Genomic DNA, 144,179 nt, shown 5'->3' with positions numbered 1-144,179 from the left:
TATTCTAAAAATACAATAGTAAGTCTTTTGTTGTCAGTATTCAAAACAGATCTTTTCCAATCACATATAGGTTGTATGGCATGATGCAGTTCGGTGCTGATCAGTGATATAGGTTATTCATTGTTGTTGGAGGACCGCATTTGATAAAATGTCATCAGTAAATCCATAAGTGGATAGGCATGTTTTCAAAAAGTTGATAGTTCACTGAAAAAAAAATTCCGTTAGCTATATGGTAAAATACCGGCAGCTGTGATTGCCAGAAATTCCCCTTAAAAAATACGATGACTATGTTTCAGGCTTTATGGGATATCATTTTGTGGCCTGTACATTTACAGTTCACTACCGTTTATGTTATTATAATAATGTAATAAACAACATCAACTAAACTACATCAAATATCACAGAACACCCCAATATACTTAACATATATTAAAGATAGAAGAAACATAACTTTTCCCATAAAATAAAATGAAGTGTGATGGGTCATGCAGGTACTTCTCAATGTCTGATTATTGTTTTTCACCATAATTTTAACAATATTTTACAGTTAAAAAGTACAAGTGTTCTGTTGTTAATCATAGTATACATTTTTACCATTAATTATGCAGTAAAGTTACATGTATTTTCTTGTTAAAGAAATTCTTTTTTTTTTTTTTACCACATATGTAACCCGTTAACCAAATAAAGTTTTTTTTTTTTTATTTTTTTTTTTACTGTAGCATTTTTACAGTTAAATGCTACAGTAAAAGGGGATGTGCAATACTACATTTAAAAATTATTTAGCCGGTATGTTGTCAACAACTAGTAGACTAGTTGGTCTTAAAGAAGCCCTGTATAATTAGGCATTGATGTTGATCGACAAACAGATAGACTAAACCAGTCTCATAACAAGTCATAATTATAGTACAAGATGGCGAAATCGTATGAGTTGGCTCGTACAAAAACGTACAATTTTACTCCAATAGAGAAAAATAAAGGAAACACGTTTGACATGAAAAATTGTATTGCTTTAAGTTTAACCCCAAACCTAAACCTAACCATGATTCTAATAAGAAAAACAGTGTTGTGTACCATGGAAGAAAGAAAACATTAGCTCGAGGGAAGTGTATTACAGGTTTTTTTTAAAAAATATTTTATTTATTTGTTTATTTTTTTGGATTTTTCCCATTTTCTCCCTAATTTGGAATGCCCAATTCCCAATGTGCTTTTAAGTCCTTGTGGTCGCGTAGTGATTTGCCTCAGTCTGGGTGGCAGAGGATGAATCCCAGTTGCCTCCGTGTCTGAGACCGCCAACCCGTGCATCTTATCACTTGGCTTGTTGAGCGCGTTGCCATGGAGACATAGCGCGTGTGGAGGCATCACACTGTTCTCCACGGCATCCACGCACAACTCGCCACGCGCCCCACCAAGAATGAGAACAACACATAGCGACCACGAGGAGGTTAACCCAACATGACTCTATCCACCCTACAACCGGGCCAGTTGGTTGCTTAAGAAGCCTGCTGGAGTCACTCAGCACACCCTGGATTTGAACTTGTGACTCCAGGTGTGGTAGTCCGCATCTTTACTTGCTGAGCTACCCAGGCCCCCCTGTTTCACTTTTACTTGACTATATCACAATTCCAGTTGGTCAGAAGTTTACATACACTAAGTTACCTGTGCCTTTAAGCAGCTTGGAATATTCCAGAAAATGATGTCAAGCCTTTAGGCAATTAGCTCCTGATAGACCTATAGGAGTCAGTTGGAGGTGTACCTGTGGATGTATTTTAAGGCCTACATTCAAACTCAGTGCATCTTTGCTTGACATCATGGGAAAATCAAAAGAAATCAGCCAAGAAAAAAAATAATTGTGGACTTCCACATGTCTGGTTCATCCTTGGGAGCAATTTCCAAACACCTGAAGGTACCATGTTCATTTGTACAAGCAATAGTATGCAAGTTTAAACACCATGGGACCATGCAGTCATCATACCGCTCAGGAAGGAGACGCATTATGTCTACTAGAGATGAATGTAGTTTGGTGTGAAAAGTGCAAATCAATCCCAGAACAACAGCAAAGGACATTGTGAAGATGCTGGAGGAAACAGGTAGACAAGTATCAATATCCACAGTAAAACGAGTCCTATATCGACATAACCTGAAAGACTGTTCAGCAAGGAAGAAGCCAATGCTCCAAAACCGCCATAAAAAAGCGACTATAGTTTGCAAGTGCACATGGGGACAGATCTGATGAAATAAAAATTGAACTGTTTGGCCATAATGACCATTGTTATGTTTGGAGGAAAATGGGTGAGGCTTGCAAGCTGAAGAACACCATCCCAACCATGAAGCATGGGGGTGGCAGCATCATGTTGTGGGGGTGCTTTGCTGCAGGAGGGACTGGTGCACTTCACAAAATAGATGGCATCATGAGGAAGGAAAATTATGTGGCTATATTGAAGCTTCCAGGAAGTTAAAGTTTGGTCACAAATGGGTCTTCCAAATGGACAATGACCCCAAGCATACCTTCAGAGTTGTGGCAAAATGGCTTAAGAACATCAAAGCCAAGGTATTGGAGTGGCTATCACAAATCCCTGACCTCAATCCGATAGAACATTTATGGGCAGAACTGAAAAAGCATGTGCGAGCAAGGAGGCCTACAAACCTGACTCAGTTACAACAGATCTGTCTGGAGGAATGGGTCAAAATTCCAGCAACTTATTGTGAGAAGCTTGTGGAAGTTTGACCCAAGTTAAACAATTTAAAGGCAATGCTACCAAATACTAACAAAGTGTATGTAAACTTCTGACCCACTGGGAATGTGATGAAAGAAATAAAAGCTGAAATATGTAATTCTCTATATTATTATTCTGACATTTCACATTATTAAAATAAAGTAGTGATCCTAACTGACATAAGACAGGGAATGTTTTCTACAATTAAATATCAGGAATTGTGAAAAACTGAGTTTAAATGTATTTGGCTAATGTGTATGTAAAATTCTGACTTCAACTGTATGTACCTGCCTACCTACATTACCAGTCAATAGTTGGGAGACACTTGACTGAATTTGTTTTTTTTTATAATGATGTAAAGGACATTTTGATCTTAAGGCTTATGCTTAAATGCTTGAAATTTTGTTTTGTAGACATATTGCATACATTTCTCTTAAAAAAAAAAAAACAACCTATGAAGTAAAAAAAACTACCAACAAATCTCCAGCATCCCAGGAAGCTGGTTGAGAGAATGAACAGTGTGCAGAGCTGTAATCTTGACAAAGGGTGGCAACTTTGATAAAGCTAGAACATATGATTTAAAAGTGTTTGAATATGGATGAATGAATAGCCAAAATGTTAAAGATTAAGATACAGTTCTGCCTTGTAACATTTGCTTATTTCTGTCATATCAGCCCACAGAAATCGACGTTCTAGTAGGAAAAGACAGAGAAAGTTTCTTCACCAACGGTCTGACCTTAGGTTCAAAGAAATGCTCAGTTATCCGAGACAGCCTCCAAATCGACAGTGATTGGACAATGGATATCAGGACGAAGAGTCAAGGAGGAGAGGCAACATACAATATTGCTGTCGGCAAAGCAGCCAAAGGTAGTAGTCCGTTTCCTGTATTATCATGCAGTTACTTTATTATTAATGGATATATTCAAGTAAAACTTGCATATAATGTTATTAAATTAGTGTATTAGATCAGTAATGTAGTAGCATGGAGGTAAAACTTTTCTCAATATATCTTGGTCCAAACATGTGATAGGTTTTTGAGTATGGAATTTATGCATCCAAACCTATCGATAAATTCCACATCCCTTATATATGGAATAGTTTAATAAGTTGAAATAAAGTTTTTGTTTATAGTTAGATAGTGACCTAATATGCGGAAAAATCGCAGCAAGTCCTTCCGTAATTAAATACCAGTGTAGTTTTTGTTAGTGGTCGACCGGTATATCGCCAATATTCTGACTTTATCGCATCGGCCGATAAATTTTCCCCATTGGCTGATTTGTTTCTTAAGGGTGCCGAGAATCAGTTGCTTGCACGTGAAGTGACTGAGATATGTAAATAAGCAGCCACAGTTCATTTTGTTACTATAATAATAGACCAGTGTGCAAATGGTCCCCATATCAGAGCCGCGGCAGACGCATTTGAGCTCAAAGTGCTCGCCTTTTTCATTTTCCCTCTCTCTCATCAGCAGTTCCATGTAATTTTTAACTGTCTTGTCTAATGATAAAAAGGCAAATATTAATCAAACTAATATCATATACCATCTGCAAATATGCACATCTCATTTAAACCGATGTAATAAACCAACCTCACACAACTTCAGCAGAACCAGCATCCTGTGGAGCGCTCATTTATCTTCCTCTAAAGCACGTATTCTAACAGTCTCTCCTCAACAATTCCCTGTAACTTTTCTAATGATAAAAGGCAAATATAAATAAAACTTCTATTATATACCGTCTGCAAATATTCAGATATCTCGTTTAAACAGATGTAATTCGCGAACATCATGAAAATCCACTGTTTTCTTCCCGTCGAGCGCTCTTCTAATATCTTCCTCTGAAGCGTGTATTCTATCAGCCAGAATCAAAAACTTCCTCTGATTCATAAATCATGACGACAATCCAGGCAGGTGATCCAGGCCGTTTGTCAGGAGATTGAGGCTCGCACTGAATACGCACGAGCAAGTGAGTGCAACCAGAGTCTTTCTAGTAAGTCAGTCCACTGTCGGCTATGTTTGGAACGCTCTCGGGAGACTATTTCCAGTCATGAAAGTGCAGCTTGACTCTACTTGAATGGAGAAAGACCAAAATCTCCAAAATGGTTGTTCAAGATTATGATCAAAGAACATATTTCAAATCAGCAGTAAAATCTGTCAACACAGGTATCATAAATGGTGGTGCTTTACCTCAGATAACGCAAAAAATAATAAAATACAGAGCTTTTATAGCTAATGCGCATGCACGTTCTCGAGTTGATTGATGGCCGTTGTCTGTATCTAAAAGGTGATTGGCTCTTTTACCTGTAAGGCGGGACTTCCTGTCTACATCCGTTTACCGTTGGCTGCAGTTGAGCGTTCTAATTTCTCCCATTCATTTTAATAGAAGTGGCCCGTCTGCTAAATAGTCGCTGGTGCAGCTTCAAGGTAAAAGCGCTTCACGTGTGCTGAGTAAATGTCTTATTCACTATGTACTGTATGTATGTGATTCAGTGTTTTTTGTGTAAATGCGATTGCTATTAAATTATGCGATTAAATTATGTAACGGCCCAACGGTCACCCTGCTCTCTGGATATTGGCATCGGGCATTAAAAAAAACATATCGGTCGACCACTAGTATTTGTATTAAATAGCTATTTGTTAAACGTTATATTCTTAATCATAAAACTTAAGTTTGGGTTCTACGGAAAGTTATATCTGGACGTACAAGACGCGGAGGCAACTGAGATTTGTCCTCCGCCACCCGGATTGACGTACTGATTTGCGTGCATGTTTCTGCTACTCTCACACAAATCTTGGGTCTGTCGCTCCTTAAAAGAGGATTAACTGTTTTCTCAAATGAAATAAAGAAAACAGTTTTTCTGAATAATCTTTCACATATCTCTGTTGCATGTATAGATTGTCCCGCTTGAATGTGGTTTCAGATTGCCTGATACATTCTAATCTAATTTTATCACACACTAAAAGCTGTTTCTGTACCAATACCTCAAGTTCTCTAGATATGGAACCCAAATTTAAATCTTAAAATTAATGAGTTAATGTTTGGTCACTGAAGTTGGAATATGTAATTAATAGATTGTACTAAATGGTAACACTATGATAACTTTCATTGTATCAGTGAATTTAAGAACCATTATACGATTTAGTCTCACACAGCCAGACTTTGACAGTTAAAATAAAGTCTAGTCCATATTGTATCTTATTCTGCTTACACTATCTTGAGTGACTTGTAAAACAACCAACCACAGGCCATTTTCTTTGTGTTAAGAGGCAGTTAAGTGTGAAATCCAATTTGCTCCTAATTTTCTGCTAAGTGCATCCAACATAGCTTTAAATAATTTTAATTTTTTAAGGCACTTTGCAAAAAAATTGCAAAAACATTTTTTTTTCCTTTTCTCACAATTTGGAATGCCCAATTCCCAATGTGCTTTTTAAGTCCTCGTGGTCACGTAGTGATTCGCCTCAGTCCGGGTGGCGGAGGACAAATCCCAGTTGCCTCCGTGTCTGAGACCATCAATCCTCGCATCTTATCACGTGGCTTGTTGAGCGGGTTGCTACGGAGACATAGCGAGTGTGGAGGCTTCACACCATCTACCGCAGCAACCATGCTCACCACGCGCCCCACCGAGAATGAACCACATTATAGCGACCACGAGGAGGTTACCCCATGTGACTCTACCCTCCCTTGCAACCGGGCCAATTTAGTTGCTTAGGAGACCTAGCTGGAGTCACTCAGAATGCCCTGGGATTCGAACTAGCGTCTTTTACCACTGAGCTACCCAGGACCCCTCCACTTTGCAAACATAGGCAAATCCAGTGATGACATCTTCCACGGAAGTACTCATAGTAGCAACTTGAGAACTTGTAAACGTGATTTTGTTTTCCAGAGGACTGATAATGACCTGTCCCAAAAATTGTCCCAAAAAGTTGAAACTATATAATGTATAATGTTAATGGAAGTTATTAAAGTGTTACCAGTCTAACTGATTAAGTAATATTTTAAGTGGCTCAATAGTAAATATTACAAATAATTTTAAAAGTAATTTTTTCAAGAAGCACAAAGGCTAGGGTATCCTTTGTTTTTCTGTGTACCATTACGTCTTACAGTTGGGCATTCTAGCCTTTCGAAGTATACTCTTTTGACTGTGAGCCCTTAAGAGGCTTCCACATAATTGCATAGACATGTCAGAGCTCTCCTCAGTGGAAGCGTCAATCGCCGCTTTGCGCTCCACATGACACGCTTTGCAGACAGCGTGACGGAGAGGCGATTTTACAAGTTTGCCAGGAAAGAAAGTGGGAAGTGTGCGCAGTAAACATTGAAAACGTATTTGGATATAAAAGAGAAAAAACTCCTGGCAATTGCTTTGATACATTAATTGCAGGAAGTAATTAGATGACTTGTTTATATTAAGATCTTGGGATGTTCTTGGTGAATTTAAATTAGTTCAGAAAGTGCAGTATCTGGATGCTCGGAAACAACAAGGTATTTCTGAATTAAAAAAACAAAATAGACATTCTATATCAGTTTTCAAATATTTCTTGTTGCTTTGTATTCTAAAAGACATCCTTAGTGAAGTAAAAATGTGTGAAAATCACTTTGGTTTAAAGATGGAAAGGCAAGGAAAGACTTTGCACATATGCAATATGTCTGGTTATCATTGGCTGATGCCTCGAGATCAGCAGCAAACGGGTCAAAGTTGAACTTGTTTGAACTTGAGTGCAGGCACGTACAGACAACGTGCAAAGATGCTCACAAGTATGCAAGAGTCCAAAACTGTGTTGCATGCGGATTGTGACAAAATGTATCCAACGCACTGTGAACAAGACGTAATGGTATGCGGAAAACCGAGCTATACTTTAGCCTTAAATCTGCAATCTTATCTTTCTGCTTGCATGTTATCTTGGCTGGGTTGAACTTTTTCTTCTTTTATTCTGCCCTCTCCTGCTTAGCTGATCTTAGTTTGGCTTTTTTCAAAAGCTGGGGTTTTCCTGTCCTCTTAACTTCCTTTTTTTCTATCTTTTTCTTTCAGTCTTGGTTCTTGTAATGGGCAAAGAAGGGGTCCATGGAGGCGGCTTGAATAAGAAGGCATATTCAATGGCAAAATACTTGCGAGATTCAGGGTTTTAGTTTTTTTTTTCTTGGCCAATTAGTGAAATTTAGGGAGAAAGGGGAAAAAAAAGGCACCCAAGTTTGTTGATTTTTGTTCTTGTTTTTTCCTTATGTACTTCAGCGTTGGTTATAGTCATGGGCAAGGAAGGTACTCATGGAGGGCTGCTCAACAAGAAAGCTTATCACATGGCTGAATACCTGCGGAAATCTGGATATTAAGACACCTCCCCACCTAGCAGCTGATTCTTACCACCGCTTACTGCTCTAGATGAGAGTTGCTTTGTCATCCATTTTTTTCTCTGCTATTTCTTGTTCTACCCCAACCCCTACTCCATTTCTTTTTTTTTTTTTAATTTTTTTTTTTACCCCAACCCCTACTCCATTTCTTGTTGTTCCACCCCAACCCCTACTGAATGTCCTGGTGTTTTTTTTTTTTTTTTTTTTTTATACCCTAAGCCATACTCCATTTTCTGTTCTACCCCAAATCAACCCTATTTCCTGTTGTTCTACCTTAACCCCTACTCCATTTCCTGTTGTCTACCCAACCCCTACTCCATTTTTTGTTCTTTTACCCTGACCCCATCCTTTTCCACTGTTTCTTTATAACATCATTCCTTTTTTTGCATTTGTTGAGTCCCATTTTGGTACTGCTATTACATTACTAAATATGATATATTCAACACTAAATCTTAGTGGAAGGACTTTCCCCATTGTCACATGTCTTACTTCTGCCCATTGTTGAAAAGGAAATAGAGATTTTCAGTTTAGTTTATTACCAAGGGCTTGAGCTAAAAACTCAAATTCCCCCATTCTAGATCAAGTCTGGGAAAGGTTGACTGTATGCATATCTTCGAGCCTACTTGGACCTTATTCCATGTAGACGCCATGTGATGCCAATGAAAATGGCTGTGAGGGATTAAGAGAGTTGATTCAATATGTCATACTTTTGTATACCTTGGTGCCGGTAGTTCAGGAAACGAAACATTGCAAATGCCTTTCCAAACAATTTCCGGTGGACATATGACCTATCAAATGGACTGTACATCCATCCCTTGCAGCCTCGTTTTCATTAGCATCAAATAGGCTATAGCATCTACCCTTACTAAGGTCCATTTCTTTACCTTTCCCCAACTTCAAACCAACGCCACACTTTATTTGTTATCAAAGACACTTAAACACTACTTGTGGATGTCTACACTTACGCCATTACTAATTAATGCATTTTAACAGTCTTTTATAATCTCTCTCATTGTTTCATGGACATACATGGAATGATCAGGTTGGGCAGCATTGGGAGGATGTACTCTTATGTAGTTTGGCTGTCCATTGAGTGCAATGATATTGGGAAGCAACTTAAAAGCAAGTAGTATTTCATTAGGAGCTCATTGGCACAGACATTCCATTAATTCAATTCCCATTGACATTACATCATTGCTGTAGCTCAGGCACGTAACTTTATTTTGCTAGCTTATGTAAAATATTTCTTTTTCAAGATGTCTGCCATTTCTGACAGTGGATATATCCCAACATAGCTTTTTGGAGAGTATACAGTGTGAATTCTATTCATTGGACCAGTTTTCGCCATTGCTTGGGTTATTTACATGATTGCTCTTCTGTCAGCTGTAAACTCTGACAAACAAAACACTATTGCCTGATCCAAAGCTCACAAAAAAGACGATCTCATTTTGTGGGGTCTTTCTTTTTAACACTTGAATTTGCATACCCATGCTGTCATGACTGTGGAATAAATTGCCTTGTTAAAGTCATCAATGCTACAACTGTCTGTCAAAACTTGATGCATAGTCAAGTCCAAATGTTAATGTAGGTGTGACACTAAAATAATAACAGAAAATGTATTTCCTGTGCCAAAATGTAGAGAGAACCTGTTGCTATTGTAAGGATTAGTTTAAACAGCTTTCCAGATTCTATCAGCACTTTGTTCAAGGTGTTTTAGTATTGATGCAAATGTTCTAGCCATGTGGGATATTTGTACAGATTCAAAACCTCTGACTTTAGTTTTTTCTTTCCCTGTACTTTTTCATACATCTTGGATACAGATCTGATATGTCTGATTTAATATGCGTAAAACAAGAAATGCCATCATTTAGTTTCACCACCTTGTTTACAGACAGATTAAATAAATTTATTTCAAACCAAATAACTTGTCCGTGTCGATTGTTTCATACTAAAGAAATAGTAAACAGCTTCTGAGTGCAATCTCTATGAAATGATTTAAAAAATCCTTATAGTTATTTTAACTGGAAATTAATTGTTCAATGTTGGAGATCCTGTAGATCTCCTAACTGCATAAATTAAATGATTTGCTACACTTTTTCCTTTTAATGTTTTCCACCTTGTGCGAGTTTAAAAATTGATGGATGAGATATTAATACAAAACCAGCAAAGGTGTAGTATTTTATTCATGAAGAGAAATGAATATAGACTACTACGAAAAAGGGTGAGCAGAACATTACAATAAAGCAACCAGACATCAGTAACAGTGCATGTTATCAAAAACCCTTCAACTTCTACTCACAAAAACATTTCCTACTTACAGTATTTTAAATGTGTTAATTGCATTTGTAAGATCACTTTTGAGTGACTCATATTTAGGTTCTGTTGTTATTGATCAAACTAAAATAGTGGTGTCAGTATTGGTACAACAAATATTATAGTCCTTGTCAACAAAGTCTTTGTCATATAAAATGTGCAGATTTTTTAGATTTGATACACATCCGAGATGAGTTTGGCATGTGACTGAAGCACAAATTACATTCTCGGGGGTGGAAGATGCTGCGCAGGATGCCAAAAATCATATTGCTAATTGAATGTAATAGCGTATATTCTCTTTGGGGGGAAATCACAGATTATAAAATATTGCTGCATGGTTCGAGCTGCGCAAAGCTCTCTATACAACATATTGTGTACATTTATCTAAGGTATAGTTCACCCAATAGTGAAAATTGTTAGCCTCAGTCACAGTTTCTTTTGTGTTTCACAAAAGAAAGTCAAAAAGTTTGGAATAACAAGAATTTTCATTTTTGGGTGAACCATCCATTAAATGGATTTCTAATGTTAAATAACAAGTGATCGCGAAATGCTGCTCCAAATACTTTGGAATCCCCTTCATGAGTCTATGTTGACCTTGGCCAACGTCTCAGGCATTCGCCTCCATGTTTTCAGGGCGTTCCTGTTGCAGCTGTACGACCACAGTTTCCACGGTGACCTCTTCCTCGCTGTCGGTGGTGTCACTGTGCTCGTCATAGTCCGATGACTCTGGTTCATGCTGGGGCAGCAAGCCAGACATGGTTCCGAATGAATGGGCGCTGGTAGAGGCCAGAGTTCGCAGCAGAGGCGTGTTTTCCGATACTTCGTTCTCCTCGCCGCCACTCTCACCAGAGTCGGACTCTGAGTCTGAGTCACCCTCAGATGACACAACCTTCTGCTTGCACACTGGACAGGTCTTCTTGGTTTTGGTCAGCCACGGGTCGACACACTTGCAGTGATAGGCTGAGGATTGGTACAAAGAGAATTAGCGCAAGAGTTCCTGACAAATGCAATCAATTCATTGAGAATCTAGTTTCAAATTTTAAAATGAAATCAAAACTGACAGTTTTTACTTTCTTAATACACATTCCTGGTCTTATTGTGCATGATTGGTTCATGCATGTTATTACAAATAAAAAACAATGTTTGTCTTTATAATCTTGTAAAAACTTGCTCTGCCTCTGAAACAACGTTACTTTTCCGCTGATGTCACGAATCCCTTTTTCAATGCCTCCCCTCCAACCCAACCATGTGACATATAGAACCCACTTTTCTTAATACAATCAATTCCTGATGATAAAATCAAGTCCTGTCCAACATTTCTTCTCACTGAACATCCTGTCTCACAGAAGTAGAGTGGATAGCGAACATTTTGTGTAGACTGTAAATAAATTTTTTTTTGTGACATATTAACCTTTTTATATATATATATATATATATATATATATATATATATATATATATATATATATATATATATATATAAAATTGTTATTTGGTGGGCTACCATTTGTCGCGAGTATAACAAATGACACAAATGTAAAGACAAAGACTCACCATGCGAGCAGGGCAAGACCCGAAGTTTGTCACCTTCTTCATACTCATCCAAACAAATAGCACACACGTCATAGGAGTCACCTAAGAGAAATTAAGAAATAGCAAACCACAATGCATTTCAGTCAAGTCACATTAAAAAAGCTGACATGTCATTGGATAAAATATAAAACCCCATTTAAAGATGGAAATCGTATTAGTTTTCTTTTATCGCAGTTAAGTGAATATAAGGGTGAATTTGAAATAATTTCACTACTTTGAGCGAATATTGACTTTTTTTCTCATGTCCTTGGGTCAAAGGTGAAGCGAATAACGTTGATCATGTCCTTACAAGGCCACATGTCAAGGTCTGGGTAGATTAGATGGTAAGCGAACAACCAGTTCTCATAGTCAATGTGTTGAATACAGGAGAAATGGATAGGAGTAAAGACCGGAGCGACTTTGACAAGGGACAAATTGTTATGGCCAGTCGACTGGGTCAGAGCATCAAACGACAAGGCTTGTGGGGTGCTCCCAGTCAGCAGTGGTTAGTACCTAATGATAGTGGTCCAGAGAGGGACAAACCGGCGAAAGGGTGTTGGATGCCCAAGGCTCATCGATGTGCGAGGGCAATGAAGGCTATCCCGTCTGGTCCGAACCGACAAAGTCACAGAAAATTTTAATGATTGTTACGGGAGGAATGTGTCACAACACACAGTACATCACACCCTGCTGCATATGGGGCTGCGTAGCCACAGACTGGTCAGAGTGCCCATGATGACCCCTGTCCACCATCGAAAGTGCCTACAATGGGCATGCAAGCATTGGAACTGGACTGTCGGAACTGAAGAGGGTTGCCTGGTCTGTTGAGTCCCGTTTTCTTTTACATCACATGGATGGCCGTGTACGTGTGCGGCATTTACCTGGCACCAAGGTAAAATGTGGGAAGACAACAAGCAGGTGGAGGGAGCATGATGCTTTGGGCAATATTCTGCTGGAAACCCTGGGTCCGGCCATTCATGTGGACGTCAATTTGACACATGCCACCTACCTAAACATCTTTGCAGACCAGGTATACTCCTTCATGGCAATGGTATTCCCTGATGGCAGTGGCTTCTTTCAGCAGGATAATGCGCCCTGCCACACTGCACACATTGTTTGGGAATGGTTTGAGGAACGTGATGAAGAGTTTTAGGTGTTGCCCTGGTCTCCAAATTCCCCAGATCTCAATCAGATTGAGCATCTGTCGGATGTGCTAGACCAGGAAGTCCGATTCATGGCGGATCCACCTCGCAGCTTACAGGACTTGAAAGATCTGCAGATAATGTCTTGGTGCCAGATACCACAGGACACTTTCGGGGGTCTTGTAGAGTCCATGCCTTGACAGGTCAGTGCCGTTTTGTTGCATGCGGAGGACCAACGGCATATTAGGCAGGTGGTCATAATGTTTCCACTCATCAGTGTATATTTCTTATAATTATAGCTGCCAGAATTAACGCGCTAACGCATGCGATAAACATTTTAAATTTAACGCGTTAATTTTTCTTAATCGCAATTAACGCATTTACCATCAATACAGCATAAACACTAGTTATAGGGGCGGAACCTTTGTAATGTGCACGCCTGGAGTCATTACACTGACGCAAACACTCAAAACAGTGATTCAGAGATCATGTGATGTGCAAAGGAGCTCTTGATGCTATTTGTTGTACAAAACAAGCCAAGATGGAACTTGTGACAGTAATCAAATATTTTTTCAGCTTACGTAAGGCGCATTTTAATTATCACAGAAGCATGTCAAGTCTTAACTATCACCAAAACGCAGAATGAGACGTTTCTCTGCAATCGCTTTTCATGTGGAGTTCAAAGCGAAGGTTGATGCTTGCCCTGACACGAATCATGAACACGGCTTAACGATTGCTGTACCAAAAAGGATAGCCACAGTCTTCCAGCTGATTAATATTGTGGAGGATGATAGTTTAAGAGATTTAATGCCCATGGCAATGAATATGCAACCTATGTAGGGACTAGTTCTTTCAATTAGTCAAACTCCCACTAAGACTTTGGGAAACGTTTAATGTTACTTGAATTGGTGCTATTTTAGTGCATTTCTATCTTTATACTGTGGAAGCCTTTGTTTGGAATATGTTAATAAAGCATTATATTGTTACATATTGTTTTCTTTCCTAAGAAGGAAATAAATGCATTTGGACAGGAAAAGAAGTATATATAGTGATATTTCAGCACTTTATAAATTTTCAATTAATTGCGATTAACTACAAAAATAATGTAATTAATCGCGATCAACATTTTTTATCAACTGACAGCACTAGTTATATTTGAGACTCTCATGTAAGCTAACTCTTAATCTCTCATTGAGCTATGGTAGATGTAGCTCTTCATTTCCATTTGTGTCTGGCATCCTATTGTATAAATGTATTAATATTTTAAGTATCGAAGCTTGACCAGAGCAGATTTATGAAGTCTTTAAATGAAATACTTAATGATATCAATTTCTTCTAGAATTTAAATGGTACTGCATAACAGGAATGAATGACCCATTTAAAGTATTATGTTTATCGTCCTGTTACAATACTCAATACGTAACTGTAGGTCTTCACAAATTGGTGTCTAATTTTTACATTCAATACATAATTTGATTTATAAGCATTAATAAAGAATAAGGATTCTGGGTGTCCTGGATCTAGAAAACCGTTCCAGTCTCAATATGTTCAGAAATTCATTCTGCTCTCCCTCTAAATTCCTCTGCCTTTTTTCCACATTTCTCTCCACCAATGAAGGAGCAGCTCTGTTGATGGTCAGTGTTTATATAAGCAGTAAAAGAACACATTTTCTTGCTGTCTCACAAACTACCATGGCTACATGTGACCGTATATGGATAAGTTATAACAGCAACTGCAGAGCGTCACCAACTATTTGTGCTCAACGTGAGCAAATGCCAATATTTGAGGGATGGTCGAGAGGGGTTTCTAAGCAGACCAGTCTGTGGGAATGGTTACAACTGACACAAACACTTTGTGAAGCGCATAACATTCTAGATTAACTTCTTCAACTGTTCAGAACTGACAATGTACAGTTGAGTTTGTGGCTTGAAAGAAAACCTAAAATGTTGTGGTACCCAGTACCATATTCTAAAGTCACTTCTTAAGAGTTGACCTGTAGTATGGGCTAGGGCTGGGCCATAGGTGTAGATTTAGGAAGGGATTTTAGGGGCATGTCTTGTGCGCTTTTTTTTTAAGTCCTCGTGGTCGTGTAGTGATTCGCCTCAATCCGGGTGATGGAGGACGAATCTCAGTTGCCTCTGCTTCTGAGACCATCAACCCACGCATCTTATCACGTGGCTTGTTGAGCGCATTGCCACGGAGACATAGCGTGTGTGGAGGCTTCACGCCATCCACCGCGGCATCCGCACTCAACTCATCACGCACCCCACTGAGAACTAACCACATTATAGCGACCACGAGGAGGTTACCCTATGTGACTCTACCCTCCCTAGCAACCGGGCCAATTTGGTTGCTTAGGAGACCTGGCTGGAGTCACTCAGCACGCCCTGGGATTCGAACTAGCGAACTCCAGGGGTGGTAGCCAGCGTATTTTACCACTGAGCCACCCAGGCCCCCTAGGGGCATGTCTTTGATAGTAATTTCCATTTTTTTTTTTCATCGTACAGCACCTTTTTACGGAGCACTTTAAGAGATTGTGGCAGCAAATATTTTTGCGTTTCCTTGCAATAATTTGTGTTTCCACACGATACGTTTTTTGTTCCCCCACAATAAGTTTTGCGTGCCCTCACAATAAATATACCATGGTTTTACTACAGTAACCATATTTTAACCTTGATATTCATTGTAAAACCATAGTAATAATACAGGAAAACAAAAACTATGGTCCTAAAAATCCTATTTAAAAAAGTTTTTTTTTTTGTGGTTATTATGGTTTAACTACAAATACCATGGTATTTGTAGTAAAACCATAGTAACCACAAGATTACCTTGGTTAATCGGCATTGTTACTATATGGATACAGGACACTGTATTAAAACCATGGTTTCCACCAAAAAACTCGGCAAAAAAAAAAAAAAAGGCTGGTTACTACAGCCTACAATATTACTCTAGTAAAACCATGTTTCCACGGAAAAAAAAAAGCAAAAAAACAAAATAAAACATGGAACTGTCATGGATACTACTATAGTAAACCCATGGTTTTATAAGGCAGAATAAATTAATAGGTACTTAAATAATCTAGTTATGTTTATATGCTTATAATATAGCGGCCTAATATCTATATCTTTGGTGCAGCTTTAAGTTTTCAGACGGTCCCTTACCACACCCTCCACAATTTTTGCATGTTTTAGCACAATGTGAGGACTATTCAGACAGTTCCTTACCCACCGTAAGCACAATTTTCAACAAATATCAAGGTCAAATTTATGATCTTGAATGATTTAGTGGTGACGCCATCGGGCCAGCTTAAATACAGGACAAATCGTGTCCCGTATTGATTCGATACAGGACACATCATTTTATCTTTAAATACGGGACCATCCCATCCTACTTGGGACTGCCGCTCTGACATGATGATCTCCAGAGACTGGATTGCATTCAGACTAGCATTGTAATGCATGGAGCTAGAGTATGCAATGCTACGTAAAGAGACCTTGCCCAAAAAGAAGAATTTGTTGCATTGATGGATTATTGTGATTGGACAGCTAATCATTTTGTCAGAGAAATGCAGCCTCTTACTTACGGTCGTTTACATAAACCTGGAGATATTAACACGATTCGACAAGAGGTCACTGTTGCCCCAAACATTGCAAATGTACAGTTCTATCCTTAATTGGTAATTTGTACTCATGACAGAAAAGATCTCATGACCCAGCAGACAATGATCCGCAACCCACATTTGAGTCGCGACCCAGTGGTTGAGAAAACCTGCTCTAAGGGACTCCGTACATTTTTGTTAATGTAACAGAGTATATTAAAAAAAAAAGACTGTTATGGTAATGAGAATTTTCACTGAAAACATTAGGGATAGTAAAATTTAAACATCTGGATGCGTTACAGTAATGAGAATTGGGGGGTAAAATATGCTTACGTGCCCTGAAAATGTCACAATGCAAAAAATGATAATGATTCTAAATGTAGGCTTCATTTTCTTTATGCAAAGTATAATTTCATTAGTTCGCAATACACTGAAATCTTTGCCCTCGATAACCACTTGGTTAGGAATCTGAAGTCGCAGCTACAGATAACAGCTTAAGCCTCAAAGTCTGAAATCTTTGGGACGCTAGGCTAACGATATCTGCATTTACTGCACCAGACTGCAGCGATGCATTAAGCAGGTGAGTATGACAGTTTTCCGGTGCCTGCATTAACACGGCCATGACAGCAGCTGCTTGTTTTGAGTGTGCTGCTCAGCTGCACTGTCATGTGACAGGAAAAACCCACCCAACCGTCCGCTCACCCGGTCAGTGAGACAGACTGCAGCACACAGCAGAATACATGAGTCAGCACAGAGCCATAGAACAAACCACATAAGTCAGCAGAGATGCCATGAACAGGAGGAGAACAGAGTGTTGTAGATCAAACACACCAACGTACTGATCAAATGTTTCACATTTGTTCAACTAACGGAGTCTGAGGCAACAAAGAGAGAATTCAACAGAAAACTACGAGGTGGCGAATTCGTACTGTTATACATCCACTAATGAGAGACGCTTCCCTCGTGTCCTTATAACTTTTGTGTAACTTGAAAGCAAAAAACATTGGTCTTTGGAACAAGACAAGAGGAGCATATAACAGGTTATTGAGATCCATCAGTCATTTGTATTGCATAAATATGTATACGAGTAACCAAATTGGTTCACAGACGTTTCCTTTCTTAAAATAAAATGTGGGATAGGAGGCAAGCTAAAATTTGATGCCTGTATTGTATCGATTTGAAATTCTGTTTTCTGATTGGTTGGTCTAAAGTAGTACCTTTTTGTACGAGCAAAGTTGCATGAAATCTAACGTTTCGCCATCTCAGACAAATTATTACTAGTTGTCTTAAGACTATGTATCTCGCACACATTTGATCTGTCGAGTATTTGAAAGAGGAGATGAACACAGGTGACTGTAACTTGAGCGCCAGCACTTTCCTTATAATTAACACCAAGTGAAAGTGATGATGGTGTACCTCTCCCTTCCTTCTTTAGGACGAATGCCCTTTAGTCTGTACTTTCATATGAGAACACATTCAAAATGCTCCTTACAAAGATACCAGCACTATGAACAAGCAGAACAGGAGATATAGACCACATTTACATGCATTTAGGAAAACTGTTTATTCCAGGGTTTTTTGCAGAAAGCAGCGTTCTGAAACGTCATGTAAACGAGAAAGTCGTTTTCCTTACGCCGCTTAAGGAATTAAGAGAAAGCGGTTTAACACACGTGGGTTTCTCCAGGAGAACGTCGCTTATGTGGTCATGTAAAAATATAAGCGGCGTTCTTACAGGTTTTTAAGGAGTGTGCATGTGCATGAACAGATCAGGATGACAAACATCATAGGATGGAGCCCAACAACAAGTCAACACAGTGGAAAGTATTCAACATTTCTGAGAGTACAGTAGGAAAAGCACATACACTTAAGCTCTACCCATTTATACACACCAGTGTAAAATATAGACTGTCCCTCACATCCACATATATTAGCTGAAGTACACTGGGGGAATCCCAGAGTTTTAAGTAAGAGGGAAACCCCACTATTGAAGCACAATTCTGCTGCAGGCCATGATGGAAAGTTAAGGAAAAAAACACAGCAACAACTCTGGAACATCTGGGAATAAATTGAAGCAACGGAGAATAAAACAGTGAAGTTTGACGCGGATGCCATGTTTGTTATTTACACAAGCGTCGCGGTGGAGAAAGCCTCTTATGGACCGATCCACATGTATATGGGAGTAAAGAGTACAAGCTTATACAGTGCATGTTAACAGGAATGCCACTTTCTCGCAATAAGGCGCTTTCATGTAAACGTAGTCATAGTTAATAGATGCTCTATTCATTCACACAGGCACACAGTGACTGATCAATGGACACTGTGTTTTGATTTGGTTGTAAAATGGCCTGATGATGCACTATGAGGAGATGGAAAATGCCGGGAGCTGCAGTGTGGGAGGGGAATTCCACATTTCACTCACATTCCTGATGTGTCCACAATGCCAGGCTGTTCGTCCGACACAGATAATGCAGAATGCTGATATCCTAACAACGTGACAGCTTTGCAACGTCAAAATAAAGGTGCCCAGATGTTTTAAAGATGCAAAGAAAGATTACAGATTTTGTATAGGGATGCACTGATGTATCGACAAACCAATATTTTTTGGCCAATTATTGGCCATATTAAAACCATCAGCATATCGGTCACAAGTATGAAAATGTAGATATCAAAATACAATGGTTTATTTATAATTACATACTGTATACTATCGTATTTGTTTCTTACCTTTCTTGTACTTGTGAATTGGAAGTTTCTTTAACTGGTCTTTCCGCAAGCGACTTCTTCTGGCTCTGTGTCTGTCCTGAACAAACTTTGTAATCTAAGATAATAAATAATAAATAAAAAAAGTAAATATCAGTCAGCACATTTACCTTATAAAAGGGTCATTATCTTTATTATAGACTATCATCATTACTCACCATGAAAACTACAATGAGAATGAGGCAGATTCCAACGATGATGAGGAATGGGATCAGGTAATATTCCAGAGGCAAACTGAAGTCTGGCATGAGAATTACATGACCACTACAGAAAGACAGAATGCACAAACATCATGTACTGCTCATGTCCACATGATACATATAAGAACAATAATAATTAATCTATCTTCTTGCAGTTCTTTAAAAGCCAATACATTCTCTAGATTTAGAATCATATCTTTGTCAATCACATATTCAAACACCATTTTTTTTTAGGCTATCTTGACTGCTCAGTTGTTAAATTTATGCCAAACACTTTAAGTATTGAAAGGTTTTGGTATGTGAATATGTATACTTTTGTGTTGGTTAGTTGCTTGGTGTGAATAGCACATTTTTATCCTATAACATATGACTGAAATACATGCCAGCACAGCTGAATTATTATTAGATTACTCAGTTCCATAAAGTATCCAGAAGTGAAATCCAAGCTCTCACCCTTTCTCATAGATGTAATCCTCTTTGAGAGAGTTGGCTGCTTCTTCACCAATGAAAACTGATGGAATGTCTATCTGCTTCAGAATGTCCACTGTAGCAAAATTAGACATATACTGTATATGTAAATGCAAGAGAGAGCCTAATTAAAATGCACATTACAGAACAACGATTACCTGATCAACAGGAATTATGGTATTAAGGGTGATGAGAAACATTTTAAAGTCTGTAAAGCCATCCAGAATTCCATACATGGCTGATAACAAACTGCTCTCAAAACTTGAGACTTGCATGATTTGAGAATGTTCCAAAGCATCTTGTGTGATTGGAAGCAAGGAAATCTGACCGTCTGTACAAAGGAGTTAACATGGATAAATGTTACAAATTTGCTTATGTGATTCGTGAACTAGTAATAGTTTATAAATGAAAAATAAATATTTAAAATTCAAGTCAAAAATTGTTTTTGAGTTATGAACTTGAAATAGAAATAGATTAGAATTTAAAACATTTTTTTTCCATTTTACTTCATATAGTTTCTTTGTTATGGATTTGTGAACTACAAATAGTGGAATTTTAATTTTTTTGATTTTATGTCATAGTATTTATTTATTTTACTAGAAAGTGCAGAATTTTTAAAATTTTAGATTTTAGATCAGTTTTTTTGTTTTGTTATTTAGAAATAATATAAAATGTAAAATATTTTTACATTTGTACATTTTCTTGTTTTTGTTTTCTGAACTAGAAATAGTGTCATTTATTTTTCATTTAACATCATTCTCTTTTGTTTTTGTTTTGTGATCTTAAAAAAAAAAAATTATTTTACATTTTACATCACAGTTCCATCAAATGTTTTTAATTTGTGAACTAGAAAGTGTAGAATTTAACAAATTATTTTACATCAGTTTCTTTGTTTTTGTTTTGTGAAATAGAAAGTGTAGAACTTTAAATATGATTTTTTTTTATTTTACGTCAGTTTTGTTTTGTGAAATAGAAATAGTGTAGAACTTTAAATATGATTTTTTTATTTTACGTCAGTTTTGTTTTTGTTTTGTGAAATAGAAATAGTGTAGAACTTTAAATATGATTTTTTAATTTTACGTCAGTTTTGTTTTGTGAAATAGAAATAGTGTAGAACTTTAAATATGATTTTTTTTATTTGACGTGTTTTGTTTTGTAAAATAGAAAGTGTAGAACTTTAAATATGATTTTTTACGTCAGTTTTTGTTTTGTAAAATAGAAATAGTGTAGAACTTTAAATATGATTTTTTTATTATATGTCAGTTTTGTTTTGTGAAATAGAAATAGTGTAGAACTTTAAATATGTTTTTTTTATGTCAGATATGTTTTTGTTTTGTAAAATAGAAATAGTGTAGAACTTTAAATATGATTTTTTTTATTTTACGTCAGTTTTGTTTTGTGAAATAGAAATAGTGTAGAACTTTATTATTTTTTATTTTACGTCAGTTTTGTTTTTGTTTTGTGAAATAGAAATAGTGTAGAACTTTATGATTTTTTTATTTGACGTCAGTTTTGTTTTGTTTTGTAAAATAGAAATAGTGTAGAACTTTAAATATGATTTTTTTTACGTCAGTTTTGTTTTTGTTTTGTGAAATAGAAATAGTGTAGAACTTTAAATATGATTTTTTTCGTCCGTTTTTTTTGTTTTGTGAAATAGAAATAATGTAGAACTTTAAATATTTTTTTTTACGTCAGTTTCTTTGTTTATGATCTGTGAACTAGAAATGGTGTAGAATTATAAAATATTTCATTTTATGCCATAGGATTTTATTTATTTATTTGTGAACTATAAAGTGGAATATTGTCGAATTATAAAATGTTTCATTTCATGTCCTAGTTTATTTTTTTATTTTGTGAACTAGAAAGTGTGGAATTTTAAATATTTATTTTTCATTTTACATCAGTTTTTGTTTTGTGATCTAGAAATAATGTCGAATTTCTTTTTCATTTTATGTCAAAGTTTCTTTGTTTTTGGTTTGTGAACTAGAGTTTTAAATATTATATATATATATATATAAAACCTGATCAATGGGAAACCTGATTCTGGTTTTAGGGTTTTAGGGTTCCATTGGAGTTTGGATCATTCATTATGTTTAAGAACACTTAAGGTTGGTTCCCCCAATTTAAGATCCAAACGTTGAATGACCAGCAATGTGTCCATCATGGTCCACTACATTCCAAGTCAAACGACATCATGACAGAATTCATAAATACAGCAGTGGTTATTACCAAACACTGGAGCTGAGGTTTGTGAACTGAAGTATTGTCTCACAGAAGAACACATGAACGGTTGTCTCCACTGCATGTTTTATGCATTCGTGTGCAGGAACTTACGATCATTGGATCCCATGCTGATTAAGTCATCAGAATCCACATTGTGGACAATTGCTGCCTTGTAGCCGGCCTTCTGCGCATGGAGGACCTGAGGAAAGACGAGAACAGAGACAATAACATTGTGTTCAGTGTTCAGACAGACACTGGCTTCATGCATGCACTCCTCCAATCCCACCCCCCAACACACACACACATTACTTGTATGACACATGTGTGGCTATTGTTTGGCTTAGGGTTTAAAGGATTTTATTTGCAACACCAAAACTGTAGTATCAGATTACTAAAGGCTTAAATTAACTAACATAATTAGTTGAACGTCCTCATTAAGTTCTTTTATTTTAATTTTAGGTTGCTTTTTTAAAAGCTGGCCAATGACAACAGATGAAAATTAGCCTATAAGGCTAACTCTGGCTCATTTACAGTAATTTTTCTGTTTATTAATGAGCGCTGTCCTTGTCAAATAAATAAAAAAATGAATACATTTTAGGTATGGTTATTTAACACCCAGCATTTCCATATTCAGGTCTAGATGGAGTAGCCCAGTTCACAGCTAAACAGCGGCCACTTATGGCAGAGTAGAGAATTACAGAGGCAAGATTCTCATATTTAAAATGCAACACAAACAAGATCCAATAACTGAGACTATTCAAATATATTTGTTTGTGCTGTATTATTGTATTTATCCTTTAGATACACAAGAAAGTGGGAAAATATACTCTTCATATTGTGGTCTAGAACAAGAGACAGATTCTTGCAGTGGCTGGATTAGTGAATGTTTGCACAGGCAGAGATAAGAACATTCAAGACATTCCATGGACAGAGAGGACACTAAATTGAGTTATTGAGCGAGGTACAGAAAGAGTGAATATGAAAGCAAGCAAAAGAGGCCGGATGTGAAGAAGAGTAAAGAAATGGGTGTTTGGGAGTAACCGACTAAATGTAAAGACAAAAGGTGACGTTTTTTAGTAATATAACAAAGGATCAAATAGTGTCCACAAGTCAAATTTTCATTCGTTTTCATCAAAGTATCAGGGTGAAAAAAATAGTATAGAAATTCTTGAAAAAATAAATACTTGGCATACGTAGTTTAGAATAATCTTTTATTATAATTTATTAAAAACTTAAGTCAAACAAGCTTGTTTTAAAATGTTTTAAAGATTTGTCAAAACTTTTTTCCACCAAATCAAAGTCAGGTGGTGTAACCAACATGCAGGTAGCCATTTTGTCATCATGTGTCAAGAAACATTTTTAAAATCGTAAATATTTCGACATTGCTATTAAAAGGCACATTTTGTTCAGGTCATGTGGAGTAACCCTAAGAAAACTTCAAGATGTTAGTGACTAGTGATGTCAAAATTATCATACCACAAATGGATTTAATGAAATAAATATAAAGGCTGCATGTGCTGTGCACTGCAAAGTGAATTTGTGAAGCCTCTCATACGCTGAAAACACCACATTTTATGAGCACCTGTGTTTATTGCACTAGATGACAGAGCACTCATTCAATGTGACACGCACAGTGCCTGAAGACTATTATATACTAATTATTTATATTATTAAATCGCAGCATTTTGCGCTTAAATAATCACACTGAACCATATAACCAATGTCTTATCCGGATGTGTGAAACTAATGAAATATAAGAAATTGCGACATAAATATATTACTAGTATTTACTAAAATGTATTTTATTATTATGTTGAACCTATATCTCACAAGCAAGAGTAGAGTTGTACTGAATAGAAGTTTTCATCAATGTTTTCATTTAAAAAGTGAAATGCAGCACTTTATTTGACAAAAATAAGACAGATGTTGTGTTTTAGATTAAGTTGTGAGAATCTTTACTAAAGCACTTTTTAATTAAAAAAAAACCGCTATGGTATGTTGAAAGTTACTGTACTATTTTAATTCGATAAAAGTTTGGATTTATTTGATTAGACACAATTTTGATGATGAAATTTATTTAAACTTTAAAACATGGAATTCAGAAAAAATAAACGAAGCAATGTTTACTTAATTGAGAAACACAAAGGAAACATGCAATTGGTTTAATGTATTATTTACATTGAAATTTTACATTTACAAAAAACAGAGAAAAAAATAGCATATTACCACAATTAATTGTTATCGAGAATTGTGAAAGTTTACTGGTATCTGTACCAACTACTGAAATTTTGGTATAGTGACAACAATATTAGTGACTTAAAAATTCATGATGTTTGTAAAAAATGTTTTACCAACACATTTTCTTTTTTTACTTTTTTGATTTTAACGATTAAGTTGTATACACTTATTTATTCAAAGTGCAAGGAAAGTATTGTATTGATGGTTAAACCACTTGACATTTTTAAAGCCATTAAATACATGCTATGAATGTTTTTCTCAAAATGTATTAAATCAACATATACATTTCTATGAACATGATACATGTATACAATACATGTGTTTTAAAACAGATTTTTAAAAGATTTCTAATTTTTATCAACTCGGACAACAACTCGGCCAGTGGCCCATCGATGAAAATAAGTGCTTATTCTTAAAAATAAATGTCTCAATACAGTTCAGAGCCCTGATTTGTTTGTTTTGTTATTTGTTTTAGCAATAAATATACACTGATGAGCCAAAACATTATGACTAATATTCTGTTGGTCCTCTGTGTGCCGTCAAAACAGCGCCGCCGTAGAGGCATTGACTCTACAAGACCCCTGAAGGTGTCCTGTGGAATCTGGCACCAAGACATTAGCAGAAGATCCTTCAAGACCTGTATGTTTCGAGGTGGAGGCACCGTGGATCGGACATGTTTGTCCAGCACATCCCACAGATGCTCAATCGGATTGAGATCTGGGGAATTCGTAGGCCAGGGCAACACCTTGAACTCTTCATCATGTTCCTCAAACCATTCCCAAACAATGTGTTTAGTGTAGCAGGGCACATTATTCTGCTGAAAGAGGCCACTAACATCAGGGAATACCATTGCCATGAAGGAGTGTACCTGGTCTGCAACAATGTTTAGGTAGGTAGCACATGTCAAATTGACGTGCACATGAAAAGCTGGACCCAGGATTTCCCAGCAGAACATTGCCCAGAGCATCACACAACCTCCACCGGCTTGTCGTCTTCCCACAGTGCATCCTGGTGCCATTAGCAGCAGGGTGCGATGCACTTTGTGTTTTAACACATTCTTCCCGTAACCATCATTATAATTTTCTACGACTTGTGCCACAGTAGACCTTCTGTCAATTTGGACTAGATGGGATACCCTTCATTGCCCTCGCGCATCGATGAGCCTTGGGCACCCAACACCCTGTCGTCGGTTTGTGGTTTGTCCCTCCTCGGACCACTGTCGGTAGGTACTCACCACTGCTGACTGGGAGCACCCCACAAGCCTTTTTGTTTTAGAGATGCTCTGACCCAGTCATCTGGCCAAAACAATCTGGCCCTTGTAAAAGTCGCTCAGGTCTTTACTCCTACCCATTTCTTCTACATTCAACATGTTGACTACGAGAACTGATTGTTCGCTTACCATCTAATCTACCCAGACCTTGACACTGTTAGGAGATGATCAACGTTATTCACTTCACCTGCAAGTTGTCATAATGTTTTGGCTTATCGGTGTATAAAAACAAGCCAAAAAAACACATTAATGTAATTAAGGTTTCTAAAAAAAATACCCCAGAATGGGTAACCGGTTGCAAGTAACAAGGTTGCAGATTTAATATAGTTTCACATATATAATATATATATATATGAAACGATTTTTTTTTTTTTTTTACATTTTCGTTACACTAACTTTGGTAAAAGTGTTAAATGGTTGAGCTTGATAGATGCAGTCAACTGTTTCAAAAGTAGCTTCCCTTACAATGAAAGAAACTGTCAATACAACAAATACTACCCTCTTCTGCTGCACAAACAAACCCAATCTCAAATCCAACAGGGACGGGAAGAATATTATGCATTGTAAATCTTTACAGCCACACAATGAAGCTTTACTACAAGCCTTCATACATCACAAGTACACAGCCATACTTTAGCCTGTAGATCCTCTATTGAGAGATCATTATCAAAACATTAATGATCAACTTTTTTATTGCCATGTAGGAAATATATGTCGAACAAAGTGCAACAGGCTTAGCTCTGCAATGCGTTTGGAAGTCATCCATAGTCCTGCAGGTGAATAGAAACTGTAGCCAGACCTCTCCACATCTTTGCATACTATTTGCCAAAAGCATGGAAAGCATAATGAAGCACATCTTGGAAAGTGGAGGCTGATTTTGCATTAGGAGCGCATTTGCATACTTTAACAGGCGATTCGTCTTTCAGGTTACACACATTTGTAGTGTAGGTATTCTGTCAGGCATGTGAACATAAATGTACATGCAAAAATGTGCTGCATGTGAATGAGATTTGAGCAACTGTGGAGGTGGCATGGTGGTGGTGTAGTTGGCTAAAACACAGAACTTGTAAGCAGAAGGTTGCCGGTTCAATCCCCACAGCCACCAACATTGTGCCCTTGAACAAATTACTTAACTCCAAGTTGTTCTGGGGGTATTGTCCATGTTATAACTGCACTGTAAGTCGCTTTGGAAAAAAGCGTCTGCCAAATGCATAAATGTAAAATGCATAAATGTGGAGGGATGATTTTCAGCAAATAACTATTTCATTTTGGTCACTACTCCCTAACTGCACTACTGCTCGCTGTCATGATGACAAGAGCCCTTCAGGACTGAGAAATCGTTCAGCTAACTGGATAGTAAACAGACACATTAACGACCAATTCAAAACACAAACTTATTATGCAAGAATCTGTTCCATTACAATATTGAATGATCTTATCATTTGGTAACAGGCTGCCGAGGAGGAACTGAAATCATTCAATCAATTCCTTACGATTCCCATCCCTATCTGTGATATGATATACTGTGTTCAGCAGCTGCCAGAATGAGGTGAACCCTACCTTGACATCAAAGTTACAGTCGAAGCGTTTGATTAACACAATGAAGGTGTTGGTTACATTGTCCCTCAGGGGTGGAGGAGCGATCGGCTCACAGGCATTCTCAGGACGAGCCCCAACCAGAAAGCCCTGAGGACAAATTCAACCAATGACTGTTAGAACAGGGAACAAACAATTAGCAAATAACCAGTTCAAAAACTCCAAATAGTTTCTGTTCAAATCTGTTGAGACTGTAAATCTGATGAGTAAAATCCAAAGGTTAATCCTCGAAAAGGGTAGATTTGGTCATTCCTTTGTAAAAGAGGGAAAATTTCAATCAAATCATGTTTAAAGGCCAGAAAGGACTGTTTTTAGTTTTAACTAATCTTGAATCACTAATACTTGTTTAAGAGAGCCAACTCTGACGAAGTGATGATGCGCTGTGATAATGTTTCCTTTATTATTACTATTAAAAATATACACATAAAATTCAGAAATGATCAGACTATCCAAGCATTGGTGCATGGTTTCTAAAACACCAACTGCACAAAAATTTTTATTACTTTTTGAAATGTTCTAAGAAGGAAAAGATAATTTTATAAATGTGCAAAAGACTCTAAAGCTATAGATATTTGATGTTGAAACTTGAAAGTTAGTGACCTTTCTTCCTCTGCACACTACTCAATATCCTTTCAATGCCCACTTACAACTTGAAAAAATAATCCCGACAGCTCCCTCTGCTGATAACTACACACAACTTTGGAAAATAATAGAAGTTTGGGGAAAAGTCCAAAGCAAAATGGAGAACTATTCATGACCAAAACTAAAATATCAGTTATGTGAATTAAAATCAACTCTTATCTTTGTCTCTAAACATAGTAAATTCAATATAATTAAGTCATTCAGTTCTTCAAAGGTTCTCATTATTCACAATTGTCAAGATGCAAATGTAATAGAAATGAGGAAATGCAATTAAATCAAGAGGGACACTTCCTGTTATTGAAGGGTAATTGGGTAATAAAACAGCAGGCATGAGGTCAGCACATGACTGAAGATGAGCCAAAGTAGGCCACAAAAACAATCCAAATGAGATGAAACCATAGAAGAGATCATCCAAGTGTGCAACTAATTCAAGATATGACAACCCTGCAGAATAATCAAACTATATAATACACAACTGAAAAATGTATTGTCTGTAAAATTGCAATGTTTGATTGGCTTTGAGAATTCCCACAAACCCTTTTCCACTGACAGGGTGCCAGAGCCCAATCTGAGAGCATTACGCACTAGCAACACGTTCAGTTGACGGACATCCTGTTCCAATGTATGTCGTATAGCACTTATTTTCCATTCAAAGGTTTTTTGCACTTGTACACAAGGTCAATGGTTATACTAATTACTAATACAATATTTAGTAAAAGTGGATTATGATAAGTATATAAAGTTGCGTCCAGCTGAACAGGACAAAGGTGAACGCTGTTGCTTGGATACAAATATGAAAATTTTGTGCCGGCTGAAGTAGAATTTGATGACCTTTTAAAATATCCATGTGTTTTGAGCTGATAAAGATCACTGTGAAATCACAAGAAAAGTTAACAGCAGTCTTATCAAAGAGAGAACTGACTCACACAGTTATGAAGTAAAATTATTTTGACATCACTATAACAGGAAAGTGATGTGTTTGGTGTGGTTTAAATGCCTTGTACATGTGAATCAGGAACAGAAAACCAGAGTATTTTAGCAGCTTTCATTCTGACATTGATCAATACTTTTTTTTTTTTTTTTTTAAATGATAAGGGATAGGTCATGATGGTCAACTAGTCATCAATCAGTTGCCTTGTCAGTTGAGTGAGTTTATAGTTTTTTTTTTTTTATAGTTTTCACAGTGATGATGCTTTAATGATAAATTTAGAGATGGAAGTTCTTGGAGAGGGGTTTAGTGTGCTGCCTTACACAAGAGTTAACACTGCGAATCCATTGATTTAAATAAGGATTTGCAAGGGCGAAGAGAAAAAACGGTCAGAAGCTCTTGAAGTCATGCGATCAAAAGTTGTGCATTTTTTTTTACTTTTGCTGCAACACTCTGACATCCATTGACCAATGAGAATTTCCAGTGGCGGGTCCAGTTGTGCTTTCAAAAATCCAATTTGCTGTACTTCCACTTGCTTTCAAACTGATCTGGCTCGATCCACACCCTAAAAATGGACCTTGCGCACCCCTAAGCCACATCCTACTAATACGCTTTCGAATGAAAACTCCAGTTTCAGTTTCCTAACGTCACCATAGGGCTGTACGTTTATGACAAAAAATCATAATTGTCGATTTTTTCCTTGATGTTGTAATTGCAATTATTAATGCAGATGAATAAAAGTTATATTAAATACTTATTTTGCGAATGCTCTCATTATAAACGAAGCTGTCTACACTGCAAAAATAATCAATTATTTTCACTGTGGCATGCTGTAATCGTCACTTTTCATGAACAGTTAATTAATCACGGTTACTTTTTCGATTAATTGTGCAGCTCTACATCATCGTTTTCCAAAGTATGCGTTACTGCAAATTTTGTTCGAAAGTCTCAGTTTTCAGTGGAGGAAAATGCCGTTGCGAAATTAACATGCTTTCAACTGAAGACTTATTAGTGTGGACGTGGCTTTAGACTAGCTAAAACTCTGTTCGAAATGTTTCATCTCAAAGCTGGTTGCTTTGGTTTAAGGCTTTGAACTCTTCATTGAAGATTTTTATTTAATCTCTATGGAGGAGATCAATGGGAAAAAAAAATTCAAAAGAAAGGCTGGTTAAAAAGAGTTCAGTCGTTGTTGTGCTCAACTGGAATCAACATGAGTTGCTCCCTTAAAAGGTAGATGCCAATCTGGTGCTTGGAATAAATCTACAGATACAGTGCATGACATTGACTCAATATCATATACTCACCTTTAGTCCTTCACTGGGCAGCCTGTAGCCAAATCGAGCTGGTAGGTCATCAAAGTTCTCCGTTTTATTGTCCAATGAATACTGAAAGACAAATGCAACCACAATTTAAATTGCATGTGTGTGAGAGTGTGCATATTAACTGCTGCAGTACCCTTGTCAAAACTTACTGCTGATATATCGGCCTCCACAGGCAGAAGATTTAGGAAGGCAAATATCTGAACAGTAAAGATGGTGTAAATCTGTGTGGCAGAGAGCATCAGCATCCCCAAAGAGAGCAGCATCTTAAGATCTGCTTCAACTTCACCTGCAAATGCAAAGAGAACTGATACATTACACATCTGCAGGAACACTCCCAAACTTCTCATTCAAAACCATGAGGGGCATATTCAACACTTTCCAAATTATTCTGGTATGATGAGGAAATGTGATATTTATAGGCTTGTAGTAAGGCTCAAAATCAGCTTTTAAGAGAACAGCCTTCTGCCTCTGTCATAAACAGATATATAATGCATGAATATCACTGCATTCATATACATTCAAAGCACTATTTTGGCATTTTCTGTCATATTTGGGTCAATGACGTGATGCAAATTTTTTGGTCCAGATCCATTATTCAAAAATACATTACAAAACAATTACTTATCTATGATGAACATGCTTTCAATTACTTCAAAGTCATTTTTATATTTTCTGAGGCTTCAAGTAAAAAAAAAAATGTGATGTGGTGAAACCGTCCAGAGACAGTATAAAAAAAATAAAATAAAAAAAAATTAATGTGCCATGAAAAGCTTAAATTCTTGAAACAAAAAAATAAAATAATATTTGGCACAAGTAGTGCATAAAATTTATATTATTATTTTTAAATAAACAGTGGAACAATTTAATTATTAAATATGATTAATATTTTAAAACCTTTTGTCCACCAAATCAAAAATCATGTGGTGTAACCAACATGTGGGTAGCCATTTTGTTGTCATGTAAAAAAAAAAAATAAAAATAAAAAAAAAAGAAGCATAAAAGACCCCTTTAGACCCTCAAGACTATAAAGTTATTATTTTGCTTTATCATTCATTATTAATATTTGACAATTTTATATATATATATATATATATATATATATATATATATATATATATATATATAATAAAAAAAATTCAGGTTGTGTGGTGTAACCCTGAGAACAATTCTTGATGTTCTTGAATCAGAAATGCATACCTTAAAAAATATGGAAAACTTTTTTGAAATTAATGAAGCTGTGTACATTCATGTAGTCAAGGTGCAGGGAAAGCATTTTAATAAATTTTACTTGATGGTTACAACACTTGCTATAATTGCTAGCTATAAAATGCTATAAATGTTTTTCAAAAATTTGTGAACGAAACATGGACACAAAGACAGCATTTCTATGAACTTGACGATGTGTTTTAAACAAGTTTTCTGAAAATATTTCACATTTTTATCACCTCTGACAACCATATTTGCCAATGACTCCGAAAATGCTGCGCCCATCCCATTTTACCTCAGTAAGACCGATTGAAACAGGATATTCAAGGGAAAAAATGTAGGGCTGGACTTTTTTTTTTAAACTGATATTTATTCATAGATAATTGATTAGATCATTAAAAGTGTTCTCTTTAATGACCGAGGGCTTGGTGACGTCAGCCAAAAAGGAAAGTCGTTTTAGAGGCGGAGCGAAGCCTGGTTTTGTTGCTACTCTGAATAATGTAGATTTTTAGTGTTTGCATATTTATAACACTAAACCGTGTGTTATATTACTTTGGAACCGAATCAGAGAGAGAACAAATGTACTTAATAAATACTTAACCCCTTTTATAATTATTTAAATGTGTCCCCCTTTTATGTTTCATAAGCGTGTATGTTTACTGATTTGAAGAAAGAAAGAAAAACCTCAAACTTCCTTTGTTTTTATATTTTACAGGTTTAAAATGAATTATCCACCACATTAAACACACATAATAATCTGCATGTCGTTTAAAGTCTGCATTGGTTTTTCTCTGTATTGATCAGATCACATTGGTTGGGATTGCATTAGCATCCTGGCTAACAGTGAACACACAGAAGATGAGCTTTAGTTTAACAGTCTGTTTCATTACAACTCAAGTCTACAAAACAAAAGTGACATTAAAATACCCGGCGACATTACATCTATCCATACTGCCACAAAATGGACCGAAAACGATGAAAGATCGAGGGTAAACTATCATCCAAACGACGAGGCTGTTCCTGCCAGAAAAACTACAGATATTAAAAATGTAGCGTCAAGGATAAATCAGCGCCTTACCGTTACATTAGATCGCTTTCTTTAGTCCGGGAATATAATAAAACCCCAATGACATCACATTCAAGTGAAAGTAACGGCTTAAAACAGCTCGCTTCGATCTCATATCGTTCGTAAGGCCAGGATGTCAACAGTGAGACACACAGACACAGCGCCCTCTAGCGCACAACTGCACAATGAACTCATCATGACTGACCAGCATTGGGCGGCAAAGTAACTAAAAACTGTTCATATAAGACACACAGAGTTCTTCCACAAGGGGGCGTTTGATGGCTCAGAAAATGTCCAAAAACCCGGAAGAGAATTCGCCATAGGTTCCCTCGGGATTTAATAAAGGGGTTTTTGAACTTATGTGTAAAATAAGGTCTGTGGTAAATAAACATTACTTGACAATACATGGACCTTTTGTTCTACAACATAAATTACACACTTTCATACCTCAGACGTTAATTTTGAAGCTGTATTAAATTACTTTAATAAAGTACACACAGCGGCTTCAAAATTTACATTTGAGGAATGACTGTGTAAGTTATGTTGTTGAACAAAACGTCTGCTTATCGTCAAGTAATGTTTACCACAGACTTTATTTTACACATAAGTTCAAAACCCCCATTTTTAAAAACCCATTGGAAAATCCCAAAGGGAACCCATGGTGAATTAGACTTAGGGGTTCGCCTACAAATTGACGTCACGGCTGAATAGCTCTATCAAATCGCAGTAGGTGTTTTGCCTTAAAGGAGACGTTTACACATTAAATCAAAGTCTGTTAAATCGAAGGATTAAATACAATTCTTAAGGGCAACAAACGTGTTTTTGAATGGCATGCTACCCATGCCCATATTGTTTATTAGACTATTTCCCCCATATCTTTAAATGGCAGTATTAGTAAGAGTAGTACGGTAGTATACCATTCCGAACTCAGCCTTTGTGTCCGTCTGAGCTATTTTTCAATTGTTTTTCTATGTAAACATGCACTAGACGGACATCTTTGACCATTGTGCCACGTTCAGCTGTTTTTTTTTTTTTTTTTCAGTGTCTTGTGCAGAAGCAGTACATTTTTTATTCACCGTGTCAGGTAAAAAGAACGTAAAATTTTAAAAGCATGTCTCAAAATCCTAGCTTTTTTTTTTTTAGCCCAAGAACATGTTCGGTCTAAACGGTCCCTTTTCCGTTATCCATCGTAAGCATTTGTGATTGGTCCATCTGAAACAGCGGCGAGAAAAGAAAGAGGTACAATGTGACAATGCCGTCTATTGGTGCGTTCACGTTATGTCGAAATTACCGTAATTACAAGATTCCAATTTATAAAAAGTGTTTACGTCTTCATAGAACTTGTAATTCGGTTTGTAAACTCTGAATTCTATGAAAGCTCCAACTTGAGAGTAGTGATGTCATGTATTCCACTACAGATTACAGAATACATGCTGTAAAATGTAATTTGTAACATATTCCGTTAGATTACTCAAGGTCAGTAACATATTCTAAATACTTTGGATTACTTCTTCAGCACTGGTAGATTTTTTAACTTGTTTTGACTATAAAAACTCTGCCAGTACAGTAAGACAAAATAAAAATACATTCTCTGAAAAACCTAAATATCTTATGCAGTGTTGTTTCTAAAACAAGATAAATCTAATTGTTGTTTTAAGGATTTTTAGATATTTTTACAGGAAAACAATACAAAAATTATTATCAAGAATATGATTTTTGCCCTAATATCAAAGGTCTTACTAGAAAAAAGAAATTATGATCCAATAAAAATATAAGATCGCGCCTGGTAACGTGCATGTAAAATGGCTAGAAATAGCATTTTAGCTTAGCGTAAAGCTGACAATTTACACAAGGTTTATTTCTATTTCTTCTGCTCCAAACTTACTTCAAACTTACTTCTCTGTCTGTTCGTATGAATGTAACACATCATAAGAAAGTGTTTCACCGCTGTTCAGATGCACTTTGAATCGCATCATTTATATGTATAAATGTTTTCCATCTGAAAGGACTAAATATTAAATGAAACAAATTACAATAAAATGCAAAGTAATCTCTTCAGTAATCAAAATACTTTTTGAATGTAACTGTATTCTAATTATCAATTATTTAAATTGTAACTGTAGTGGAATACAGTTACTTATATTTTGTATTTTAAATACGTAATCCCATTACATGTATTCCGTTACTCCCCAACCCTGTGTGTGTGTGTGAAGTGAAGATCAGAGCGGGGGAGGGGTGTGAAACTAGGCTTTTCAAACCTGCAGTAAAACACATTCAGTTCATTAGCCATTTGATGATTCTCTACAGAGCAAGGGGGAGGTGTCTTATACTTGGTAATGATTTTAAGGCCTTTACGTAATCCCGTTACATGTATTCCGTTACTCCCCAACCCTGCATATAACTAGATAGGTAAATAAAAAAAAAAAAAAAAAAAAAAAATGGGAAATTCAATGGGAATATAATTGTAATAACCTGAAATAAATAAATAAATAAATAAAAATTAAAAAAAAAAAAGGTAAAAAGTGGTTTATCTGTTGTCATGATGAAAGGTCAGTCAAAAAAACTTTATGGAAGGCAAGACACAAGTGTCCATTCTTCAACATTTTACTGCAACTGGATATTCAGTTTCTAATATTAATAATATACGCAGGCTGTTATTAAACAATTTTGTTTAAGTTTAAACTGCGAAAGAAAAAGAGGTTAAAACTCATCGATGATATCCCATCAGGCATCAAGCAATTTTTAAAAATAATTAATACCATTTATGATCGAAGTGCTTCGTTACTTTCACTATTCCTTACTTTCACTATTACTATTACTTTAAATGATTCATACTGTGCATTCATGAAATTATTCATGTTATTTTATTATAAAAGAAAGCCTGACACACAGTATTTCTTACATAACAAGTGTGAATTATTGGTTAAAAATAGTTTCATTTCATTTTTTGTAATGTCAACTACATTTTAATCAAATTAACAACAAGGCTTTCCTAGCATAAAATACAAATGCAAACAAACAAAAACTAAACTCTTGGTAAAATGGCACCATAGCATATAATTAACATTATGTACAAAGAACATAACCAACGAAGTGAACATTTCATTCAAAACTATGGTTACACTGAACTAAATTGGGGGGGGGGGGGGGCACTGACATATGTCTGTGCTTCATGGTAAAACTAATATATATACAGTCCACTGAATATCTCCAGGGTGCAGACACATTTTAATTCGCAGCCATATGAGCTACTTGCATATTGTAAAAAAAAATCTGATTATGAACAATAAGGCCCGTATATGGTACATTCAACACTTTCTTCTTGTGTTTACACAATTCCACACTATTACAGCTCTTAAAAATACTTTCAATTTAGACATACAAAGGTGAATCTCACCAAACCAGGTCACATACATACTTGACATTTTAAACAATACAGTACATCCTTATTTTTTCTTTTACCCCAATACGGTAATGAAAATTGGCACCCTGACTTGTCAAAAAATGTCTCAATTTCAAAATCTTAATGGTCCTTAAATGCGCTCAATTTTCTTTAAACAAAATATTTTTTCAAATTGTTTCAATTTCGGGTGAAATATGACCCAGATATGTTCTTGACAAGTTTTGTGAGATTCACCCGAGTAGAACATAAAAGTAAAAAAATAAAATAAAATAAAAAAAAGAAATTCTTACCCTGAATTTAAAATGTATTAATACTGAATAAAACAATAACATACTTTTGTTCTGGCTGCTTCATAAATCCCACACAATCTGATATCACAACTATGTTTTTTCTTTCTTCAAACCACTGAAATCAACAATATGTCAACCTCAGGTCCACAAACGAATAAAAAAACAGTATTCTTGACACTCTCAGTATCGCAGTGGTCCATTTAAATACATTTAACAGTATGAAAAAACAAGGCTTAATGGTCTATTTTGTCAAAAACTTGCTGTATGAATGTGGTATATGCCATTGAAGAATAGACCCGTGGACGCAAAGATCTCAACGAGTTCTCTTCATAGTTCTGTTGGTTTGTACCTCTGCACGAACATCTGTGAAGAAAAATCAAATCAAACATATATACAAGCAGACACTGGTGAAATGTACAGCCCTTCGGATGTCTCTTGAGAAATCCAAATTAAACATTTCTTTGAAAATCAAACACTAGTTTACATAATTACGGGTAAGGTGATAGAAATTTAAAAAATGACAAGACACTAACCGTTACAAAAATATGTGGGTGCGTGTTAAAGGTGTTGGCATTTACAGAAAAAATTAACTGTATTTGATTTATTTTTTAATATTTCGAGTTATATAAGAAGTAAAAATAACATGCAATTCTCAATCCATTCAGTACCAGATACAGATCATTTTTGTTAATATTTCAGTAAACTAAATATGACATGAAGAACCACAGAACATACCAGCTTGACTAAGAGCTAACTGAAAAATCAGCATCCACTTATTGACCAGTGACTGGATGATTCTCACGAAACTGTCAAGAAAATGTCCTGCTCAGATTTAACCCCAAATCAAAAGAAACAAATAAGAAATGATATTTTGCATAAAGCAAATGAAGTCTACATTTTGGACCATTGAGATATTTTGCATTGTGAAATTTGTTAGGACATTTAAGCACATTTAAGGCTTTCAGACGTTTTATTTTTACTATTCCCATTTTTTAAAATCATAACCTTAACACATAATTTTCTTTACTGTATTACAGTAAAAAAGTCCTGTTGTACAATGATTTTTAAAAAAGGCACTACCAAGAGATGATTAAATTATTTTAATAATACATAAATGTAAATTATTTATATATGATTAAATATATAAATAATACATAAATGTAAATTATTTATATACAGTATCTTTTTTTTTTTTTCAAAGTTGCGGTAATAAGAATATTATAACGACCACCTTTTCCGCACTGCAGTGCTGAGAAAATTATAATGACAATCTTTTTCACATTGCGGTAATGAGAATATTATATTGACCATCGTTTTCACATTGTGGTAATGAGAATATCATAATAACTGTCTTTTTCGCATTGCGGTAATGAGAATATCATAACTGTCATTTTCGCATTGCAGTAATGAGAATATTATAATGACCATCTTTTTTGCATTGTGGTAATGAGAATATCATAATGACCGACATTTTCACATTGCGGTAATGAGAATATTATAATGACCATCATTTTCGCATTGTGGTAATTCGATTTTTAAAACGACCATCTTTTTCACATTGCGGTAATGAGAATATTATAATGACAATCTTTTTCCATTCTGGTAATGAGAATATTATAATGACCATCTTTTTGCATTGTGGTAATGAGAATATCATAATTGTCTTTTTTTTCATTGGGGTAATGAGAATATTATAATGACCATTTTCGCATTGCGGTAATGAGAATATCATAATGACCATCTTTTTCGCATTGCGGTAATGAAAATATTACGATAATCATCTTTTTCGCATTGCGGTAATGAGAATATTATAATGACCATCTTTTTTGCATTGTGGTAATGAGAATATCATAATGACCGACATTTTCACATTGCGGTAATGAGAATATTATAATGACCGTCATTTTCGCATTGTGGTAATTCGAATTTTAAAACGACCATCTTTTTCACATTGCGGTAATGAGAATATTATAATGACAATCTTTTTGCATTCTGGTAATGATAATATTATAATGACCATCTTTTTTGCATTGTGGTAATGAGAATATCATAACTGTCTTTTTTTCATTGTGGTAATGATCTTTTTCACATTGAGGTTATAATAATATCATGTCTTTTTTGCATTGCATTATGATGCGGTAATGTAAAAATCATAACGACATTCTCATGAAGAGAATCGGAGGCAAAATGTAACTTCTTATTTGTTTCTTATGATTTTGGAGTAAAATAGGACCAGGACATTTTTTTTTACAGGTTTTGTGAGAATCACCTGATTGCGCAGTACCACATTTTTTACTTTAGGTACATTGTCATGCAGTGCAAATTCAAGTCAGTGTTTTTCTGTTACAGCATTGAGAAAGTGGCTAAAGCATGTGTTGTGTGATGTCTTTGAGCAGAAAAAGTACATTCAGTCTCACAATGAACATACAGTATAGTTTGGCACAGCATAGACATGGAATGACAAGTGGTCTTGTTTCAATAGTTTTACAATATGGAAGCCTTCTAAACCCAATCTGATTTAATTATAGCAGCACATGTAAATGACCTGATCATGTTTAGGTATAACAAATAATTGAGTAACAAAGACCATAAAGAAGGATGAGGGCAAAATCACTTCTTTTTTTAACCTTGAAAAGAAACACATACTATAGCGGTATTCAAACCATAGCCCCAAGTGAGTATTGATGGTAGTGCAAGAGGACATGGTGCTTATTTGCTATTTTAGAGTTTGACAGCCCCAGTCCTCGTTCATTTTCATTTTATATAAAAGAGCTATACAAGCATCCCCTTTTGTGTTCCAAAGATAGAAAGTAATTTGGTTTTCATACGAAAAGTCAACAAAATTAAATAATGACAGAATTTCCATTTTTAGGGAAACTATTCCTTTAAGTTACACTTAACTGCCACAAAAATGCAAAAGAGTCACAGCCAGCTAGCTTCAAAACACCAGTTCTTTAAAGAATCAAAATATTTGTATCTCAAAATTCACTGATCTTAAAAATAATCCCAAAATATGTGGAAGTGAAGATACAGTTCTTAAAAAAAAAATGATATCAAGGGTGTGGTAAACAGGTTTGAACACAAATTAATTTCAACTGAATTGAACAATCAAATACCCCTGTCCACCCTTTAATATGTGAGTCTTTGGGCAAAAGGTATAGTGCAGACCTCTCTATATCATCCTGAAATATAGATGCGTGTGTGTGTATACACATACAAAAATATGATCCATTATCACACTACACACCAAAACAAGTCCACAAGGAGACAATCATCTCTCACATGTCCCATCACACCTCTCATAATTGACGCATGGTATGGGTTAATGAAACAATGCAGCGAGAAGGCAGTAATAAATATAAAATGGCAGTTTGATTGCATGGCATGGGTGATCCCTGGAAAATCAGTGTGAGGGAAAGCTCACACTGGCCACATGTTTATGGGTCAGTCTCCTTTGGGATTGTCCAAATTAACCACTCGCAGCTCTGTGAGGGTAGCACCACTACTACCAGGAGGCTGCTGATTTATTAACATCTGAGAGGACAGAAACATAACTGTTAGATGAACTGGATTATGCACTCGTATCCATCTTGATAAGCATACATGCAAAGGAATGTGTTGAGGAGTCGGAAAGTATATAATTAGAATATTAAAAAAAATCAATCATACATTTAACTGCGTCCCCATAAAATAATCTGTTATTCCAAAGTGGCTTCTGTGTGTAATTTCTGCACCACCAGTGTCACCAAACAGAAATGCAAAAATTACATTTGGATCTTATGAAAATTATGTGACTGTGGTGACATATTTGCAAAATTATATTACATGGTTCATTGCACATATTGCGGCAGTTCTGAGGTGAAATATCCACTGTGTGATGCTAAAAAAAAAAAAAAAAATAAAAATAATAATTTTAAAGTTAAATGTTCTCCCAAACAGTAGAACCAGTTTTTTTTTTTGGAATGCCCAATTCCCAATGCACTCTAAGTCCTCGTGGTGGCATAGTGTCTCAATCCAGATGGCGGAGGACGAATCTCAGTTGCCTCCGCATCTGAGACATCAACCTGTGCATCTTATCACGTGGCTTGTTGAGCGTGTTACCACGGAGACATAGCACGTGTGGAGGCTCCACGCCATCCACGCAACACTAAATTCACCACGTGCCCCACCGAGAGCGAACCACATTATAGCGACCACGAGACCCCCAAACAGAAGAGGTTTTTAAGGTTAAAGCTCTATCGAGTTTTAAATCAAGAAACCCAGCCTCCCTACCCTAAACCTAACCGATAGTGTCATAACAGCAAATGTGAGATGAAAAGAGCACTCGCGTGCTCTTCAGGACTTGTTCAGCTGAGCTACTGTGTAATTTGATAGCACATGAACAACATTGTGAATGTAGCTGGTTACGTAATGCAAACTAGAAATGTGCATAAGTTATCAATTAATCAAGTACTCGTTCAGCTTTAAATATTCGATTAGTAAAAACACTTCTTGAATATTGCAATTTGATTTTTCTATGTGCCTTTGCCTTCTGTGGGCAGCAATGACACTGCTTCTCTCACCTAAATCTTGCCGTTACAATTCATTGCATTGTTTGGTGCTGTAGATGCATGGCATTGTTAAAGCAATAGTTCACCCAAAAAGAAAATCCTGCTATTATTTAAAGTAGTGATTCTCAACGGGAGCGGTACCACCCCCCAGGGGGCATTCAAAGGATGCCAAGGGGCGTTGAGAGCAGCAAATAAGTAGAGAGGGGGGGCGATAGGTTACAATTGGGGGGCGTTTATCACTTATAATAATCAAATCTATCGTCAAGCTCCTCTTTACATTAAAACGTTTATCTTGACTTGGAGTATATTAGCTGCCTCTCAATTATACGGGTTGGTTCGTATTTGTACCGCAGTTCATCTGATTTTGAAGTCTAGCGGCGCATCTGAAGTATCTGGTTTAGCAGCGTCAAATACACAGGCGGAGGCACAAACTCGGCTAATGCACCTGTATGGCTCTGTAGATGGATACACGCTCAATGGACAGAGCAGCGTGAGGCAAAGAAGGTGCGTTTTTACTCGCAGACCTGTCTCGAGCCCTTAAACGCATAGCTCTGCGAGAATCAGAGAGAAGCAAGGCGCGAGAAGCTGGAACCATTTAAATTCGGCACAGAATTCTACATGACCACCCTTGAATTCACTATAGTAACACTAACTGCCCTTTAGGGAGAAATAGACTGATAATAAACATTTTGGGCAAGCTGATAGTCCCACCCCAAAATGATGTCATTGGTTGAGACAATGTTGTTAAGTCCAGCCCAGCCCAGTCAGGCCACTCAAATAAACAGAAGGCAGTTTCATTTGGTGTCACTAGTGGCACAGGAATTACATACTTAACCTTTGACTTGTATTAAACCCTGAAGGTTCCTTTAAGCTGGCAAAAATCTTCAGCTGATTTCAACAACATGTCCAGTACATACAAGACCTCTACAGGGGAAAATGCTGTTATATTTACAGTAAAAAAGGCTTTATGAGTAGAAGTAAAAAGAGAAAATATTTCTACACAGAAAATGTTTCAGTTCTAGCTATATTACCGAATGTAGCGGAACAGCTGAGACTGGGATCTGTACAGTTCCAGGAGGTCCTGTGAGAAACATCTGAGGAACTGCACCTAGATGCAAATCAAAGAACACATTAAAACCAGAAACTTGTCATTTGTAAAAAGTGAAGCCATGGTGCTTTCACGTCAATGTCAGAATTACTATTATTAAGAGTTTACAAGTAGTAAAAACCATTCGCGTCTTTGTCAAACTCGTAACTACAAAATAATTTGTTGAAAACTCTGATTTTTATGAAAGCTCCAGCTTAAAAAAAAAAAAAAAAAAAAAAAAAAACAGCACCAGAAACCATATACCAAGAGTACAGTTTTGTGAGGGAGCTACTATTTGTCACTTTATTAAAGCCAATATTACCTGGTGCACTTTCTCTGTTCTTCAAACTCCAAAAAGACATGAACTCACCATTAAGACACAGAGACCCACTGAATCTATTTCTATGATTAAGCTTCAGTCGAACTTTAACATCAATATGTTATGCATGTTGTCCATTTCCACTATGCAATGGTGACCGGCTGACCTGAGTCTTGGCCTGGCGTGTGGGACACATGCATCGCAGTGGGTGCTTGTGGGAAGGTATTCAGCACAGTTAGACTCCCATCAGTGAGTCCAGGGGTGGATGCAGCATACATGACAGCTGCATGTGCTCCAGGGTACATCATGTGACCTGCCACTGAAGAAGGCACTGAGGAAGTGACTATAGTAGCGGTGTGACTTGCTGTGAGAAAAGAGAAATAAAAAAAGATCACTGTAACTTGAAAGTGAATTTGTCATTAGATGTTTGAGTGCATTTCATGTTATTAAATGGTCTGCGTTAAGAATTTAATTCAGGACAGTAAACTGATCAAATATTTACACATATTTACAGCCATCATGCAATAGAAGAATGTTGTTTTAAACTAGGGCTGTCACTAATATAAAATTTGGCTGACGATTAATTGTCAAACAAATAACTGTGATTACGATGATTAATTGTCCAGCAAATAATTGCGATTATGACGATTAATTGTCAAACAAACAACTGCGATTATGACGATGAATTGTCTGTTTTAAGGCTATCAAGATTGTCAATTAATTGTTCGTTTTAGGGCTTTCACAATTATGACAATTAAAAGTCAAACAAATCATTGCGATTATGACAATTAATTATTGCAATTATGGTGATTGTCAAACAAATAATTACAATTAGGACGATTAATTGTCTGTTTTAGGGCTCTCAAGAGTATTTACATTTACATTTATTCATTTGGCAGACGCTTTTATCCAAAGTGACTTACAAAAGAGTAATACATTATAAGCGAATCATCTTAAGGAGACAGTGGTACGAAAAATGCTGTATTACAAGTTTCACTAGCATCAGAGTAGTATTCAAGACAGATTAAAGTGCAACAAGAATTTTTAAATTTTTTTATTTATGATTATGATTAATTGTCCATTTTAGGGCTTTCACAATTATGATGATGAATCGTCAAACAAATAAATCCGATTATGACGATTGTCCATTTTAGGGCTTTCACAATTAGGATGATTAATTGTCAAACAAATAATTGCGATTATGACGATTGTCGGTTTTAGGGCTCTCAAGATTATGACGATTAATTGTCATACAAATTGTCATTCTTTTGTCATAGGTGTTTGTGTGCTTCATAAACCTTAAGAAGTCATTTATTCATATGATCTCCTTTTAAAAACTTATTAAAAATTATTTTAAATATCATCATTTTTTAAATGCTTTAAAGCGCTCTCTTTTTTTGGTCAACTTAAGTGCATTTACACTTGTTGTTGAAACCCAGCCAACCTGTATAGCTATTATATTATATTATATTATATTATATTATATTATATTATATTATATACTCTCTCCTCTCCACCAATAGCTGGTGTATAGAGAGCGTACTGATGCACTATGGCTGCCATCACATCATCCAAGTGGATGCTGCACACTGGTGGTGGTTGAGGAGAGTCCCATTCACTGTGTAAAGCACTTTGAATGTAGTGTCAGAAAAGCGCTATATAAATGTAATGTTCATTCATTCACAATATTATATTATATTAAAGTATGCAATAGTCAAATAATTATATCCAAAATTCTTCAAATTTTACACGTTACTTTAAGGCTCTCCGATTAAACCCACTAACCTTTTTTTTCACATGAAGAAAGACCTTTGAGATTCTGTATTTTTTCATTCCATCATCTTGGGCATGACACAGGGCACCTCTGTGTTACTGCCTGTCATTAACACTGCGTGTATGCAACCACGACGACAACTAACATTTGCCATTACACAATCGATAAGTGAAACCGGAGCGCTTTGCATTCACAAAAATCCTTGTTTAGATTTTCGTGGGAGTTTGGCGCAAACCTCCGCTGATGGCGCGTGCATCACAGCACTTTAGGTCTGGTTCAGAAGTGGTTCTTCACAAGCTCTTCTTGAGCTGCACTCACTCAGAGCGGTTCCTGGTGCAGATCAGTGAGACAGTCGGAGTTCAATTGAATGAGACACTCAAACATGCCGTTCATTCCCTTATTCGGACAGTAAAGTGTGATTGGAATTTAAAGTGCACTATAATCGTGATTATCTAAAATAAGACAAGACAATTATGTAATAATTGTGACAGGCCTATTTTAAACCAAACTTCTTGGGACACAAAGTGACCATGGTCTTTATATATTCTACAAAACAGGTCCAGTTTGGTCCTTGCTAATTTTTGTAAAGTTTTAGCATCTCAGATCAGCCCACTTAAAATGGTAGGTTTCCTTGTAGGTATGTGCCGATTTTTAAATTCTGGCCGATGGCAATTAGCTAATATTTATTAGCGCTATATTATGGACTTATATTAAGTAATAGTAACAGTGGAAATGAAAGTGACAATTAAATATTCAGCATTGGGCACACTAAATATCCAAAATTGGGCAAAATACTGATAAATAAAAACCACTTATGTTGACTGATAACCAATATGGTATTACGCATTCCTAATTTCTTGCACCAAAAAAAAAAATAATTTAGTTTTACATTTCCATTTCCATCCTCCCTATGACCCTTAGAAATAAACCACCTGTTTTTGCTATTGTACTTTTAAGGGGCCGTTCACATGAACATGTTTTTGCAATTGATTTTCTATGTAAACGCACTAGACAGACGACTTTGTTGCACCACATCTCGCTGTTTCTTCAAGTTAAAAAGAACTTCAACTGCTAAAAGCGTGTCTCGAGACAAGTGTTAGGAAAGCTACTCAAAAATAGCAATCCACTAAAAATTACTAATTACTTATCTAAAACTGTAATATGATTATTTAACTGATTACATCATGGGAAAAGTAATCACACTGCAAATTACTCTGCTTGTAAGTTACTTTATAAAACAATTTTCACAGAATAGTTTGTTTTTCCACTCAATGATTTCAAAATACACTGCCTGGCCAAAAAAAAGGTAGCATACCCTGATATTTCGTTGGACCGCCTTTAGCTTCGATTACGACATGCATTCGTCATGGCATAGTTTCAACAACCTTATGCAATGTCACAACATTTATTTCTGTCAAAAGTTGCATTAATTTTGGGCCGAGATCTTTTTTTGAAGACTGGAGAATCGAACCACTCCGTAAAGTCTTCTCCAGCACATCCCAAAGACATTCAATGGGGTTAAGGTCAGGACTCTGTGGTGGCCAGTTCATGTGTGAAAATGATTCCTCATGCTCTCTGAACCACTCTTTCACAATTTGAGCCCGATGAATCTTGGCATTGTCGACCTGGAATATGCCCGAGCCGTCAGGGAAGAAAAAAATCCATTGATGGGATTACCTGGTCTTTCAGTACATTCAGGTGCTCAGCTCACTTCATTGTACTGCCGCATAATGTTGCTGAGCCTAGACCTGACCAATTGAAGCAATCACAGATCATAAAACTGCCTCTAGAGGCTTGTACAGTGGGCACTATGCATGACAGGTGCATCACTTCATGCTCTTCCCTTCTTACCCTGATGCACCCATTGCTTTAGAATAGGGTCAATCTGGACTCATCAGCTCATACAAGACCTTTTTCCATTGCTCGACAGTCCAATCTTTATGCTCCCTAGCAAACTGAAGTAGTTTTTTCTGATCAGCCTCACTAACAAGTGGCTTTCTTGTGGCCACACAGCTGTTTAGTCCCAATCCTTCCGACATGGTTAAGAAATGAGAAGCTACACATTGCATCAGTTAGGGTTTAAAGAATTGTTGCCAACATATTAATCAATGCAATAATGATCCAATCATAGGCTCTTAAGTATCTGCTTATTTAAATCCAAATGGCGTCATTTGTTTTGGCCAGGCAGTGTAATGTCTATTTTTCCTTGTTTACTGTCATTGTCCCATCAGCTGTCACAGAAACAAAGAGGTAGGCCTACACATGAACGTTTTAAATGGTTTCTATGTAAATAATATTGTTTTAGAAATATGTGTTACCCAAGTGATGTACTTTAGTGCATTACACTACTTTTTTAACTACAATTAGATTACAGTAACCAATTACTTTTTAATCAGATTACACCCAACATTGCTAGTTTGTGGTCCATCGTATGTTAATAAGCTTGTGGTTGTGACATCTTAACTATGAAGATACTTAAATGAGCCATTTTGTTCTGGTTGGCCTGTTAGAACATCAAACTAATTTATTTGACAAGAGTGAAGAAAATCATGTTTTCTATGATAAGTCCTCTTATGGCTCCTATAAAGTCTTATGGGGCTTCTCCACCGCACTGTACGGCTCGACTCTGTTTGCGTTTTGGGGGTTTTCCACTGTGGATAGTACCTGGTACTTTTTTAGTACCACCTTGGTTGAGGTTCCAAGCGAGCCGAGCCGATACTAAATGTGACGTCAAAACCCTGCAGATCACTGACTGGTCAGAGATAATCGTCACTACCAGCGTCACTGGATTTGCGACATAGGACATCAACCCGCTAGTTTTAAAGTTACCAACAGCGATAGCAGTATCGTTTGTTCATGTTCACGTGACTTTTGAATTGTAAAAAGAAATGGCTGTGCGCAAAACCACACTGTGGTCAATAAACGAGGTGCAGACATTCCTCTCATTAGTAGCCGAGGAGAGGATCCAACGAGAGCTCGATGGGGTGACGCAAAACGAAAAAGTCTTTCAGGAAGTGTCTCAGCAGCTGTTGGCCGCACACGGCTATCACCGGACCTACCAACAGTGTAGGGAAAAGTTAAAAAAAGTGACTACAGAACCATCAAGGACCACAACAGCTGGAGTGGTTCAAACAGAAGAAAGTGGAAGTGGTTCGACCAAATGGACGCTATCAACGGCAATAGACTGGCGAGCAATGGGAGGGAGAGTGCCCTGGACTCGGCCACGGCATCCACGATGGAGGATGGTACGTTTTGTTACATTAACTCTACATTCTGCTTGAAAGCTTCACTTTATTTAGTTGACCAGCTACTGGAAAGCTTGCTTCTAAAACAACCAGGCCAATTTAACTGTTACACTTGTGTAAAATCACCATGCAACAACTGCTTTATGCTGCACAATGAGCTAGTAGCTAACAGCTAGCGATCGTGCTATTGTTTATGGTCAGTAATGTTCTTGAGTTGTTGTTGCTAGTTTGTTTTGTGTCGCAGTAATTCGTGCAATACAAGCAAATTGTACAAACTTTCTGTTTCAGTTTCAGATGTGTTTGTGTCGTGTTTAAGATGATGTCACGGCAGTAGAGGCAGCGCAACTATGATTATCAGCCTATAATCCCACTCATGTTGAGGCTGTACTAAACTGCAGTGGAAAAGCAAGCTCTGAAAAGTAAAGCGAGCAGAGTCGAGTCGAACCGTAACGTGCAGTGGAAAAGTGCCATTAATGAATCAATGATTGCAATGACTAATGGGAACAGAACAATATCTGTATTAAAGTGAAGAAGTTGTTGTTGTAAGTACCAGTGGATGTGGTCGAGGTCTGGCTGATCTCTGGGCTGCTGTCACCACTTTGAGGACTGGGATGAACATGGATGGCTTGTAACTGTTGAGGCATTGCACTACCTGGTGTACACGCACGACAGAAAACCCCTTTAGTGTGCTTGAAATTTATTTTGTAGACATATCAATTGTGTCTTTGAATACTAAAATTATAATTAAAGTTGTTGCAACGGATGTTTAAAAAGCAGTTGGTTGAGAGAATCTTTTTTAATTAGCTCCTTCTTGAGTTAACAACAAAGCAATTTCCATTGCGGCTGTACAAACATACTTATGAAAGTTGCAGCATGCAAATCTTTAGTGATCAACAAGTTTCCCTCTAGACAGCCAGAAATAAGACACCCACATGAACTGAAGCAAAAGACAGAGTATAAAACACACTGACCTGTAAGCAAGACAGCAGCCGGCAGGCGGAAGAGCGTGGTCTGTGTGGCAGGTTGCGTGTGAGTAGAGACAGCAACGGCGGCAGTGGTGCTAGCCATGGTGTAGGTGTTTTGCGTCTGTGGACACTGTATGGCCAGAGAGTGTGTCTGCAGCTGACTGAGAGGGAACGTGTGTGTGCCAGGCGGAAGCGAAGCGCCTGCGGGACACACAGCGACACCCTCAGCGAGTGGAGCAGAGCGGCATGTACATCCACCAAACACATATTTACATGGTCGAGGCCTAGTCACACTGAGTGTGAATTTTTAAGCGTGAAGTTAAGTCTGGTTAAAAACTTTTTTACACCCTCACTATTTTAAATGTGTATTATTAAAATTGTATGTACAACAACAGTGTATGTACATGCATCGCAGAAGATTTATTCCCACCACAGTGTCATTTCCAGCACATCTCAAATTCTGTATTGTTTAATAGAATTCTGTGCTGAAATGATGCTGATGGAAATGACATTTTTAACGTTTTTTTTTGTTTTTTAAATGGCCAACTCCTTTGTCTTGTTATTGTTATTCATGTGTTGCCGCCTATTGAGGAGGAAAAAAAAAATGAGAAAGAAATTTTTTTTTGAGAAAAAAAACTATTTCAGTGAGAAATTCTCCACAGTATGATTCAGGGTATCTGTACCCCACAACTGTGGGACAGTTGCAATTTTTTGTATAGATTATTTATTTCAACTCAATGAAAAATGCACATTTAAATTAGCCACTAATTTAGATCAAATGTATTTTATCTTTGTTAATATTTATTTCACTCTTTTATAAGAGATATAATGCAACACATGCATAGTAGATAACTTTTTTCATTAAAAAAATGAGTGGGTTTCATTTAGGTCTGCAAACTTCTCCCAGAAAGTGCTGAAAATTTGCGTTATACCCATGTGAATATTTTTGATACTAAAAATCCATTACGGATTTCTTCAGATATTCCATTCGTTTATTGCATAACTTATGGTGTGACTTATACGCCGTTATACAGACGAATCAGTCAGAAGCAGAATTCAGAGTATGCAGACATGCAATCAAGCAGATTAGTTATTGCGCATTATTAAAAACAAAGATGTCATGCAAGCTAATGCAACACGCCACTCTGGATAGACAAAAAGAGACAGTGTGGACTAAACAGGTAATGGGAAGACTACAAACATCATGCAACAAATGAATGAATGAACACAAGCCCTCACCAGGCATGAGCGTGAATCCAGGCAGCTGCATGACTCCAGCGGGTGAACTGGCCGTGGCTTTGAGCACTGTGCCGTTTGCACTGGAGAGGCTCTGAGCATTCATCCCTGCAGTCACCGGCCAGCAGGTGGCACTGTTCTGAGTCTGCATGGCAACTGTAGATGAGGAGGGAGAGGAAGAGGCCGATGACTGTGTGGTGGTGCTGCTGGTGCTGGTGGCTCCAGGTAAACTGGCAGGAGTATATGTAGGTTTCATCAATTCCTGTGACCACAAAAATGGAAATTAAAAGGTTTTTAGTGAGATAAAAATAAAATGATAGGTCAGTCGTTTTGAAGTAAGAGTTTATCATATGATTCTAATGTAGGGTCACTTCACTGGTAAGAAAGATGTTCAAAATCATCTATTCCAATAAAAGTTAAGACATAAAAGTAGTCACGTATTTTCCATGATACTGAATTACACTGGCATTTACTGCAAATGCAACTTGAAATGCATAATTTGTATGGATACATTTTTTCTACAGTTTTTATTTTATGTTTTTAAATATTTATTTTAAAGGCATAATTGACCCAAAAGTGAAAATCCTGTCATCATTTACTCAACCTCATGATGATTTTTTTCTTCTTCACAAAAAGAAAATGCAATTGGGGCCTGGGTAGCTCAATGGTAAAAGACGCTGGCTACCACCCCTGGAGTTCACTAGTTCGAATCCAGTGACTCCAGCCAGGTCTCCTAAGCAACCAAATTGGCCTGGTTGCTAGGGAGGGTAGAGTCACATGGGGTAACCTTGTTTTGTACATTAAATAGCATTAAGAATTCCATTCTCCATCATTTTATCACTGACACGGAAGCGTTGTTGTGTGCGTGGGTTGTGGTGTGTGTGTCAGTTAATAACTCCAGGTGGACACATAACAAAGGTTCCGCCCTCCCGACAAGTGTTTATTTTGGTTTATGCTGTATTAACAGTAAATGCATTAATTGCGCTTAACAAAAATGAATGCTTAAAATGTTTTAATCGCATGCGTTAACATGTTAATTCTGACAGCTCTAATTTTTACATATAACTGTTTTTAGTTTGTTATATATCATTGTGGCACTGATACGGAGTAGAACCAGTACTTTCGTGGACAATAAAGTTCTAACTAAATATTAAATAAACTAATTTATCTGCCATTCTTTTAAATAGGTAAATGAGAAAATTAAGACTATGTTTTTGAAGGCAGATCTTTTTGTTCATTAAAATAAGGTGCTCAAAATGTTGTGGTCATAACTGCAGTTTGTGCAAGTGTTTTGTACATTTTAAGATAAAAATTCCTACACAAAATCTTTCCATTTCCCTATTCATCATAACATTTATTAAAGTCACGAAGTTTTCACATTGCATGTAGGATTGATTGATCGAGGCAGAGACTGTCGCAACAACTGCGTGCGATGATAAAGGCAATTGTGTCATGTTGATCCCAAGAATGGCAGCTGCCTTCACAGGAAAACAGGTGTCCTCACAGCAAGCACAGCTATATCAGGCAGCTCTGAACGAAATCTACAAAACAGGGATGATAGACCAGGCAGTCTGTCCACTGACTTTTCTGTTCTCCTTCAGAAGAAAGGCAGAAATAGGGCAAAACTGCAATCTGTCAATATATAGCCACCAAGACCTTTGAGAGCTTGGTATGGAGATCGGACTGGATCTGATCTGATGTGGAGTTCAGAGTTACAGCATTTACATGAGCTGCCAAACAGCCACCACATCTAATATGAATTATAAAACTAAGATCAAAGGTCTGTGGCCTTTGACTTGGGCACTGAGACAAAAAGAGTGGGCATGCATTTTTCCTGGTCACATTTGAAGAGAGCATGTTTTAAACAGGTGCATTATACATGCTGGCATGCATGTGTCTGCATAGACTGATATATGAACCTCAGGGGTCATATTATATTTGTTTAGTGTGAGTGTACATGTTTGTGTTGGACTCAGAAAACTTATACACACCATAGCCTTGCTCTTGACTTATTAATAGGCTGTTTTGAAAAGACTTTATTGGATTTGGCTAAGCTGACACCAAAAAGTGTCAAAAATTCCAATTCTGCGGTAGCTTCACAGTATCCAGTAAGTAGCCCATTCCATATTAATAATACCATGGTATTCCTACAATGGCATCAGTACCCAAAAGCTTTTAATTACAATTTTTGCTTGTGATGTTGAATAAATGCCTTTAAGTTTCAGTATAAATTGCAAGACCAGTCATTTCGGCCAGTAAAATGGACAAAAAAACTGCAAAGTGCACATTTTATCCACATTTCCAAACAGATATTTCCATTAAAAACTTTAGTTGGACAAAGAGTAAACAATCTCTCTGGGGCCTCATGTCTAACTTCCAGCCAAAAGCTCCCAAGATGAACATATCTAAACTGACCCAGACCTTGGGGAAGTTGCTGCTCATCTTATCAACATGCCATTTACAAAAAGTAATAATAAACATCTAGGTCTGGGCAATACAGCAACAAATTTATCTCCACAATATATGACGTTATTACACATTTGTTTTGAAGAAAATAAATAAAAATGAAATGGGCAGTTAAAAAAAAAAAAAAAGATTTGTAGAAATGAATTGGACTTCCCAAATCTATTGCTATTTTTGTAAATGGGGCTTTTATCAAAGACCCAATTAAAATACAGAGACAAGGGGAGGGTTGAGTAAAGGCTAGGGCAGGGGTGTCCAAACTTAAGTTACTTAAAAAAAATAAAATAACCCACAACAAGTGACTAATTATTTCTCTAAAATTGTAATCATATCACTTTACTAATTACAATACTTTTAAGTTACTTCCTAAAACACTTGTCCTCTCAACAAATTTAAAATAATGTCTATATTTCTTTCGTTCATTGTTATAAATAATATATTAGAAATAAACATAACCCTATAATGTACTTAAAAGTAATTAAATTAAAAGTCAGTAACTGTAATCTGATTACAATCATTTAAAATGTAATTCATTACACTACTTAATGAACACAACTACTGTTGACTAAAAATTAATTAGTTTACTGTAACTAATTACTTTGTAATTGGATTACACCCAACACTGGAATGGTATCACAGCAAAGACACAGTTGAAGTCAGAAGTTTACATACACTTAGGTTGAAGTCATTAATACTAATTTTTTAACCACTCCACAGATTTAATATTAGCAAACTATAGTTTTGGCAAGTTGTTTAGGACATCTACTTTGTGCATGACACAAGTAATTTTTCCAACAATTGTTTACAGACAGATTGTTTTACTTTTAATTGACTATATCACAATTCCAGTGGGTCAGAAGTTTACATTCACTAAGTTAACTGTGCCTTTGAGCAGCTTGGAAAATTCCAGAAAATGATGTCAAGCCTTTAGACAATTAGCTTCTGATAGGAGGTGTACTGAATTGGAGGTGTACCTGTTGATGTATTTTAAGGCCTACCTTCAAACTCAGTGCCTCTTTGCTTGACATCATGGGAAAATCAAAAGAAATCCTCAGAAAAAAAATTGTGGACCTCCACAAGTCTGGTTCATCCTTGGGAGCAATTTCCACACACCTGAAGGTACCACGTTAATCTTTACAAACAACAGTATTTAAGTATAAACACCATGAGGCCACGCATTCATCATACCGCTCAGGAAGGAGACGCATTCGGTCTCCTAGAGATGAATGTAGTTTGGTGCGTAAAGTGCAAATCGATCCCAGAACAACAGCAAAGGACACTGTGAAGATGCTGGAGGAAACAGGTAGACAAGTATCTATATCCACAGTAAAACGAGTCCTATACTGACATAACCTGAAGGGCTGCTCAGCAAGGAAGACGACAATGCTCCAAAATCGGCATAAAAAAGCCAGACTACAGTTTGCAAGTTCACATGGGGACAAAGGTCTTACTTTCTGGAGAAATTTCCTCTGGTCTGGTCAAACAAAAATTGAACTTTTTGGCCATAATGACCACTGTTATGTTTGGAGGAAAAAGGGTGAGGCTTGCAAACCAAAGAACACCATCCCAACCGTGAAGCATGGGGGTGGCAGCATCATGTTGTGGGGGTGCTTTGCTGAAGGAGGAACTGGTGCACTTCACAAAATAGATGGCATCATGAGGAAGGAAAATTATGTGGATAAATTGAAGCAACATTTCAAGAAATCAGCCATGAAGTTAAAGCTCAGTCACAAATGGGTCTTCCAAATGGACAATGACCCCATGCATACCTCCAAAGTTGTGGCAAAATGGCTTAAGGACAACAAAGTCAAGGTATTGGAGTGGCCATCAAAAAGTTCTGTCCTAAGTCTGATAGAAAATGTGTGGACAGAACTGAAAAAGCGTGTGCGAGCAAGGAAGCCTACAAACCTGACTCGGTTACACCAGTTCTGTCTGGAGGAATGGGCCAAAATTCCAGCAACTTACTGTGAGAAGCTTGTGGAAGGCTACCCAAAATGTTTGACCCAAGTTAAACAATTTAAAGGCAATGCTACTAAATACTAACAAAGTGTATATAAACTTCTGACCCACTGGGAATGTGATGAAAGAAATAAAAGCTGAAATAAATCATTCTCTTTACTATTGTTCTGACATTTCACATTCTTAAAATGTGACAAGGAATGTTTTCTATGATCAAATGTTTGTGAAATTGTGAGTTTAAAAGGAATTGTGAAAAACTGAGTTTAAATGTATTTGGCTAAGGTGTATGCAAACTTCTGACTTCAACTGTACTTTGCAGGGCATGACATTAAGCATTGTCATGTGCTTGTCCTTCGGAAAAGTAAACTGGTCATTCGCTTGTCTGAGTAAAAAAAGTTACTTGTCCAAGAGATATAAAAAATAAATAAAAAAATAAAGGCAAAAGAAATTCCTCCATCGCCATCATTACAGCTAATTGGGATCACATTAAGAACACAGTGCAGAAAGACGGTTAAATTATTACTCATCCTCAAGCCTGTATGAATTTCTCTCTTCCAAGGAACACAAAATTGGATTTTTGGCAGAATGTTAGACACAGTCACTATTTACTAACACTGCATCTTTTTTCCATGCAATAAAAGTGAAACTTACATTTTGCCTAACATCTCCTTGTTAGTTCCACGGAAGATATAAAGTCAGACAGGTAGGAACAACATGAGGGCGAGTGATGATGACAGTATTTTCGGTAACACTTTACAATAATGTTCCATTCATTAACATTAGATAATGCATTAGCTATCATGAACTAACAATGAAAAATATATTTTTTCAGCGTTTATTAATCTTTGTCAATGTTAGTTACTAAAAAAATACAATTGTTAATTGTTAGTTCAAATGCATTAACTAAATGTTAACATATACAACTTTTTATTGCATTTTTTTTAATTTTTTTTATATGTTGGAATAAAAATGATCTTAGATTAATAAATGATGTAAAAGTATTGTTCATTGTTAGTTCATGTTAACTGATGTAGTTAACTAACATAAACAAATGAAACCTTATTGTAAAGGGTTACCAAATTTTTATTTTTGGGTAAATTTCTCATTAAGAAATGTATCTCAGTTCTCACCAGTTGCATTAAAAATGGCCGTTAATATTGACAAAATGCACTGAAAATGTTAACAGATAAAATCCTGAGAGAACCTTGCTGCTAAATACATTATGATGTATATTGAAAATAGGTATGCATATTAAAGATAGATAATATACCAGTATATTTTCAATTTATGTATTTTTTTAATGTTATAGTATTAATATGATTATATTATTAGACATGAACAGTGCATCCGGAAAGTATTCAAAGCGCTTCACTTTTTCCACATTTTGTTGTTACAGCCTTATTACAAAATGGATTACATTCATTATTTTCCTCAAACTTTATACCCCATAATGACAACATGAAAGAAGTTTGTTTGAAATCTTTGCAAATTTATAAAAAAAAATGAAAAAAATAAAAAAAATAAAATAAAATCACATGTACATAAGTATTCACAGCCTTTGCTCAATACTTTGTTGACGCACCTTTGGCACCAATTACAGCCTCAAGTCTTTTTGAGTATGATGCTATAAGCTTGGCACACCTATTTTGGGCAGTTTTTCCCATTCTTCTTTGCAGGACCTCTCAAGCTCCATCAGGTTGGATGGGGAGCGTCGGTGCACAGCCATTTTCAGATCTCTCCAGAGACGTTCAATCGGGTTCAAGTCTGGGCTCTGGCTGGGCCACTCAAGGACATTCACAGAGTTGTCCCGGAGCCACTCCTTTGTTATCTTGGCTGTGTGCTTAGGGTTGTTGTCCTGTTGGAAGATGAAACTTTGCCCCAGTCTGAGGTCCAGAGCGCTCTGGAGCAGGTTTTCATCAAGGATGTCTCTGTACATTGCTGCATTCATCTTTCCTGCCGCTGAAAAACATCCCCACAGCATGATGCTGCCACCACCATGCTTCACTGTAGGGATGGTATTGGCAAGGTGATGAGCGGTGCCTGGTTTCCTCCAGACATGACGCTTACCATTCAGGCCAAAGAGTTCAATCTTTGTTTCTCATGGTCTGAGAGTCCTTCAGGTGCCTTTTGGCAAACTCCAGGCAGGCTGTCATGTGCCTTTTACTGAGGAGTGGCTTCTGTCTGGCCACTCTACCATACAGGCCTGATTGGTGGAGTGCTGCAGAGATGGTTGTTCTTCTGGAAGGTTCTCCTCTCTCCACAGAGAAACACTGGAGCTCTCTCAGAGTGACCATCGGGTTCTTGGTCACCTCCCTGACTAAGGCCCTTCTCCCCCGATCGCTCAGTTTGGCCAGGCGGCCAGCTCTAGGAAGAGTCCTGGTGGTTCCAAACTTCTTCCATTTACGGATGATGGAGGCCACTGTGCTCAATGGGACCTTCAATGCTGCAGAAATTTTTCTGTACCCTTCCCCAGATCTGTGCCACGATACAATCCTGTCTCGGTGGTCTACAGACAATTCACTGGACTTCATGGCTTGGTTTGTGCTCTGTTAACTGTGGGACCTTATATAGACAGGTGTGTGCCTTTCCAAATCATGTCCAATCAACTGAATTTACCACAGGTGGACTCCAATCAAGTTGTAGAATCATCTCAAGGATGGTCAGTGGAAACAAGATGCACCTGAGCTCAATTTTGAGTGTCATGGCAAAGGCTGTGAATACTTATGTACATGTGATTTTTTTTTCTTTTTTTTCTTTTAATAAATTTGCAAAGATTTCAAAGAAACTTCTTTCACGTTGTCATTATGGGGTATTGTTTGTAGAATTTTGAGGAAAATAATGAATTTAATCCATTCTGGAATAAGGCTGTAACATAACAAAATGTGGAAAAAGTGAAGCGCTGTGAATACTTTCCGGATGCACTGTAAATTGGTATATAAATATGGAAACGGACTGATTCGCATGGCAGAGAAAATAGCTCAGATGCATACATCAGATGGAGCTTTAGAGGAATGAGAGGAGTAACAGGTCTTCAGGATGATGTATACGTCTGTGAGTCATGTGACGCCATGCGAGTATCGGATGTGTGAACGGCGAGCTCTGCGCACTTTGCTAGTTTTATTACTTTTATGACATAAACCGGACGATTCGATACGCTCTGTTCCATAACTGTTCTATGTCAGGAAAATATGTCAAAGAATTCAAAATCCTCAGGCTCTGGAGACATTAAAAGATACTTACATGCTCAAGCTGACACCCCCAAGCAGGACGCGAGCCTGGGAGTCCATTTAATCGGAGAGGTGCGGGGAATGCGACGAGAGATGCTGAAGATGTCGGCAATGCTGATGAAAGTCGTTGCTGACTTGGAGGATCTTGCTGTGATACGTCAATTGGCTATTTGTCAAAATTCTCTTTAACTTACCCCTTCAAAATTCCACTTGTCCCAGACAGGTGGACAAGCGTTAATGTCAAACCCTGCTGTGCACATGTACTTGTTCTCGTCAATATGTTCCGAAACCACGCATTATCTATCTATCTATCTATCTATCTATCATTGTGCAGCGTACATGTAGGGCCAACACAAGCATATCACAGAGCATAAAGTGTGATTAAAACTTGCATAACAAAGTATACAATATATAAATGATGCATAATGGCAATATAGAAGTATCAAGCCATTTTTATTATTATTACTATTACAGCAATGTGACCTGCAACACCTTTTATTTTATTTTTTCTACATTTGACCCCTAATAGAAAATGTTTGGACGACCCTGGGCTAGGTTATACTTTTTTTCCGTGTCCAGTTCCATCTCGTGCATGGTCGAGCGCTCAGCCTTTCAGAGCATCCTCTTTTGGACATATGCCCATATGGACGCAATCGACGCAGTTGCACTACGACTGCTTTGTGATACTCTTAGCAGTCAACAGTAGGTGCATGCACTGATGACACAAACTCTCTGCATGTCTAGAAATTATTGTCAATCAGTGGTGTGTGGCAATACTACCTGTTTTCCGGCCAATGGTAGATGGGGGTGGGGCAGAAGAGGCAGAATTGTTGGACAAAATAATTATTTTAGCCATTTCGTTTGGTCACTAGTGGTGCAGAAACTACACATTGCATCTTTAACTGGCCATATAAAAGAACTTTATAAAATAAAAGACATTCATAGCAACAGAGATATTCATGTTATTGCTTAATTTCAATTGATCAATCAACAAAATCATCAATTTATCATAAGTATATTCAACATATCACCCATTGCTATAAACATCATCATCCAAAGACCCCATTCGAACTGGGATAATATAGTGAATGACATTTTTCTAGGACAGGAGAGATTTGAAGAGCACCTAGATCTAATCTGACTGCATGTTCTTGAGTAAAAATTCATATAATATCTGGAATAAGCGTTGTCTGAGTTTTGATGTGGGAACAGGGATCCCATTCTCATGATTACTTTTAAACTAGGACTGCCAGCACAACTAGCTGAAGATCTGCTTCTCTTGAAACCATTTTCTACAACAGAGATTCTGGTTTCTAATTTTGCATGCTCACTACTCACCCTAAATCAGAAGGGAAAATGGGGGGATATGTAGTCCAAATCCGAAAACAGCTGCAGCTTATATGGAATGTCATCAGTCATGAGCCAAGAAAGTGTACTGGGAAAACCAGACTATATAAGGACATGCAGACTGCTAACAACTAATTTTTATTAATGAGAGCTGGACATAGTGAATAATTCATGCTGCCATGCAAAGACTTGCTCACGGTGATGTAAATGACCTCAACATTTGGCATTCTCAGTATGTGTGTTGATTGTCCAAGAGGGGTTTCATGCAAACGCTGTGTGCATCTCATTTCATTTTAAGATTCAAAATTAAAATGTAAAATAGCTTTCCATGTTATTACAACACACTATTGTAGTCTGGAAAACCAAGAACCAAAACAAAAGGTCAACAAAATCCTGGAATGAGTCGAATTTCCACTCAAATTAAAACTCAAACAATAGACTTCATAACTTATAAATGATAATAAATAAGGTCAGGTTGGCTACTCAACTAGTTTATCTAATCATTTTTCAAATGGGATAAATTTGGAGACACACCTTCTCTGAGAATGTTTTAGTGTGCTAACAATAACTCAGCAAGATAACATGCAAATTTTTATACTGATTATGCAAAATAAGTCGATAATTTTTGTGGTCATGTAAATGTATTAAATGGATTTATCGGGGGTAAGGTCATAAACGGTTTAAGTATAAACTGATTGGCACACATATATCTTTTTACCATTACCCTAAATTTCCAGCACTTTTACTAGCATTCTTACTGGCTTATCCAATGTGCTAGTATTGTGCGCATGCCCATGATTTCAAATCTCATGTAAACGCATTTTTTTGCGTTGTCGGATTTTTAATATAAGCTGATTTTTTGTAGTTATCAGCGTATTGGTGTGCATGTCAACGGTTGAATGGAGTTTTGATCATCCAAAAAAAAGTATCTGTTCTTACCTTTGGCTCTGGGAGACCATCCGTCTCTGACACCTGGTAGGTGAGGTCTGTCTCCTCAAATCCTGTGGCACTCATCCGCTGGTCTATTGATGGGTCAGTGCGGGGTGGTGAATCAGGAGAGTTTAGGCAGGTCTGGATGAGGGCCTTACCCGTCTCGCTGGTAATCATGGGCTGAAGCTTCCGTGTGGCAAACGTATAGACGTGGCCCGTCTCGCTGGCAACCAAGAGCAAAACTTGCGTTCCCGTTAAGGTGGACAGTTCATATGCCTGGAAACGATCAGAGAAAAGAGAAAGGACAATGAGACCTTCTGTACTGATATTTACTTAGCCAGCATTGAACAACGAGGAGATTACTGATTGATTACACACATAGTTGCATTCCGAAATGTGTCAGGCCGCAATTCAAAATTGAAGGGTCTTCTTCTACGGTCAGTTTTCTCTTTCAGGTCAACTACTGTCAGAGCAGAGCAATGGCAGCGCAACAGTTCAGTTAAGTCAACATGTTTATAGATAGCTAGCTTTCGGAATAATATTAACTATACTTGTGCAATGTATTAGCCAACCGTTTGCACACTTGTGCAGAGTATGTATCTGGCCTAACATTGATTCTGACAAGAAAACAATTAGGACAATCCTGTGTCTTGTCACAACTGATTTGAAGCACACACTCCAAGAGCATTCCACTGGGCTTGTGTAACACAACGCAGCAAGCATCTTTACATTTGTGATTCTTGGTTGTAAACCACATGTCATTAACATCATCCCTCAAAAGGTAATGAGGAAGAAAATGAAGGAAGAGGCACAAGAGAGGGAGATAAAAACAGAAGAGAAAGCTGATGGGAGAGCACATGAAATTGAGGCCAGGAACATACTCTATGCAAGATCGCAAACACAGAAATAAATGCTTGGCCAACACGCTAAAAGGGTGTGGTCACATTGTACATTCTTTATGCAATGGTAGCTAAATATAACAATGTAGATAGTTTAACTAACTTGGTCTGCAAAGTTCTCTTCAAACTGTTGCTCTGGTATGATAGTAGTTTACCTGAAAGAAAAAAAAAATATTGTAGAGTAAAGCCTAGTGCACACTACATGGCTCAAGCTCATCTCATTTGATGTTTTTTGAGACTAAAATTCTCAGAAAGCACGCCCAACGTTTAGCATGTCCACTCTTGTGACTTGCCCCGACAGGTCGCAGATGCTATGATGGATTTCAAACCTGCTTGAAGTCTGGCCGATGAGTCGGTAGGTATGTGCACTGTCCCGTCAAGCGAGAGAGCAACAGATCAACAATGAGCAACAGCCAATTCCATACAGAGAGAGCACAAGAGAAGAGCAAGGTCTTATGAAGCAGGAGACAAAAAAATAATAATTTGAAAATATAATAATCACCCAAATCTCCCTACCCACTGTCCCTTCATTTTTTGAGCATTTTTTTGACAAATTTGAGAATTTGTAATAATTGTAAGATGCTTTTTAGGAGATCCATTTGAAAAGGGGCGACGCTTAAAAAGAGAATGCATTTACATTAGGGCTGGGCGATTAGACAATGTAATCTGATATCAGTGATTTCTTACAAATATCCCGATGCCGACTGCGACACTCTTTGACAGACAATTATCAACAATATCGGGAAATGGCAAAACCATGGATCGGGGAAGTCGCCACATGTATTAATAAGTAGCCCAGGGTGTGAAAGTAGCACCCGCCAAGCACCAAATGTTACTAGACTGAATCAGGCTGGCAAGCTCCTCATTCAAATATGGGTATTTTATGCGGCTGTAATTTTGCTCATCTACTCACAACAGTGGTGGGTGATCTGTAAGACATCTCGGAGTGACACATGACAATAAATGCTGTTAGACACAAAGACACACGCTTAAAGAAACTCACTTTATTATATTATTAAGAACAGACAAAAGAAAAGCAGTTAATGCCCATGTCTGATTCGCTGTTTGTTTGGAGGCGTGCAGCTGGAGCATCTTGTGGAACACACGCATGTAAAGAGTAATCACTCTTTTTTCTCGGTTTCATTCGTCTGAAAACAGTTTGCAAGAACAGTGTCTATGAGAATGCTGTAAATCAACTCCGACCATCTCAGGAGGTGCTGTAAGTTTAGTTCGCTTTATTTCCACAGAGCAGTTCACGCTTACGCATTGTGAAGCAACTCTGCAAGTTCACTAATATATATCTTTATATTAAATAAAGATGAAAGAGATAAAATCATAAAATAATACAAAAATTGAGTACTTTTTTTTTTTTTTAGGCAGCATTAAATGTATTTAAATGCAATACAAAAACAAATAAGAACACACATTTGGCAGAATTATTTTGGGAACACAATGGAATTTATTAGGCTTACACCTAATATAAAAACTGTTGCTTTCTATTCATTTAAGCACAGACTAATTGAGGTAACAAACTGTTTTATCCATTTTATGAAAGTAGAAATGTGTGTTGTGATGAACCTTCTAGAGGTAATGGGTTATTTATATTTTAATTATTATTATTATTATCATTATCTTTACATTTATAGTTGTCTTAAGTTCTTAATTTCTATTAGTAATTTTCCAACTGTCGTTGTAGGCGGATAGCCTACTGGCAAATAGGGCCGTTGGAGATGGTAAATGTTTGGATTTTGGGAGGTGGTTATATAAGATTTTTTTTGCCCACTTTGTTATTTCAATAGCTTTTTTTGTTTCTTTTAAAGTGCAATTTGAATTTAGATTTTTATTTTTTTAAACATTTTTCGTTTCAATAAATGAAATTAAATTTTAAAGCAAAATCAGTAAAGCAAAAATATTTACCAACCCTCTGCAGTTGGGTTGACGACGTAAGTGTCAGGGTTTGTGTAGTGATGAGGAGAGAGAGGATCCAGATGCAGCTCTTTTAATGATAAATAAACAGATGATGATACAACTCAAAGAAGGTAAACATAAACTCCACAGCAGTTTGCTGGCTTACAAAGCTCTACATACAAACCAGAACCGACCAGGCACAAGAGAAACATGAAGGCTAAATATACACCAGGACTGATACGTTAAACAAGACACAGCTGAAAACAATGAGGAAGGGAACCAGGAAACCAGACATGAAGAAGGCAAAAACCACCGAAGTCCACTGAAAAAAACACAATAATAACGTGACATAAACCCCCCTCTAAAAGGGTGACTCCTGAAGCCCAAAAGGAATAAGAATAATAAGACCAAATGAAAAGAACAGGAACCACAGGGGATTATGGGAATCTGGGGGGCAGGTTATGGCTCAAGGATGATGAGGGAGATCCGGTCGTTTGGGTGGCGGCTTCAGGAAGGGAGCCGATGGACTGTCTGGAGGCCTAGGAGGAGGCCTCAGGAAAGAGACAGGGTCTGGCGGCCAGGGATGTGGATTCATGTAAGGGGCGGCCACTGGACAGGGGTCTGAATGGACATGGGCGTTCACTGAGCAGAGGACAGACTGGACTTGGGCAGCCGCTGGATAGGGGTCAGACTAGGCAACAGCCTCTGTGGTCAGGAGTGTTGGCAGCGACAGGGAATGGCCTCCGTGACCAGAAGCACTGGCAGCGACAGGGGAACAGCCTACATGGCCAGGAACGCTGGCCACAACTGGGGAATGGCCACCGTGGCTGCTAGCACTGGCAGAGGGTCTGGAGGCCATGGTGTCAAGGGTTCAAGGGGCAGAGCTGCAGGAGCAGGAGCCGCAGGATGCAGAGCCGCAGGAATTTCAGGAGGCAGAGTGGGTGGTGCAACTGAGAGCTCGGAGGGCAGAGTCACGGAGGGTGGAGCCGCTAGAGGAGTAGCAGGACGCAGAAGGGCCTCCGTCGAGGGAGTCTCAGAAACCACCTGAGCTAGGAGCAGAGGGGCCTCTGTCGAGGTTGTCTCCCGGACCACCGGAGCTAGAAGCAGAGGGGCCTCCATCGAGGGGGTCTACGGAACCACCAGAGCTAGGAGCAGAAGGGCCTCTGTTGAGAGGATCTCTGGGACCACCGAAGCTTGGAGCAGAAGTTCAGCCCTTATGATTTCAGAGATAATATCTTGAAGAGACAGACGATCACAATCCAAAGGGACCAGCTTCCTCACGTGGCCACTGAGTCCAAACCAGAACTTAGCTATGAGGGATATCTCATTCCAGTTCAATTGGGTGGCCAGATTCCAAAATTTGAGGTAGTACTCCACCGCAGTAGTGGACCCTTGGGAAAGTCTCTCAATTAGTTCTGCTGGATCCATTTTGTGTGGTCGGTTCTTCTGCCAGGGTTTGTGTAGTGATGAGGAGAGAGAGGATCCAGATGCAGCTATTTTAATGATAAATAAACAGAAGAAGGTACAACTCAACGAAGAAGGTAAACATGAACTCCACAACAGTTTTACAAAGCTCTACATACAAACAAGAACCGACCAGGCACAAGAGAAACATGAAGACAAAATATACACCAGGACTGATAGGCTAAAGAAGACACAGCTGAAAACAATGAGGAAGGGAACCAGGAAATCAAACATGAAGAAGGCAAAAATATATTTCACAATAAGAGTCCACTGAAAAAACGCAATGCTAACGTGACAGTAAGTGGATATCGCAATATTTTTCTATAAAATATAGTGAAAATTTGTTGCATATTGCCCAGCCCTAATGTACATGTACAAGAATATGAAATTCTTTAATGTTTCTGATATTAACATGCAGGGACACAAATATGAGAAGCATGCACATCAGAAGCTCAGTTACTCACTAAAACACTTTACTAAAATAACTCAGAATTAAAAGAGATGCTCAGGTGTAACGGTGATGTGTCTCGCTTGTACACGTGTGATTCGATCACTGAGCTGTACACAGGGCCTCAGTCAGGGACGAAGAGTAATGTAGTTAATGCACCCAGTCTGCGATCAGTCGTGCAGTGTGTGCACTACCACAAATGAAAACAGTCTGTGGCAGGGCAGAGGGCAGGGCCAGGTCGTGATTCCACACAGTCACAGGGCGCAGACTGCAAGTCATGTAGTGCTTGGCTTAAGACAGTTTATGTTAATGCCTGCTATGGGGCCCCTTGCACTAATGCAGTATGTCCTTCCGTTGCTTTCAAACTTGCATTTGGTGCGATTTGTAATGTAAAAACGTATGAAATCGTGACTCCGTAGCTAGAAGCGTTTGCACATACTTGCATAAAATATGTTTCAGGTCTAAGGCCAACGTCCACACAAATACATTCTTAATTTAAAATGCATTTATTACGCTATTTTTAGGCATTATATACACTAGAACAGCATTTTCCTTCACCAAAAAAGAAGCGCTTTGAAAACCCTACTCTATTACCGTCACATTTTTCTGAAGGTCAGCTGTGACCTACTGTATGTAGACTTTACACCATCTACAGCTGAAGTCAGAAGTTTACATACACTTACACTGGCAGCCAAAAGTTTGGAATAATGTACAGATTTTTCTGTTTCAGAAGGAAATTGTTACTTTAATTCACAAAGTGGCATTCAACTGATCACAAAATATAGTCAGGACATTACTGATGTAAAAAACAGCACCATCACTATTTGAAAATGTTTATTTTTGACCAAATCTAGAAAGGCCCCATTTCCAACAGCCATCACTCCAACATCTTATCCTTGAGTAATCATGCTAAATTGCTAATTTGGTACTAGAAAATCACTTGCCATTATATCAAACACAGCTGAAAGCTATTTGGTTTGATAAATGAAGCTTAACATTGTGTTTGTGTTTGTTTTTGAGTTGCCACAGTATACAATAGACTGGTATGTCTTAAGGTCAATATTAGGTCAAAAATGGCAAAAAAGAAACAGCTTTCTCTAGAAACTCATCAGTCAATCATTGTTTTGAGTAATGAATGCTACACAATGCTTGAAATTGCCAAAAAACTGAAGATTTCATACAAAGGTGTACACTACAGTCTTCAAAGACAAAGCACAACTGGCTCTAACAAGGACAGAAAGAGATGTGGAAGGCCAGATGTACAACTTAGGAAAGTGAGTATTCTGATCTTATCATTATTTCCATGCACATTTTCTAAATCCAAACCATATAAACTTGAATGCTTATTGGATTCAATAATTTTCAGGTGATATGTATTTGTGCAGTGAGGGAGGGTGTGGCGAAAGTGACTAACACCTTAATATCAAGGTGTGTATAATTATTAGGCAGCTTCATTACCTCAGGTAAAATGGGCCAAAAAAAGAGATTTAACTGACACTCAAAAGTCAAAAATTGTAAAATGCCTTTCAGACAGATGCAACACTCTTGAAATAGCTAAACTATTGAGGCACGACCACCGGACATTCAAACAATTTGTTGTGAATAGTCAACTGGGGTGCAAAAAAAGCATGGAGAAGAAAAGATGCAAATGAACTGCAAAAGACTTGAGAAGAATTAAACATGAAGCTACCAGAAACCCATTATCCTCCAGTGCCACCATATTCCAGAACTGCAACCTACCTAGAGTGTCCAGAATTACAAGGTGTCAAGTGATCAGAGACATGGCCATGGTCAAGAAGGCTGAAACACGACCACCACTGAATAAGATTCACAAGATGAAGCATCAAGATTGGGCAAAGAAATACCTGAAGACAGATTTTTCAAAGGTTTTATTGACAGATGAGTGACTCTTGATGGACCAGATGGATAGGCCCATGGCTGGATCACTAATGGACACAGGGCACCACTTCGAGTCAGGCGCCAGCAAGGTGGAGGAGGGGTACTGGTATGGGCTGCTATCGTTAAGGATGAGGTAGTTGGACCTTTTCGAGTTGAAGATGGACTGAAACTCAACTCTCAAACCAACTGCCAGTTTCTGGAAAGTACTTTCTTCAAGAAGTGGAACAGGAAGAAGTCCTCAGCATTCAAGAAGGCCAAGATCTTTATGCAGGACAATGCTCCATCACAATCATTCAAGTACTCAACTGCTTGGCAAGCCAGCAAGGGCCTCAAAGATGCCCAAATAATGACATGGCCCCCTTCCTCACCTGACTTAAATCCTACTGAGAACTTGTGGGCCCTTCTCAAATTTGAGATTTACAGTGAAGGAAGACAATACACCTCTTTGAACAGCATTTGGGAGGCTGTGGTTGCTGCTTCAGTGAAAGTGAATGTGAACAGATCAAGAAACTGACATGGATGGAAGGCTCATGGCAGTTATTGAAAAGAAGGGTGGCTATATTCGTCACTGAATATTTTTGAAAGGCCAGAAATTGTATTTGTCATTTTGTGTTACTTATTTGTGCACACTAATAGTTGCCTAGTAATTGTGCACACTGATATATTCCCCTGAGAAAGACAAAACACACTTTTCTTTTGTTAAACATTCAGGTTTGAGGTTCAATAACATTTTGGATTGACTGAGAGCATTGTGTTTGTTCAACAACAAAATTAATCCTGAGGAATACAATTTGCCTAATAATTGTGCACGCAGTGTAGTTTGAGAAATAGACGCCTCACATGTCCTCAGCTGACTTCACTGAATTCTACCCGCTCAACACCAGTTTCATTTACAACAGTAAAGAGAAGACTCAGGGGTGCAGGCCTTATTTGGAAGAATTGCAAAGAAAAAGCCACTTTTGAAACAGAAAAACAAAAAGAAAAGGTTAGAGTGGGCAAAGAAACGGAGACATTGGACAACAGATAATTGGAAAAGAGTGTTATGGATCTTAACCCCATTGAGCTTTTGTTGGATCAGCTAGACTGTAAGGTGCGTGAGAAGTGCCCGACAAGACAGACACATCTATGGCAAGTGCTACAGGAAGCGTGGGGTGAAATGTCACCTGAGTATCTGGACAAACTGACAGCTAGAATGCCAAGGATCTGCAAAGCTGTCATGGCTGCACGTGGAGGATTTTTTGATGAGAACTCCTTGAAGTAGTTTAAGAAGTTCTGAACATTCTTTTCAAATTGTAATAGTAATTTTTCACGTTATTAATGCTTCTGATAGGAGGTGCACTGAATTGGAGGTGTACCTGTGGATATATTTTAAGGCCTACCTTCAAACACAGTGCCTCTTTGCTTGACATCATGGGAAAATCAAAAGAAATCAGCCAAGACCTCAGAAACAAATAGTGGATCTCCACAAGTTTGGTTCATCCTTGGGAGCAATTTCCAAACACCTGAAGGTACCACATTCATTTGTACAAGCAATAGTATGCAAGTATAAACCCCATGAGGCCACGCATTCATCATAACGCTCAGGAAGGAGACGCATTCTGTCTCCTAGAGATGAACATAGTTTGGTACGAAAAGTGAAAATCAAACCCAGAACAACAGCAAAGACCTTGTGAAGATGCAGGAGGTAACAGGTAGACAAGTATCTATATCCACAGTAAAACGAGTCCTATACTGACATAACCTGAAAGGCTGCTCAGCAAGGAAGAAGTCACTGCTCCAAAACTGGCATAAAAAAGCCAGACTACAGTTTGCAAGTGCACATGGGGATAAAGATCTTACTTTTTGGAGAAATTTCCTCTGGTCTGATGAAACATTTTTTTTAACGGTTTGGCTATAATGACCATCATTATGTTTGGAGGAAAAAGAGTGAGGCTTGCAAGCCAAAGAACACCATCCTAACCATGAAGCATGGGGGTTGCAGCATCATGTTGTGGGGGTGATTTGCTGCAGGAGGGACTGGTGCACTTCACAAAATAGATGGCATAATGAGGAAGGACAATTATGTGGATATATTAAAACAACATCTCAAGACATCAGCCATGAAGAAAGTTTGGTCGCAAAAGGGTCTTCCAAATGGACAATGACCCCAAGCATACCTCCAAAGTTGTGGCAAAATGGCTTAAGGACAACAAAGTCAAGGTATTGGAGTGGCCATCTCAAAGCCCTGACCTCAATCCGATAGAAAATTGTGGGCAGAACTGAAAAAGCGTGTGCGAGCAAGGAGGCCTACAAACCTGACTCAATTACAACAGATCTGTCTGGAGGAATGGGCCAAAATTCCAGCAACTTATTGTGAGAAGCTTGTGGAAGGCTACCCAAAACGTTTGACCCAAGTTAAAAAATGTAAAGGCAATGCTACAAAATACTAACAAAGTGTATGTAAACTTCTGACCCACTGGGAATGCAATGAAAGGAATAAAAGCTGAAATAAATCATTCTCTCTACCATTATTCTGACATTTCACATTCTTAAAATAAAGTAGTGATCCTAAATGACAAGATATGGAATGTTTTCTACGAATAATGGCAGCAATTGTGAAAAACTGAGTTTAAATGTATTTGGCTAAGGTGTTTTTAAACTTCTGACTTCAACTGTACACCCAACCTTTTCAAACACATCAGTTTCAAGATATGAAAATGTATTAACAATAAGTCTAATACAGTGGTAACCTGATCAGGCATGATGGGCTATTTCTGCTGAGAGAGGAATGAATGACAACTGAGTGACCAATGACAGATGAGTCACAACAGATGTGGAAACCACCTTCAGTGGGCAGTTGAAACACTGATGGAAGAGTCAAACTTTTAACTTCAAGTAAATAATTCCAGACAGGGTTCTAATAGAGCAGATTGATGCTCAAAAGAAAGTAAGAGAGGTGTAAGGTTTCTGGTTAGTGTAAATTACAGTGTTACCTTTTCAATGCTCTACCCAGAGAAAATGATCAGTCTCTCTAATCTGGTGCAGGAGAAACCTACCCAAGTTCACTTTATTAAATAACCACCTAAACATCAGGGTTGGCAATTATGAAAATAAGAAAGTTCCTGGGATACATTACAAATAGTAAGAAAAAAGCAGTAAATTATTCTTAACTTTTTTTTCTTAAGTTAGAAAATAAGAAGACAATAGTAAAGAATTTTATTTTTCAAGAATCCAGCTCCAACACTAATATTGGTATAACGGTACAGCAATAGCATTTGTATTGCAATAAATTACCAGTATTGGTGTAGTTGGACAGTACTACAAACTGTATTGAATTATAGCACTATTATTAGTATAATGCCATAGCACTAGTATAAATGTGGTAATAGTAAAGTAGTAATATTTGGTGTTAGTAGTAGAAGAGGTATTGCACATATGTTAACTAGTGCCTGACCGATTTATCGGTCGGCTGATATTATGACAACGAGCTTATAGCTAACCACGTAGCTACTTTCATTGCTTGTCAGCTGAGTGGAAGCTAATGTGTAAACATGTATTCACCCAACTGTTTTGTTCAGGATTCACAGTTTGGTACTCCCTTCAACCAAACAATTTCAGTCGTTGCATTTATAAAATGTAATATTTAGAAGTCTGGTTTTCCACCGTTGAAAGTTTCCCCTTAACTTGTATAGCATAATACGGTTTAACACCGCTGCCGCTGTCTTGACTCAGCAGGTGTAAATACTTCTTGTTTTACAACCTGCCCCTAATTGACTGACAGTATTAAAATAGTCAGCATTTGACTGACACTAAACTGTACTACTGATGTTTATTTAGCTATTTCTTTTTTTTATTTATTCTTTATTTAAATGGTCAGCAATTGACTGATACTAAACATACAGTACTGATGTTTTTTAAGCTACTTATTGTATTTTTATTTATTCGTTATTTTCTCAGTGTTCATTTCTAGAATTTGTTGACAATGTAAAATAATAATGTCAAATATTCTTTGATAACAATATTTGTTTAAGAAAGCAGCCTTCTGAGTACCTCTGCATAGTCATATCGGTGCAAAATCGTTGCACAGTCCACATAGAAAAGGTCTGTTTTCATTCCAGCTCAAAAATTAACTATATCGGCTACCATATCGGTAATCGGCGACTTTTCCCCCTCTAAAATCGGTATCAGTCTCAAAAATCCCATATCGGCCGGGCTCTAATGTTAACACAATGGCATGGCAAAAGTATTATTATAGTATAATACTAGTCTCAGTGTAGTGGTATAGCACTAGTGTTTGTATAGTACTATTAGTAGAGTGGTACTAGTGTTGATGTAGTACATGTATCAGTATAGTGGTATTGCACTTGTATTTGTACAGTACTAATATCAATATAGATATAAATTAGAGGTTAAATAACCCTAGTTTAGGTGAAAAATTAGTATGAGTTTAGGGGTATAAACTGAGGTAGTATTAGTACAGCACTAGGATCAGTAAAGTGGTAAGCACTAGTAGTGATATAGTACTAATATTAGCATAGTAGTACAGCTCAAGTATTTGTACTTGTATCAGTACTGTGGTTTAGCACAGGTATTGTTGTGGTATTGTGTGGATTGTTATAAGCGTTGAGATAGCACTATCAGTAGAGCAGTACTAGTGTTGGTGTGATACTAGTATCAGTAAAGTGGTATAACACTATTAGTGATATAGTACACAGTGTTAGAGCACTATTGTTTTGGTACTAGTATCAGTACTGTGGTTCTAGACTAACATTAACAGGGTGAATGTACCTTCTTCATGATGCCAGTCTTCCTCTTGCTGAAGGTCGTGTATCTCCTCAGCTTGTTGTCAATAAACTCCATCTTAATTTTCACCCGTCCTCGCGTTTTCTTGCCTGGTTTTGCTCCAGCCGCCCCGCCGGACACTCCTTCATACCCAGCGGACAGATCTCCACCAGCAGACGATCCCCCGACCTCCATCTCACTCCTCTCCCGCTTCACTCCTCTCCTGTCCGCCACTGAGCTCTCTTCTTCATCCCCAGAGTCCGAGTCTCCGTCAGAGGCGCTCAGCAGCACAGCCTGATGATCGGACGGCCTGTCTTCATATCGGCCCCCGTCGGGCAGGTTTATGGCAGAGTTTACTGCCCCTAAAGCCCCAGATGTGCTGCTCACCTGTAGAGGAGTCAAGCGTCCAGCAGCCCTGGCAGCCCCGTTTCCCCCTAACATCCCTGACACACTGACCTGCTAACAGCACTACAACAGTGTGCAGCAGATGTGGATTAATTACAGCAGATCCCAGATCAGTTCGCGTCACCTTCGACTAAACTTACCATACATATACTAGGCTTAGAAACATTAGCGCAACTCAACTGACGACTCGGACTAAACCCGTGTCTTCCGCCTGGTAAATGGAGTTTATTTAAGGCCAGAATTTAGTTCGCTTGTAAACCGCAAAACTAAACCTCCAAAACTAGCCCTTTACGAGCAGCGTACAAAGTTTACACTATGTAGCTTCCGCCTACAGTCCATCAATCAAACCTCAAATGAAGTTGCGCTGCGCGTGACACATTTGGAAGCGACTAATCGCGACCGCACGTGCACATCCGACAAAAGAACTAGTTCCGTCAGTAACGTTAATATCTGACTATACAAGGCACTTTATAAAATAATTCAACGCTATTATGGTCGTTCATGACGTTCGTTTTTTTTACGATAATGTAATTACTGATAAAACCGTATTTAGGGAATTCACCTCAAGAGGACGTTTGTCTAAAGATCTACTTTCCTCCATATAAAGCGAGTCGATGTTGCCATATATGGCGATGGCTGTCCTTACATGGTGATTCGTGGTGCTGTGCTGCGATTGGTTACGCAAAACCCTGCGACTTTGCGATTGGTTAAACTCTCATTTCGCCGACAGAAAATGTCTTACGTCATGCGCAACACACTGACTGGACTTAAAGACACTAATAGGAGCATTAACAAATATACAATTTCTAGCGAAAAATCCGCCATCTCGTGAATCATATTAAATAAAAAAATAAAAAAATAAAAAAATTAAAATTAAAAGACCAACACTGTGATGTAAGACTGACTGCTGAGTTTAATCACGTTGTAAACAGGCATGAACATCAGCTGTGAACGGGTTGATACTCTATATAACCAGCAGATGTCGCTGTTGCACCTCATATAAGTTTCAATTTTGGTCTGTTGTGTGTCTCATCGATCTCATCTACTGAAAACAACTCAAGAAAAGAAACAGTTTGCCATGATCATCCTTATATAAACATCTCCTTTGCATTGATAATTACATCAGTGTTATTGCTTCTATGTTAGACTGAAGATCTTTATAGACCCGGCAGGTATATCTATCACAAATGGATCTCCAAAATGCCCAGAGAGTGTCAAATTCTCAAAACATTTTTCGAGACAATTAAAAAATAATAGAATAGAATATATTCTGATATATATTTGATGTTTTATTTTTCACATATCAAAGAGATGATGGAACAAATATAGAACAGGATTCATTACTTCCACACTGAAATGTTATGAGATGCAACTGGCTGTCAAACACATACCGAGCTACACATAACATATAAGCTACACATTAGCTACACATATGTATTTTTTCAGGCACTTTTAGAGCCTAAATAGATGCACAACTTACATAATTTCAGTAGAACACCCAAATGACCAGAGCCTAATCATACCGTTCATGTGTTAAACTTGCTATAGTTTACTTCCACGTTGCTTCTTCGTCAAATAGCAATCAGCGCAACCTTGAGAAAGAAATAGCATATAATATGAACATTACATGTACACGCATATGGAATACTGATAATTCAACATTGTCACAGAGAATATCTACGTGATATAGTAGTCATTTGTATGAATATAGTACTTGTAATAAACAAATAAATACATATCCTGTGATACTGTGAACTTATACAGTGGCAAGAAAAAGTATTTGAACCCTTTGGAATTAGCTGGTTTTATGCATTAATTGGTCATAAAATGTGATCTCATCTTCATTAAAGTCACAAGTATAGACATACAACAATATGCTTAAGCTAACAACACACAAACAATTATAATATTTCGTGTCTTTATTGAACACATCCCATTAAACATTCACAGTGCTGTGGAAAAAGTGAGTGAACTGTTGGATATAATAACCGGTCGATCCTCTTTTGGCAGAAATAACCTCAAAGAAGCATTTCCGGTAGCTGTGGATTAGACCTGCACAACATTCAGAAGGAATTTTAGACCATTCTTCCTTACAGAGTTGCTTCAGCTCAGCCATATTCTCAGGATGTCTGGTGTGAACGGCTCTCTTGAGGTCATTCCACAGCACCTCTATTGAGTTAAGGTCTGAGCTCTGACTGGGGCACTCCTAAAGGTGGAATTTCTTTTTTTGAAGCCATTTTATAGTGGATTTACTTTTATGTTTAGGGTCATTGTCCCTCTGCATCACCTAACTTCTACTGAGCTTCAGCTGATGCACAGCCACCCTGACATTATTCTGTAGGATATCTTGATAAACTTGGGAATTAACTTTTCCCTCGATGATCACAAGCAGTCCAGGCCCAGAAGCAGCAAAGCAGCCCCAAATCATGATGCTCCCTCCACAGTACTTCACTGTTGGGATGATGTATTCATGTTGGTATGCAGTGAACTTTTTATGCCATACATAGTGCTGCGTGTTCTTCCCAAACAATTCAACCTTAGTTACATCAGTCCACAAAACATTTTCGCAGTAGAGTTGTGGAGTGTCAAGGTGGTATTTGGAAAAATTCAGGCAAGCAGCAATGTTTTTGTTGGAAAGCAGCAGCTTCCTTCGTTGTGTCCTGCCATGGACACCATGCCTGTTTAATGTTTTCCATATAGTAGACTCATGAACAGAGATGCTAAACAGTTCCAATGATTCATTCAAGTCTTTAGCTGGCACTCTAGGGTTTTTTTTTTTTTTTACCTCATTGAGCATTCTGCTGTGTGCTCTTTGAGTCATTTTGGCTGGATGGGCACTTCTAGAGAGAGTAGCTACAGTACTAAATCATCTCCATTTATAGAAAATTTGTCTAACTGTGGACAGATGAATATTTAAGCTCTTCAGTAATACATTGTAACCCTTTCCAGCTTTATGCAAAGCAACAATTCTTGATCGTAGGTCTTATGAAATCATGGTCTACGTCAGCAGATGCTTCTTATGAATAGCAAACTCAAATTGTTTGAATGCTTTTTATAATTCAAAGTAGCTCTAACCCACATCTCCAAACTTGTTTCATTAATTGGATGCCAGGTGTGCCAACTCTTGACTCGAATTAGCTTTTGTTACCATAGGGGTTTACTGATGAAAAAGTAAGTAACAGCACTGTGAATGTTTACTGGGATGTGTTCAATTAAGACATGAACGATTATAATTGTTTGTGTGTTGTTAGCTTAAGCACATTTTGTTTGTCTATACTTGTGACTTTGATGAAGATGAGATCACATTTTATGACCAATTAATGCAGAAAACCAGCTAATTCTAAAGGGTTCACTTTTTCTTGATAATGTATATAATAATAAAATATTATTTATGGAAGCGCAAAAAAAACAAAAAAAAATTACATATCTCGGGTCTTTAATGACCCTATGCAATTTTGCATTTTTTTTTTTTTTTTTTTTTTAGAATATTCATGAGAAAGGTTGAGGAACACTAAAGTGGTATGGGCATAACTCCACAAAATCACTAAAGTCACTAAAGGCCCGAGGTATGCATTAAAGGGTTATTAAAAATCAACCCCATGGGACATGAAAGACCCATTGCAGAGTGGTCTTAGGTTTAAATGTTTGGAAAACACATGCAGATCATGTATGATTGTAACAGTATAACTCATATTACTGTAAATTACTTGGCTGTCAACATGTAAATAGTCTTGCAGGAACTGCTCAACTATTGACATCACAGTTGTGTATTCCCATCTGCAACCGTGGGAGGTAAAAACCGCAGATGAATCTTGGTGGTCCTCTAAAACCATTCCAGGAATATAGTACCAAACTGACCCATGCATGTTACACAATACTAGCGAAAGATGAGATGTTTCCTCTCTGGTGCTACAGTTCTGTTCCCCGCAAATAAAACCGTTTTCTTAATCAGTACTTCTACCTTGATTAACAGTAGAAGTATCTAAACATTCTTAAAACAGATAAATTGAGAAGCAACTTGTTTTCAGAAAATGTATCTTGCATTTTTTTTTTTTTGACCTTATTGGCAAATAGGTTATTTTTTTGTTTGTTTGTTTGTTTGTTTTATGTATAAACCTCAATAAAGTTTGTTTGATTTAAGAAAATGAAATCAAGACATATTCTCTGGAAACCAGCCAATATCTTTAATATCTTAATATCTAAAATGTATGTTGTTTTAAGAACGTTTAGGTATTTTGACTGGAAAACATGTCTGATTTAAAAGATAGAAATACACTGCAAAAAATGATTTTCAAGACAAGTATTTTTATCTTGTTTTCCTGTAAAATTATCGAAACATTCTTAAAATGTGATTTATGAACTTGACGAGAAAACTGGAATATGTTTTATGAGAAATCTGACAATTTAGTGGACTTTAGACTTAAAACAAGAAAATAAAAATAAACTTGTTTTCTTACCCCATTTTGTTAAGCATAAATCTCACTCAATTTGATTAGATTTGTCTCAATACAAGACAACATTTTATGCTAGTTTTCTTGTCGAGTAAATAAATCACGTTTTAAGAATGTTTTGAGAATTTTACAGGAAAACAAGACATAAATACTTGTCTTGAAAATCATTTTCTGCAGTGTATAATATATAAAGATATTTATTTTCATGACGTCCCTGAATGCACTGCAAAAAATCATTTTCTTACAGAGTATTTGTGTCTGGTTTTCCAGTAAAAAATATCTAAACATTCTTAAAACAAGACACATTTACTTGAGAAGTAAAATGACATAAGATATTTAGTCTTGTTTTAAGAGAAATCTAATGAAATTTTGTAACTTTTTTATGCTTATTTTAGGAAAATGGGGTAAGAAAGAATAAAAATTTGATTCAAAGAGAAAACAAGTAATATTTCTGACCTCACTGGCAAATGGTTTATACATTTTTATTTTTTTTTATTTATTTTTTTTTTACATAGAAAACTCAAAGTTTGTTTGATTTATGCTTAAAACAGTTAAAAAAAACAATGCTAATGGGGTAAGAAAATTGAATCAAGACATATACTCTGAAAACAAGTCTTAATATCTGAAGCAATTTTGCTTTTCAAATAAATGTATCCTGTTTTAAGAATGTTGAGATATTTTTACTGGAAATAATGTTTGATTTAAAAGGTAGAAATATAATGTAATATATAAAGACATTTATTAACATGACATCCTGCACTGCAAAAAATCATTTTCTTACTGAGTATTACTGTCTTGTTTTCTAGTAAAAATATCTAAACATTCTTAAAACAAGAAAAATGTACTTGAGAAGTAAAATGACAAAATATATTTTGTTTTGTTTTAAGATAAATCTAACAAAATGTAGTAACTATTTTATGCTTATTTTAGGAAATGGGGTAAGAAAGAATAAATACTTGATTCAAAGGGGAAACGAGTTATTTTTCTGACCTCATTGGCAAATGGTTTAACTTTTTTTCTTTTTTTTTTTTTTTACGTAGAAAACTCAAAGTTTGTTTGATTTATGCTTAAAACAGTAAAAAAAATAAATAAATAAAACAATGCTAATGGGGTAGGAAAATTAAATCAAGACATTCACTGCAAAAAATCATTTTCTTACTGAGTATTACTGTCTTGTTTTCCAGTAAAAAATATCTAAACATTCTTAAAACAAGAAAAATGTACTTGAGAAGTAAAATGACAAAATATATTTTGTTTTGTTTTAAGATAAATCTAACAACATGTAGTAACTTTTTTATGCTTATTTTAGGAAATGGAGTAAGAAAGATAAAAAACTTGATTCAAAGAGAAAAGTTATTTTTCTGACATCAATAGGAAATTTGTGTTTTTTTAAAGATAAATATAATTTTTTTTTTAGTATATTTAGTATTTTTATTTCATTGTATTTTTCATATGTCATTCTACTTCTCAAGTATTTTCTTTTTTTTTTTTTTTAAGGATGTTTAAATATTTTTGCCAGAAAATAAGACAAAAATACTCAAATTTTTGTGCAGTGTGTGTGTGTCACTGGGTTAAAAAACAAACAAATGAGCAATTTAAAAATGACACAACTGTTATTGAAATCCTTTTATTTCCAAATATTTTACAGCAGAATAAATGGCATGAGTGAAAAAAAAAAGTGCAACTTAAGAGCAGTCTGAAAATACAGAATATTTCTAATCGAAGGTAAAAATATGATCAACTGACATGTCTCATACATATCTTAACCTTGCTGAGCAGAAACAACCAGTATAAGCAAATATGATCTCAATAAGAGAAAAAAGATTGAGGATTCACCATGTGTGAATCAAATTCAGTGAATCAATCATAAGAAAATATAAAATGACAACATATATATATTTGTGTTGTAATCACCCATATGCATTGAAATACTTAAATCTTGATGCAGCCAACGTTAAGATCACTTGCCAAAATAATTTCATACAACGTGGTGGTGCTCAAACCATTTGGGCCCCTCCCAAGAGCATATCTCTTGGGGTACAGGGCATGACGCAATGGTTTAAGTAACAGTGTTTGTCACAGATCATTGGCGAGAAACACTGCACAAGATCAAACGGTGCTCTGGCAACCATACAGCCATGTTAGGCAACAGTTCCATTGCTTATGCGACACAAAACCCTTGCCAGCAATTTCCTGAAAACATCGCTTCTGTTTCCAAAACATTATTGCCTTATTCTCATAGGAAAGGAGGTCATTTCTGCAGTATTTGCGAGGCGGAGGACACATTCAGATATTTCCATTAGCTGAAGATGCCATTCGATTACGACACAAACTGTTCCACCTAAGACTCTGCAGAGCTCTGTTTGCTTTATCCACATGTTCTACCTATAAAACAATGTTCCCCCTGCTAAGAAGTAAAGGGAGTCCTAGTAATGAATCTATGAATACTTTTTTGATAGCTACATTCTGTTATTTACATGGTTCCATGAATGAGAAATGTTAAGCTTTGATGGATCAACAGATTTAAAGGGTTAGTTCAACAAATATCAACATTCCGTCATCATTGACTCACCTTCATGTTGTTCCAAGCCTGCATGACTTTCTTTCTTCGGTGGAAAACAAAAGGAGGAGCAGAATGTTGACACTGTACATTGAGAGTGAATGCGGCTTACAAGCTCAGAAAATGACAAAATAGCACCATAAAAGTGTCACAAATGTCTTCTGAAGCCTTCCAAAATAACATTTAAGGTGTTATTCACTGAAAATCTTACCCTCAACCGCAGCTCTCAAATCTCACTAGTCGTATGGAATACTTTTATTATACATTTATGGTTTTTTTTCTTATTTTTGGAACTGGACAGCACTAGAGCTGCACAAGTAATTGCAATCATTATGTTATTACAAAAATTACTATCATTATGTTTATTATAATTTTTACTCAGAATTCTGTAGTTTAATTCGCCATTCTGATTGCTGCACATCTGACGAGATCTCTCTTATCAGAGTGGAGTGCGCAAAAAAGGTACCGGTAAGAGAACAGCATAGAAATCGGGAAGGTGAATAAAGAATGAAGAAAAACAAAAAGGTATAAATAAATAACTGATGCTTATCACTACTGCAAGTGAAGAAAACATTAGCCGAAAATGTAATATCGTTCAAAAAAATTGCATTATGATTTTTTATTGCATAGCCCTAGATAGCTCCCGTCCTTTCACTTTAATTATATGAAAAGAGAAGCGTGAATATTCTGCTAAACTTCTTCTTTTGTGTTCTATGGAAGTAAGAAAGTCAAGTGGTTTCTAACAACATGAAGGTAAGTAAATAATGACAGAACTCATTTTCGGGTGAACTATCCCTTTAAAAAAAACTGACAAGTGTCCATGCAGCAGGATCTTGCAAACCTCTTACTACTAAGACAAAGAATCCTTGTCTTCCATTTTCAATAGTACAAATTATTGGAAAACTTCAGTGGATCAGACAACCCACTTTTTATGTTTGGTAAACCAAATCATTTTAGAAACGGAATGAATATGCAACTTTCTAGACTATCTAGACCAGTGGTTCTCAACCGGTTTTACTAAAGAACATCCAGTGGCAATCTAACACAGTCCCAAAGTTTTGTACAAAATTAACTGTACAAATTATTAGTACAAATAAGTTTATTATGAGGTTTCGAAATGTCCCTTGAATTTTGATGGTTTCATGCTCTCTGCAGCTGCACAAACATCACTGTGGTCGACACGGATCATGTTTAACCTATTTGCAACTTTCAAATGAACCCATTTTTAATGCAGACTGGGTTGTATCTTCTTTAATCTTGCCTAGTTTTGTTCATGGTTTTTGAGGATGAGGGCATATCACACAACCTATCCATGTTGTCATCTGCCTAATTTGGCTAGCTTCAATCAAGTCAGACATGCACGGACTTTAATCGTCAGCATCAAAGGATATGGGAAGCGTTTTATCCTCCAGAGACCTGCAATCAATTCTTGGGTTGCGACCCATCAGCTGAGAACCACTAATCTAGATCACAATCAGGTGACCATGCTGTGCTGAACACTTTAAATATAGTAAGCTGTAGTACAAAGATAAAACCAAGGAGCTGATTTAGCTAATCTAGATGGTTTAGAAAGGATATGGACCCACAATAATAGTGAGTCTCAGCAGTGAACTTGAACGGTAATTCAAACCATTGCTCTGCGTGACCATCTCCAAATCCACAATATGTTCTCTTGGTCCAGTCAAAGGTTTGGTCATTACCAGCATGGCACTTACATTACTGGAACGCTGAAAGAGACAGATAAAGCCAAAACTGGATATCTAGTCTTAATCACAATCAAATGGTAATTCTATTAGGGTCATTCTCAGAAAACAGTGCCATTTGTGTGCTTTGCACTTACTACTTGATATTTGCTAAGGCCATTATTAGACATTCAACATTGTAACATTCAACCCCAAATAAAAAAAAAAAAAATTGTAACAGGGTTGACACAAAACATATTTTGAAACATAAATGTTTATATTATAAACATATATTATGATTATATTATATATATATATATATATATATATATATATATATATATATATATATATATATATATATATTAGCTACAAGGTCAGTAGTTCAACTCTGATATGGGAAAAATAATAGTGATCCATTTTTTGCAGAAAGAAATTTAAGCACAATTAATTAATTTGGGGCAATGATATTTGCTAGTTAAGGCAGTTTGTGGAGGTAAGCACGTAGTCAAGCACCCCTCTGGGGAGAGAGAAAGAGGTAAGGATATCCACCTGAGATGAATTGTGACTAATTACCATTTCTATGTTCACAGTGAGAGTCGGGGGAGATAAAAGATGGCCCAGTCCACAGGAAGAGAGAGAGAGATACAGACCAGAGACTTTGTGTGTGTTCTAGAGACTGTTTTGTTTGTTGAAAAGCCAATACTGATGTGTGTGTGCTGAAAAGCCCCTCTGTTGTTGTAAAGCTGAAAAGCGATTGAACAAGTATTAATAGTTGACTCACGTAGCCTGTGAAACTGGCTTCCGCTTCCTCCTTAACCATCATACAACGAACTTTGTTACACTGGTGCCGAAACCCAGTAAGGAGGAAGGTACGCTGCTATGAAGTCATCTTTGCCCACTGTTCGAATTGAGGAGGGGGGGTTAGGGGGTCCTGGACCCCCCATAAGTGTTAAGGGACACCCTATAAAACCAAAATAATGTAACTTGGGGGGGTCCCCTGGAGTTTCATAAAAACTAAAATACTAGAAACTATTTTTTTTCCCCAAATGTTTGCAGTGTGACAGAACGCAGCATTCATTATCTGTCCCAGTTTTCATAAATAACCTAAACCAGATTTTTTACGTTGGAAAAGACGTCTAAAAACACCCGAATGCACTACGAGCTGTTTTCTGAAGGAACTTAAAGATGGTGACTGAGTGACACTGGCAGAGTGGATCCTCATTTTCACCTTACAATAATGGTAAAACATAATTATTCTGTGATATATGATTGTTGGTTCTCCTAATTTACTAACATCATCTTTTATCGTAAAACTAAACCATCACTAGAAGTTAATTATTATGCATGCAGTTAAGATGCACGTAGATTTCACGGTACTTATCTAACACTAAATGTTAGTTCACGATCAAACTGTTGTAAAGTTATTACATTGATGTTATGTCGAGAAATAACTTTGTGCATATATTATCCCTCAATATCTTTAAATACGCAAGCCATACTCATAAACAATAGCGACAACAGAGAAAACAATTTAAAATAGCATAACTAATGTTTGCTGCACAATATGCATCTCAGCCATGGTGATCACTATTTAAATTCAAAAAAAGTATAGTCTATTATCAAGCCTAACATCATACACTTGTCTTACAACACATTAAAATATAAAAATGATAAATAATGTCAATATATCGAATTATTCTGTGAATTTTTGGTTGGGATTTAAGTAGGTGTTCTTGGGGAGTCGTGCGTGTGTGTGACATACTGTAATTATTCACTTCAAACGCGGTAAACAGGGGTGGGGTGTTGGAGGAGTGGGTATAAGGGGACCCCCCAAGAGTTCTGACTCACTTCGCCACTAGAGGAAATCTTCCGGTCCCTCGCCAGCATCCACCAGGCTCAACACCAGGCCCTCATGGATCTGTAGGCAGAACAGCAACAACGATTCGAGATGCTCCTTCAAGGCCAAGAGGAGGACTGATGGGCGTTGCGGAGCTTGGTGCCTCAGGAGGGGGCGCACGCCGCGACCCCGGCAGCAGTGAACCGCCATGTGTTGCTTGCGAAGATGGGGGCGCAAGACAATCCGGAGGCCTTTCTGGAGCTCTTCGAGCACAAGGCCCAAGTTCTGGATTGGCTGCGGGCGCAATGGGCAGTCCACCTCTTACCGCTGCTGACAAGGGAGGCCCAACTTGCGGCCCAACAGTTCCCAGTCAACAACCTCCTGAGGTACCCTGAACTGAAGAAAGCCGCTCTGCAGCGGGTCGGCAGCAGTCCAGAGGAGCACCGCCAGCAGATCCGATCCCTGACATTGAGCGAAGTCACCTCCCATTTGCCTCAACAGCTTCGTGACGGATACTGGCAGTGGGTGCTGGCTGAGGAGCCCAGCAATGTCAGGCATGTCATTGATCTGGAGCAATCCATCTCCCAACTACCGAAAGGATTGGTGGAGTGGGTCAAGTGCCACTGCCCAGCGTCGCTGGATAAAGCAGTACAGTTGGTGGAGGACCATTTAGCGGCATACCTGATGGCCAGCGCACCCTGCTCTCTCTCTCTCTCTCGCTCTGTGATTCCTCCCCCGTCCCCTCCCCTCCTTCCTTCCAACGTATCACGTTCACCAGGAAACGGTGTATTAACCCTCCTGTTTTTCTCTCCCCCGGCTCTACCCATTCTTCCTCTCAGGTGGGGAAGCTGCTGCCACTAGTGTGGGTGTGAGGTTTGGGCCGGTCTGTTGGAGTTGCAGGGAGCCGGGTCACGTCCGCGAACAGTGCCCGGTGAAGGAGGTGGGGACGTTGATCTGGGTCCCTGACACTCCACAGGCTGCCCCCGATCGGGCTGGGATGTACCAAATACCCGTGAGTATTAGGGGGGTACATACCAAACCTTGGTGGATTCAGGTTGTAACCAAACCTCCATTCATCAATACTTGGTTCAAAATGGGGCATTGAATACAAATAATCGGGTGAAAATGAGGTGTGTGCATGGGGATATTTACGATTATCCTGCAGTGACCGTCACTATTCTATTTCGGGGTCAAAAGCATAACATTGAGGCTGTGGTTAGTTCCTGCCTCACCCATCCACTAATTTTGGGTACTAATTGGCTGGCTTTTCCTGTATTGTTAAAAGGGTTGTATGTGGATAGGTCCTTTAATACACTGGGATGGTGTGGGGTGTGCAATGCGCTGATGGGGGAGGCTAAGCCGGGGCCGTCTATGTCAGCTCCACGTCAGGATGACATAAGGGAGGGGGAAGCCTCGGCTTCCCCAGCCCTTAGGGGAATTCCCGATGGGGATTTTCCTCTGGAGCAGACGCGAGACGAGACTCTTAAGCACACGTTTGACCAAGTGAAAGTAATTGATGGTCAACGCCTTCAGCCGTGGATTGCATTCACATATCCATATTTCTCAATTATAAATGATTGGTTGTATCGAGTGATGCAGGATGCTCAGACAAAAGAAGATACAACCCAGTTGATAGTACCAAGGAGCCGTTGGGAAATGTTGTTCCTGGCGGCTCATCATAGTCCGATGGCGGGTCATTTGGGACAGGGGAAAACACTAAATCGTCTAATGGCCCATTTCTACTGGCTGGGCATTCACGGGGATGTTAGCTGGTGGTGTGTGACATGCCGCAAATGTCAGATGGTGAATTCGCCAGCCACACCAAAAGCACCACTGCACCCTCTTCCATTGATTGAGGTTCCTTTGACAGAGTTGGCATGGACCTCGTCGGGCCATTAGAACGGTCAGCATGCTGGCATCACTTTGTGTTGGTTCTGGTGGACTACGCAACATGATACCCGGAAGCAGTGCCTCTTCGCAACATCTCAGCCCGTAGTGTTGTGGAGGCACTCTTCAGAATAATCTCCCAAGTGGGGATTCTGAAAGAAAAAAAGCACTACTTTCATGTCACGTACACTACATGAGCTGTATGAATTATTAGGTATTAAATTGATTCGGACAAGCATGTACCATCCACAAACGGATGGCTTGGTTGAACGATTTAATAAGACCTTATAAAATATGATTCATAAGTTTGTGCACGAAGATGCTCAGAATTGGGATAAGTGGCTCAAACCCCTGTTATTTGCAGTGCGAGAGGTCCCGCAAGCCTCCACAGAGTTTTCCCCATTTTAATTATTATATGGGCGTAAGCTCCGTGGCGTGTTAGACGTCAGGAGGGACCTTCACAAAGCAAAAATGAAATTCAGTATGTTCTTGACCTGAGAGAAAAACTCCACACACTGTGACGTCTATCACAGGAGAATTTGCTACAGGCTCAAGAACATCAGTCCTGGCTGTATAACAGGGGAGCTCAGCTACGGGAGTTTGCACAGGGAGATAAAGTACTTGTATTACTACCCAAATTAAGCTCTAAATTACTCGCAAAGTGGCAAGGACCCTTTGAGGTCACATGGCGAGTTGGGGAAGTCGACTATGAGGTAGTGCGTACAGATAGGGGTGGGGCTCGTCAAATTTACCATCTCAACCTACTAAAACCATGGAGAGAGGTGGTCCCCATATCCTTGGCGATGGTAGTTCCGGAGAGGGAGGAGCTCGGTCCGGAGGTGAGTCTAAAAGCCAATCAGTTCACTCCGGTCCCTTGTGGAGACCACCTCTCGCCGTCACAATGTACGAAGGTTGCCAGATTGCAAAAAAGTTTCAATTTCAAAAGACATGTTCTCACCTCTCCCTGGTCACACTAATCTCATAGAACACCACATCGAGACAACCCCCAGGGTAGTGATACGTAGTGGCCCTACCACTTACCTGAACACAAGAAACAGGTAGTACGGGAAGAATTAAAGGCCATGCTCGATATGGGGGTAACAGAAGAATCCCACAGTGATTGGGCCAGCCCGGCGGTTCTGGTACCTAAGAGCGATGGCTGTGTCCGATTCTATGTGGATAATAGAAAAGGCAACGCGGTGTCAAAATTTTACACGTATCCAATGCCTCGTATTGACGAACTGCTCGATCGGTTGGGCATGGCTCCCTTTTACTTGACACTGGACTTAACAAAGGGTTATTGGTAGATCCCCTTAACGTTGATGTCCCGTGAGAAAATGGCCTTCTCCACACCATTTGGACTACATCAATTTGTGACCCTTCCGTTCAGTTTGTTTGGGGCCCTGACTATGTTTCAGCGTCTGATGGACAGAGTCCTCAGACCACACGCTGCATATGCTACTGCTTATTTGAATGATATCATTATTTACAGTAAAGACTGGTGGCGGCACATGCGGTATCTGGGGGCCGTTCTGAGGTCGCTGCAACGAGCAGGGCTCACAGCAAACCCAAAGTGACCAATTGGACAGGTGGAGGTATGGTATCTGGGGTTCCACTTGGGGCATGGCCAGGTTTGACCCCAAATTGATCGCAGCAATTGCGACCTGCCTGAGACCTAAGACCAAAAAGGAGGTGAGACAGTTTTTGGGGCTGGCTGGCTATTATCAAATGTTTGTGCCTAATTATTCGGACTAATCAACCCGCTGACTGATCTCACTAAAAAAGGGAACTCCAGACACGGTCCAGTGGATGGAACCGTGCCAACGGGCTTTCACACAGGTAAAAGCTGCACTTTGTGGCGGGCTGCTTCTGCATTCCCCTGATTTCTCTCTCCATTTTGTTTTGCAGATGGACGCATCTGACAGGGGGCTGGGTGCTGTTCTGTCCCAAGTGGTGGAGGGGGAGGAGCACCCGGTGCTGTACATTAGTCTAAAGCGCTCTATGAGAGAAACGAAGTATAGCACCATAGAGAAGGAGTGTTTGGCCATCAAGTGGGTGGTCCTCACACTCCGCTACTATTTGTTGGTACGATCATTCACCCTCTGTTTGGATCATGCCCCATTCCAGTGGCTCCACTGCATTAAGGATGCCAGCGCCCGGCTCACCCGTTGGTATCTGGCAATCCAGCCGTTTAAGTTCGAGGTGGTCCACAGACCGGGGGCACAGATGGCTGTCGCAGACTTCCTCTCCAGAAAAGGGGGGGGTTAGTGGGCAGTCCCTAGTCAGGCGGTGTGGGTATGTGGAGGTGAGGGCGTGGTCAAACGCCCATCTAGGGAGAGAGAAAGCGGTAAGGACATCCACCTGAGATGAATTGTGACTAATTACCATTTCTATGTACACAGTAAGAGTCGGGGGAGATAAAAGATGGCCAAGTCCACATGAAGAGAGATACAGGCCAGAGACTTGATGTGTGTGTTCTAAAGAGTGTTTTGTTTGTGGAAAAGCCAATACTGATTTGTGTGTGCTGAAAAGCCCCTCTGTTGTTGTAAAGCTGAAAAGTGATTGAACAAGTATTAAAAGTTGACTCACGTGGACTGTGAAACTGGCTTCTGCTTCCTCCTTAACCGTTATACAACGCACTTTATATAAAACTTTGTAATTTTTAAGCTCTCTTACAGTCTTTATCAGCAATTCATTATGTCTCATCAAGCTTAATAGTTTAACTCTGTTATAGGAAAAATCTAAGTAATAAATTTTTTCTAGAACAAAATGTGTTCTTGATTATAAATAATTATGGTGTGGTGAAATTATATTCGCTAGCTAAGGTCGTTATTGGTCATTTATGCACTGATCTTCAACCCTGTAATTATTAAGCCCTAAACATATTGAATGTAATTGGACTGACACACAACATAAAAGAGAAATGTAATCAGTTCAAACAGAGGTAAGTTATTCCAGTCTTTATCAGTATTTCATTATGTTTACAGCTGTATTGGCCTTGTCAAACTCAAGAGTTCAACTTTGTTATGGGAAAAATCATAGTGATCAAATTTCTTTACAGAAAAAATATATTTTTCTTGGCAAAAAGCACAAGAAAAATTACTAAATAATGTGGTGCAATGACTTTGCTTGCTAAGGCTGTTATTTCTGCATTAATCTTCAACTTTGAAGCATTTTGAATGTAACAGGGTTGACACAAAACATGTTTTGGCAAGAAAATGTCATGGGTTTAAACAGAGGTAAGTTTTCTAACAGGATTCATCAGTATTTCATTATGTTTACACTTGTATTGGCCTACTCAAGCTCAATAGTTCAACTATGTTATAGGAAAAAACATAGTGATCAAAATTGTTAACAGAAAAAAAATTCTTGGCAAAAAGCACATGAAAAATGACTCTAAATAATATGGTGCAATGATATTTGTTTGCTATGGCTGTTATTTTTGCATTGATCTACAAATCTGAATAATTTTGAATGTACAATAACAGGGTTGAAACAAAACATGTTTTAAAAGGAAAATGTCATGGGTTCAAATAGAGGTAAGTTCTGTTACAATCTTAATCAGTATTTCATAGATGGTAAAATCATAGTGATTTTTTGTTCTTGGATATAAATAATGTTGTGTGGTGCAATGATTTTACAAGCTAAGGTCCTTATTAGATATTTTTGCACTGATCTACAACCCAAAACATATTGTAATGTAACAGGGTTGACACAAAATATGTTTTGAAGGATGTTTAAACAAAGGTAAGTTCTCTTACTGTCTTTATGAGCATTTTATCATGCTTAATAGTTCAACTCTGTTATGGGAAAAATTAGTGATTTATTTGTTAAGAAAAAATATATTGTTCTTAATGATAAATAATGTGGTGTGATGCAATGATATTACAGGGTTGACACAAAACATGTTTTGAAAGAGATATGTCATGGGGTCAAACAGAGGTAGGTTTTTTACAGTCTTTATCAGCATTTCATTATATTGGCCTTGTCAAGTTCAGTGGCTCACTCTGTTATGGGAAAAAGCATAGCAATCAGTTTTTGTACAGAAAAAAATGTTGTTCTTAATAATATTTTTGATTTTGATTTTTAATGTGATTCAATTATATTTTCTAGCTAAGGTTGTTAATTAATTAATTTATTTTTTGGATTTTTCCAATTTGGAATGCCCAATTCCCAATGTGCTTTTAAGTCCTCATGGTCGCGTAGTGAATCGCCTCAGTCCGGGTGGCGGAGGACGAATCCCAGTTGCCTCCGCGTCTGAGACCGTCAACCCACGCATTTTATCACGTGGCTTGTTGAGCGCGTTGCCACGGAGACATAGCATGTGTGGAGGCTTCATGCCATCCACCGTGGCAACCATGCTCAACTCACCACACGCCCCACCGAGAACTAACCACATTATAGCGACCACGAGGAGGTTACCCCATGTGACTCTACCCTCCCTAGCAACCGGGCCAATTTGGTTGCATAGGAGACCTGGCTGGAGTCACTCAGCACGCCCTGATATTCGAACTAGCAAGCTAGCGAACTCCAGGGGTATTTTACCACTGAGCTACCCAGGCCCCCTAGCTAAGGTTGTTATTTGTGTATTAAACATTTCTGCACTGATCTTAAACCCTGTAATTTTCAAGCTCTAAACATTTTGAATGTAACAGGGTTGACACAAATCATGTTTTGAAAGGGAAATGTCATGGGTTTAAACAGAGGTAAGTTCTCTTACAGTCTTTATTGGAATTTCATTATATTTACACTTATATTTGCCTCGTCACCAATAGCTAGTGTGTGGTAAGCGTACTGGCGCACTATTGCTGCCATCGCATCATTCAGGTGGATGCTGCACAATTGTGGTGGTTGAGGAGAGTCCTCTGTTCTCTATGTAAAGTGCTTTGAGTGTTAGAAAAGTGCTATATAAGTGTAAAATTCATTCATTTAGCACAACTCTGTTATTAGAAAAATATAGAAATCATAAAAATATTGTTCTTGCTACAAAGCACAAAGATACTGACTGTAAATAATGTGGTGTAATGCCATGATATTTGCTAGCGAAGGCTGTTATTAGACATTTTTGTACTGATCTTCAACCCCATTTTTAAATGTAACAGGGTTGACACAAAACATGTTTTGATAGAGAAAGTCTGATAGATATAGTCATGGGCTATATTGATACATATTTTTTAATTATAATTTGTGATGCGGTTTAATTAATGCAGCGCTTTAGGGTTAGGCTTTGGACTAATAATGATAAAGGGTTGTGACCACATATTTAACATTGCTGGTAATAGTTTAAGAATATCTAATTGAAAAACCCATATTTGTTTTGTTTTTTTACCACTAATCTGAATATTGTGGGGGGGGTGGGGGGTTGGAGGGGATATAGAGGTCCCCCAATATTTTTGGCAGTTAATGGCTCTGGTACTTTGGGCCTGAGGTGGGTAAATATGATTTCTTAAAAGTTTAAATGAAATCATAAAACCACAAATGGCACAGTCTCCTGAGAATTACCCATTAAACAATATGAATTGCCCAGGATTTACTCAATCCATTGTCATGCCTTACCCTCAGGTAGAATTCTCCTCCCTCGTTGCCGGATTTGATCGTGAAAGTGTTTACCATGTTAGGGTAGACACTAGTAGCTTGAATCTGGAAGATATCCGCAGGCACTGAGCGATCAGAAAAGATGCTCATGTACTTGTAGACAATGACAGGTGGCAGTCCTCGGCAAACATTAGGCGACTGGCACCTACAGCGACTGCAGGTACAGAGAAGGTATATACACTAAGTTTCTTATTATTCAGGATTAAAAAGCTGAAAATGTAGGCCAACCACAGCAATTATTAGGAATTTTCCAAGTTGTTCAAATCAAAAAATCCAAAAATCAAGAGGACTTGAATAACTTAATGGTATTTAAATCAGAAAGCTTAGGTAAAATACTTTAAGACCCCATGAAATTGCTTGAAGAGCGCAGTTTTCTGCCCTGTGTTGACGTAGTTCCTATAGATTAAGTTAATTTTACAAACAAATGCTCCCCTCTGGCACTTCCGGGTTCTTTTGGGGGTGCAGAAAAGAGCTGCTGTCTAGGGCGCTTCATCTATGCCCAAAAAGTGTTGTTTGTGGGATTAAAACAGTGCATTTCCTACAGATTATTGGAGATTTGGGCTCCATCAGGATCAGTGGATCAGGATAGCTCAGGTTTGGACATAATTTATGATATTTTATGGATCACCGTCATCGTTATTACATATGCTCTATTAAGACCCATTTGCCCTGGAGCTGCTGTTGGTAGATTTTAACTTTTCACGAACGAATCCCACAAACTCCGATTGCAAACGGCTGTTTTTAATTTTCAAGTGCAATCACTGTGAAAGATATGAGGTCAAATATGATATAGCGATAATCTTATAAGACAATCATGTAAGATCTAATGGGATAAACAGGACCCCGTCTCCGCAGTGCATGGGGATACTGTGTGTGAAAGCATATGTGAATATGTAATACTTCTAAAATTATGTCTTTTCCTTTATTTTGATTGCAGTTAGTAACTTGTTAAATTGAAACCAGCTATTAAGTATTCAATATGACGATATTAAAGTAGACCAATAATTTAAGTAGTAAAGATGCATATTGCATGACTGATGGTAGTTTTCTTTTTTAAATGCCACATTTGTCATGCTTTAGAATTGTGCTAGATGTGTGAGAATGTGTATTCATCAACCTGTTACATGTCCGACATAATCATACAGGCATACTGAACCAAGTTAAAACTTGTTTTGCCGATAGTTCAGAAAGAACCAACACATATTTCTTAACTGTATACTATAGATATACCTTTATAATAACTTTTAATTAACATTAACAACCATTACAACATTAAATAATGCTTAAAAGATTAGTAAAACTTCAGCGATGCCCATATCCACCACTAAATTCATGCCCTTCCCTAGCTAACTTCACTCCATCTCATGGACTTGGATGTACGTCTTTGCCTATATTGCGCGAGTGCCCACTACTGGCAGTACTCATGCAATGGATTTAAATAGAATGGCCTAATCCCTTGATTACTTCACCCGCTACGGAGCCCACCGTCAATCGTGCAATTAGGCCATGAAGACAACATCTTCAGAGATTGATGCAATCCCAGACTACGTCCACATTAATCCAATTAAATTTGAAAATGCATTTTCGTTTCGAAGCACTCTCCATCCACATGGGCATTTTCAAAAGTTTTCCGAAATTTTCTCATCCAAACTGAAACGTCTAAAAAAGCTTAAATCCCCTTACTGCGCAGAAAAATGTAATAAGCATGGTCTGTTGTCCTTGTTTTCCGCCGCCGGAGAGCAATTCCGAGTAAACTTCCCATCGCCTTTGAAAGAATACAATGTGAAGGTTGTACAAAGTAACATTTATCTTTAACCATGCTATCAAAGTGGATAGCGGGCACAACAGTTGCGCTATAACATGGGCCGCTGTCTTGATTGTTTTGGGTTGAATGGATCACATGACAACAAATATGTCATCGTTTTAGAATATCTCAGTTTTCCAAGTCCACACTACAATGCAAATACGCCGTCTTCAAATTCATCCACTTTGGAGAGCATTTTCGCTGTCAAAAACCCAGTCTTACTGTGGATGGAATGCCAAAACATAAAGAAAAACACAAAATATTCACAATTTACACACATGAAAATGGTAACTACAATGGCTATGACTGTGTAACAAACAGTCATCTTCAGCTAGCTAAAAGTATTATGCGGTTAAATCTCAATATAACCCTTCAAAACTGCTTAATAGACTTAACTTCACTTACCGCTGTTAACAGATTTCCATTCCATTATACACTAGAGTTGTGTGGGATAGGGATAGGTTAAGTGTGATCTGCTGTGACGTCACAAACGAGTTGCATTTTGGGACATGGAGCTGCATGAAGTGTACTTATGTAAAGGTTCGCTCCCTCGGTCAAAATCAAGGGATTGAGGGTCTATCAGCAGAAATTTCTCTCGCCCACTTAACAAAGTGGAACAGGTCCATAATGTGTTGGGGATTCCCCTGAGGGGAAGTGCTAAAGGAAGTTAGCGTGGTATGTTTTATTTTATCTATTAAAACAGGATGTTTTGGCGGGACATGTTGAAAGGGCTGTCCCTTTTATTTTAAAATAGCCAATAAGCTTTAGTTACGTCACATGTGTGAACATGATGTGTTATTTGTTAGTCATTCGCAGATAGTAATAGGGGTGATTGGACAACAATCAAAATAAAGTGCAAAATAGATCATCACTATTATTGGTAAATTTGATCAGAAGAGAAATACTGTACATTTTAAATGCGTATATTTGCTTAAAGTGAACATTATATGCTAAAATAATTGTACACTAGCATATACGTAGATGGCCTCAGAGCTAATAAAAATAAACAGAAAAACTCTGATTTCGATTTCATGAGGTCTTTGAAGTTCGTAGAACAGATTTTGGAAAAGCACAAATAATTTCTATCCCAACACAAACATGATTTTATCAGGAAGATTATACTCACCCTTCGCCTGTTTTCACGTATGGCTCACGGCAGGGGTTTCTGGGATAGCAACGGAATCCTCCATAGTAATTCCAACACATTTCATCATCTCTGCAGTTGTGTGCCGTTTCACACTCATTAATATCTATGAGAGGCAGAACATTTCAATGAGAAAGTTCAGAAGGAAGGGGCCTTCAGAAGCCTTATGGAATGTGTCTGGAATGTACCTTGGCACATCCGCGTCCCTTGGAGCTGGTATCCCTCAGGGCACACACAGTGGTATCCGCCAGGCTGATTCACACATTGGAACTGGCACATGTAGTTAGAGAATTCACACTCGTCAATATCTGGAAAACACAATTAAGAATGAAACAGTGGAACTGCAGGGAAATGTTAAATGATATTCTTTGTTATTTTATGTCTGTGGACCACATCTGAACTGCTAAAAATATTTTCTTAATCATTATTTTTTTGTACTTTTGTTTCTAGTAAAAACTTCCAAAATACATTTACTTGAGAAGCAAAATTATTTCAGGGAATATTAGTTGAATTAGATTTATTTTTCTTGGTGCACACAGTGCTGTTTTCTTGTTTTAAGCATAAAGCTAACAAAATTTAGTGTAGTTTATTCCTAAAACAAGAACAAACAATTTGCTGATGGGGTAAGAAGAATTAACTTAATTCAAGATGAATTCTCTTAAAAAAAAAGTCTTAATATTTTGCACAGTTTTGCTTCTAATGTAAATTAATCTTGCTTTAAGCACATTATATTTTTACTGGAAAACAAGACATAAATAATAATTAAGTGGGCCTTAATGATTTTTTTGCAGAGTGTGGCATTGATTTCCACAGATACTTATTTATACTTTTTCTCTAGTGACTACGAATGGTAAATGCATTTAGAGTAATACACATTTAATAGAAGCCTAGCAAGTTTAAAAGTAAAAATTTGAAGTCTACAAATGTTAAAATGAAAAATATATCTTCAGTGTTTTCAGTTAAGGATAACAAGCTAACCAATAATCCTGCTAAGGAAGCATGACACTACACAAGGTAATACCCCATTTTCTAAAATTCTAAAAATAAATGTGTTATTTTTACTTCAAGCTACCCCTAGGACATCCAAGATGGGTAGGATTTGGTACAACAAAAAGTTTTGGCTACGTTTGGAATAGCATAAGACATACTATTCTACAGCATTTATACTGTGCACAGTACGTGAAGTGCACTAGGAAATTATATGAATGCACACATACATTTGAAAAATTCAGAGAGTATTGGTGCAATATCGTGAGAAAAAGAATCATGGTATATGCCATCGATAAATTATTGTATCAGTACACTACCCTTACAAAAAATCTAGAGTTCTGGCAAACTAGCTGCACACTTGCCACAAATTTGCCTCAAATATGCCATTTATTACTTTCACATGCAAATGAGCTGGTGATTTGCCGCAAATGTTTGCCAGAAGTTTGCAGCTCTTCACCGGTAGTGGTGAACCTCCAGCAAACCTTTGGCAACAATGGACAATTTGCCGCAAGTTTGCCACAAAGCACATTTGCATGTGAGAATGATAAGTGGCGAGTTTGCGGCAAATTTGCCATGAACTCTCGATTTTTGTATACAATGTATAACGCAGTAAGCAGTACACTTGAATTCCTTTACAAACATACTGTCTTGTCCCTTGGCCTGATATCCACTTAAGTAACCAGGTTTACTTTTTAGCAGGTCATGACTTTGGCTAAAATTTGCACACACTGTACAGGATTGATAAGCAATTTTATCACACCAGTGATAAAGTGCTAAGACATGTAACACTGAAGTGTTATGGTTATACTTTCAAAATAGTGTGATAGTTGCATATTTTAAATGTTCATAGAGCTGATCGCTTGCCTGCAAGGCTTTCATTATAAATGTATTAATTTAAACACATATTGCCTTATACAGATTGATGAACGAGTCAAACTTATTGTCTGTTGTAATCAACAGCATGCTACAGAAGCAATCAAAAGACATTAAGTATATTTACATTAAGAAAATATCCCAGAATTTTCCCTGTTGCAATTTTTCAAAGGTTGTACTTTAGGTGAGGTAAGATAGGTTAGAATGTGTCACAAATCATATATCTTATTGTTATTGCTTAAAGGGAACATTAACCTTGGCAGGAGACAGAATCTGAAGCCAATTCAAATCCAACTTCACACTGGCAGATGAAAGAGCCAATCAGATTGTAGCACTGATGCTGGCAGGGATTTGTGGTGGCGCATTCATTCACATCTGTGGAAAAAAATCGTTAAGATCCTTAGGAGGAACACAACTGAACATCAATTACAGTTAGCCAAAAGTTGCGCAATGTCCAAACTTAACAAAACTCGGTGTGCATAAACACTGGAACATTCTGAGGGCACATACCAAATTTTCTCAAAATCCTCCAATAGAGGGTGCTCTGTTTGTTTGACCATCCCAACCAGCCCAACACATGGCATTTGTGTGAGTTTGGGGGTGAGGCTAGCTGTTTGGACAACCAATGTTAGACATGGGGAGTGTTTGCCGTTATTTTAGCAACTCCATTTGGTGACACTAGAGTCATTGAAGTTACACACTTCAGCTATAATACAATTAATTTATCCATGCAATTCAGTAACTCAAACTCCAATAACACCACTTATTTAAACCAAGAGGTAGCATAATCCAAATTACACCAACATGATCAGACAGGAAGTCTGCATGTTGTTTCTGAGAGTTCCAGTACCATAGGATCGCCCACATTATGCCGACACAGTGACAAGCGCCATCTCCCATCAGGCATTTTTGCATCTCAAGCATGTTTATCTTCCCTTGTGGTGCAATCCCTTATGAGCAGCATAGGAAATCCGGGTTTGGATCCTACATTAAAACCAGGAAGAAACTGCGTTTGCATAATCAGTGTTGATCATGATTCAGAGGTTGCTTTTTCGGTAAGCACAGACCAATTTTAGCTAAAGAAAAGTAAATCTATTGTTTCTGATTTCACTGATAGGTCAGTCTGAATTCACATCCTTTATGGATTCCTAATCATTCTTTGGTGTGTCTGTCAAGATTTCCAGCATAGACTTGGAGCACAGAAAGAGTCCTTTTGCATTGTGGGGGCCGTTGTGGGTGGTCTGAGCTTATCTGCCAGGTTTGGTTAAGTTACTATATACAAAAGCCTAAGAATAGCCCACTTCTCTCTGATTCATATACAGACTATTGGATGTGCACATGTGAGAGCAAAACCTCCTCATCCAAATGAAAGGATATTCAGGCAGATTCTTCTGTGGCTCCTAAGTGACCTATTTGAAGCATTGATGTGAGAATAATGTCAAAGCAGAGATCCAAAGACCTCCAGAGGGCCTCTTGCCGAGAGTTTCCAAAGCTTTGCTGTCCAGTGTTTGGCTGGACAATGCTCACGTGGGCCTTTTGAGGGGGTTCAGCAATGTTGATAGCCAAACTGGCCGATGCACACTGGAAAAAATGAGGCAAGAGACTTTGCAGGCAAGAGTTCACACGAAAAAACTCAGCGCTTTCTCACCCACCTCTCTGAAATGAGAGAGACTGTTCTAAACACACCTGGAGTCTGTGATGATCGCCCACATGATGGTGATTTGATTCCAACAAGCTGGTGTCAGATTCCAAAAGAATCACTGCCAAGGAGCTTTTGAAAGAAACTAGCCTAAAGTATGTAAACATTGCAGGAGGACCGACCTCTCTTTGCGGGAAGAGGCCCGAGCTAATTGTTGACTCATTTTAATGGGTCTTGCATGTCCTGACTGATACTTCCTCAAACGCAACCACATTTCCCCTGTTAGCTGCTTGATCACAGAAGTCAGAGTTGCTAAAGGGCTGATGACCTGAGACCAATCAGCCTCAGTCAGCATCATACGGCATGCCCACATTCCGTTCAATGACCATCTGATGCAAAAATCGCCAGTTCCAATCTGATTGTCTGGTATCCAGTTGATACAATTAGTGCTTTTGAGGAAAAATAAATCACTGAATTTTCCCACTAATTTGCAAGGTTAGTGACATAAATATATATATTCAGAGACATAAAGATATTCAGAGGTTTGTTAGAGGTGCTTTAACTTGATATCATATGGGACGCTTGAGCATTTTGCTGTTCCAATACAGGACGCAATTCCTTCAATCAGAAATGTTTTGCCGTCCTAGGGTCACCCCCTTTAGCGCCTTGCTGCATAAACACAGGACATTAGTCCCGTACATGACATCTTCATTTCAGCCAAAATACAGGATGTCCCGTGACGTTGGAACAGTTGGTGATGGGATACGATACATATCATGATACATCACAATATCATAATAAAATCATGACTAAAACTGCTGCAAATGCATGAAAGAGATCCAGCGAAACATTGATATCCACAAGGGCTCAATATCGCCAACCATCTCACAATACAATAAGGCTTGCCAAATTTTTGACATGTTTTCCCAAATGCGGGGGATGGGGGAAACCACGGAAAACTTTTGAGAGAGATACAGCGAATACATATTCACTGGGAATGGGTATCGGCAACGTGTGAGAGAGAAGAGTGAATCATGCAGGTTCAGCCTCATTCTCTCTCATGCCTCATAGAAGCAGTTCAGTCCGCACTGACAAACGGTAGTCTCAGAGTTTGCGCTTATTTAGACAACCTACTTCTTTTATTCATTACCAGCTAAACTTTGCTGGTGAACAGTATGGCCATGCTGGTCCACCAGATAGACCAGAACTAAACCAGCTCTAATCAACATGGGCCAGCATTGAAATTCATCCTGGTGTGAAAAGCTGGGCATTTCAGGAGGGTTGGAATTGGTTATCAAGTAAAATAGCAAATGGAATCAGTCAGTACATTTACATGCACTTTTAAAGTTCAGATTCATGTGGACTAAACAAATTACACATTTTTTTTTTTTAAATGACTGAAATTGTCACATTTTTGAACAGTCGGACTAACAGGCCTATATAATGCGATTGTAGCTTGGCTTTGTCCAGCATGTATACCCATTAATCAGACCACAATTGTCCTCGTGCTCCAAAAGACAGAGGTGACACACAATGTGTATTACTGGCACTTAGCTGACGTCATTCCTCAAATATTCAATTATGCATTGTGTCATGCATACTTGGTAGCTTGACTATGCAAAAACCCGCTGTAGATAAATTATAATTGCACAAATGAACTGAGTATGTTATAATGACCACTACTAGAATGATTCTCATTAAGCACAATTTTGGGCGGTACTTAGCACATGATGGTTTGTAGTATCTAAAATGATTAAAGGATGGGGAAAATGTAATATTCTTGTTGGATGTGATGTTGGTTGGCATGTCTTTGCACTTCATGTCTTTCAAATGGTTTATGCAATCTAAATTGTTTGCTTCGACCAAAGGGATTCTGCATGCTGTAACACGACTGGAACCTCTATCTAGTTGTCAAAAGAACACTATTACCACACACATCAAATGTTTTATGCACCAGATAGAAAAAGAAAGACCCAGAGGAAATGGATCTCTGGCACCACATTCTCTTTACTGGCACAACAACACTGAATTAGTTTTGCAAAGAGCAAAAGAATATTTACTTAAGGTGAAGTGTGCAATTTTTTCAATGACAAAATACTTTCTTGTATCCCAGTTTAATGTGCGGATACACTATAATAAGTAAGCCATTGGTAGGTTGACTTCCTGAAGAGAGTAAATACTGTGGCCCTGCAACACTTTTAATATTGCTCTGTTGGATTGATCATGCCAAGTTCTGGTGTGTCATTTTGGGTGCCATGTTCAAAGTCACGCAGTGTCCATACACTGTATCTACTCTTTCAAAGTTGGCAATGGTGGTCATCTTCTCTACTTTTCCAATCTGCTTGGACCCTAGTAATTGTTGATCATGGCTAATTGATATTTGGTGCCACTAGTGATGCTGAAATTACACACTTCATCTTTAAATTCAATAAACCTAGCAACTTTAGTACACAATCACACACAATATCAAAGTGGAAGAATTCAGAGAGAATCAACCAGCTAGCGCTCACCTCTGCAGTAGTTCAGAGAGTCTGGCATAAAACCAACACCACACTGGATTGTATGTGATGCACTTTGATAAACTCTTGAGTAATCGCCTCTGGAGATGGCAGGTACAAGAGGAGGGCCCTCTCCAGCACCTCCTCCAGCGCCTGGTTCCACTGGTGGGGCAGTAGTGGGCTCATCCTCGCCATTACTGACGATTATCTTAGCATTGTGGGGTAGGCAGAGGTATCCACCAAAATGGTTAATGCATTTCATGCCCCCTTTGCAAGCTCCTTGAACTGTCTTGCACTCATCTATGTCTGTGTGAAGTATAGAGACACAGATTGATTAGACCAAGAAATTACAAAACCGTTTCGCCATTGTCATTAGTAGTCTTGCGATAACTAGTTTTCTATCATAACATCAAAGAGTTAACTTTCTTTAACTACATGAATATCCAGCATAATAATTTAAATAAATCCTAATTATGTAATATCATCATTAGTGACAAAATGGGTTATTCAGTTAGTCCATGTGTTCTGGGTGGTTGCTAGGGCTTTTCTGTGCAGTTGCTTAGGTGTTTGGAGTGTTTTTAGTGCTTTGTTTGGTGGTTGCTAGGGTGTTCTGGTTGGTTTCTAGGACATTTCTATGTGATTGCTAAGGTGTTCTGAGGGTTTTTAGTGCAGTGCTAGATTGTTGCTAGTGTGTTCAGAGTGGTTGTTTGTGTGTTCTGGGTGGTTGCTAGGGCATTTCCATGCTCTTGCTAAGGTGTTCTGAGTGTTTTTTAATGTGGTTGTAAAGGTGTTCTGTATAGTTGTTAGGGTGTTTCTATGTGGTTGCTAAGATGTTCTGAGAGTTTTTAATGCATTGTTAGGTGGTTGCTAGTGTGTTCAAGGTGTTTGATAGGATGTTCTGGTGGTTGCTAGGGTATTTCTATCCGGTTGCTAAGGTGTTCTGATTGTTTTTAGTGCCTTGTTAGGTGGTTGCTAGGGTGTTGTTTTTTAAGGGCATTTCTATGTGGTTGCTAAGGTATTCTAAGGGTTTTTAGTGCACTGATAGGTGAATGCTAGTGTGTTCAGGGTGGTTGTTAGGGTTCTGATTGGTTTTTAAGGTGTTTCTATGCTGTTTCTAAGGTGTTCTGAGGGTTTTTAGTGCATTGTTAGGTGGTTGTTGGTGTTCAAGGTGGTTGTCTGGTTGTTCTGGGTGGTTGCTAAGGCTTTTCTATGCTGTTGCTAAGGTGTTCTGAGTGTTTTTAGTGCTTTGGTGGTTTCTAGGGTGTTCTGGTAGGGTTTCTAGGATGTTTCTATACGGTTGCTAAGGTGTTCTGAAGGTTTTGAGTGTATTGTTAGGTGGTTGATATAGTGTTCAGGGTGGTTGCAAGGGCATTGCTATAGTGTTCCAAAGATTTTTAGTGCACTAGTAGGTGGATACTAGTGTGTTCAGCGCAGTTGTAAGGGACATCTGTGTGGTTGCTATTGCATTTTTATGTGGTTGTGAAGGTGTTCTGGATGTATTGTTAGGTGTTTACTAGGATGTTCTGGTGGTTGTTTGGGTGTTTTGGGTGGTTACTAGGGCATTTCTATGCTGTTGCTAAGGTGTTCTGAGTGTTTTTTAGTGCTTTGTTTGGTGGTTGCTAGGGTGTTCTGGTTGGTTTCTAGGATGGTTCTATGGGGTTGTTAAGGTGTTCTGAGGGTTTCTTGTGCATTTCTAGGTGGTTGCTAGTGTGTTCAGGGTGGTTGTTGGGGTGTTGTTGTGGTTACTAGGGCATTTCTATCAGGTTGCTAATGTGTTCTGGGTGTTTTGAGTGCCTTGTTAGGTGGTTGTAAGGGTGTTCTGTGTGGATGCTATAGGTGTTCTTAGGGTTTGAGTGCCTTGTTAGGTGGTTGCTAGGGTTTTCTGTTTTTTCTAGGACATTTGTATGTGGTTGCTAAGGTGTTCTAAGGGTTTCTAGTGCATAGCTAAGTGAATGCTAGTGTGTTCAGGTTGGTTGTAAAGTTGTTCTGTGTGGTAGCTAGGGCATTTCTATGCAGTTGCTAAGGTGTTCTGAGTGTTTGAGTGCCTTGTTAGGTGGTTGCTAGGGTTTTCTGTTTTTTTCTAGGGCATTTCTATGTGGTTGCTAAGGTGTTCTAAGGGTTTTAGTGCATTTCTAGGTGGTTGCTAATGTGTTCAGGGTGGTTGTAAAGGTTTTCTGTATGGTTGTTATGGTGTTTCTATGTGGTTGCTAAGGTGTTCTGAGTGTTTTAAGTGCCTTATTGGGTGTTTGTTTGGGGGCTCTGTGTGGTTGCTAAGGTGTTTCTATGCAGTTGCTAAGGTGTTTTAAAAGCTTTTAGTGCATTGTTAAGTGATTGCTAGTGTGTTCAGGGTGGTTGTTAAGGTGCTCTGTGTGGTTGCTAGGGCGTTTCTATGCAGTTGCTAAGGTGTTCTTAATGCTTATAGTGCATTGTTATGTGGGTACTAGGGTGATCGGGTGGTTGTTAGGATGTTCTGGTGGTTGATAGAGTATTTATATGTGGTTGCTAAGGTGTTCTGATTGTTTTTAGTGCCTTGTTAGGTGGTTGCTAGGGTGTTCTGTTTTTTTCTAGGGCATTTCTATGTGGTTGCTAAGGTGTTCTAAGTGTTTTAGTGCATTTCTAGGTGGTTGCTAATGTGTTCAGGGTGGTTGTAAAGGTTTTCTGTATGGTTGTTATGGTGTCTCTATGTGGTTGCTAAGGTGTTCTGAGTGTTTTAAGTGCCTTATTGGGGGTTTGTTTGGGGGTTCTATGTGGTTGCTAAGGTGTTTTAAAAGCTTTTAGTGCATTGTTATGTGATTGCTAGTGTGTTCATGGTGGATGTTAAGGTGCTCTGTGTGGTTGCTAGGGCGTTTCTATGCAGTTGCTAAGGTGTTCTTAATGCTAATAGTGCATTGTTATGTGGGTACTAGGGTGATCGGGTGGTTCTTAGGATGTTCTGGTGGTTGATAGAGTATTTATACGTGGTTGCTAAGATGATTATGATTGTTTTTAGTGCCTTGTTAGGTGGTTGCTAGGGTGTTCTGTTTTGTTTCTATGACATTTCTATAGGGTTACTAAGGTGTTCTGAGGGTTTTAGTGCATTTCTAAGTGGTTGCTAATGTGTTCTTGGTGGCTGTAAAGGGGTTGTGTGCGGTTTTTAGGGTGTTTCTATGCAGTTGCTAAGGTGTTCTGAGAGTTTTTAGTGCATTGTTATGTGGTTGCTAGGGTGTTCAGTGTCGTTGTTAGGGTGTTCCGAGTTGGTTTCTAGGACATTTCTATACAGTTACTATGGTGTTCTGAGTGTTTTAATGCATTTCTAAGTGGTTGCTAATGTGTTCAGGGTGATTGCAAAGGGGTTGTGTGTAGTTTTAGGGTGTTCCTATGCAGTTGTTAAGGTGTTATGAGTGTTTTGAGTGCCCTGTTAGGTGGTTGTTAGGGTTTTCTTTTTTGTTTCCACAGTGTATCTAAGTGGTTGCTAATGTGTTCAGGGTGATTGCAAAGGGGTTGTGTGTGGTTTTAGGGTGTTCCTATTCAGTTGCTAAGGTGTTCTGAGGGTTTTTAGTGCATTGTTAGGTGGTTGCTAGTGCGTTCAGGGTGGTTGTTAGGGTGTTGTTGTGGTTGCTAGGGCATTTATTTCTGGTTGTTAAGGTGTTCTGAGTGTTTGGGTGCCTTGTTAGGTGGTTGCTAAGGTGATCTGATTTTTTTCTAGGGCGTTTCTGTGTGGTTGATAGTGTGTTCTAAGGGTTTTAGTGCATTTCTATGTGGTTGCTAATGTGTTCAGGGTGGCTGTAAAGAGGTTGTGTGTGGTTTTTAGGGTGTTTCTATGCAGTTGCTAAGGTGTTCTGAGAGTTTTTAGTGCATTGTTATGTAGTTGCTAGGGTGTTCTGTTTTGTTTCTATGACATTTCTGTGTGGTTGCTAAGCTGTTCTTAATGTTTTTAGTGCATTGTTAGGTAGTTACTAGGGTGTTCGGGTGGCTGTTAGGGTTTTCTGGGTGGTTGATAGGGCATTTCTTTGCTGTTGCTAAGGTGTTCTAAATATTTTCAGTGCTTCCTTTGGTGGTTGTTATAGGATGTTCTGGTTGGTTTCTAGGACATTTTTCTGCATTTGCTAAGGTGTTTTGAGGATTTCTAGTGCCTTGTTAGGTGGTTGCTAGGGTGTTCTATTTTTTTTTCTAGGGTGTTTCTATGTGGTTGCTAAGGTGTTCTAAGGGTTTTTAGTACGTTGTTAGGTGAATGCAAGTGTGCTCATGGTGGTTGTAATGGTGTTCTGTGTGGTTACAAGGACATATCTATGTGGTTGCTAAGGTGTTCTGAATGTTTTTAGTGCATTGTTAGGTGGTTACTAGGGTATTCAGGTGGTTGTTAGGGTGCGCTGTGTTGCTAGGACGTTTCTACGTGGTTGCTAAGGTATTCTGAATGTTTTATGTGCATTGTTAGGTGATTTCTAGGGTGTTTTAGGTGGTTGCTAGGGCATTTCTTTGCTGTTGCTAAGGTGTCCTAAGTGTTTTTAGTGCTTCGTTTGGTGGTTGCTATAGGATGTTCTGGATGATTTCTAGGACGTTTTTATGCGGTATCTAAAATGTTCTGGGTGGTTGTTAGGGTGCTCTGTGTGGTTTCTAGGGCATTTTTATGCGGTTTCTAAGGTGTTCTAAATGTTTTCAATGCATTGTTAGGTGGTTGCTGGGGTGTTCGGAATGCTTGTTAGTGTGTTCTAGTGGATTGCAAACCTGTTTCTCTGTGTATGCTAAGGTGTTTTGAGAGGTTTTTAGATTCTTGTTATGTAGCCACTAGGGTGTCTAGGTGGTTGCTAAGGTGTTGTTTGGTGTGCCAGCGCATTGCTATTTAGTTGCTAAGATGTTCTGGTTTTTAGCATATTGCTGTGTGGTTTGATAGGGTGTTAGGGGTGGTTGCTAAAGTTTTTTGAGTGGTTGCTATTTGGCCCAGGTCACTATATTCTGATCCCTAGATATGGCTCGGGTCCATCCGTCAAAATGTGATTTTTTTTCTCTTGTTTTATTGTCTTACCAGGCAAAAATCATGTGAAGCCACATGATTTGAGGTATCATTCATGTCTGTTGCACAAACAGTGCACAATGAGCTTCACGGCAAAGTTTAATAGTTAGGGTTAGAGGTTTGCTCAAATAACTAACCCTAAGTCTAAGCAGTAGTAAAAGAAAAATGTGCCTTACCAAAGGCATATGAGTAGATTTTACACCTGACAAAAGAGTTAACTAATGCTTATGTAAATGGCAACAGTTATCAGCTGATGCCTTTCTGATATATTGTTTATTACTAATGTTTATGCAGTTAAGATAACTACAAGAGGTAATTAGAGTATGTTACCTTTGCAGCTTTGTTTCTCAATGTCAAATTCATAACCTTCAGTGCACTGTAAAATGTAAAAGAAGGAAACTGATCATTAATAAATAAATATTCAATATTGTAACACTAACAAATCTTATGCAAGGGCCCTAACTACAGTACCCTGATTACAGTCAGATTAGTGATGCACCTGTGACCATTCATTTACAGACTGATAACTGAATGCATGCCAGTTTTGCATTACTTACCGTGTATGTGATTGGCTCCTCTCCATCCTGAGACACTGCTAGGTGGACAACAACACTCAAACACAAGCAGATGCCGAGCATTGTAAACTACAACACAGAGAAAAAAGATGAGCACACTGAATCATTATTGAAACCCCTCAATGGTCCAATGTCATTTATAAAAGGCACAACAAAAACCATATGTTTAATCATTTTAAAACAATAAACAATGCTATTTATTTTAATAAAGTCACATGGGCTTTGTTTTATTCAGTCATAGTTTTTTTGTTACGTATTGTAACTGGTTACCAAGGCAAAAAACACAAGCAATGCTAGCTGTTGAAGCTCATTGTTGAAGGTCAATATGGTATGCATATTTGGAAGTATTTAAATACCAGAAGTTAATTCAGTTATTTAAAAAATTTTTTTTTTGTCTAAGATAAATAAAATGCATATAATGTATAATAATAGTGTATGTCACTTTGTACACCATTAATAAAGTTAATTATTCATATTGAAATTTTAGTAATAATATATTTTTAATATATTTTTGGGAGTTGATTAAAAAGTGTTCAAGCGATAGTTCACCCCAAAATAAAAAATGTCTCATTATTTACTCCCCCTCATGCCACCCCAGAAGTGTATGACTTTCTTTCTTCTGCTGAACACAAACAAAGAATATTTTTAGAAGAGTATTTCAGCTCTGTAGGTCCATACAATGCAAATGAAAGGGGACCAGATCTTTGAAGGTCCAAAAAGCATATAAAGGCAGCATAAAAGTAATCCAGTGGTTAAATCTATATCTTCAGAAGCGATATGATAGGTGTGGAATATCAATATTTAAGTCCTTTTTTACTCTCAGTTCTCCTCCCTGCACATTAGGTGGCGATATGCACAAAGAATGTGAATCGCCAAAAACAAAGAAGAAGAATGTGAAAGTGAAACCGGAGATTTATAGAAAAACTTAAATATTGATCTCTCCCACACATATCATATTTCTTCTGAAGACACGGATTTAACCACTGGAGACGTATGGATTACTTTAATGCTGCCTTTATATGCATTTTGGACCTTCAAAGTTTTGGTCACCATTCACTTGCATTGTATGAACCTACAGAGCTGAGATATTTTTCAAAAAATCTTTGGTTGTGTTCAGCAGAGAGTTGTAGTCATACACAACTATCCCTTTCAGCTGTCATTCAAAAATGTTCAAAAATGATTTGTAATTATTTATGAACTTTCTCATTGATAAACCTAATGAATGTATTAAGAAAATGTGATAGCCAATGAATAATAAACTGAAAATTAATATAATATGTACAATTAATTTCAAAGGTGTTTACAGTCCATTTTTTGAGACTTTTAAATTAACCATTTTTCATGAAATATGTAACATTTTATAGTCCAATGTCATACACAAATGACATTTTCCTAGGTCAAAGGTCAAACTTTACATAGATTTGGGAATGCATTTTAACTACAAACTCGCAATTTTCTCGCAATCTATTACATTATGTGATCCATAGAGGGTTAATCATTTCTCATTATAGTTTTTCTCCATCAGTCCTAAATGCATTTGCAATTCCTATCCATATTTCACTTGCTTGCATCGCTTGCTTGCAATGTTGCAAATATCACATTGTTTAGTTTAAATAAAACGGCTGTTGACCCTGGCTCAGTTCTGCAGCAAATTGGCAGAGTCCTCCACATTGCAGCACAAAACAACAGTGTCCAAACAGCGCCCGTCCACCCAGCTTATTTAGGTAATTATGCCACGGCACATTTTTAAGAGGATCACAATGTCCTTGTGCAAATTACCACATCCAGCACATCTGAGATCAATGGCGTACTGTGGATCTTATTTCAACAGTGGGAGACATTAATACTGTAATATTGAATTGAATGTTTTTCCAAAGATCCTCCGAGGATGTGCATCCCTATTCTAGAATTTCATTCTCAAAGTTCAGAGACTGTGAGAAGGCAACAGTTAAAATAAAACATGTGTAACAGTAAATCTACAGTACAAGCTCATTACAGCTATTTCAAAAGTAGTGGAACCAAAGGCATGTACCAACTAGTACACTTGTAATAGACACCATATTTATCTGACAAAGCCCTCTAGCAACTTCCAGTTGAAATTGTTGTTTTTGTTCAACAAAACCTTCTATTCATGTAATCATGCACGCTTCTGTGAAGACATCTTAAGTACAATGTCCATTCTTATTCAAAAGGGATTCATATTTGCATATAACATGACAAGATACTTCATTCTTTGAACATAACATTGTAAAGTTGCCTTAAAAGGGGATTAACTTTCAGTTAAATGTGGTTTTAGAATTATTCTGCATATATAGAAACTGTTAGTATAGGTATCAATCAAGATTATGTAAAGATCATTGACAGAGCACAGATTTATTATACTATAAGCAAACAATGTACATATATAAATAGAATTTTCCCCATTTTAAAACTCTTCCCAGCAGTTATACATGTGTATGCAGTGAGTGAAGATGCTTACCCTGTGTGACATATTCCACTGTAACTTTAGGAACACTGGAGTTTCTCACACATGCGGCCCCAGCGATCATGTTCTTATAGGAGGCAGATTTTTCTCACATGCCTTTTTTTAAATTATGTTTTTTTTTTTTCTTACTGCAACATTCTTGTTGGAATATAATTATAGTGAATGTGGCTCCATCTACTGATAAAGATTTACATCTACAATAATAGACAATGCCTGTCTAATAATGGAAATAGTGCATAATGTGAAAGTTTTTGAGAATAAGAAAAACGTTTAATTTATGAAATAATTGTTGATTACATTAATTTTATAAAATAATGCTTATCCTCATCACATTTTCCCCATTTGAAAGCTTTATTTTATTTATTTTTGGATACATTTTTAATTGATTTTATTTTTATTGCAACTTTTCAAACCCTTAAACAAACCGAAGAGACACTTGCTGTTACTTTGTTGCTATAATTTACACGGTTTTAAATATTATCTGTATCAGGTAAAGATGAGATTAAATCTATAAAATTGCATGTCTATAAAACAACAGGACATTTCATTCATTTCATTTCAAATGTTCCAGGCAGTGGCGGAATTAGGCATGGGCAACATGGGTAGTTGCTCAGGGCGGCATCTTGTGTCATTCCTGACTCAAGCAAAAATTGAGGTTTCAGTGAGGCACTTACAATGGAAGTGAATGGGATCAATTTTTGGAGGGTTTAAACAGAAATGTGAAGCTTATCATTTTATAAAAGCACTTACATTAATTCTTCTGCTAAAACTCATGTATGATTTGAGCTGTAAAGTTGTTTAAATCTTCATTTTTACAGTCATTTTAGGGTTTTAGGGTTTGTTGACATTACATTGTCATGGCAACAAAGTTGTAAAATTGGCTATAACTTTACACAGATAAAGTTAGTAAGCGATTTTATCACTGTAAAATCATGTTAACACTCATATTGTTTACATATTATTTTGAAACTGTGAGTATTTTAATGTAAAAAATTGGCCCCATTCACTTCCATTGTAAGTGCCTCGATGGAACCTCGATTTTTGCTTTTTTTTAATATAAGGAGGGACAAGTTGAAATACATTTTTGTGGTAATCAATATTATTCCACAAATGCTGTGGGTTGAGCTTAACTTGTATTGAAAAATAATTTGTTTTGGAAACCAAAAGGTTGCAATTTTAAACCCCTCAAAAAGCACTGTGAAAAATGGTGTGACCACTTCAACGGCTTCATATGCTGAGTTTTATTATTTAGATAAATTATCACTATTATTATATAAATATGATATACGATTATTATTTAATTAAAAAAATATTTATGAATATAATCTCACTTTATTTTGATCGGCGATCAAATGCGGAAGTGATGTGAATACATGGGCGGGGTTTCTGCCACACCGGAAGTTATTCGAAAGGATTCAGTCTGGTGTTTTTTTTGAGGAGTAATGGAACAAATCCAGTGATTCATTTACCTCGGTATGACAGTATTTTTGAATTTATTTATTTAAACCGATACAAACTGATTAAAAATCCTATATTCAATATTAAAATGAAACGTTAGAAGAGTTGTTATATATATATATATATATATATATATATATATATATATATATATATATATATATATATATTTTATGGAGCCATCAGATTAGCGTTGTTCAGCTTTCCCAACACATATAGAGTCTACATTAAATTATAATTTAATAATATTAATTTTGATCAAATCTGTGTCTGTTAATTCTACTATATGTCTAATACAGACTGAGCTGCCAAGTGTGCTCTTGAATGTCTGGGTACTGTAATATAGTTCTAGGAAGCTACAAGCTAAGCTAAGTTGTCAAAACATATGCATGAAAATGTAAACATGGGCTGCGTTTCCAAACCACTGGGGCTGGTTAACTAGTCATCATTTTGGGTTGCTAGCTAGGTGCCTATATAGACAGCATGTTTGAGCACCGTAGTCTCAAAACCAAGTGAGCTACCCTAAATTGCATTTTTATGCATCATAGTTTCAATACCAAGTGAGCTGCCTACCTAGATTGCATTTTTAAGCATCATAGTATCAAAACCTAGCGAGCTGCCTACCTAGATTGCATTTCTGAGCATCAAAACCTAGCGAGCTGCCTACCTAGATTGCATTTCTGAGCATCATAGTTTCAAAATCTAGTGAGCTGCCAACCTAGATTGCATTTTTATGTGTCATAGTTTCAAAACCAAGTGAACGGCCAACCTAGATTGCATTTTTGGGCATCATAGTATCAAAACCTAGTGAGCTGCCTATCTAGATTGCATTTTTAGGTGTCATAATTTCAAAACCAAGTGAGCTGCCTACCTAGATTGCATTTTTTTGCATCATAGTTTCAAAACCTAGTGAGCTGCCTACCTAGATTGCATTTTTAGGCGTCATAGTCTCAAAACCAAATGAGCTGCCTACCTAGATTGCATGTTTAGGTGTCATAGTTTCAAAACCAAGTGAGCTGCCTACCTAGATTGCATTTTTGGGCATCATAGTATCAAAACCTAGTGAGCTGCCTATCTAGATTGCATTTTTAGGTGTCATAGTTTCAAAATCTAGTGAGCTGCCTACCTAGATTGCCTTTTTGGGAAACAGATGTGAGAAAGAAACAATGAGGCAATTCTTGCTCAGTTGGGTGTGAGAGGGTATCTTTGCGAGATATTTTCTGTGCTGATTTTCTCAGAGATCATACATTTGCTCTTTGCCTCCCTGGGGAGTTCTGTCCTTTGAATGCAAAACATCTTACACCATTATAGTCTCAAAACCTCCCTTCCAAGACAGTATTTTTGTCTATTATAGTCAAAAAACCTGCATAGACAGCACGAAAACAGTTGTGTTGTCAAAATTTACACAATCATAATATACTGAAATGACATGTAGCTAGTTATGATATTTGTTAACGTTATTGTCATATTGATGTGTATGATTCTGGGTTTTTAGATGTGCTTTTGTAAGCCATGGCTCAGACTGAGAAGAAAGCAGGTCTGCTGAGGAGAACGTCCTCTAAGAAACCACTGAAGGAGAAGGTGGTGCTCATGTATGATGAGATATTTGCGGTAAGTCATGGATATGCCTAATATAGTGTTGTAACAAGGTTAAGATTGGGAAAGAAGAAGGCGGGAACTGGCTGAACTGTCAAAATAATGTTTAATGCAAACAAAAAGACACACAGATGGCAGCTGCATGTGGCTCTCTCTCTCCCGAACTGCCGCATTCGCTGCATATATCCCTCTCCTCGACTGATTAGCCTGATTGGGGGCCGGGCGTGCTTAGTCACAGCCCGGCCCCGCCCTCCTCCTAGTCACACTCCTCCCTCCTTCTGAATCCTTTTGGCCCCGCCTGCCAGCAGGCTTTTCCCCACCCCTCTAGGGCTGGGGAGGAGGATGAGGGGAGGAAAAAAAAAAGAGGAGAGGGAAAGGGCAAAGCGACAGGGAGAGAGAGAGAGAGGAATAACCTGGTTCGCCGGCACCCAGATACGCTGTCGTCCGGCCCTCAGCCACTCCCCAATCTCTGGCGGACGACAGCCGCTCCTCTCCATGCGGACCGGAACAAGTCCTCCGACCCCTGGCGGATGGAACGCCCCTCCACTTTTTGGCTGCCGGTAGGGATCTCCTCCGCCCCTGGCAGCGGCTCCACCGCTCCAGGGGGCTGGCAACGAGCCCCTCCTCCCCTCACAGGCGGCGGCCATTCCTCCGCGTCCAGGCGGTTGGCAGCAACTCCTCCATCCCCTGGTGGATGGCCGCGGCTGCTCCTTTGGGTTGGCTGGTAGTGGCGAGGACTCCACGACAGCGCATCCCTCCTCCTTACTGGGTTTCGGCATCAATGTAGCAAGGTTAAGGTTGGGAAAGGAGGAGGCGGGAACTGGCTGAACTGTCAAAATAATGTTTAATGCAAACAAAAAGACACAACACAAACACACACATGGCAGCTGCACGTAGCTCTCTCTGTCCCGAACTGCTGCATTCACTGCACTTATCCCTCTCCTCGGCTGATTAGCCCGATTGGGGGGCGTGTGTAGTCACAGCCCGGCTCCGCCCTCCTCCTCGTCTGGGGTCTGAAGCCTTTTAGATGCTAATCAATGAGCCTTATTTGTGTGATTTAGGATTAAATTGGATTATTTTGGTTAACGCTTCGCTTTCATTCTCTGTCCTCTCAGAAAGAAGACCCTACTAAGAATAATCCTCGCTTCTGGGATGAGCTCTTTTTGATGAAGGTCAGAGCATATACTGTATTACATCCTCAAATTACCACATCTGTAATAAGGTTATTTCCATGAAGTTAACTGTATCTCTCTCATAAGAAATAGGGGGCAAACACCTCCAGCAACCTGATGTAGTTTTTATGAATAAGTGGATTATTTTGCTGGTCTTTTTATGTGCTTTATTGACCAGGTGAATCTTGAGTATCTGGAAGGGAAATTGGAGTCTCTGGATGGAGATGAAGTGGTGAAAATCAAAGAAAATATCAACAGTTTGTTCCATCACTGTGTTCAAGCCCTGGGTGAAGAGCACCAGATCAAAGTAGTCAATGCACTTCAGGTAAAAGAATGTGCAAAGCTTATAACCTCCTACAGATAGCTTCTCCATTATTTCCATGATTTTAAGGATGTTAGCTCTGCATGTTTTTTCAGCCGTTGTGGTACCGGAACATTGATTTGAAGCAAAAAATAATTTGAAAATTGGACAAAAAGACAAAGGTACAAGACTGCGTACTTACCGTTTTTAATGAGGGAATGAACTACAATCCCATGAAGCACTGTGAAAAGGGATGTACCATAAACGATAATGATATCGAAATCAGGTCCAATACAGCGCTCATGTACTTGTGCTCATAAAAATGCTCCAATACCAAAAACCGATACCATCTGACGTACGAATGTCATTCCGTAATATAAGTCGACCGATATATCGGTTTTACCGATTCATCAGTGCCGATAGTTGCTTTTTTGGAACTATCGGCAAAATCAATGCTGATAGGTGGTGATAGTTTTTTTTTAAATTTGTATTTCTCCATATTCCTCTGGAGCTTATTGCACATTCAGTTTTTATAGCCTTCAGTGTTTACTTTATTGTGTTTCTTTTGTAATACGTTGTGTATGATTGTAAGAGTCCATGTTTTGTTTCCCTTATGTGTTTGTGTGAGCTGGATGCACAGACTTTTCAAAATAAGAGTCGCTGTGGTATTTCAGGCTTATTTATAGTTAAAAGTCCCACATTATGTACCAAATCCTTTTTGTTTTTTGTGGTTATTATTGGGATTTAGGTTGCACAATAAACTACATCTGGACTTTTTATACATTTTGGACTATTGTTGCCTCAATGCATGTTCCCATCACAGTAATGAAAGGCTAAGAATTTTAGTTTTTTTACACTCAATAAATAAATTTTTTAAACTATTGGCCGATTAATCCATGGTTCCCGCAGATCCTTAAAAAGTCTTAATATGTCTTTTATTCGTGTAGGGGGCCTGGGTAGCTCAGTGAGTATTGACATTGACTACCACCCCTGGAGTCGCGAGTTTGAATCCAGGGTGTGCTGAGTGACTCCAGCCAGCTCTCCTAAGCAACCAAATTGGTCCGGTTGCTAGGGAAGGTAGGGTCACAAGAGGTAACCTCCTCGTGGTTGCAATTAGTGGTTCTCGCTCTCAGTGGGGCGCGTGGTAAGTTGTGCGCGGATCGCGGAGTTTAGCTTGAGCCTCCACATGCGGAGTCTCCGTGGTGTCATGCACTTTGAGCCACGTGATAAAATGCGCGGATTGACGATCTCAGAAGTGGAGGCAACTGAGACTTGTCTTCCCCCACCCGGATTGAGGTGAGTAACCTCGCCACCACAAGGACCTACTAAAGTAGTGGGAATTGGGCATTTCAACATTGGGAAAAAAAGGGGAAAAAGTCTTAAATTCAGTTTTCTGAAATTTAAGGTCATAAAAAGTCTTAAATACATTAAATGATAAAACAAAAGTCTTAATTTTTATTTAAAGAGGTCTTAAATTTGGGAGCGGAAAGACAGGAATTGTGATATGACCTAAACTTCAAAATAATACAATTTTATTAAATAAATGTATGCGCTGCACTCTTGAAAGTGAAAACGTGGCACTGTTGTATTTTGTCCAAGCACGCTGGGGCTTTTCAGTGTTTCCAGCTGTTGCGAAGCAGTGCGCAATCATTAGGCCATATCAGAAATTTATGACAAGCGATCACTAATGATCAACAGTTGATGACGATGATGATGATTTAGTGTTGATGATATATGACAATGTTTACTCTTAATTGTTTATATTGTAATACATTGTAGATTATTGTAGGAGTGCACATTTTATTTCCCTTATCTGTTTGAACGAGCAATTGGAAGAAGTGAAGCGCAAACATTTCAAAATAAGAGTCCCCAGTGTATTTCATCCTTTAAAGTTAAAAGTTCCACACTGTGATTTATTTTTATTTTTTATTTTTTTGGTTAAAAGCTGCTCCTGGAATTTAATTCAATTTTGACTCTTGTAGCCTCTGTCTGGCCCTCCCCATCACAGGAAGACTAAGTACATTTAATATAGACTGCCAATTTTAAAAACTATTGGCAGATGAATTGCCTTTCTTTCAACACATTATTGTATCAGCAAAATACAATATTGGTCGACCTCTAATTTGTATTTATTATAGATTGGTACATAAACCAATGTTAATGTGATATATACACCGATTAGCCACAACATTAAAACCACCTGCCTAATATTGTGTAGGACCCCCTCGTGCCGCCAAAACAGCGCCAACCCACATCTCAGAATAGCATTCTGAGATGCTAATTCTAATAAATATATCAAATCAGCTAATCATGTGGCAGCAGTGCAGTGCATAAAATCAAGCAGAGACGGGTCAGGAGCTTCAGTTAATGTTCACATCAACCATCAGAATGGGGAAAAAATTTGATCTCAGTGATTTGGACCATGGCATGATTGTTGGTGCCAGACGGGCTGGTTTGAGTATTTCTGTAACTGCTGATCTCCTGGGATTTTCATACACAACAGTCTCTAGAATTTACTCTGAATGGTGCTAAAAACAAAAAACATCCAGTGAGCGGCAGTTCTGTGGACGGAAACGCCTTGTTGACGAGAGAGGTCAACCGAGAACGGCCAGACTGGTTCGAACTGACAAAGTCTACGGTAACTCAGATAACCGCTCTGTACAATTGTGGTGAGAAGAATAGCATCTCAGGCGCTGTTTTGGCGACACGAGGGGGACCTACACAGTATTTGGCAGGTGGTTTTAATGTTGTTTAACTGATAAGCAATGTTAAGGCCGTGTTGAATGTGTGCCCCTGCCTGTTTAAGTAAGAGTCTGTGATGGTATGGGGATACGGTATTCATTTTATTTGTTCAGGTCTTGAAAAAGGTCTTAAAAAGTCTTAAATTTGATTTGAAAAAATGTGCAGCAACCCTGTAATCGATTATCGGCCTTTTCCATCACCTTAGTTATTGACATCGGCAAAAGCCACTATTGGTTGACCTCTATTCTGTAACCATTCAGCTCACAAATTAAAATCACTTTATGTCCTAATGAGTTTATTAAACTGCAAAGGCTGTGATTTAATGTGATAAATATATTTTTGTTGGAAAGCAGCGGCTTCCTTCAGGGTGTCCTGCCATGGACACCATGCCTGTTTAATGTTTTCCGTACAGTAAACTCATGAACAGAGATGTTAACTAGTTCCAACGATTCCTTCAAGTCTTTAGCTGTCACTCAAGCGTTCTTTTTTACCTCATTGAGCATTCTGCTGTGTGCCCTTTGAGTCATCTTGGCTGGACGGCCTCTTCTAGGGAGAGTAGCCACAGTACTAAATCGTCTCCATTTATAGAAAATTTGTCTAACTTTGAACAGATGAATATCTAAGCTCTTCAAGATAACTTTGTAACCCTTTATGGCTTTATGCAAAGCAACAATTCTTGATCGTAGGACTTCTGAGATCTCTTTTTTGTGAGGCATGGTCCACGTCAGCAGATGCTTCTTGTGAATAGCAAACTCTACTGTTTACTGCAAAATCAACACACAGTAAAAAATCTAGACATAGTGACCTCCTACTGCTTTTTACTAAATGAACATAAAAGGAATATTTTTTTATATCATTTTTATTTAAATGTACCAACAAAAATAATGAAGAAAATGGTAAAAAAGTGCATTCTTCCTTTTTTTTTGTAAATAGCATTTCAAGTACTATATTTTACACTGACATAAAAGAACACAAGGAATAATATTCAGTCATGTTTAAATGTAACAATAGAACAATATGAAGAAAAAGGTACAAATCAGTCACAAAACAAAGTGCCGTCTGCCAGCTTCTTTAGAGCAAAGTACTTTAAATACCAGTACTACATTTTACACTGATGTAAATTAACACAAGGATTGATATTCAGTCATATTCAAATGAACCAAAATAACAATATGAAAAGTACAATTTATCAGTTTCTTTTAGTGCATAGTGCTTCAAGTACTAAGTTTTTAACGTTTCAAGTAAATGAGCACAAGGAATGATGTTCAATCATTTTTAAATGTAACAATATGAAGAAAGAGTGCAAATCGGGCACAAAAAATGCATTCTGTCAGATTCTTTAGAACAATGTAATTCACATACTACATTTAACACTGTGCAACTGAGGTAACTTAGGTTAAGCATTTTACAATTTTTGAGTTAAGAATACGAGTCTATCAGCTGTTTCTGGTTTAAGAGATACTCTGTGGCATGACACTATGTTTCCACTGGCACTAAAAAATCTCTCAGATCAGGAACTTAACACAAGCACTTCTTGGCAAGTTTAGCAAATTTTGGGAAATTTTCCTCATGGATTCTCCACCACTGAAGTAGATTTGTGTCACTGTCACCATTTGCAGATTGCAAGTAGCTTTCCAGTTCCTTCTCAATGGTCTCTTTCTGGGACATAGCCCTACAAGAAGATGACGATGCTGCCTCTTTAAAGAAGCTCCCCATTTAATTATTTTTATGGGCTGGTGGCTCAGGTGGAGCTTCTGCACTTGCTGTTGTAGTGGACACTACAGTGTCAGGCTCAAAATAAGTGTTAGCAAGTAGGGACTCTAACTCGTCAACAGCTTGGGATTTCACCTCCTTAATTTTGTGGTCCTCAATATAAGTGGTTTTAACCTTGGATCAGTGAGGGAGCAAAGGTTCAACAGCCTGTTGGTCTCAGGATCAGAGTATTTGTCATTGAGGTACTCCAAAATGGAGCTTTTGATTGATTTGGTGTGGTCAGTGCAAGGATGTTGGTATTGAACAGAGAAAGCACAGGTTTGACACAGGAAACTGTCACATAGTCCTCACCTGACAATGCATCGGTGAAATATAGAAGGGACCATAGAACTTTGTGAACTGACTCCAGCACCTCAAGCTCATACCAGGTAGGATCCAAATGTCTTGCCTTTTTATTAGAGGCAAGGACTTTGCTTATGGCTGGTTCTTGCTCCAGGACTTGAGCAATCATTTGTTCCCTGGACCCCCACCTGGTAGGTGACTCTGTAATAAGCTGCTGACTTAGTAGACTGAGGTCCTCCTGGACATTGGCAAGTTCTCTTCTCCTTTTCCAGCTGTGTGAGAAGCTGGCCACAAATTTCTTGCATACACCAATACTACGTTGTGCGGGAATCCCTCATGCTTTTTCTGTGAAAATATTTTGAAAAAAGAAGAAACAATTACACTCTATTTCCTTTAACCTAACTTTGTTAAGAGCCAAACTATTCCACAAATGAAGTGTGAAACCAAAGCCTACTCCATGCTCTCTCCATGACACACACACACACACACACACACACACACACACACACTTTGGAACACGTCCAGCCTTACCTCCAATCTTGTTTCATTAATTGGATGCCAGGTTTGCCAACTCCTGACTCTAATTTGCATTTGTTGACGTCATTAGCCAAGGGGTTCACTAACTTTTTCCACAGCACTGTAAATGTTTAATGGGATATGTTCGATAAAGACATAAAATATTATAACTGTTTGTGTTGTTAGTTTAAGCACATTGTGCTTTGTCTACAGTATACTTATGACTTTGATGAAGATCCATAAATTGGCTTTATAACTCTACTCTTTCCTCACCACCAATAGCTAGTGTTTAGTGAGCGTACTGGCACACTATGGCTGCCATCGCATCATCCAGCTGGATGCTGCACACTGGTAGAGGTTGACGAGAGTCCCCTGTTCACTGTGTAAAGCGCTTTGAGTGTAGTGTCAGAAAAATTGCTAGATAAATGCAACATTCATTCAAGATGTGATCATATTTTATGACCAATTAATGCAGAAAACCAGCTAATTCTAAAGGGTTCACATACTTTTTCTTGCACTGTATGTTGAAAATGTATTGTTCTATTTTCATTTGACTAAAGTTTTTATGAATTGATTTATTTTACATTTTGATGATAAAATCGATATAAACTGTTGATATGGAATTCCGAAAAAAATAAAACAACAAATCAGGTGTCGGCGACTACTGCAAAGTATTGGTACTTGTTCTCAAAAAATGGTATAGGGACATTCCTAACTGCGAATGACGCAATCAAATTCAAAACAACAGAAACATAAAAACTATTAATTTAAAGTTGATTAGAAGTATAGAAACTATATATTTTAAGTTTATTGCAAAATATGTAGGCATATACAAATATATACAGTTGTGCTCAAAATTTTGCATATCCTTGGAGAATTGGTAATATATGTACCATTTTTAAAGAAAACATGAGTGAGCAGGCAAAACACATTTATTTTATTTCTTTTGGGATTCATATTCAACTGTAAGTTATAACAGAATGGCACAATCATAAAACAAAACATGGCAACAATGAAAAAAATGAAATGACCCCTGTTCAAAAGTTCTTAATACTGTGTATTGCCTCCTTTAGCATCAGTGACAGCGTGCAGTCTTTTGTAATAGTTGTCTATGAGGCCCCAAATTCTTGCAGGTGGTATAGCTGCCCATTCGTCTTGGCAAAATGCCTCCAGGTCATGCATAGTCTTTGGTCGTCTTGCATGAACCTCCAGAACCTTCACCCTTTTCTGCTGTAACCACTGGAAGGTCAACTTGGCCTTGTGCTTAGGGTCATTGTCGTGCTGGAAAGTCCAAGAGTGTCCCATGCGCAGCTTTCAGAATCAGCTTTATTGCCAAGTATGCTTACACATACAAGGAATTTGTCTTTTCGTGCAGAAGAATGCAAATTGTCTGCCAATATTTTCTGATAACATGCTGCATTCAACTTGCCATCAATTTTCACAAGATTCCCCGTGCCTTTAGAGCTCACACACCCCCAAAACATCAGTGAGCCACCACCATGCTTCACAGTGGGGATGGTATTCTTTTCACTATAGGCCTTGTTGACCCCTCTCCAAACATAGCGCTTATGTTTGTGACCATAAAGCTCTATTTTGGTCTCGTCACTCCAAATTACAGTGTGCCAGAAGCTGTGAGGCGTGTCAAGGTGTTGTCGGGCATATTGTAACCGGGCTTTTTTGTGGCATTGGCACAGTAAAGGCTTCTTTCTGGCAACTCGACCATGCAGCTCATTTTTGTTCAAGTATCATCGTATTGTGCTCCTTGAAACAACCACACCATCTTTTTCCAGAGCAGCCTGTATTTCTCCTGAGGTTACCTGTGGGTTTTTCTTTGTATCCCAAACAATTCTTCTGGCAGTTGTGACTGAAATTGTTCTTGGTCTACCTGACCTTGGCTTGGTGTCAAGAGATCCCTGAATTTTCCACTTCTTAATAAGTGATTGAACAGTACTGACTGGCATTTTCAAGGCTTTGGAAATCTTTTTATATCCTTTTCCATCTTTATAAAGTTCCATTACCTTGTTATGCAGGTCTTTTGACAGTTCTTTTCTGCTCCCCATGGCTCAGTATCTAGCCTGCTCAGTGCATCCACGTGAGAGATAACAAACTCATTGACTATTTATACACAGACACTAATTGCAATTTAAAGAGCCACAGGTGTGGGAAATTAACCTTTAATTGCCATTTAAACCTGTGTGTCACCTTGTGTGTTTGTAACAAGGCCAAACATTCAAGGGTATGTAAACTTTTGATCAGGGCCATTTGGGTGATTTCTGTTATCATTATGATTTAAAAAGGAGCCAAACAACTATGTGATAATAAATGGCTTCATATGATCACTATCCTTAAATAAAAGACAGTTTTTTGCACGATCAGTCATATTTTCAAAATCAATGCCAAATTTCACAGTTTCTGCCAGGGTATGCAAACTTTTGAGCACAACTGTATAAGTAGTTTGAGCGTGTAGGGAGACTGACTTGATTGCATTTTTGGGCATCACAGTCTCAAAACAGAAATGAAAGTCTAATGTAAATCATCACTGAGAAGAACAATGAGAATTACATGCAAACTCAAAATTAAAACATTACAGTAATGAGATTTTTTGGGGAAAATGTGATTAATTGTCATGAAAATAATGTCACAATTCCCTCTCCTTGTCTATGGTCCCCTCATGCTTTAAAACGTCCACCATTGTGCCTGTACCAAAGCAATCCAAAATCACTTGCTTAAATGACTGGTGTCCTGTTGCTCTGACCCCCATCATCAGCAAATGCTTTGAGAGACTAATCAGAGATTATATCTGCTCTGTGCTGCCTCTATCACTGGACCCATTGCAGTTTGCTTACCGCAACAACGCTCCACTGATGATGCCATTGCATCTACAATACACACTGCTCTCTCCCACCTGGAAAAAAAACACTTATGTGAGAATGCTGTTTGTAGACTACAGCTCAGCATTCAACACCATAGTGCCCTCCAAGCTTGATGATAAACTCCGGGCTCTGGGCTTAAACTGCTCGCTGTGCAGCTGGATCCTGGACTTCCTGTCAAGCAGATGCCAGGTGGTTAGAATGGGCAGCAACATCTCCTCATCACCGACCCTCAACACTGAAGCCCTGCAGGGCTGTGTTCTCAGCCCACTCCTTTATTCCCTGTACACACATGACTGTGTGGCAACACATAGCTCCAATGCCATCATTAAGTTTGTTGATGATACGACGGTGGTAGGTCTGATCACTGACAATGATGAAACGGCCTACAGAGAGGAGGTGCTCACTCTGACACACTGGTGTCAGGAGCACAACCTCTCCCTCAACGTCAGCAAGACAAAGGAGCTTGTGGTGAACTTCAGGAGAAAAGACAGAGAACATTCCCATCACCATCAATGGATCACCGGTGGAGAGAGTCAGCAGCTTCAAGTTCCTCGGTGTCCACATGACTGAGGAACTCACATGTTCCGTCCACACTGAGACCGTTGTGAAGAAGGCTCATCAGCGCCTCTTCTTCCTGAGATGGCTGAGGAAGTTTGGAATGAACCGCCACATCCTCACACGATTCTACACCAGCACTGTAGAGAGCATCCTGACTGGCTGCATCACTGCCTGGTACGGCAATAGCACCGCCCACAACCGCAAAGGGTGGTGCGAACTGCCAGACACATCATCGGAGGTGAGCTTCCCTCCCTCCAGGACATATATACCAGGCGGTGTGTGAAAAAAGCTCGGAAGATCATCAGAGACTCCAGCCACCCGAGCCATGGGCTGCTCTCACTGCTACCATCAGGCAGGTGGTATCGCAGCATCAGGACCCGCACCAGCCGACTTCATGACCGCTTCTTCCCCCAAGCAATCAGACTTCTGAACTCTTGATCTCTCACGATCAATATACATCAGCACTGCACTTTATTAATCTTATTATCTCACATTGGACTGTCATAAATTATATTCTCTCTTTACAACACACTGGAAACTGACTATCAACCGACAGCCTGAATGTCAGTACAGTACAATACAACCTACTGTATATTTTATATATACTATTTTTATTGTATAATGTTTATTCTGTATTGTATGTATTGTATACTGTATATTGTATATTATTATTTGTATAGTGTGTTGTGTGTAATCATGTGTATATTAGATATGTAAATTGTGTAATTGTTTATTGTAAATTGGTATATGTCTCATCACTGTCATGACTGCTATGTTGCTCTGAACTGCACCCAAGACTTTCACCCACTATTGCACTTGTGTATATGGTTGTGTGACAATAAAAGTGAAGGGACAATGCAAAAAACTGAACCAAGACTTGTGCTCTGTTTCTTTAGACGCTGTGTGCACTGTTTCGAGGAGTTCACCAAAAAAACAAATCTGCCACAGGTTTTGACATCATCAACATGCTGATGGGCTTCGACAAAGCTGAGCTCAGAATGAAGGTCAGTCATGTATCGGCACACATGATCATGATGGTTCTATTGTATAGAGGTTTAAGTTCCATTGAAATTGTTTTGTGTTTAGGAGCTGATGGAGAGTCTGGATAGTCTGTTGTGTGGTGACGGATCGGAGAGTCTGAAGAGTTTATGTTTGAAGCTGCTGCTGTGTCTGGTCACTGTAAGATCAACACGTTCATTTCTTCATCATGTCATACTTCTTTTGCATGCACATCTGAGCACTTTTTTTTTCATGTACAACATTCTGGCATTTCGGATATGATGCAAATTTCCACAATGGAAGTCTATGGGGCAAGACTTTGCAAGTAGTCCTACTTCTAAAATTATGATTTAGACAGCTTTACACCTCAAATTACAGAATTACAGAAGCGCTTTAACAAAAGTATAACTTGTACATTGTTGCTTTTAAACCTTGGAATGCCTTGCCCCATAGACTTCCATTTTACTATAAACACAATTTTGTTTGTGTTTACAAACTCAGGGACGTTTCCTGATGTGGTTAAATTGTGTCTTTGTTTTTTAGGTGACAGATAATATCAGTCAGAACACCATACTGGAGTATGTGATGATCAACAGTATATTTGAGGCCATTCTACAGGTTAGATTGTGATTGCGTGAATTACGTTGGGCTCAATTTTACTGTGTTTTAATGTCATGTATATTATAACTTTTTTTTTTGTCTAGATAATGTCTGATGTGTCCAGTCGAGCGCAGCATGGTTATGATTCTGTGGTCCTTTTAGCCCTCCTGGTCAACTACAGGAAGTATGAGGTAAGAGAGAGCCTGTGTGTTAGTAGAAATAAGTGTTGGGTAAGTTACTTAAAAATGTAATCCGCTACAAACTACTAAGGACTTCTCTAAAATTGTAATCCAGTGACTTAACTAATTACTTAATCGAAAAAGTAATCACCTTACTGATTACTTTTAAGTTCTTTTCTTATACATTTCACTGAATTGTTTTTTTTTATAATGCAAACAGAGGTACATTTAAATATTATTTTAGAAAAATGTGTAACCCAATCAATGTATCAAAAATTAATTTAGTTTCTTTCTATCTATCTATCTATCTATCTATCTGTCTATCTATCTATCTATCTATATCTATACATTCATTTTTTTATCCTTCCATCCATCCATCCATTAGTCTCTTTCTCTTTTCTTTCTTTTTATCCACCTTCCTTCTTTCCATGCATATATCTATCGATCTATCTGTCTATCTATCTATCTATCTATTCATTTTTTATCCTTCCATTCATTTTTTTATCCTTCCATCCATTAGTCTCTTTCTCTTTTTTCTTTTTATCCTTCCTTCCTTCCATTCATCCGTCCATCACTCTTTTTATCCTTCCATCATCCTTCTATCTATCTATTTATCCTTCCTTCCATCCATCCATCCATCCTTTTATCTATCTATCTTTTTATCCTTCCTTCTATCCATCCATCCATCCATTAGTCTCTTTTTCTTTCTTTTCTTTCTTTTTATCCTCCCTTCTTCCCTATCTATCTATCTATCTATCTATTTCTCTTTTTATCCTTCCATCCTTCTTTCCTTTTATCTATCTATCTTTACATCCTTCTATCCTTCTGTCCATCCATCCATTAGTCTCTTTCTCTTTTTCTTTCATTTCTTTCTTTTATCCTCCCTTCCTTCCTCCCTATCTGTCTATCCATCCATCAATTTTTATCTATCTATCTATATATCTATTAGTCTCTTTTCTTTCTTTTTATCGTTCCTTTCTTCCTTCCATCCATCCATCCATCCATCTCTCTTTTTATCCTTCCATCCATCCTTCTATCTATCTATCTTTTTATCCTTCCTTCTATCCTTCCATCCATCCATTAGTCTCTTTTCTTTTCTTATATTATCTACTTCTCTTTTTATCCTTCCATCCTTCTTTCCTTTTATCTATCTTTTTATCCTTCTGTCCATCCATCCATCCATTAGTCTCTTTCTCTTTTTCTTTCTTTTCATTCTTTTATCCTCCCTTCCTTCCTCCCTATCTATCTATCCATCCATCAATTTTTATCTATCGATCTATCTATCTATCTATCTATCCATTTTTATCCTTCCATCCATACATTTTCTATCCTTCCATCCATTAGTCTCTTTCTCTTTTTTCTTTTTATCCTCCCTTCCTTCCTTCCTTCCTTCCATCCATCCATCCATCCATACATCCATTTTTTATCCTTCCATCCATCCATCCATTAGTCTCTTTCTCTTTTCTTTCTTTTTATCCTCCTTCCATCTATCTATCTATCTATCTATCTATCTATTAGTCTCTTTCTCTTTTCTTTCTTTTTATCCTCCCTTCCTTCCATCTATCTATCTATCTATTAGTCTCTTTTCTTTCTTTTATCCTTCCTTCCATCCATCCATCCATCTCTCTTTTTATCCTTCCATCTATCCATCTATCTATCTATCTATCCTTCCATCCATCCTTTTATCGATCTATCTTTTTATCCTTCCTTTTATCCATCCATCCATCATTAGTCTCTTTTTCTTTCTTTTCTTTTTTATCCTCCCTTCTTCCCTATCTATCTATCTGTCTATCTATCTATCTATCTATCTATTTCTCTTTTTATCCTTCCATCCTTCTTTCCTTTTATCTATCTATCTTTATATCCTTCTGTCCATCCATCCATCCATTAGTCTCTTTCTCTTTTTCTTTCTTTTCTTTCATTTATCCTCCCTTCCTTCCTCCCTATCTATCTATCTATCCATCCATCAATTTTTATCTATCTATCTATCTATCTATCTATTAGTCTTTCTCTTTTCTTTCTTTTTATCCTTCCATCCATCCATCCATCTCTCTTTTTATCCTTCCATCCATCCTTCTATCTATCTATCTTTTTATCCTTCTATCCATCCATCCATCTATCATCATCCATTCATTAGTCTCTTTCTCTTTTTCTTTTTATCTTTCTTTTTATCCTTCCTTCCATCCATCCATCATCCATCATTATCTATTCTCTTTTTCTTTCTTTCTTTCCTTTTTCTTTTTTCTTTCTTTCTAAGTAGCTGTAATCTGATTACAAAAATGTAAAATGTAATATGTTACACTACTTTTTTAACTAAAAAGTAATTAGATAACTGTAGCTAATTACTTTGTAAACAACATACACCCAACACTGGTAGAGAATTTATTTTCTGTATATTTTAATATCACTCTTGAATATTAAATATCTGAAGCATTGATTATAATATTTCTGTAAAACTTATTGTGTCTGTTATCTGCAGTCTGTGAATCCTTACATTGTGAAACTGTCAATAGTGGACGACGAGCCAACTTTAGATGTAAGTGATTAGGCAGAAGTCTTTAAATTCTAATTTAATTTAAATTCATTTAAATAGTTATTGGTCATTTTCATGTTTTGAGACACTTTCATGTAGAGGTTTAATGTTTAATCTTTTTGTAGGGCATGGGAATGGTCATCCACCATGCACTTACGGAGTACAATAGGTAAAGTGTGATTTGTATTGTTTTAAAGAACAGGTTTAAAGAAATAGTTGTGATAATATTTTTATTTTTGGGTGAACTTGTCCTTTAATGTGTTTAATTTTATTTCCACAGGCAGTATAAAGACAAAGAGGAGGAAAACCAGGGAGGGTTTTTCTCCACTCTTACCAGCATGGTATGAACATGTCTGCCTTAATTTAGCATTTTGAAATGTAACTGTCTGTATTGTAATTCTGCTTTCGTCCACAGGTGGGCAGCATGTTTATTGCTGATGCAGACGAAAAACTCTCAGTGCAGTAAGTCAAATTTAGAAATATGTTAATTTTAATCAAAATAAACTCCTGGGACATGAAATTGCCTGTTAAAGTTGAAGAAATTTGACATTTTATATAAATCGACTATTTTGTATGAAAGCAGACCTTTTTTTGCTATCAACAAGGCTGTGTATAGATTTCGATTTTGTAAATGACACAATCGGGAGGTAACACTTCTGTTAATTGGTCAAGCTGATACAGGTAATCTGGCCAAATTATGCAAAATGGCCAAATATCATCAGCCCGACTGATATATTGCTTTACCACTACATTATAGCAGTGGGTTAATAATGGAGTTTTGTTGAAATGAATCCATGTGTTTGGCAAATGTGTCTGATGACTTGAGTGTCCTTTAGGACTAATGAAGCCATCCTGCTCGCTCTGTATGAGGCCGTACATCTCAACAGAAACTTCATCACGGTTCTTGCACAGGTCCGTTCTGCAAAATGTTTTCTGTTCCCATTATTTTATGATTGCATGATCCCAAACATACAATATGTGATGTTTTGTGATATATTGACAATATGGGTAGATAGAAATGTTATGTTTTCTTTTCTTCAAAAATGTTAATATTAACTATTCTTCTTAAACACAGAGCCATCCAGAGATTGACATGACAGCAACACCCGTTATGCCTGTCCCAGCCTCTCCTACAACTCCACTAGGCACTACACCACCCTCTCTGGACAGTGGGTTCTTTTAGATCTTCAGTAAACATTAGATTCTTTAACAGCAATAGTTCACATAAATGAACATTTTGAGTGGTTTACTGGGGCTCTCAAGCTTCAAAAAGAACAAAAAACCCTCCATAAAAGTAGTACATACTACTTGGGTGATACATTTCAAGTGTTTTGAAGTTATACGATAGCTTTGGAATATAGCACACAACTCATATGGACTGCTTTTTATGGTGCTTTTTTGTAGCATGTAAATTCCACTTTAGCTCGGAATGTTTCATCCTTACTTAGTTAAATAAAACAAACTGCACTAAAAGTATTAAATGGCAGTAGGGAGGTATTTTAGGGGTTATTGGAATAATGAAATGAGCTTTTGAACTTTTTAGACAGCTGTTGTTCAGCAATTAGTGTTGTACACTAGAGCCAGCACCTCTCTTTCATACACTCACTCTCTCACTCTGTTCTTACATTTGTCTTTCTGCATCGCTCCCTACCTAAAACTTGAAATCCAGTATCTGTATGAAATATTAAACCCATTCCCATGCTGGATGTGGAGTGCTCTCTTGCATAAATGTGCCAACAGTGCTCCTCAAATGTGATGTCATCATCTACTTAGTATGGTGTAGAGATTGCAAATCTAACTTGTAAGTGTAGATAACAGTCTTAATTCACATGTTATAAATACTAAGTAGTGTATGTGATTTGATGGTATAGTTTACTATTTAAGGGGGATTTTCAAAGTGTGCATTCATGCATGCTTTTTAGACTTAATATTGCTAATAACTCCTTGCCCAACAGAATAATAACTTAATTTTAGAATGCAATTTTATGACTGTAGTGTTTCCCAAAACTGTCTTCCTACATATAGAATAGTATGTATTTTCCACCTGTGAAGTATATACTTTTGGATGAATCTTACAAAAACATGTCCAGATCACATTACACCCCAAAATCAAAAGAAAAGAAAATGAGACTTTTTATGTTTCTTTATTTTTTGAAAAAAAAAAAAAAAAAAAAAATGCCTTTTTTGTTTTAAAACTATTGTGGCATTTATAATATTATTATATTTATATTAAAGTGACGTTATTATTGCCATGACAACAATGCGCATTTCCCCCCAAAATTCTCATTACCGTCGTGCATCTGAACGTTTTACTTGGAAGTATTTTTGTAATTGCCATTATCAAAGATATTTAATGGTGATTCTCATTAGATTGTCATTAATGTAAAAAAATGTACGTTAAAAAATAGTCATGTAAAATGTAATGTAAAAAAATACTGTAATTTTTTTCAATCAGCATATATTTAAGACAGTATAACGAATACTACCATAACGTATAAATAGTAGTGCTGTCAGTCGATTACATTTTTAATCGTGATTAATCGCACAATTTTTGTAGTTAATCACGATTAATCGCAGATTTCGAAAATGCTGAAATCTGACACCATATATAATTTTTTTCCTGTCAAAATGCATTTATTCCAATCTTAGGAAAGAAAACAAAACAATATGTAACAATATAATGCTTTATTAACATTTTCCTAACAAAGCCTTCCACAGTATAAAGATAGAAATGCACTAAAATAGCACCAATTCAAGTAACATTAAACGTTTCCCAAAGTCTAAGTGGGAGTTTGACTAATTGAAAGATATAGGTTTCATATTCAATTCAATAGGCATTAAATCTCTTAAACTCTCATCCTCCACAATATTAATCTGCTGGCAGACAGTGGCAGTCCACTCTGTTAGCAATTGTGAAGCCGTGTTCATGATTCGCGTCAGGGCGTCAAGCGTTGCTTTGAACTCCACATGAAAAGCGCTTGCAGACAAAAACGTCTATGATGCGTTAATTGTGATTTAGAAAAATTAACGCATTAAACTTTTTAATTAATCACGTTAACGTGTTAATTTTGACAGCACTAATAAATACTTAACAATTTATGTAATAAACAGTATTGTTGTTTTGTTTTTCATCGCATTACAGTAATTTATTTAATTTTTTATTTTTCGCGTTACTGTAAAGGACCGTAAAACAGGCTTCAAGTTCCTTTCTTTCTTTTGATTTTGGGGTGAAATGTAACCATGACATTCTTGACAGGTTTGGTGAGTTTCAGTATAAGTTCATATAGCCATGCTCTTACAGTAATTTCTGATAAAAATCGCAAAGGTGGGCGGACAGGTAAGTCTAATCATGAAACAAAGTGTCATTGTGATCCTTATGACCTAATTATTGGACAAATTATTCAAAAGTTATGAGCAAAAATATAAATGTAATGTCAATTTCTTGACAAGTAGGTGGTCTCCAAACTTGGCATGTATGCTGAGATCATGGTTGCAGTGATACATATCAAGCAGGGCCAGTACTTGGATGCGATCTTTGGTGGAGCACTTGTCTGTTTGGTGGGGGGAGGCTGGCATCGCTTGATCGCTTCACTCTCAGTCAGGGTGGGGGCATCAAAAGTTTCTGGGAGGGCTCAAGGCAAGTCTTGGCAAATCTGGGGGCCCAGACCCAGCCACGATACCAAGTTTCGTTTCAATAGGAAAAAGCGTTGCTGAGATACAGCCTTATGCAGATCATTCTCAGAAACTATTCAACATTCATTGGTTCTCTCCACAGTGATGAATAATCCTGAGCTTCCTCTGGACCCAAACTTGCAGACGAGCAATCTTCTTATAACCTTCCTCAAATATTCCTCCATCGTCATGCAGGACACCAAAGGCAAGACATCTCTGTTTCTCTACTCACTGTGGCTCTGTTCCATAACCACCTTCTCTGTCTACTTCCCTACATTGGCAGCTATATTCTCAAGTGGCAACCTAACTGAAATGGAACTTCAAAACGTGACTGATTTGGAACACTTTAGATAGAGGGCAAATCCTTGCATCATACAAATGGCACTCCTCATGCGAAGCTCAAGGGAGATTCGACTTGCAAATTATTTCAATCAAGTTTGCCGTTAGCATGTTGCTAAGCTAACTGTAATATAATAAGCATAAAATCGAATGCATAGCGCACACATATCTGTTACAATAGTAACTTTTTAATTAGATTAAATATATTTGGGTCAATGACATGTTAATTTTCTTGTTCGGTTCTGTGAAGTTATTCAAAATGCGTAAAAAGTGCAGTTCACGCAAAACAATTGCTTGGACAACATGTTGGTAGCCATTTTGACCCCTTTAGACCCTCACGACTGCGTGTTAAGTTATAAAAAAATCTGATATGTTGACATTTTAATTAAAAAGCACATTTTGTAGTTCATGATTTTTGTAAAAAAAAACAAAAAACGTTTTACCTTGGAAAAATATGTTTGAATTAATTTTTTTATTAATGAACAATTAAGTTGCGATGCAAGGAAAGCATTTTAATACCATTTTACTTGATGGTTACACCACCATTATAATTTTTGTAGACATTTTTGTAGAAAATTAAATGTATGAAACTTGAAATGTGTTTTTAAACTAAATTATTTAAAAATAAAAATAAAAAATCACCTCATACCTTTTGGACCAACCTTCACCTCCTAAAACCAAAGTGTGACTTTTCCCCTGGAGTGTTGGTTATTCATGTTTTTGAGACATTACAGACATTACATCAGAAATTAGCATAAATAATTCTGATTCAAAGTATTGGCCAGAATCATCCAATCACTGCCAACCATGTTAAAATAAAATTATACATTATAAATTCTGAATCTGTGTACTGATTACCATTGTTCCATGTCTGCCAAACATGTTAAGTTGTCCAAACATCATCTGCAGCCTGAAACTGAACTTTTGATCAGATTTTAGGATTTAATGCAATTGGCTGTATGGGAAACTATAGGATGCTCCCTTGTTCTCTAATTAGGGAATGACTTTACCTCCAGTGTGCTGTCTGTCCGCACTAATCTCAGAACAGTTTGAAATGCAACTTATTTTCATCCTAACTCTGTATAAAGTCTCTGAAAGCAACATTTTCCAGTTTTTGGATGCATCCATTGATTCTCAGTGTAATAATGCACAGTGGATAGAGGATATTTTAAGGAAAATTATCCTATAGTCCACGTACGTGGTCATTGTGTTTAACAACGTGCCATTTCGCAATAAATCAATTAAATTAGTAAAATGGCAGATCGGATGAAACTAAAGACTCTGCTCTTTTGACTTAAACAGGTTTTAATGTAAAAACGTAATGAGATTTCTTACCAGATGTAAATTAAATCATGCATAGCCTATAGCAAAGCCAAAACGTAATGTCCACACATGTGGACGTGGAATCTCAGGAGGTTAACCCTTTAAGCTCAGATGGGAGAAACAAATATAATTATCAAAATATTAATAACTACAGCATTGACCAACACAAAATAGGTATTGTTTGAAAGCTTAGAAGCTCTACTTTCCAGTGCATGCAAGTGCAAATCAGAAGTGTTCCAGTTTTGATAATTTATAATAGAAAAATGGCACTGTTACTTATTATTGCAATCAGTAAAAACATCAAACTCATCAAATAGCCATGTGCCATATGTTGTTGGCAATCTCTCAAAGAGTAGAATACAACCTATTTGTTTTACTCGCAGGCAAAAATATAGCGAGTAATAGCTAAATATATGTCTTTGACAATAATGTTGGTGTTGCTTATATGCCGCGTTTTCTCTTATAACTTCACAAAAATATAAACGGAACGTAACATATCACATATATTATTTAGAGGAGGTGATTATCTTTTAAACGAACCCACACACAAGGTAATCGGATGCATAGATCATTAGATAATCCACACGAAGCACAATGTTGCATATGGCCACCAGGAGATGGCGCCAAGTAAATAACACAAACTTGATGCAGAACCACTGAGTCAAAAGGCACTCATTCTGTGAAATCTCATGACTAAAATCATGTCTGCATGCTATGCAAACCTTTAGTCATTGTTGTGTTTGCATGTGTAGTTAGTTTTTTATGTACAATTATTATGTTTTATTTGTTTGGAGAGGCTTTTGAAAACATGGAGGCGTTTTTGTACACTAGGATACATTTTTGTAATGCTATAACTTTTGATTGCCTTGTCGTATCGACATGAAATTTCTCAGCTACAGCTGACATGATTGGGAACAAAACAAAAGCAGTTTTTCAGAGCCTTTAATTTTGGTTATGCCACTGAAACAGGAAATCTTGAACTTAAAGGGTTAAAATGCTGCCACGTTGGCAGGTCACTATGACTACATTGAGCACTTTTGTGTCTTAGCATATATTTTTCTTCAATGTTTTCAGATGAGCACAGACTCAACAGTGCCCGACTGTGCCTCATCATTCTGACCTGCATAGCCGAGGTAATGCATTTTTGCTGCTTTTTTTTAATTGTTCTGTTAGTTCCCTCCTTTGACCATTTGTCCTCTCGCTGTTGAACAGGACCAATATGCCGATGCCTTTCTTCACGATGATAACATGAACTTCAGAGTCAACTTGCACAGAATGGTAAGAATCTTTGCTCAGACTGCCAGAATCAAATAGAAGACAGTGACTCTGGCATATAAAGCAGTCTACTGCCCTGACCCCATGTTATGTTCAGTCCATTAGCAAATATTAGTATTGCGTTCCCATATGCTGTAACCGAAAAAGAAAAAATCCACTATTGCATTTCCACGATTTCCAAAATAGAGAAGAAAAGAAACAGATGGATTACGGCAGTCAGAAGAGAGAAAGATGCCAAATTTACTGTCACTCCCTCAGCCGCTGTATTTGGAAACGCATTGGGACAGTGTTCGGCTCTTTCTATTTTTTATTTTGAGTTAATGCCATGGTAATATAACAGAAAAAATAATGTTTTATATTAAACAATTGAACAGTTGCTTGGAGAAGAAATTGCTAGATTTACACTGATAAATAAGGCGGTACGGTCAGTTTGCGTGCCTTCACTGGTGTCTTATTGAAGTCACATGTTTTTCAGCCCATGAGACATCGCAAGAAAGCTGCAGATAAGAGCATCCCCTCTCGACCTTTAGTGTGTGCAGTGCTGGGTAAGTCAAAAATGATAATACCCCCAGTGTTGAAATAGTATTTCATTACAACTTAATCATCTTTGTGAATGTAAGATTGTAAATAAATGATTTTTTTAAATTTATTTTTTTATGGATATTCCAGTGTTTCCCACAGGATTTTGTGAGAATGTGGTGGGTGGACCTCAGCCCCTCTAAGGGGGTCTTGGGGCATGCTCCCCTGTAAGAACATTTTGTACATTTTAAAGTTAAATGCATCAATCTGGTGCACTTTGAGAGCAAAATTAAGAGGTTAGATCTATGAAGAACTTTGTGCTCTTGTAAACAATTTTGTGCTCTAGTAGTAATTTAATCATAAATAGTGATGACACGGAAAAAAGTCACATCCACAAAGCATGGTAAACGAGACACAAATGGTCAAAACACAATTTGAGGCAGGGCTCGACATTAAGCATTGTCATGTGCTTGTCCTCCGGACAAGTAAATTGATCATTCACTTGTCCAAGTAAAAAAGTTACCAGGGGCTGACTGACTGGAATTGATGCTTTGCCGAAGCAACGGCGCAAAACACAACGTTAGAGATCTTTTATGTTATTATGAGAAGTGTAAAAATATTTTCGGTTCATTACGAAACTGTGGTGGGACAAATGAGACGGGCCGCCAAAGTCTAGGTAATTAATGGGAAACACTGTATTCACATAGAACGCTTAACCTGTATTTGTCTTTGCAGATCTGATGGTAGAGTTCATCATCACTCATATGATGAAGGAATTTCCCATAGATCTCTACATGTGAGCTTCCATCTAATATTCAGTTTGAAGCACTTTAATGCTTAGATTAATTAGGGACACTTTTAGGATTAATATATTGATTCATTTATTTTTAGGCGCTGCATTCAGATTATTCACAAACTGATCTGCTACCAGAAGAAGTGCAGAGTTAGACTGCATTATACCTGGACAGAACTCTGGTCAGGTATGACACTTACTTGAGTGTGTTTCCAAGCAAAAGAAAGACATCTTAAAATCTATTCTGTTCTATTCCGTTCTGTTTTAGTTTTGTGTTCCTTTCTGTTCTTTTGTGTTTATTTTATTCTATTTTGCACTTTTCTATTTTATTTTATTCTATTCTTTTCTATTCTGCTTTATTCTGTTTCTGTTCGATAGTTTCTATCCTATTACGTTCCATTCTGTTCTGTTGTATTTTGTTCTGTTCTATTTTGTTTTTTCATTCTGTTTGTTCGGTTTTATTCTGTTCTACTATATGCTGTTCTGTGCTATTCTATTCCATTGTATTATTTTTAGTTCTGTGCTATTCTGTTCCATTTCATTCTGTCATATTCTTTTCTGTTGTTTCAGTTATATTCTATTTATTCTGTTCTATTCTGTTCCACTTAGCTTTATTTATTCTATTCTATTCTGTTCCGTTCCATTCTATTTTATCTTATTTTGGTCTTATCTATTCTGTTGCATTCCTTTTAGTTCTGTTTGTTATTTTCTGTTCCATTTTGTTTTGTTGTATTCTGTTCTGTTCTATTTTATTTTTTTCTGGTCTGTTCTATTCTGTTCTGTTCTGTTCGATTGTATTCAATTTAGTTCCATTCTGTTCTATTTGATTCTGTTCTAGTCCATTTTGTTCTGTTCTGGTCTATTGTGATTTGTTCTGTTCCGTTATGTTTTGTTCTTTCATTCTGTTTGTTCGGTTTTATTCTGTTCTACTGTATGCTGTTCTGTGCTATTCTATTCCATTGTATTATTTTTAGTTCTGTGCTATTCTGTTCCGTTATTTTGTTCTGTTCTGTTCCTTTCCATTTCTATTTTATTTTTATCTGTTCTGTTAGATTTGTTCTCTTTTTCCATTTCATTCTGTTTTTATTATGTCCCATTTCATTCTGTCATATTCTGTTCTGTTGTTTCGGTTATATTTTATTTATTCAGTTCTATTCTGTTCCACTTAGCTTTATTTATTCTGTTCTATTCCATTCCATTCTATTTTATCTTATTCTGGTCTTATCTATTCTGTTGCATTCCTTTTAGTTCTATTAGTTATTTTTCTGTTCCATTTTGTTTTGTTGTATTCTGTTCTGTTCTATTTTATTTTATTCTGGTCTGTTCTGTTCCGTTCCTTTCTGATCTGTTCGACTGTATTCGATTTAGTTTAATTCTTTTCTGTTCCATTCTGTTCTATTTGATTCTGTTCTAGTCTATTTTGTTCTATTCTGGTCTATTGTGTTTTGTTCTGTTCTGTTCTATTTTGTTCTTTCATTCTGTTTGTTCGGTTTTATTCTGTTCTACTGTATGCTGTTCTGTGCTATTCTATTCCATTGTATTCTTTTTAGTTCTGTGCTGTTCTGTTCCATTCTTTTGTTCTGTTCCTTTCCATTTCTACTTTATTATCTATTCTGTTAGATTTGTTCTCTATTATTTCATTTCATTTATTTATTCTGTTGTATTGCGTTCCATTCTATTTTATCTTATTCTGGTCTTATCTATTCTGTTCCATTCCTTTTAGTTCTATTTGGTATTTTCTGTTCCATTCTGTTTTGTTGTATTCTGTTCTGTTCCATTCTATTTTATTTTATTCTGGTCTGTTTTGTTCCGTTCCATTTTGTTCTGTTCGATTGTATTCTATTTAGTTTCATTCTTTTCTGTTCCATTCTGTTTTAGTCCATTTCATTCTATTCTGGTCTATTCTGTTTTATACTGTGAATGCAGTTTTCTGCAGCCCCCCAAAATGGATCTCATAATCACCATATAAATCTGTGCATGGAGTCACAGGTCAAAAGAGTGATTTTTGTTGTGTGACGAAATCTGCTTCATCAAATGTCTTTGTTGATTGTTTTTCTCTAGCTCTCATTAACCTTCTAAAGTTCCTGCTGTCTAATGAGACTAGCCTTCTGGCAAAACACAATATCTTCCAGCTGGCACTTCAGGTAAAATCCCACACACTGTGAGAGGCAGTTTGTCCAAGTGTTTTAGGTAAAAATGCACTTGGGGCTCATTTACATTTCCTGTTCGTCCATTTCCTCATGTTACTTGACCTTCTCTTATTTTCCTACCATATTCTCATTTATTCTTAGGTTGTGAACCTCTTTAACATGTTCATCACGTATGGAGACACGTTTCTGCCCACCCCCAGCAGTTATGATGAGCTTTATTATGAGATTATTCGCATGCATCAGGTGTTTGATAACCTCTACTGCATGGGTGAGTTACCTGACTACACTACTTCAGTCCTGCTGTGAATATTTACATGTGTGTTTACTTAATTACTCAAGCATTAACCTGATCTTGATGATATCACAGTGCTGAGGGTCTCCACCAACACAGGCCAGTGGAAGGAGCCCGCAAGTAAAGTTACTCATGCTCTCATCAATGTTAGGTAAAAAGAACTCTCATCTGTGTTCATGACATTTTTATGTAACATATCTTGCCATATAAATGAGGGGACCAACAAGGAGTTATTATATAAACTCTGAATATAACGTTATAAATTGGAATCTATAATTGTAAATCTAAATATTAAGTTTGAATTTGAATATATAATTATAAATAAGAATTTATAGTTGAACATTGCAGTATGTAGTTGCACGTCCTGAATTAAATTATTTAATAGATAACCTGAATATTTAGAACGAGCCTAAATATATGGTTATAAATCTGAATATATAGTTGTAATGCTAAATATATATTTATAAATCTGAATTAATAATCATTTAAAATCTGGTTATATTGTGGAAAAATATAAATGTATACCAATAAGAGTAAATTATTCTATTAAAACCTGAATATATAAATATAAATCTGAATATTAAGTTAGAATTTGAATATATAATTAGAAATCTGAATAAATAGTTAATAGTAAATCCTTAAATTAATATTTAATATATAACCTGAATATTTAATTATCTGAATATATAGTTAGAAATCTGAATGTATAATTGTTAAGTTGAATATATTTATTAATCCTAAAATATTTAATTGTAAATCTGAATAAATAATTATGAACCTGATTGTATAGGCCTAGTGGAAAAATATGAATATATATTAATAACAGGAAATTGTTATATAAAATCTGAATTTCTATTTATAAATCTGAATATAGTATTGTAAATCTAAATATTTTGTTTGAATCCCAATATTTAATGTATAACATGAATATATAATTGTAATATGCATATAATAGTTTAAAATATAATTGTTGAGTGGAATATATATGGTTATTAACCCTGAATATAGTCCTGTATAGTTATACAGTAAATATGAATTATTAATCATTATAAACCTGATTATTTAGGCTACTGAACAAAATATGAATACTAATAAACCTAAGATACAGATAAATACATAAAGTAAATCTTTAATATATTCTTATAATATATGCATACCAGTAGGGGTGGGAATCTTAAAGGAATTTAATGTTTCTGGTTCCGATTCCACTTAATGATTCTTTTAGTACTTTCGTGGAATAATTTTTTGGAAATAAGAAATGCAATTGGCAGCCTGTTGCCAAATGATGAGATTATTTCAGATTTCTACAGGGTAGATATAACAAATCAGAAAGGAATTTAATACAATTATTGGAAAAGGCATGATTGCATACTTTTTAGAGTCATAAGTGCAAACCAAAAATCTATCCTAAACATATATGAAATAAAAATTCTAAACAAACAAAAAAATGAGATAACATTTGTATTATATACTGTATATTACATTTCGTTTATTTATTATTTAAAAAAATTCAAATGATTACAACGAAACTCATGTGTATCTTTAACTGCACATTGTCATATGAACAAGCAGATAGTAACTGCACTGCCTGATTGAAGTCTCTCAGGTCTGAAGTACAACATTAAATAAACACAGTAACCATTTCAGAGACATTTTATGGGGCTTTTCCACTGCACGGTACAGCTCGACTCGACTCTGCTCGCTTTTTGGGGGTTTTCCACTGTGGATAGTACCTGGTACCTCGGTCGAGGTTCCAAGCGAGCCGAGCCGATACTAAATGTGACGTCAAAACCCTGCAGATCACTGATTGGTCAGAGAGAATCGTCACTACCAGCGTCACTGGATTTGTGACACGGGACATCAACCCGCTAGTTTTAAAGTTAGCAACAGCGATAGCAATATCAATTGTTCACGCAACTTTCGAATTGTAAAAAGAAATGGCTGTGCGCAAAACCACGCCGTGGTCAATAAACGAGGTGCAGACGTTCCGAAAAAGTCTTTAAGGAAATGTCTCAGCTGTTGGCCGCACTCTGCTACCACTGGACCTACCAACAGTGTAGCGAAAAGTAAAAAAAACTTAAAAGTGACTACAGAGCCATCAAGGACCACAACAGCCGGAGTGGTTCAAACAGAAGAAAGTGGAAGTGGTTCGACCAAATGGACGCTATCTATCAGAGTGCCCTGGAATCGGCCACGGCGTTGTTGGAGTCCACAATGGAGGATTGTACGTTTTGCATTTACATTTACATTTATGCATTTGGCAGATGCTTTTATCCAAAGCGACTTAAAGTGCACTTATTACAGGGACAATCCCCCTGGAGAAACCTGGAGTTAAGTGCATTGCTCAAGGACACAATGGTGGTGATCAAACCAGCAACCTTCTGATTACCAGTTATGTGCTTTAGTCCACTACGCCACCACCACTCCATAGTTTTGTTACATTAACTCTATATTCTGCTTGAAAGCTTCACTTTATTTAGTTGACCAACTACTGGAAAGCTTGCTTCTAAAACAACCAGGCCAATTGAACTGTTACACTTGTGTAAAATCACCATGCAACAAATGCTTTATGCAGCACAATGGAGCTAGTAGCTAACAGCTAGCGATCGTGCTATTGTTTATGGTCAGTAATATTTGTGTCGTGTTTAAGATGATGTCACGGCAGTAGAGGCGGTGCAACTATGACGATCAGCGTATAATCCCACCCACGTTAAGGCGGCACTAAACTGCAATGGAAAAGCAAGCTCAGAAAAGTAAAGCAAGCAGAGTCGAGTCGACACAAACTGTAATGTGCAGTGGAAAAGTGCCATTAGACTGTGCTATGAAGCCAAATGTACTTCATGCTTGTGAGACTTCAACAGTTCTTATTTCATTTAAAGTTGGACATTCGTAATTTACACATTAGTATCAGATTAATTCACTAACCGCACTAACAGTGTTCTGTTTGCATCTACAAAAACGTGCACGTGCAAGAAACTTAATCAGAACCGAAAATCAAACGCTTTCGCTATTTAAAAAAAAAATGGAACCGGTTCTGAACAAGAACAAGTTTTCGGTTCCCAACCCTACATACCAGTTATGTTACAAAGATGTCATGAAAAGTCTGTGTGCTATTTAAGGCTGCGACTATTGAATAGATTTGGTAAAACCTGCTGTTCAGTGTTTTTCTATTTTGGTTTGTGTGCGAAGCCATTGCAAGGTGGACAGTGAATAAATTATTGATTTTGGAGTGTGAGGTAATGCAGAAGCGTTCTCCAGACTTTCAGAGATGTCACTATGTATTTTTGCTACACAAAAGAAGTTGTTCATTATGTAAAGCATATATAATGCAAGGGATTACAGCAGAATGCAGAGTATTTAGAAGAACAGCACGTTAGTTAACCTTTTTATAATATAAACTTTTTCTGCTCTTGTCAAAAAAATCAACGTATGATAAGACAGTAACTATCAAATTTCTTATCTGTCTTCAGTACAGGCCTGTAACAGCATTACACACTGTTGTGTTTGAAATATATGTAATTTCACCTGTTTTTCTTTATTTTTGTACTTTCAGAGCAATTATTAATCACTTCAACCCTAAGATTGAGTCCTATGCTGCTGTGAACCATATATCCCAGCTTTCAGAAGATCAGGTAACTGAATATGTTTGCCTTCAATGAAATATTGTAGTCAAGAAGTAACACATTCTTAAAAAGAGAATTAAAGTGTCATACCAGCAACCTTAAATGGGTTTCTGCAAGAAAATTGAGGCAAATGAAGACTCACCATGTTATTCAAAGGCAGATTGTAGCAGATATTTCATACACTTCACCAGAGAAAACGATGTGGGCTGTCTACATCAACCTGTATGGAGAAGAATAAAGGGCATGCACACAGGATGCTTTAAGCATTTCTTCCCATTTTGGTTATTTTGAAGCTTTCGCAACACTATAACTGAGCACTTGTGCAAACAGCATATTTCAGTTCAGGATTGGTCATTCAGTGAAATTTGAGAATTGGTTAAGAGTCTGAATGCTTTTGCATGGCACTGTATTTGTTTTTCTGTGAATGGCTCTTGTAAAAATGTCTTATCAGAAAAATAGTTAATTAGTGGGACAGACACAGGTGTTTGTGGTCACAGGTGTTGCTTACTTACCCTTTGATCAAAAGTTCCATGTGTGAAGTATAATTGCACGGTAATCAACCCTGGTATGGTTCTGTCAAGTTCTAGAAATCAATCCATTTTAAAGATTGCTGTTCACAAATAGTCCTCAAACAACTTCACTAAGAATGAATTGCAGCTGGTAAAAGCACTGTTTATTCGCACACGTTGTTTACGTTGGTTTAGCGACCGCATTCACTAAAGGAATTATGCAGATCAGGCAACTGTGCAAACACGGCCACAAAATCTGTGCTGAACGCATTTTGCATGGTGCACTTCCGATCTTGCGGGACTGTTCTGAGCGTTATATAGTAGAGAATGCAGCAGACCACTGTGATCTTGACACACTCTGGAATGTACAGCATCGCTAAGTTCCAAACACCCGAATTATCTTTTTAACATGGCAAAAATGTGCAACTACACTGCGCATCTGGATAAATGTCAAGTTATAACACTCTTCTCCAACATTTGATCATTATTTGATAAATTACAGCTGCTGTTTTGTTTGATTTTGGGTTTTGGTTTGGTTTTATTTATTTATTTTTGTTTTGGGTTTGATTTTTGTTTTTGTTTTTTTCTTTGGTTTTTGTTTTGTCTTGGTTTTGTTTGGTCTGTGCTGTATTGAAGGTTAAACTGACCAAAAACAGTCAACTTAGATATAAAAAGACGTCTTATTGACACGTAAAGTGATCAATCACAGTTGATTTTGTCATTATGTCTCTTTTAGGTGTGGGATTATCTGTGTTATATTATACCATAATAAACAACCGCTGCTTATTTTGGCTGCCACCTGCAATTTTTTGCACCCAAATTTAAAAGCTCCCCTTACATACAGTTGACTAATTGCAAAATATTGGTCTCATTTTACAAAAAATCCCAATAATTCATAAATAATAGTATTGGATATTTTTACATTCTTATGACAGGCATACATGTTTTTTTATCCTGTCTTTGAAAGCCTGTGATTCAGGCGCTGTTTGCTCTATGTCCCTGCAAAAAGTGTTCGTTCATTCCACTAGATGGCAGCAATTAGTAGGAGGAAGAAAATTCTCTCCTTCCATTGCAATGTACAGATCTGAAATGCAGGTGGCGATCTAAAGCAGCTGAGGCCTCGCCATGTGCTCATCCATAGACATTCACCTGTCTCCCTCATCGGATCGCAGAGCCGGGACCCTGTGAGCTCACTCGATTTCCAGTTTATGGCCTGTTATGTCAAGCAGGTTCGGAAAAAGCCCGTCCAGGAATTCCACCATATTCTGACCCTCTGCTCCTTCAGGAATTCCAACAATTCGGAAGTTATTCCAGCGGTTACGATTCTCCATATCCTCCAGCTTCTCCCAGACGTGCTCCAAATCAGCCTTGGTCACTAGCAGATTAGCAGGTAATTCCCTCTCCGATGACTCCAGATAATCGATACTTTTCTCAACATCTGCCACTCTTGTAACCACCTCAGTGAATTTTGTCTCCATGGCTGTGATCGATTGACATATTGCAGCAAGATCCTTCAAGTTAGCAACGACCTTCATCAGCATTGCTTCATCAACAATTCTCGTCGAATTTCTTTCACTTCTCCGGCCAAATCGTTCCGGGCCTCTGGGGGGGGCGTCAGCTTGAGCACATAAGTGTCTTTTTAACATCTCCAGAGCTTGAGGACTTTTAATTTTTTGACATATTGTCTTCCTAGAACAGTTATGGATCAGGGTGTATCGAATCTCACCGGTTTATGACACAAAAAGTATCAAAACTAGCAAAGTGTGCAGAGCTCGCCGTTCACACATCCAAACCTTGCATGGCGTCACGTGACCCCCCCCCCCCCATTTCATTGAATACCTCGGCCTCTTAGTGGACTAGAAGCTTAATCTAGGTGTCATTGGAAATCCTCAGCTTTGTCATTATGATACTGAATATTTCATCATCTGTAGTCGAGAACATATTTGCAGATGATTTGTTCATCATGTTTTTTCTGCCTGACTTCATTGTTTGTTCTGGAAATTTAGACATAACATTGGAATATTTACCCAAGCATGCTAACAGACAAGTAGAAAATGTCTCATTTTGAAGAAAACAATCTAAGGTAAGAGCTGATGTAGAGTTTGTGGCTACTTTTGGCTTACAGAGGCAGTGATCAGAGCAGACATAAGACGTTTGTCTTTCTTGTCTAACAGAGATCATATATCACTTCATGATTCTTTAAACATTTTTGTAAAAGAAATAAGTGTAAACGTATTATACACTCTTGGGTCCACATAGTTTAAGAGGTTAATTGGATGTTTTGTTGTTTTTGTCATTCCTCGTAGGTGCTGGAAGTGGTACGGTCAAACTACGACACGCTAACTTTGAAGTTGCAGGATGGTCTAGATCAATTTGAGCGTTACTCTGAGCAGCCCAAAGAAGCCACCTTCTTCAAGGAGCTGGTAAAGGGGCAATGATTAATGGAATGCTTTTATCAAGACTTTTAGTTAATCGTAATTTAATTATTTATTCATTTAATTGTGCTGCCATAGAGCATAGTTTCCATCCATCTTTCCTTTCATACTTGCTTAACTGTGAGTTATGTTCTTCAACTGAAGTCACTCTGCCCTTATAAAACTCATTGCTGTGTTCAATTTGAATGTGAAGCGAGCACACACACCTGCTTCACACGCTTCTCTTTTCATGGTGGCAATATAACTAGTTTTTTAGATGCATCAATGCCTGATGTTTTGTTAAACATTTTTGCTTAAATTTTTCCAGGTGCGCTCCATCAGTCTGAATGTGAGAAAGAACGTGTCACTAAACACCGTGAGTCAGGACATCCTGCTGAAGGAATTCTCCTCTATATCCTGAAAGAACAGGAACTCTCACCTGTGTTTAGGACTCTTCCATACTGACACATCTGCATAATGCCCCACACATCTGAGGCTTTTCAATGTTAAACAGACTTTACAGTGGACTATACTGGATTTGATCCCCAGGCTGTATTATAGATGAAGTATGTGTGTGATTTCAGAACAGACTTGTATTCTCTCAACAAAGCAATCAGCCAAACTTTGCACAATGATTGTGCAAAGAATTTTGATTTCGACTACCCAGTATTTCCTTTTCCTGTCTTTTTCCTTTTCTTGACGGCCTGATGCTTTTTCTGTTGATTATACTGTATGCCATGTTCTCACTGCCTTAGTATCAAGCTGATGAAACCCAATGTGCTCGCACATGATAGCCAGACTTATTTTCTTTATTTTCTAAAAACATAAGAGAATGTTTGGGTTCCGGTAAAGTGAATGCAGACAAATTAATAACAAATTCACAAAGAAATGTCTACCCTATTTAACACAAAATCAATAGGAAGAAATAAGCAATTATGTTTTGCATAAAGAAAATAAAGACTATTTCAGAACCATAAAGATTTGTTGCATTTTGACATGATTTTCATGAGAATTATGGAAAATCTTCCCCAAAATTCTCATTACTGCAATGCAATGCAAAAAAACAAAAAAAAAAAATATATATATATATATATATATATATATATATCTTATTATTGTAATATAGTCCTTTCCAGATGTCCAGACACCATTTTTTAAAATTCAAATCGGCATATATTAAATTGAGTACTACAAATACTACCATGATGTTAAAATAAAATTGAATGTACTTTGCATTTTTAATCATATATTTTGATAACACTTCAAAAAAGGCTGTATTAGTTTACATGAGTTAACACATTAGATATCATGAACTAACAATGAATAATACTTTTACAGCATTTATTAATTATGGTTAATGTTAATTTCTATATATGCTGATATATTTTTACAATACAAGTTGTATACATTAACATTAAACAATATAAACTAACAAGAACAAACAATGTACAATAGTATTTTGAATAATTAACTAAGATTAATAAATGCTGTCAAAACATTGTTCATTGTTAGTTCATGATATCTCACGCCTTCACTAATATAAAACAATAGAACCTTATTGTTAAGTGTTATCTATATTCTTTCGAAGTACGGTAATGATAAGTTGTTGTTATAAAAATAATGTCACAATGCAAAAAAAATCTTAATGGTCCTAAAAATAGACTTCGCTTCTTTATGCAAAATAGAATATCTTATTTATTCCTCTTGATTTTGGAGTGAAATATGACCTGAAGATTTATTTACAGCTTTTGTGAGATTAACCTTGCACTCATTTTTAAAACTGACAGTGTCTTGATTTTTCTTTTCCTCTCAGTATTTCCCAGTATTGCCGAAAGTTTCAGTACATTAACATGAAAACATTGTACAGGGTTGCAGTGGACAAAGTAGACTGTATATTAAGTGCAACACTGGGTAAAGAAAAACAAATGTATTTGACATCAAATGAAGCCTCACTGAAACCTAATTTGTAAGAAATCCCACTGTCTATGCTGGTTTAAATTTTTGTTCAGGTTTGAAATTTGAGCATTACAGAATCCAAACCAGTTCTACTAATAAGTCAGTTTAAACCAGCACATGGAGAATAACTGAATAAACAAATACATTTCAAAGACATTCTTTGTAAACTCTCGCTGGCTTTAGTTCTAGATGAGTATTTGGCTTCCTTCGCCTTAGTATTCTTATTTATGAGTGTTTCCTAATTAAATCTTATTTTGTACAACACACACAGTGTTGGCCAGTTTCTTTAAATTCCAGTGTTTAATTAGTGGTATTTGCTAAGGTGCATCACTATTACCTTATCTGCTCATATTTAGGGTCAGGATAGGGCTAGGTTAGGGATTTGAACAAAAAAGTATGAAACATCATGGACATGAATGATAGCTCAAATCTTGCGGCGTGTTGAGAAATGTGCTACTTTATGAAGCAAACTGATTTACAATTTTCACCTGTTGGACAGAAAAAAATCCCTTAGACTTACGTTGACATATGTACCCAAGTCATGGGAAGCATGCAGAGCCCAGCCATAAATATTGAAAAACCAACAAATATTGATCACTGAATGGTGTCTCATTACTAACCTTTAATGTACCAGGTTGACTGGAGTTTGATGGGTCCGTGGCTTGATTCCTCTGAGAGTTTGTCCCTGTGTTTTGGCTGACTTCTTGAAAAGCTGCTTGAAAACAATTTCCATTGTTAAAGGTGCTTTCTAAATAATGCTGAATTGATATTAATGTTTTATTTCTTTAGGCTTATAGGATTTGTCAGAGCTCCTTCAATATCTTGCCCAACCACACTTCCACTCCTTTTGCAATAGCTCTTACACAGATTTTAGAACATCTTCTTTGCCTGTGTATGTCTATATTTGTTAAGTCTTTAACTTTGCTTACCTTCTGAGACCTCTTATAATTTCTTAACGGCCTATTTTGTTTTCTCTGTTTCCTGTTATTAACTTGGTTCATGTGAGCTCTTCAGTAGAGTATGTGATCAAATGGCTGTCTTTGGGCCAACACATCTTAATCAAATTAAGTTAAATTCTTTACTGCTGGTGTATTTTTGCGAGGTTGTTTCTAATCTTGATGATCTAATTTGATGAAGAAAGGCGTGACGTGGCTCTCTTGGGCTTGTTAAAGACCAATTATGCCTCTGTGCTCTGGATCAGTTGCAGAGGTTTGAATGTGCATGTAGGAAGTCCTGCCAGAAGAGCATTGCAGTTGTCGAGTCTAGATATAACAAGAGCCTGGGCAAGGAGTTGTGTAGCATGCTCAGAAAGTAATGGTCTAATCTTCCTAATGTTACACTGATGAGTCAAAACGTTATGACCACCTGTCTAATATGCTGTTGGTCTTCCGCATGCCGCCAAAACAGTGCAGATCCGCCGAGGCATGGACTCTACAAGACCCCTGAAGATGTTCTGTAGTACCTGGCACCAAGACATTAGCAGCAGGTCCTTCAAGTCCTGTAAGTTGCGAGGTGGAGCTGCCGTGGATCTGCAACAGTGTTT

At 37.5% G+C, this 144,179-nt stretch overlaps 5 protein-coding genes across 10 annotated transcripts in view; 2 read left to right on the top strand and 3 right to left on the bottom strand.

The window, feature by feature from the left end:
* LOC127438459 (profilin-2-like) overlaps positions 1 to 9,977 on the top strand; it is a 15,265-nt gene extending 5,288 nt beyond the window's left edge. Inside the window, exons 2-3 of one of the 2 annotated variants that reach the window (XM_051694068.1) lie at positions 3,389 to 3,581; positions 7,938 to 9,977. In XM_051694068.1, coding sequence (XP_051550028.1) covers positions 3,389 to 3,581; positions 7,938 to 8,035 — 291 coding nt within the window. In that variant the 3' untranslated portion in view covers positions 8,036 to 9,977. The other variant, XM_051694069.1, reaches the window with a different exon arrangement.
* Positions 9,978 to 10,218: 241 nt separating this feature from the next.
* LOC127438457 (E3 ubiquitin-protein ligase RNF13-like) lies at positions 10,219 to 32,762 on the bottom strand. Its single transcript, XM_051694065.1, has 10 exons — positions 32,610 to 32,762; positions 30,475 to 30,611; positions 30,308 to 30,388; positions 27,398 to 27,523; positions 22,441 to 22,528; positions 20,092 to 20,182; positions 19,597 to 19,702; positions 19,403 to 19,496; positions 11,921 to 12,001; positions 10,219 to 11,326 (listed from the first exon to the last, which is right to left on the bottom strand). Exons 2-10 carry the CDS (start codon positions 30,586 to 30,588, stop codon positions 10,974 to 10,976), a joined length of 1,134 nt encoding a protein of 377 aa, XP_051550025.1. The 5' UTR covers positions 30,589 to 30,611; positions 32,610 to 32,762; the 3' UTR covers positions 10,219 to 10,973.
* Positions 32,763 to 35,456: 2,694 nt separating this feature from the next.
* Positions 35,457 to 71,529, bottom strand: LOC127438451 (serum response factor-like). Of its 5 annotated transcripts, XM_051694052.1 has the most exons (8): positions 70,778 to 71,529; positions 59,402 to 59,668; positions 49,470 to 49,728; positions 48,237 to 48,431; positions 47,816 to 47,917; positions 42,413 to 42,610; positions 41,872 to 41,948; positions 35,457 to 39,824 (listed from the first exon to the last, which is right to left on the bottom strand). In XM_051694052.1, exons 1-8 carry the CDS (start codon positions 71,210 to 71,212, stop codon positions 39,735 to 39,737), a joined length of 1,623 nt encoding a protein of 540 aa, XP_051550012.1. In that variant the 5' UTR covers positions 71,213 to 71,529; the 3' UTR covers positions 35,457 to 39,734. The 5 variants fall into 5 exon arrangements, with proteins under 5 accessions (XP_051550012.1, XP_051550013.1, XP_051550014.1 ...); XM_051694053.1 differs by lacking the exon at positions 47,816 to 47,917; XM_051694054.1 differs by lacking the exon at positions 48,237 to 48,431.
* A 5,711-nt stretch (positions 71,530 to 77,240) lies between these two features.
* LOC127438456 (EGF-containing fibulin-like extracellular matrix protein 1) lies at positions 77,241 to 106,277 on the bottom strand. The gene is made up of 9 exons (XM_051694064.1): positions 106,184 to 106,277; positions 103,687 to 103,773; positions 103,460 to 103,505; positions 98,152 to 98,445; positions 94,258 to 94,377; positions 92,328 to 92,447; positions 92,122 to 92,245; positions 89,153 to 89,345; positions 77,241 to 79,914 (listed from the first exon to the last, which is right to left on the bottom strand). The coding sequence occupies exons 1-9, from the start codon at positions 106,193 to 106,195 to the stop codon at positions 79,753 to 79,755; spliced, it is 1,158 nt and encodes a 385-aa protein (XP_051550024.1). The 5' UTR covers positions 106,196 to 106,277; the 3' UTR covers positions 77,241 to 79,752.
* Positions 106,278 to 107,587: 1,310 nt separating this feature from the next.
* LOC127438446 (armadillo-like helical domain-containing protein 3) lies at positions 107,588 to 142,900 on the top strand. The gene is made up of 26 exons (XM_051694045.1): positions 107,588 to 107,662; positions 109,143 to 109,258; positions 110,359 to 110,415; positions 110,594 to 110,740; positions 120,357 to 120,464; positions 120,547 to 120,639; positions 121,003 to 121,077; positions 121,164 to 121,250; positions 123,718 to 123,774; positions 123,897 to 123,940; positions 124,052 to 124,112; positions 124,187 to 124,233; positions 124,608 to 124,683; positions 124,847 to 124,940; positions 127,547 to 127,648; positions 130,180 to 130,238; positions 130,318 to 130,383; positions 130,856 to 130,925; positions 131,635 to 131,695; positions 131,791 to 131,879; positions 133,754 to 133,836; positions 133,984 to 134,110; positions 134,210 to 134,285; positions 137,688 to 137,766; positions 140,573 to 140,689; positions 141,009 to 142,900. Exons 2-26 carry the CDS (start codon positions 109,160 to 109,162, stop codon positions 141,099 to 141,101), a joined length of 2,067 nt encoding a protein of 688 aa, XP_051550005.1. The 5' UTR covers positions 107,588 to 107,662; positions 109,143 to 109,159; the 3' UTR covers positions 141,102 to 142,900.
* The last annotated feature ends 1,279 nt before the right edge of the window (positions 142,901 to 144,179 follow it).

The sequence above is a fragment of the Myxocyprinus asiaticus genome, chromosome 49 (assembly GCF_019703515.2).
Source record: "Myxocyprinus asiaticus isolate MX2 ecotype Aquarium Trade chromosome 49, UBuf_Myxa_2, whole genome shotgun sequence".
NCBI classification, from domain to species: Eukaryota; Metazoa; Chordata; class Actinopteri; order Cypriniformes; family Catostomidae; genus Myxocyprinus; species Myxocyprinus asiaticus.
This window is presented reverse-complemented; position numbering and strand designations above follow the sequence as displayed.

Bases quoted from the DNA above. Each gene is read 5' to 3' on its own strand.
- LOC127438457 (XM_051694065.1), bottom strand. From the start codon at position 30,588: ATGCTGCTCTCTTTGGGGATGCTGATGCTCTCTGCCACACAGATTTAC. The intron at 19,703-20,091 runs GTGAGAGCTTGG...GTCTTTCTGTAG, and splicing joins GATTACATCTATGAGAAAGG to TGGTCATGTAATTCTCATGC. The intron at 12,002-19,402 runs GTAAGAAACAAA...AATTTCTCTTAG, and splicing joins AATTCACAAGTACAAGAAAG to GTGACTCCTATGACGTGTGT.
- LOC127438451 (XM_051694052.1), bottom strand. From the start codon at position 71,212: ATGTTAGGGGGAAACGGGGCTGCCAGGGCTGCTGGACGCTTGACTCCT. The intron at 48,432-49,469 runs GTGAGGGCTTGT...TGTGTCCCGCAG, and splicing joins TGGATTCACGCTCATGCCTG to GCGCTTCGCTTCCGCCTGGC. The intron at 42,611-47,815 runs GTACTTACAACA...CTTTTCTCACAG, and splicing joins GACCTCGACCACATCCACTG to CAAGTCACACCGCTACTATA.
- LOC127438456 (XM_051694064.1), bottom strand. The intron at 98,446-103,459 runs GTAACATACTCT...TACTTCACACAG, and splicing joins TGAGAAACAAAGCTGCAAAG to ACATAGATGAGTGCAAGACA. The intron at 92,246-92,327 runs GTACATTCCAGA...TGCCTCTCATAG, and splicing joins AGGGACGCGGATGTGCCAAG to ATATTAATGAGTGTGAAACG.
- LOC127438446 (XM_051694045.1), top strand. From the start codon at position 109,160: ATGGCTCAGACTGAGAAGAAAGCAGGTCTGCTGAGGAGAACGTCCTCT. The intron at 131,696-131,790 runs GTGAGCTTCCAT...ATTTATTTTTAG, and splicing joins TTTCCCATAGATCTCTACAT to GCGCTGCATTCAGATTATTC. The intron at 131,880-133,753 runs GTATGACACTTA...GTTTTTCTCTAG, and splicing joins CTGGACAGAACTCTGGTCAG to CTCTCATTAACCTTCTAAAG.